Below are 144,179 nucleotides of genomic sequence, written 5' to 3'. Positions count from 1 at the left end.
AGTCTATCCACTGTCAGAAATAGCAGAACAAAGTAACACTAGAGATAATCTGATGGCAAGAGGCAAGCACAGGAAGCCAAGCAACAGAAACCAAGACTACATGGAATCATTGGAGCCCAATTCTCCCACCAAAGCAAACACAGAATATCCAAACACACCAAAAAAGCAAGATCTAGATTCAAAATCATATTTGATCATGAGGCTGGAGGACTTCAAGAAAGAAATGAAGAACTCCCTTAAGAAACACAGGAAAACAAAAAAGAACAAGTAGAAGCTTACAGAGAGGAATCACAAAAATCCTTGAAAGAATTCCAGGAAAACACAAGCAAACATTTGAAGGAATTAAAAATGGAAATAGAACAAATGAAGAAAGAACACATGGAAACAACCCTGGATATAGAAAACCAAAGGAATAGACGAGCCATAGATACAAGCACCACCAAAAGAATACAAGAGATAGCCCAGACCCCGTGAGAGAGAGACCCAACCGCCTGGTCAGGTGGGCACTCCTGAGGCTGCAGAGAGGAAGAGACCACCAACACTGCTCACCCCTGCCCACATCCCTGGCCCAAGAGGAAACTGTATAAGGCCTCTGGGCTCCCGTGGGGGAGGGCCCAGGAGCGGCAGGACACCTGCCTGAGACACCACCGGAACCTGAAGGAAACAGACCGGATAAACAGTTCTCTGCCCCCCAAATCCCGTGGGAGGGAGAGCTAAACCCTCAGAGAGGCAGACACACCTGGGAAACCAGAAGAGACTGCTCTCTGCACACACATCTCGGACGCCAGAGGAAAAAGCCAAAGACCATCTGGAACCCTGGTGCACTGAAGCTCCCGGAAGGGGCGGCGCAGGTATTCCTGGTTGCTGCCACTGCAGAGAGCCCGTGGGCAGCACCCCACGAGCGAACTTGAGCCTCGGGACCACAGGTAAGACCAAATTTTCTGCTGCAAGAAAGCTGCCTGGTGAACTCAAGACACAGGACCACAGGAACAGCTGAAGACCTGTAGAGAAGAAAAACTACACGCCCGAAAGCAGAACACTCTGTCCCCATAACTGACTGAAAGAGAGGAAAACAGGTCTACAGCACTCCTGACACACAGGCTTATAGGACAGTCTAGCCACTGTGAGAAATAGCAGAACAAAGAAACACTAGAGATAATCTGATGGCGAGAGGCAAGCGCAGGAACCCAAGCAACAGAAACCAAGACTACATGGCAACATCGGAGCCCAATTCTCCCATCAAAACAAACATGGAATATCCAAACACACCAGAAAATCAAGATCTAGTTTCAAAATCATTTTTGATCATGATGCTGGAGGACTTCAAGAAAGACGTGAAGAACTCCCTTAGAGAACAAGTAGAAGCCTACAGAGAGGAATCGCAAAAATGCCTGAAAGAATTCCAGGAAAACATAAATAAACAAGTAGAAGCCCATAGAGAGGAGACACAAATATCCCTGAAAGAATTCCAGGAAAACATAAATAAACAAGTAGAAGCCCATAGACAGGAGACACAAAAATCCCTGAAAAAATTCCAGGAAAACACAATCAAACAGTTGAAGGAATTTAAAATGGAAATAGAAGCAAACAAGAAAGAACACATGGAAACAACCCTGGATATAGAAAACCAAAAGAAGAGACAAGGAGCTGTAGATACAGGCTTCACCAACAGAATACAAGAGATGGAAGAGAGAATCTCAGGAGCAGAAGATTCCATAGAAATCATTGACTCAACTGTCAAAGATAATGTAAAGCGGAAAAAGCTACTGGTCCAAATCATACAGGAAATCCAGGACTCAATGGGAAGATCAAACCTAAGGATAATAGGTATAGAAGAGAGTGAAGACTCCCAGCGCAAAGGACCAGTAAATATCTTCAACAAAATCATAGAAGAAAACTTCCCTAACCTAAAAAAAGAGATACCCATAGACATACCAGAAGCCGACAGAACTCCAAATAGATTGGACCAGAAAAGAAACACCTCCCGTCACATAATTGTCAAAACACCAAACGCACAAAATAAAGAAAGAATATTAAAAGCAGTAAGGGAAAAAGGTCAAGTAACATATAAAGGCAGACCTATCAGAATCACACCAGACTTCTCGCCAGAAACTATGAAGGCCAGAAGATCCTGGACTGATGTCATACAGACCCTACGAGAACACAAATGCCAGCCCAGGTTACTGTATCCAGCAAAACTCTCAATTAACATTGATGGAGAAACCAAGATATTCCACGACAAAACCAAATTTACACAATATCTTTCTACAAATCCAGCACTACAAAGGATAATAAATGGTAAAGCCCAACATAAGGAGGCAAGCTATACCCTAGAAGAAGCAAGAAACTAATCGTCTTGGCAACAAAACAAAGAGAATGAAAGCACACAAACATAACCTCACATGCAAATATGAATATAAGTGGAAGCAATAATCACTATTCCTTAATATCTCTCAATATCAATGGCCTCAACTCCCCAATAAAAAGACATAGATTAACAAACTGGATACGCAATGAGGACCCTGCATTCTGCTGCCTACAGGAAACACACCTCAGAGAAAAAGACAGACACTACCTCAGAGTGAAAGGCTGGAAAACAACTTTCCAAGCAAATGGTCAGAAGAAGCAAGCTGGAGTAGCCATTCTAATATCAAATAAAATCAATTTCCAACTAAAAGTCATCAAAAAAGATAAGGAAGGACAATTCATATTCATGAAAGGAAAAATCAACCAAGATGAACTCTCAATCCTAAATATCTATGCCCCAAATACAAGGGCACCTACATACATTACTAAAGCTCAAAACACACATTGCAACTCACACAATAATAGTGGGAGATTTCAACACCCCACTCTCATCAATGGACAGATCATGGAAACAGAAATTAAATAGTGATGTCGACAGACTAAGAGAAGTCATGAGCCAAATGGACTTAACGGATATTTATAGAACATTCTATCCTAAAGCAAAAGGATATACTTTCTTTTCAGCTCCTCATGGTACTTCCTCCAAAATTGACCATATAATTGGTCAAAAAACAGGCCTCAACAGGTACAGAAAGATAGAAATAATCCCATGCGTGCTATCGGACCACCACGGCATAAAACTGGTCTTCAATAACAATAAGGGAAGAATGCCCACATATACGTGGAAATTGAACAATGCTCTACTCAATGATAACCTGGTCAAGGAAGACATAAAGAAAGAAATTAAAAACTTTTTAGAATTTAATGAAAATGAAGGTACAACATACCCAAACTTATGGGACACAATGAAAGCTGTGCTAAGAGGAAAACACATAGTGCTGAGTGCCTGCAGAAAGAAACAGGAAAGAGCATATGTCAGCAGCTTGACAGCACACCTAAAAGCTCTAGAGCAAAAAGAAGCAAATACACCCAGGAGGAGTAGAAGGCAGGAAATAATCACACTCAGAGCTGAAATCAAACAAGTAGAAACAAAAAGGACCATAGAAAGATTCAACAGAACCAAAAGTTGGTTCTTTGAGAAAATCAACAAGATAGATAAACCCTTAGCCAGACTAACGAGAGGACACAGAGAGTGCGTCCAAATTAACAAAATCAGAAATGAAAAGGGAGACATAACTACAGATTCAGAGGAAATTCAAAAAATCATCAGATCTTACTATAAAAACCTATATTCAACAAAACTTGAAAATCTACAGGAAATGGACAATTTCCTAGACAGATACCAGGTACCGACGTTAAATCAGGAACAGATAAACCAGTTAAACAACCCCATAACTCCTAAGGAAATAGAAGCAGTCATTAAAGGTCTCCGAACCAAAAAGAGCCCAGGTCCAGACGGGTTTAGTGCAGAATTCTATCAAAACTTCATAGAAGACCTCATACCAATATTATCCAAACTATTCCACAAAATTGAAACAGATGGAGCCCTACCGAATTCCTTCTACGAAGCCACAATTACTCTTATACCTAAACCACACAAAGACACAACAAAGAAAGAGAACTTCAGACCAATTTCCCTTATGAATATCGACGCAAAAATACTCAATAAAATTCTGGCAAACCGAATTCAAGAGCACATCAAAACAATCATCCACCATGATCAAGTAGGCTTCATCCCAGGCATGCAGGAATGGTTTAATATACGGAAAACCATCAACGTTCAGAGCTAAACAAAGAATTCACAGCTGAGGAATTCCGAATGGCTGAGAAACACCTAAAGAAATGTTCAACATATTTAGTCATAAGGAAAATGCAAATCAAAACAACCCTGAGATTTTACCTCACAACACTGAGAATGGCTAAGATCCAAAACTCAGGTGACAGCAAATGCTGGCGAGGATGTGGAGAAAGAGGAACACTCCTCCATTTTTGGTGGGATTGGAGACTGGTACAACCATTCTGGAAATCAGTCTGGAGGTTCCTCAGAAAATTGGACATTGAACTACCTGAGGATCCAGCTATACCTTTCTTGAGCATATACCCAAAAGATGCCCCAACATATAAAAAAGGCATGTGCTCCACTATGTTCATCACAGCCTTATTTATAATAGCCAGAAGCTGGAAAGAACCCAGATACACTTCAACAGGGGAATGGATACAGAGAAAGTGGTACATCTACACAATGGAATATTACTCAGCTATCAAAAACAATGCCTTTATGAAATTCCTAGACAAATGGTTGGAACTGGAAAATATCATCCTGACTGAGGTAACCCAATCACAGAGAAACACACATGGTATGCATTCATTGATAAGTGGCTATTAGCCCAAATGCTTGAATTAACCTAGATGCAAAGAAACTCAAGATAGATGATCAAAATGTGAATGCTTCACTCCTTCTTTAAAAGGGGAACAAGAATACCCTTGGCAGGGAAGAGAGAGGCAAAGATTAAAACAGAGACAGACGGAACACCCATTCAGAGCCTGCCCCACATGTGGCCCATACATATTCAGCCACCCAATTAGACAAGATGGATGAAGCAAAGAAGTGCAGGCTGACAGGAGCCAGATGTAGATCTCTCCTGAGAGACACAGCCAGAATACAGCAAATACAGAGGCGATTGCCAGCAGCAAAGCACTGAACTGAGAACAGGACTCCCGTTGAAGGAATCAGAGAAAGAACTGGAAGAGCTTGAAGGGGCTCAAGATCCCATATGAACAACAATGCCAAGCAACCAGAGCTTCCAGAGACTAAGACACTACCTAAAGACTATACATGGACTGACCCTGGATTCTGACCTCATAGGTAGCAGTGAATATCCTAGTAAGATCACCAGTAGAAGGGGAAGCCCTTGGTCCTGCTAAGACTGAACCCCCAGTGAACGTGATTGTTGGGGGTAGGGTTTCAATGGGGGGCGGATGGGGAGGGGAACACCCATAAAGGGGGGTGAGGGGCTAGGGGAATGTTGGCCTGGAATCCGGGAGAGGGAATAATATTTGAAATTTAAATAAGAAATAGTCAAGTTAATAAAAAAAAAGTAAGTCCAGGGCTCTCCAGTTTCGTAGAGCAACTCCTTCTATGGAGGTTATCTGGCACTGAAGAGACTCAAAGCTCTCTGCAGTGGAAGCCATTTCCTAGTCAAGCATGTCTTGGAAATATTGGCCAGATGTTGTGTTTCAACAAGGGTTGCTCCAGTGGTACTTGTCACATGCAATGAGAGAGTAGTGCCTAGTCCAATGAGCAGAGGGATGAAGTTCTCTCCCTTCTTCCAGCTTCCTCTTATCTGCAAGGCAAGTTCTTCTGGTTCATAGAGGTAAACCTGAGGGACAATCATTACAAGGGTGCAGGAATCTTGAAAAGGGGGTTAATACAGGCATCTTTAATGCCTTTGCACAAGAGGAGGACAGGAGGGTAAACACTGATTTTGTAATGGTGATGTCACTGACACATGTGGAATGGGTATTTGAGGAAGGTTCTATGAGCAAAGAGGTGGGGTTAGGTCAAAGAGAGGAATGTCCTGTTCTTTCCTTGTGGATAAGGGTCCATGGAGGTCATGGAAGAAAATGTTAATGGGGACATCTGCTAATAATGGTTATGAGAGAGAAGCACAGAAAAAGCATTGGGAGAAGTTGGGGTGGGTGGTTAAGGGAAGGAGATCAGCTGCATATTGGGTATTCTGTAGCCAAGAGAGGATATCTCGGAGTACCTTCTGAGACTGATTTTCCTGTAGGATAATGTTAGCATGAGTAAAGATTGATTTGGATACAGGAACAAGCTCACAGGAGATACGCAGGTCAGCTTCGGGGCATTTGACATAGCCATTAGGGTTTACCCATGACTCTGATTCACCAACGTTCATCCCATAGATCACTGATGAAAATCTGCAAATGAGTTTTAAGGTTGGTGAACATAGAGCCACCTCGGCTGGTGGATTCCATTCTGCAGCTCCAATATCTGCAACCCCCATATGTGAAGACTTCCTGGAGACATTCATCTGTGTTTCTGTAAAGAAAGCAGAGGAAAGGGCTGGGTATAGTGGAGATGGTATCTGGGTGTAGAAGGAACTTAATTCTAGCCTGACATCCTTCAAGTGGGCAGTACTGGGTTCCTATAATATTTTTGTGCTCGTTGTAGTTTTCCCTAGCAGAATCTGCAGTGGTATCTGTTGGAAATGCTAAGAAGACGCTGGACAGTAGCAGAGGTAGCATAAAGAATGACAAAAACAGCCATAAGAACAGAGTGGAGGGGGTGGCTTGTGTAGAGCACATAGCCTGGGAGGGAATCACCAGGTCTTGGATATCCTTCCAGAAGAACTTGCTGTCCCTCTGGATAAGGTGTTTCCTCTGTCTTCTCCTCTTCTTCTGTCCTTGATCTGCCAGCAAGAAGCAGGCCATCTTCTTGGTTGGTGAAGTAGTATCAGACATTTCTGGCAGAAACAAAGATAGGCTTAGGCTTGTCCTGTGGGAAAAAAGCAAGCAAAACCCCTAGTTGAAAGGATGGGGTCCCGCGGATCCCGGCCCAAAGCAGCTCTCTGTTCCCAGGCACTGTGGGAAAGAGACCTCACCGCCTGGTCAGGTGGGCACTCCTAAGGCTGCAGAGCGGAAGAGACCACCAACACTGCCCACCCCTGCCCACATCCCTGGCCCAAGAGGAAACTGTATAAGGCCTCTGGGCTCCCGTGGGGGAGGGCCCAGGAGCGGCAGGACACCTGCCTGAGACACCGCCGGACCCTGAAGGAAACAGACCGGATAAACAGTTCTCTGCCCCCAAATCCCGTGGGAGGGAGAGCTAAACCCTCAGAGAGGCAGACACGCCTGGGAAACCAGAAGAGACTGCACTCTGCATACACATCTCGGACGCCAGAGGAAAACACCAAAGGCCATCTAGAACCCTGGTGCACTGAAGCTCCTGGAAGGGGCGGCGCAGGTATTCCTGGTTGCTGCCGCCACAGAGAGCCCGTGTGCAGCACCCCGCGAGCGAACTTGAGCCTCGGGACCACAGGTAAGAACAACCTTTCTGCTGCAAGAAAGCTGCCTGGTGAACTCAAGACACAGGACCACAGGAACAGCTGAAGACCTGTAGAGAGGAAAAACTACACGCCCGAAAGCAGAACACTCTGTCCCCATAACTGACTGAAAGAGAGGAAAACAGGTCTACAGCACTCCTGACACACAGGCTTATAGGACAGTCTAGCCACTGTCAGAAATAGCAGAACAAAGTAACACTAGAGATAATCTGATAGCGAGAGGCAAGCGCAGGAACCCAAGCAACAGAAACCAAGACTACATGGCATCATCGGAGCCCAATTCTCCCACCAAAACAAACATGGAAGATCCAAACACACCAGAAAAGCAAGATCTAGTTTCAAAATCATATTTGATCATGATGCTGGAGGACTTCAAGAAAGACATGAAGAACTCCCTTAGGGAAACACAGGAAAACATTAATAAACAAGTAGAAGCCTACAGAGAGGAATCGCAAAAATCCCTTAAAGAATCGCAAAAATCCCTGAAAGAATTCCAGGAAAACACAATCAAACAGTTGAAGGAACTAAAAATGGAAATAGAAGCAATCAAGAAAGAACACATGGAAACAACCCTGGATATAGAAAACCAAAAGAAGAGACAAGGAGCTGTAGATACAAGCCTCACCAACAGAATACAAGAGATGGAAGAGAGAATCTCAGGAGCAGAAGATTCCATAGAAATCATTGACTCAACTGTCAAAGATAATGTAAAGCAGAAAAAGCTACTGGTCCAAAACATACAGGAAATCCAGGACTCAATGAGAAGATCAAACCTAAGGATAATAGGTATAGAAGAGAGTGAAGACTCCCAGCTCAAAGGATCAGTAAATATCTTCAACAAAATCATAGAAGAAAACTTCCCTAACCTAAAAAAAGAGATACCCATAGGCATACAAGAAGCCTACAGAACTCCAAATAGATTGGACCAGAAAAGAAACACCTCCCGTCACATAATAGTCAAAACACCAAAAACACAAAATAAAGAAAGAATATTAAAAGCAGTAAGGGAAAAAGGTCAAGTAACATATAAAGGCAGACCTATCAGAATCACACCAGACTTCTCGCCAGAAACTATGAAGGCCAGAAGATCCTGGACTGATGTCATACAGACCCTACGAGAACACAAATGCCAGCCCAGGTTACTGTATCCAGCAAAACTCTCAATTAACATAGATGGAGAAACCAAGATATTCCATGACAAAACCAAATTTACACAATATCTTTCTACAAATCCAGCACTACAAAGGATAATAAATGGTAAAGCCCAACATAAGGAGGCAAGCTATACCCTAGAAGAAGCAAGAAACTAATCGTCTTGGCAACAAAACAAAGAGAATGAAAGCACACAAACATAACCTCACATTCAAATATGAATATAAGTGGAAGCAATAATCACTATTCCTTAATATCTCTCAACATCAATGGCCTCAACTCCCCAATAAAAAGACATAGATTAACAAACTGGATACGCAATGAGGACCCTGCATTCTGCTGCCTACAGGAAACACACCTCAGAGACAAAGACAGTCATTACCTCAGAGTGAAAGGCTGGAAAACAATTTTCCAAGCAAATGGTCAGAAGAAGCAAGCTGGAGTAGCCATTCTAATATCAAATAAAATCAATTTTCAACTAAAAGTCATCAAAAAAGATAAGGAAGGACACTTCATATTCATCAAAGGAAAAATCCACCAAGATGAACTCTCAATCCTAAATATCTATGCCCCAAATACAAGGGCACCTACATATGTAAAAGAAACCTTACTAAAGCTCAAAACACACGTTGCACCTCACACAATAATAGTGGGAGATTTCAACACCCCACTCTCATCAATAAACAGATCATGGAAACAGAAATTAAACAGAGATGTAGACAGACTAAGAGAAGTCATGAGCCAAATGGACTTAACGGATATTTATAGAACATTCTCTCCTAAAGCAAAAGGATATACCTTCTTCTCAGCTCTTCATGGTACTTTCTCCAAAATTGACCATATAATTGGTCAAAAAACGGGCCTCAACAGGTACAGAAAGATAGAAATAATCCCATGCGTGCTATCAGACCACCATGGCCTATAACTGGTCTTCAATAACAATAAGGGAAGAATGTCCACATATACTTGGAAATTGAACAATGCTCTACTCAGTGATAACCTGGTCAAGGAAGAAATAAAGGAAGAAATTAAAAACTTTTTAGAATTTAATTAAAATGAAGGTACAACATACCCAAACTTATGGGACACAATGAAAGCTGTGCTAAGAGGAAAACTCATAGCGCTGAGTGCCTGCAGAAAGAAACAGGAAAGAGCATATGTCAGCAGCTTGACAGCACACCTAAAAGTTCTAGAACAAAAAGAAACAAATACACCCAGGAGGAGTAGAAGGCAGGAAATAATCAAACTCAGAGCTGAAATCAAACAAGTAGAAACAAAAAGGACCATAGAAAGAATCAACTGAACCAAAAGTTGGATCTTTGAGAAAATCAACAAGATAGATAAACCCTTAGCCAGACTAACGAGAGGACACAGAGAGTGCGTCCAAATTAACAAAATCAGAAATGAAAAGGGAGACATAACAACAGATTCAGAGGAAATTCAAAAAATCATCAGATCTTACTATAAAAACCTATATTCAACAAAACTTGAAAATCTTCAGGAAATGGACAATTTCCTAGACAGATACCAGGTACTGAAGTAAAATCAGGAACAGATAAACCAGTTAAACAACCCCATAACTCCTAAGGAAATAGAAGCAGTCATTAAAGGTCTCCCAACCAAAAAGAGCCCAGGTCCAGACGGGTTTAGTGCAGAATTCTATCAAACCTTCATAGAAGACCTCATACCAATATTATCTAAACTATTCCACAAAATTGAAACAGATGGATCACTACCGAATACCTTCTACGAAGCCACAATTACTCTTATACCTAAACCACACAAAGACACAACAAAGAAAGAGAACTTCAGACCAATTTCCCTTATGAATATTGACGCAAAAATACTCAACAAAATTCTGGCAAACCGAATCCAAGAGCACATCAAAACAATCATCCACCATGACCCCGTAGGCTTCATCCCAGGCATGCAGGGATGGTTTAATATATGGAAAACCATCAACGTGATCCATTATATAAACAAACTGAAAGAACAAAACCACATGATCATTTCATTAGATGCTGAGAAAGCATTTGACAAAATTCAACACCCCTTCATGATAAAAGTCCTGGAAAGAATAGGAATTCAAGGCCCATACCTGAACATAGTAAAAGCCATATACAGCAAACCAGTTGCTAACATTAAACTAAATGGAGAGAAACTTGAAGCAATCCCACTAAAATCAGGGACTAGACAAGGCTGCCCACTCTCTCCCTACTTATTCAATATAGTTCTTGAAGTTCTAGCCAGAGCAATCAGACAACAAAAGGACGTCAAGGGGATACAGATCGGAAAAGAAGAAGTCAAAATATCACTATTTGCAGATGATATGATAGTATATTTAAGTGATCCCAAAAGTTCCACCAGAGAACTACTAAAGCTGATAAACAACTTCAGCAAAGTGGCTGGGTATAAAATTAACTCAAATAAATCAGTTGCCTTCCTCTACACAAAAGAGAAACAAGCCGAGAAAGAAATTAGGGAAACGACACCTTTCATAGTAGACCCAAATAATATAAAGTACCTCAGTGTGACTTTAACCAAGCAAGTAAAAGATCTGTACAATAAGAACTTCAAGACACTGAAGAAGGAAATTGAAGAAGACCTCAGAAGATGGAAAGATCTCCCATGCTCATGGATTGGCAGGATTAATATAGTAAAAATGGCCATTTTACCAAAAGCGATCTACAGATTCAATGCAATCCCCATCAAAATACCAATCCAATTCTTCAAAGAGTTAGACAGAACAATTTGCAAATTCATCTGGAATAACAAAAAACCCAGGATAGCTAAAGCTATCCTCAACAATAAAAGGACTTCAGGGGGAATCACTATCCCTGAACTCAAGCAGTATTACAGAGCAATAGTGATAAAAACTGCATGGTATATGGAGACAAAACATGGGGCAGAGACTGAAGGAAAAGCCATCCAGAGACTCTCCCACCTGGGTATCCATCCCATATACAGTGACCAAACCCAGGCAGTATTGTGGATGCCAAGAAGTGCATAATGACAGGAGCCTGATATAGCTGTCACCTGAGAGGCTCTGCCAGAACCTGACAAATACAGAGGCAGATGCTTGCAGCCAACCATTGGACTGAGAATGGGGTCCCCAATGGAAGAGTTAGAGAAAGGATTGAAGGAGCAGCAGGGGTTTGCAACCCCATAGGAAGAACAACAATATCAACCAACCAGACACCCCAGAGCTCCCAGGGACTAAACCACCATCCAGAGAGTACACATGGAGTGACCAATGGCTCCAGCCACATATGTAGCAGAAGATGGCCTTGTTGAGCATCAATGGGAGGAGAAGCCCTTGGTCCTGTGTAGGCTTGATGCCCCAGTGTAGGGTAATACCAGGACATGGAGGAGGGAGGGAGTTTATGGTAGGTGGAGGAGCACCCTCACAGAAGCAGGGGTAAGAGGGATGGGATAGGAAATTTTTGGAGGGAAAATCAGGCAAGTGGATAACATTTGAAATGTAAATAAGGAAAATATCCAATAAAAGAACAAAAAAAGAAAAAAACTGCATGGTATTGGTACAGAGACGGACAGATAGACCAATGGAATAGAATTGAAGACCCAGAAATGAACCCACATACCTATGGTCACTTGATTTTTGACAAAGGAGCCAAAACCATCCAATGGAAAAAAGATAGCATTTTCAGCAAATGGTGCTGGTTCAACTGGAGGTCAACATGTAGAAGAATGCAGATCGATTCATGCTTATCACCCTGTACAAAGCTTAAGTCCAAGTGGATCAAGGACCTCCACATCAAACCAGACACACTCAGACTAATAGAAGAAAAACTAGGGAAGCATCTGGAACACATGGGCACTGGAAAAAATTTCCTGAACAAAACACCAATGGCTTATGCTCTAAGATCAAGAATCGACAAATGGGATCTCATAAAACTGCAAATCTTCTGTAAGGCAAAGGACACTGTGGTTAGGACAAAATGGCAACCAACAGATTGGGAAAAGATCTTTGCCAATCCTACAACAGATAGAGGCCTTATATCCAAAATATACAAAGAACTCAAGAAGTTAGACCGCAGGGAAACAAATAACCCTATTAAAAAATGGGGCTCAGAGCTAAACAAAGAATTCACAGCTGAGGAATGCCGAATGGCTGAGAAACACCTAAAGAAATGTTCAACATCTTTAGTCATAAGGGAAATGCAAATCAAAACAACCCTGAGATTTCACCTCACACCAGTGAGAATGGCTAAGATCAAAAACTCAGGGGACAGCAGATGCTGGCGAGGAGGCGGAGAAAGAGGAACACTCCTACATTGTTGGTGGGGTTGCAAACTGTTACAACCATTCTGGAAATCAGTCTGGAGGATCCTCAGAAAATTGGACATTGAACTGCCTGAGGATCCAGCTATACCTCTCTTGGGCATATACCCAAAAGATGCCCCAACATATAAAAAAGTCACGTGCTCCACTATGTTCATTGCAGCCTTATTTTTAATAGCCAGAAGCTGGAAAGAACCCAGATGCCCTTCAACAGAGGAATGGATACAGAAAATGTGGTACATCTACACAATGGAATATTACTCAGCTATCAAAAACAACGGCTTTATGAAATTCGTATGCAAATGGTTGGAACTGGAAAACATCATCCTGAGTGAGCTAACCCAATCACAGAAAGACATACATGGTATGCACTCATTGATAAGTGGCTATTAGCCCAAATGCTTGAATTACCCTAGATGCCTAGAACAAATGAAACTCAAGACGGATGAACAAAACGTGAATGCTTCACTCATTCTTTAAAAGGGGAACAAGAATACCCTTGGCAGGGAAGAGAGAGGCAAAGATTAAAACAGAGACTGAAGGAAAACCCATTCAGAGCCTGCCCCACATGTGGCCCATACATATACAGCCACCCAATTAGACAAGATGGATGAAGCAAAGAAGTGCAGACCGACAGGAGCCGGATGTAGATCGCTCCTGAGAGACACAGCCAGAATACAGCAAATACAGAGGCGAATACCAGCAGCATACCACTGAACTGAGAATAGAACCCCCGTTGAAGGAATCAGAGAAAGAACTGGAAGAGCTTGAAGGGGCTCGAGACCCCATATGTACAGCAATGCCAAGCAACCAGAGCTTCCAGGGACTAAGCCACTAACTAAAGACTATACATGGACTGACCCTGGACTCTGACCTCATAGGTAGCAATGAATATCCTAGTAAGAGCACCAGTGCAAGGGGAAGCCCTGAGTCCTGCTAAGACTGAACCCCCAGTGAACTAGACTGGTGGGGGGAGGGCGGCAATGGGGGGAGGGTTGGGAGGGGAACACCCATATGGAAGGGGAGGGGGGAGGGGGATGTTTGCCCAGATACCGGGAAAGGGAATAACACTCGAAATGTATATAAGAAATACTCAAGTTAATAAAAAAAAAATAACCATACTAAAACAATAAAAAAATGGGGTACAGAGCTAAACAAAGAATTCTCAGTTGAGGACTATCAAATGGCTAAGAAACACCTAAAGAAATGTTCAACATCCTTAGTTATCAAGGAAATGCAATCAAAAAAACTCTGAGATCCCACTCAGAATGTCTAAGATCAAAAACTCAGGTGACAGCAGATGCTGGCGAGACTGTAGAGAAAAAGGAAAAAAAAAAAAAAGAAAGGATGGGGTCTGGTCTCTTCCAAATTCCATCCAAATGATCTCACCATTGTACGAGGATGGGGGGTTAATTTTGGTGTGTGACAATGGAGGGAGATAGGGGGTTGGAGTTTTTGTAGATGTTAAATATATGTAGAGAAGTCAGAGCCATCATTGGTTGTACATTAGGGGGTAGGTGGTTGCCTTTCGTTTTAGGAGTTGGGCTCTTAGGTTTTGATGTGTTCTTTCTATTAATCCTTGGCTCTGAGGGTTGTGGGAAATCACAGCACACCTGAAGCTCTAAAATAAAAAGAAGGAAATACACATAAGAGTAATAGATGGCAGGAAATAATCAAACTCAGAGCTGAAATCAACCAAGTACAAACATAAAGAACTGTACAAAAAATCAACAAAACCAGGAGCTGGTTTTTGAGAAAATAAGACAGATAAACCCATAGTCAGACTAACCAGAGGGCACAGAGACATTATCTAAATTAACAAATTCAAAAATGAAAATGGAATCCTAACAACAGAAATGAAGGAAATTAAAAATATTAGTGTATCCTATTTCAAAGCTTATACTCAACCAAACAGGAAAATATAGAAGAAATGAACAATTTTCTAGACATATACCAGGTACCAAAGTTAAATCATGGTCAGATAAACCATCCAAACAGTCTCATAAGCCCCAAGAAAATAGAAGCAGTTATTAAAAGTCTCCCCCCGCCCAAAAAAAGCGTAAGACCTGATTGGTTTAGTGAAGAATTCAACCAGAACTTCAAGGAAGACCAAATACCAATACTCTTCAAAACATTCCACAAAACAGAAACAAAAGGAACAAAACCCAATTCAATTTTTGAAGCTAAAATAATGCTTCTACATAAACAACACAAATACCCTACAAAGAAAGAGAACTTCAGACTTATTTCCCTCAAGAATATAGACGCAAAAATACTTAATAAAATTCTCACAACCTGAACCAAAGAATACTTCTCTATGATCATTCACCCTGGAAAAATTGGCTTCATCCCAGGGATGCAGGGATGGTTCAATATATGGAAATATATCAACATAATCCACTATATAAACAAACTCAAAGAAAACAAACCACATGATCACATCATTAGGTGCTGAGAAAACGTTTGACAAAATTCAGTACCCCTTCATGATAAAAGCCTTGGAAAAATTAGAAATCAAGACCCATACATAAAATTGTAAAAGCAATATATAGCAAACCAGTGGCCAACATCAATCTAAATGGAGAGAAACTTGAAGCAATCTCACTAAAATCAGGGAGTAGACAAGGCTGCCCACTCTCTCCCTACTTATTCAATATAGTACTTGAAGTCCTAGCCAGAGCAATCAGACAACAAAAGGAGATCAAAAGTATACAAATTGGAAAGTAAGAAGTCAAAATATCACTGTTTTCAGATAATAATGATAATATAGGTAAGTGACCCAAAAAATTCCAGGAAAGAATTCCTACAGCTGATAAAAACTTCAGCAAAGTAGCTGGATTAAAATTTAATTCAAGCAAATCTGTAGTCTTACTCTGCTGAAAGGATAAATAGGCTGAGAAAGAAATTAGGGGAAAGACAACCTTCACAATGATCACAAATAATATATTTCAGTGTAACTCTAACCAAGCAAGTAAAGGATCTGTATGACAAGAACTTCACGTGTCTGAAGAAATAAATTGAAGATCTCAGAAGATGGAAAGATCTTCTATGCTCATGACAATTCAGGATTAATATAGTAAAAATGTTCATCTTGCCAAAAGCAATACACCGATTCAATGCAATCCCCATCAAAATTTCAACTCAATTCTTCACAGAGTTAGACAAAGCAATTTGCAAATTCGTTTGGAATAACAAAAAACCCAGGAGGGTGAAAACTATTCTCAACAATGAAAGAACTTCTAGGGAAATCACCAGCCCTGACCTCAAGCTGTATTACAGAGCAATCATGATTTAAAAAATGCATGATATTGCTACAGAGACAGGCAAAGAGATCAGTGGAATAGAATTGAAGACTTAGAAATGAACCCACATACCTATGGTCACTTGATCTTGGACAAAGGAGGTAAAACCAAAAGGAATAATGACAGCATTTTCAACAAATTGTGCCAGTTCCACTGGAGGTCTGCATGGAGACCCATTCCTATTGCCTTGTACAAAGTTAAGTCCAAGGGCATCAAAAAACTCCACATAAAACCAGATACACTGAAACTGAAAAAGAGAAAGTGGGGAAGAGCCTCGAACACATAGGCACAGAGGACATTTTGCAGAACAGAACACAAATGGTTTATGCTCTAATGTCAAAACTGGACGAATGGGACCTCATAAAAATACAAAGCTGTGTCTCTTCATTAGGTCCAACAATTAAGTTTTATATTCTTTGCCAATATTAAAGACACATCTTCTGCCTGTGGAAAAAAAATACAAAGCTTCTGTACAGCAAAAGACACTGACAATAGGACAAAATGGCAACCACCAGGTTGTGAAAAGATCTTTACCCATACTACATCTGATAGATGGCTAATATCTAATATATACAAATTATTCAGGAAATTATACTAGAGAGAACCAAATAATCCAATTAAAAATGGGGTACAGAGCTTAATAACGAATTCTCAACTGAGGAATATTGAATGGCCAAGAAGTACCTAAAGAAAATTTCAACATCCTTAGTCATCAGGGAAATGCAAATCAAAACAACCCTGAGATTCCACCTCACAAGAGACAGAATGGCTAAGATCAAAAACTCAAGTGACAACAGATGCTGGCAAGGATGTGAAAAAAGACATTGTTGGTGAAATTGCAAGCTAGTACAACCGCTCTCGAAATCAGTCTGGAGATTCCTCATAAAATTTGATATAGTACTACCTGAGAACCTCTGTACATCACTCCTGGGCATATAAATAAAAATATATAACATATAACAATGAGACATGCACTATATTCATAGCAGTCTTGTTTATAATAGCTAGAAGATATAAAGAACTGACATGTGCTTCAACAGAGGAATAAATACAGAAAATGTGGTACAATAACACAGTGGAGTACTACTCAGCTACTAAAAAAATGACTTCATGAAATTCTTATGGAAATTGATGAAACTAGAAAATATCATCATGAGTGTGATTATGGAGTCATAAAAGAACACATAGAGTGTGCACTCTAGATAAGTAGATATTAGCCCAAAAGCTCAGAACACCCAAGATCCAATTCATAGACTACATGAAACTAAAGAAGAAGGAAGACCAAAGTGTGGATGCTTCAGTCCTTCTTAGAAGTGAGAACAAAAATACTCACAGGAGGAAATATGAAGATAAAGTGTGGAGCAGAAACTGAAGGAAAGGCCATCCGGAGACTGCTCCACCTGGTGATCCATCCCATATATAGTGACCAAATCCAGACAATATTGCAGTTGGCAAGAAGTGCATGCTAAAAGGTAGCTGATATTGCTGTCTCCTGAGAGGCTCTCCCAGAGCCTGAAAAATATAGAGGCGGTTAGTTGCAGGCATCCAATGGACTGAACATGGGGTTCCCAATGGTGGAGTAAGAAAAAGGACTGAAGTCTACCTCCTCTGACTATGATATTCATACAATATATTTGCAACCAATGCTAGCTCACGTTTCTCTGCATTTAGATCATAAGACAGAAGATAGAAAGCTGAAATGAGCCGTCATGCCATGTGCCTTAAAGTTGATCCTCTAAAAGGTTGTATTCCTATGATATTTTCTAGTTCAATTTTTTCAAAATTGCAAGGCTCATATATGGCAAATAATACTGGCAATAGGACAAAATGGCAACCAATAGATTGGGAAAATGTCTTTACTGATCACACATCTGATAGAGGTCTAATATCTAATATTTACAAAGCAATTAAGAAGGTAGACTCCAGGGAGCCAAATAATCATATTAAAAACAGGGTACAAACAAAAACCCAGGGTAGCAAAAACTATCTTCAACTATAAAAGAACTGGAGAAATCACCATCCCTTACCTCAAGCAGTATTACAGAGCAATAGTAATAAAAACTCTGTGTTACAGGCACAGTGACAGGTAGGTAGATAAATGAAATAGAATTGAAGACCTTGAAATGAACCCACACACCTATGGTCACTTGACCTTGACAAAGGAACTAAAACCATCCAGTGGAAAAAATATAGCATTTTCAACAAATGCTGCTGGTTCAACTGGAGGTCAACATGTAGAAGAGTAAAAATCAATGCATCCTTATCACCCTGTACAAAGCTCAAGACGAAGTGGATTGAGGACCTCTACATAAAACCAGATACACAAAAATTAATAGAAGAAAAGTGGGGAAAAGCCTCAAACACATGGGCCCTGGTGAAAATGTCCTGAACAGAACAGACCAATGGCTTTTTCTCTAAGATCATGAATCGACAAATGGAATTTCATAAAATCGTGCAGCTTCTGTAAGGCAAAGGACACTGTCATTAGGACAAAACAACAAGCAACAGATTGGAAAAAGATCTTTACCAATCTTACATCTGATTCAGGAATAATAACCAATATATACAAAGAACTCAAGAATGTAGACTCTAAAGTATAACCCTATTAAAAGTGGGGTACAGAACTAAACAAAGAATTCTCAGCTAAGGATTATCAAATGACTGAGAAGTACTTAAAGAAATGTTCAACATCATTATTCATGAGAGAAATGTAAATCAAAACAAGCCTGAGATTCCCCCTTACAGGAGACAGAATGGCCAAGATAAAATCTCAGGTGACAACAGATGCTGTGAGGATGTGGAGAAAGAGGAACCCTCTGACATTGTTGGGGGATTGCAAGCTGGTAAAAGCACTCTGGAATAAAGTCTGAAGGTTCCTTAGAAAATTGGACATAGTACTACCTGAGGACCTAGCTATATTACTCCTGGGTATATACCCAAAAGATGCTCCAAAATATTACAAGGACACATGATCCACTGTGTTCATAGCAGTCTTATTTGTAACAGCTAGAAGATGGAAAAAAATCCAAATGTCCTTCAAATACAGAAGTGTGAATACAGAAAATGTGGTATATTTACACAATGGAGTACTACTCAGCCATTAAAAAACAATGTCTTCATGAAATTCATAGGCAAATGGATGGAACTAGAAAGTATCTTCCTGAGTGAGGTAACCCAGTCCAAAAAAAAACCCACATATAGTATGCACTCACTAATAATTGGATTTTAGCCTAAAAGCTTGGATTACCCCAAGATACAATGCACAGCCCCCATGAACCTCAAGATGAAGGAGGACTAAAGTACAGATGCTTGAGGCCTTCTTAAAAGGGGAAAATATTCATATCAGGAAATACAGAGAGAAAGAGACTGAAGGAAAGGCCATCCAGAGACTCTCCCACCTGGGGATCCAACCCATATACATAGAGCCACCTATCCCAAACAATATTGCTGAAGCAAAGTAATGCATGCTAACGGGAGCCTGATATTCATGGTCTCCTGAGAGGCTCTGCAAGAGCATGGTAAATACAGAGGTGAGTGCTAGCAGCCAACCATTGAACTGATAACGGGTCCCCAAATGAGGACTTAGAGAAAGGATTAAAATAGGTGAAGGGGCTTGCAACCTCATAAGAACAACAGTATCAAACAACCAGAGCTCTTAGGGACTAAACCACCATCCAAAGAATGCACATGGGACAGACCCATGGTTCCAGATGCACATGTAGCAGAGTATGGCCTTGTTGGGCACCAATGGGAGAAGAAGCCCTTGGTCCTACCAAGGCTAGAGCCCACAGTGTAGGGTAATGTCACGGTGGGGAGGCAGGAAAAGATGTGTGGATGGGTGGGGGAACAACTTCATAGAAGGGAGAGGAGGATGGGGTAGAGGTTTTATGGATGAGAAACAGTGAAAATGGATAATATTTGAACTGTAAATTTTAAAAATCCAACAGAAATATTTTAAAAATGAAAAACATAAATGGGGTTTAGAGTTTAAAAAAGAACTCTCAACTGTGGAGTATTGAGTAGTTAAGAAGCACCTAAAAAAATGTACACTATTCGTAGTCATCAGGGAAATGCAAATCAGAGCAACACTGGGATTCCACCTCACACCAGTCAGGATGGCTTAAGATCAAAAACTCAAGTAACAGTAGATGCTAGTTAGGATGTAGAGAAAGAGGAACACTCATCCACTGCTGGTGGGATTGCAAGCTGGTACAAGCAATCTGGAGTGAGATAACCCAGTCCTAAAAGAGCACATACGGTATTCACTCACTGATATGTGCATAGTAGCCCCAAAGCTCAGAATACACACACAAAAATATTCCGACCATATGAAGCTCAAGAAGGAAGACCAAATGTGGATGCTTCAGTCCTTGTTAGAAGGGTGAACAAAATACTCACTGGAGGAAATTCAGGGACAAAATTTTGAGCTGGGACTGAAGGAAAGGTCATCCAGAGACTGTCCCCCCTGGGAATCCATCTCATATGCATCCTCCAAACCCAGTCACTATTGCTTATGCCAAGAAGTGCTTAGAGGCAAAAGGATGATATAGACACATTATGAGAGGCTGTGTGAGAGACTTACTGATATAGATGAGGATTCTTGCATCTAATCATTGAAGTAAGTATGGGGTCCACAATGGAGGAGGTAGAGAAAAGACTGAAGGAGCAGAAGGGGTTTTCACATCCATAGGAAAAACAATAATTTCAAGCAACCAGAGCTGCCAGAGCTCCCAGGAACTAAACCACCAACTAAAGAGTACATATGGAAGGACCCAAGGCTCCAGATGAATATGTGGCAGAGGATGGCATTGTCTAATATCAATAGGAGGAAAGCCCTTGGTCCTGTGAAGGCAATTGCCAGGGTATCTGTGTATGATATTGTTCCCTCAGGTGGGGCAGTCTCTGGATGGCCTTTTCTTCAGTCTCTGCTCCACGCTTTATCTCCATATACCCTCCTGTGTTTATATTTGTTCTATCAGTGAGTGTATAACATATTTTATCTTTTGTGATTGGTTTACTTCACTCAGGATAATATTTTCTAGTTACATCCATTTGCCTAAGAATTTTATGAAGTCATTTATTTTAATAGCTGAGTAGTACTCCATTGTGTAAATGTACCCCAATTTCTATATATATTCCTTTGTTGAAGGACATCTGTGTTGTTTCCAACTTCTGGCTCTTATAAATAAGGCTGCTCTGAACATATTGGAGCATGTGACGTTATTATACATTGGAGCAATTTTTGGGAATAATCCAAGTCATGGTATATCTTGGTCTTTAGGTAGTATTAAGTCCAATGTTCTGAAGAACAACTGCCGTGCCCAACCTCAACCAACAAGGAAGACACGACCACAGGAGATCTTCTTCAAGCAGTTTTACTCAGGAACCTTGATACAATCTTCTGACCTCTATCTCTTCTGACTCTCTCCTCCCAGGGAACACCCTGCACCACACTTAAATAGCTAGCCCTTAAATAGCTAGCCCTGGCCAGTCCTAGCAAGCCACGTGGGTCATGTAGATAGGCTGTCACTATGCAGAAGCTAGCAGGCCAGGCAGACATAGCCAGACTTGTTTACTGCAAGGAGCGCTCACCTTTTGGAGGATGAAAGGCGGAAACCAGTGCCATCTTTGAGGCGTGGCACGTCGCAGCTCTCTACAGTTCCCCCTTTTTGTTTAATTAATCAAGCAGGCAAAGGCACCGCTGAGCTGAGCGTGGCGACCCCCCTGTCTTAGGATCATCCCTTCATTAAACCCGTCGTCGGACACCTTGTCGCCCACAAGGTTCCATGCCTTAGATAGAAGGGAAGTTGCCCGTCGTTGGGCAAGGTCACTCACATATACTCAGGGGTGAGGTGCAACTAGGTCTTCTGAATGACCATAAGCCAGGCTTGAGGGGACTGTCCTGCTTCAATGGCTGTAAATGTCTGTACCACCATAGCCGTGTGCCGCCTCTGAACAAACCTCATTCTACAGAGACACCACAGGCTCACTGGGGAGACCAGCAGCAAGAATCCAGCTAGGGCTCCCATACCCACCCACTCTCTAAGATGATTCATAGCAGCAGCTGTCGCGCGCCCAACGTCTCGCCAGCAAGAACGATGCGCGGACACCAGGATCCTTCTGCAGCAAAACGTTTATTAGATCTTGAAGAGGAGAGAGCAAGCCCCAGAATGGCGCTGCTTATATACACCCTAATGTGGCGTGTCCACGCCTGATTAGTTGCTTACCCATGATCTCATAGGCACGCCCCGGAGTGGGCAAAGACCTGGCACGAAGGCACTCTTGTACATGCGCACACAGTTAACTTCCTGAAAGGAAGTTGGCTGGCACGGCGAAGGCTGGCACCATCTTGTAATGGCGGAGGCTATCCTGGCCTTCCACGTGGGGCGCAGTGGAAGCCAGTGCCATCTAGCGGTGGCGAATGTTATTGCGGCGCTCTACAAGCAGCAATCCAAGATGACAATCCCGTAGCCAGTCTAGCATCTGCACATGTGGAATTCACGGTCACGATGGCTACACATAGCTGATCCATTAAGAAATCGAATTCTCCAGTCCAATTACCTAAAAAATAACTTGACAACTGTTTAGACAAATTAGAGGAGTGGGCTTAAAGGTCATGACGTATCAGCATGAGTCTTGGGAACACCGATAGTATCCCCCACTGGGGCTCCGTTTTGACCAGCATTTGGGTCACACCGAGAAGTGTCAGCAATAGCAGGATCTTCATTCTTGTTGCACCTCCTGGTCAATCTTTCAGGGACCCACAATGGATCTTGCCGGTCCTGAGGAAACACACAAACAGACCCTCTTGCCCACGCCAACACAGGGTCTGGCCCATGCCATAAGCCAGTGAGCACATCTTTCCACTTCACATAACCTTTCAATGTGCCCGCCCAACACTGATGTCGGTCAGCGGCAGAAAGGCCATCATCATCCAAAATTAAAAAATTAAGAGTAAAAAGGGCTAAGGATATCTGTTCCTTAGGAGTTCTGCCATGGCCTATTCCCCCTTTTTGTTTAATTAAGCATTCCTTCAAGGTACGATGTGCTCGCTCAACAATACCTTGACCTTGGGGATGGATTATAAGGCAGACCATGGCTCAACTGCACATCCATCTGTTTACAAAAGGATTTGAAAGATTGGGCAGTGTATGTTGGGCCATTAACAGTTTTTAAGTGTTGAGGCTTTCCCCAAACAGCCCAGGCTTCCAATAACATTGTGTGCTTTTTCCCCACTCACAGGGGTAGCATGAGTGACACCTGAGCAGGTATCCACAGAAACATGAATGTATTTTAGAGTCCCAAATCCAGATATGTAAGTTAACATCCATTTGCCAAATCTTTAGACGCAGTAAGCTCCTGGGATTAACCCCCACACTAGGGGGATGATAGAAAGTGATACACTGTTGACATCCTAAAACTATCTGTCGAGCATCTGCTAGAGACAGATGAAACTTCTGCTGTAAGGTTTTGGTAGGCACATGAAATTGTTGATGAAACTGTCGGGCTTGATCCAATGATGAGCTTAAGAAGATAAACTCCATTTGGGTACATCTTTCCACAAGATCATTTTCCTCACTTAGAGGACCAGGCAAACCTGTATGAGCTCAAATATGTTGGACAAAAAACTTGTGACCTCTTTTCCAGATCAATTCCTGAAGTTCCCTCAGCAGCTGGCATACCATGCTGCTAATTTTAATAGGGCCAGGCACTTCTAATATCTTAACTGCATTAACAACATATGATGAATCAGAGAGCAAATTAAAGGCAAAAGAAGAAATTTTTAAACACTTCCAGCACAATTTTGAGTTCAATTACTTGTGGAGAGCCGGGTTGATATTGACACAAAATTGGCTCTTGATGGTCAACCATATAGGCTCCACAGCCATTCTTGGATCCATCTGTAAAAATGTTTGGGGTCCCCTGTATGGGAACACTGGAGGTAACCTTAGGAAAAATCACGGGATGTTCCTTAAAGAAAGATAGCAATGGGTGTTTTGGATAATGACTATCTATCTCTCCATGGAATCCACAGCATAATATAGCCCAATCATCTACAGTGCCACATAAGATGTTCATCTGCTGACCTGTATAGGGCACTATGATCGAGGTTGGGGAAACACCAAAATATTGTATGCACTGTTGAATCCCATTCAGGGCTAATCGTGCAACTGCTGTAGGATAATACTCTACTGATCTAGCTGGAGAAGCTCTGGGATAAACCCAAAGCAGAGGGCCATCTTGCCACAACAATCCTGTGGGCTGCATGTAGGTGGCTAGAATGCATAGCACAATGTCTGCACCCTCCTTCCATCGATGTAAAATTGCGCCTTGTAATCCTTTTTCAACCTTCTTTAAAGCTTCCCTTGCTTCATCAGTCAATTGTCTAGGAGAATCCAAGGCTGAATTCCCAGCCAAAATATTATACAATGGTTTTAATTCATAATTTGGTAATTTTAAATAACATCTGACCCAATTAATATCTCCCAATAATTTTTGAAAATCATTAAGAGTCTTAAGGTTATCTTTCCTCAATTCAACCTTCTGGGGGATAATGGTATAAGGACTTACTTTTGCTCCTAAATAATTTACAAGATTGCCCTTTTGTACCTTTTCAGGAGCAATAATCAATCCTTTACCCTCTAATCTCCCGCCGCCAAATTGACAGCAGCCTGTTCATTGGTATATTCAATTAGAAAAGCTCTCCAATCTAGATACTGCCGTGGGCTGAGACATGCTCACACCAGGTTGGTCCAATCATTAGGAGTCATGCAAAATCTGTTTAAGGCCTCAACCTGAGCTATGGTAAATGAGGATATAATGCCATATATCCTGACTGATTCTGCCAGGGACTTGATCACCTTAAATCTAAAGGCTCATGATACCTTTGTTGATTAGCATCCACATAAACAGGATAGGCCAGATGTAGTTCTGTGTAGACTGCCTTCCACACTTCTGGTAGAATGTACTACCTGAAACTCTAATTCCTCCCTCTACAACATTGCAGGGAGGAGGAGCTGAGGGGAACCGCCCAGGAGGTTCCTCCACCATTTTAGGCTTTTTCCTTTTCTTCTTCTGTCTATTCCTTAGAGACTGTTTCCGCATTTGATCTATCAACTCTTGTAATTCTTCTTCTGAATCTGTTTTGTCTGTTTCCTCCTCTGTATCTGTCTTTTCTGAGTCTGTCTCCTTTGCGCTTCCCTGCTTTTCTGACCTCTCCTCTTGAAGCATTTCTAGGGCAGCTTGCCCCTTCTCTATAGCTGCCTGACAACATTTCTGATCCTCAAGGCAGCTACGCACTAAGCGCCATACTGTACGGACCCTAGGCCTTAGAGTCCCCTGTTCCAGGGCAAAATCAAGGTCTTTCCCTAACTTATCCCAGCTCGCCACCATGAGATTACCAGAGGCTGCGAACCAGGGTGCAATGGCATCACATTCGCTCAAAAATCTCTCTATGGTGCTTCTTTTTATTTTTAGTTTCTTTCCCTCAAACAGCTCTTGAAGAGCCAGAAAAATTGGATGAGACTGTAAGGTCCCCATGACAAAAACTTTCTATGCTGCTACAGCTAAATTCACCGTGCATCTTGCTACTTTCGGTTTGTTGCTACCGCGAACTTTACTTTCGGTTCGCTGCTACCGTGAACTTTACTTTCGGTTTACTGTTACCGCGAACTTTACTTGCTCACTACCCTGAGACTTTATAGTCGCTTATTTCCTGCGGTCCTTATTGTCCCAGCTTACCTTGGGAACTTTCCAGCACTGCCCTGACTGCAAGAAGTTCTGATCCCAGAGAGAGTTGAATCCCTTTATGATGGATTCGAGGATTCCCCATACGGGCCACCACTTGCCGCGCCCAACCTCGACCAGCAAGGAAGACACGACCACAGGAGATCTTCAAGCAGTTTACTCAGGAACCTTGATACAATCCTCTGACCTCTATCTCTTTTGACTCTCTCCTCCCGGGGAACGCCCTGCACCACACTTAAATAGCTAGCACTGGCCAGTCCTAGCAAGCCACGTGGGTCATGTAGATAGGCTGTCACTATGCAGAAGCTAGCAGGCCAGGCAGACATAGCCAAATAAGGACTTGTTTACTGCAAGGAGCGCTCACCATTGGGAGGGTGGAAGGCGGAAACCAGCACCATCTTTGAGGTGTGGCACGTCGCAGCTCTCTACAAACAACAAGACTGATTTCCAGAGTGGTAGTACCAGCTTGAAATCCCACCTGCAGTGGAGGAGTGTTCCTCTTTCTCCATACCCTTGCCAGTAATTTCTGTCACCAGAATTTTTATCTTAGTCATCCTGACTGGTGTGAGGTAGAATCTCAGAGTTGTTTTGATTTAATTTACCTGATGACTGAGGATGTTGAACATTTCTTTAGGTGCTTCTCAATATTCTTCAGTGGAGAATTCTTTGTTTATCTCTGTACCCAATTTTTAATAGGGATAGTTGATTCTCTAAAGTCTAACTTCTTGAGTTCTTTGTATATATTAGATATTAGCCCTCTATTGGATGTAGGATTGGTAAAGAATTTTTTCAATCTGGTGCTTGCTGTTTTGTACTAATAACAGCATCCCTTGCCTTACAGAAATTTGCAGTTTTATGAGGTAACATTTGTCAACTCTTGATTTTAGAGCATAAACCATCATTGTTCCCTTCAAGAAATTTTCCCTGTGCCCATGCGTTCGAGGATGTTCCTGACTTCTCTTATACTACTTTTATTGTATCTTGCTTTATGTGGAAGTCCTTGATCCACTTAGACTTGAACTTTGTACAAGGTAATTGTAGAGGGCCGCAATAACATTCACCACCACTAGGTGGCGCTGGCTTCCATTGCGCCCCACGTGGAAGGCCGAGCTAGACAAGATGGCGCTGGCCTCCGCTGCACCAGCCGACTTCCTTTCAGGAAGTTAACTGTGTGCGCATGTGCAAGAGTGCCTTCATGCCAGGTCTTTGCCCACTCCGGGGTGTGCCTAATGAGATCATGGGTAAGTGACCAATCAGGTGTGTATGCGCCGCGCTAGGGTGTATATAAGCTGCGCCATGCCGGCGCGCGGGGCTTCTCCTTAAGATTCAAATAAAAGTTTGGCTGCAGCAAGGATTCGTATGTCCCCGCGTGTTTTCTTGCTGGCGAGACAGCGCGGGACATTTGGTGCCGAGAACCCGGGAAAAACGCCTCACCATCGCCGGCACCAAGGAGAGCCTCCATTCACGGAAAGGGTCCAGAAGCTGCGGAACGCGGGTGAGACTCTGAGAGACAATGTTTAGCCTTGATCTGTTCCACCTCACTCCTTTGCTAGATGCGGCGGAAGCCTTTATTATCATTTTGACAGCCCTCGGGCTTTCTCTATTGGCCCTTGAGTTTCTAGTTACTGCCAGACGGCGTCAGAGGTCGCATGGGAGCCGCCCAGCTGTTATAGCAAAGCAAAGAGCGCGGGAGGAGGGGGGACAAGGTGGCGTGTCAGAAACACGTTTGAGTAAAAAATTAAAGAGCTCAGGAAAGGTAACAAGAAGACAGTCCCCTCCAATGCGGAGGTGAAAGAGTGGGGAAAAAACGCCCCGGGAGAGAAAAAGGGAGGAGATAAAAGGAACAAAGTATTTTGGGAGAAAAACTTTGTCTTTGTGCTTGTAAAAGGTGTGATTAGGCTCTGGAAGCTTTGCAGAGTCATACTGATCAGACTTGATAGAGGTAGACCGCCTGAAAATTTATTCAGGAGAATCAAACAAAAGGACATCTCAATGCCCATGCACAGCTTGATGGAGTTAATGTAATTGGGTTGTGAGTGGAAATACTCAGGACTGTATTTCACTTCCATACCATTTGTGAATGTCAGTTGTGCTGCTCAGATATCCCGTAATATATCTTAGTATCTTACAGGAGTTTGGTTTCAACACGTTGATGGACTAGTCCAGGAATTGAGACAATCCATCGTCCATATCGACTCCACTCGAGTGGATAGTCACCGTGAAAGAGAAAATCCTACCTCTCTGCTGACACCATCTGGTTTTTTCCCTCTTTGTCTATTGTCTGTCCTTGGTGCACCAAGCTATCCCCATGTCTGTCAGTTTATGTCTGTGGTTCTTGCTTCTCGTTGTTTAAATGTTTTATGTTTCATGTTCAAAAGAAAAAATGGTAAAAACTTTATCTGCTGGTCGTTCACACCTTGACTTGGTTTTAACTCGCTTCAAAAAAGGAACAAATGAATAAAAAACAGTTTCAATCAGGCCTTTAGAGCCCTGCACCTGCAGCCAGGAGCCTGGGTTAGCTGGAGAAGCTGACCAGAAGCTAAGCGTCTGCACGAGCTGATCTTAAAGGCACCAGCAGCTTCTCAGCTTCTTTGGTACAAGAGCTGACAGCTGTTTCTCTTAGAGAAATCCCTGACTTAGTATTTGACTCAACAGGTGACAAGGTGCTTCTCTTAAAATCATAGCTAAAAAGGTAAAAATGGTGTTTGGTCTAAATATTAAAGATATGTGTAGCCACTTCAATTTGTTTCTGATTGGTTTTAAATGTATAAATATGCTCTACATGCCTTGGTTATGTACTATTGGCTTTTAAATTATTAGATATGGTTAAAAAGGTGTAACATTGGTAACAAAAAGTTGTCTTAAAACTATAATTTGGATGAAGTCATTCTAGATAACATGTGACATGAGCCAACCTAGGGAAACAGGTCTAAATTGAGCTAATATTTTTATGGAACTCTTATTCTAGAAACCAGGCTTCTAAAAGAATTTAGGACAATGTCTCTTTGTTGAGGTACTGGAGACTACACCATCGTGTGTTCATATATAGGAATTGGCAGTCAAACTTTGTACTAGATTGTTGGAGGTCGAGTTTTGCTTTCCAAAGTTGTGGTTTGCCCTGAAGCTATCTGTATTTTGATGCTAATTCCACTGCCCCAAGAACAGCTGCCTAGTCAGTACTCAGAACTCAGGTGACCTTGTGGTTGTGCTCTGGTGTTACAAGGAGAACTTAAGGATTTGATTAAGGATTGCCAGTGTTACATTGACTAACTCAAACTTATTTGTAATTGAGAAAAAATCAAACAGGTAAAATCAAACAGGTAGAGATTGCTACAGGATTTACGAAGGATTGATGAGGTTTTAGAACTTGTGGGAGCATTGCAGCTTGTTTACTTACTTCAACCACAATTTCAAGATAGATTTAGAGGATTGATTTTGAGTTTTCATTTCGTGAGCTTGCTTATAATTTTAGAGAGCCCATAAAGTGATATCATTAAGAATGGCTAATATCCTTATATTATGTAATTTTGGTGCTTCTTCAATGTAAGGAGTTAGAACTTTAAATCTTTCAGTGTGTATGGAAATTTTTACTACAAACCTTTGCTCTCAAAATGAGCTTTAATATTTGGGGAGTAGCTGTTAGACTACTCCAGAAAAGAATATTTGAAACTAATTTTAAGCTTCTAAGGATATGTTAATTGGCTAAGTACCTCACCTTACCAGAGGACTTAAGCCTTTGTTATCCACATTGGAGGTAAAGCTTCAGTTGTGTTAATACAAAATTGTAGACTAGAGTCAGGGAAGTATTTTAAAAAGAAACCTGGTAAAACATATCTTATTCCAAGCAAGAGTTATTAATTGGATATTACAAAATACTGATATTTGGCCTATTACATATACAAAATTTTCAGGCAAAATTGATAATTTTACTCTTTACATGCTTTTGTACTTCCTGCATATTTGTGCATACAACCCATAGGAAATGCGCTTACTATATTTATAGGTGGTTCATCTAATGAAAAGGCTACATGTATGATTAGATCACTTGTTAATTCTGTTGAGTTTCTGTTACTTCAACACAGATTATTAAATTCCGTGGTTTAGCCAGTGTTTTTTTTTTTTAAATATCTTTTTTTTTAATTAACTTGAGTATTTCTTATATACATTTCGAGTGTTATTCCCTTTCCCGGTTTCCGGGCAAACATCCCCCTCCCCCCTCCCCTTTTTTATGGGTGTTCCCCTCCCTATCCTCCCCCCCCTTGTTGCCCTGCCCCCAACAATCTAGTTCACTAGGGGTTCAGTCTTAGCAGGACCCAGGGCTTCCCCTTCCACTGGTGCTCTTACTAGGATATTCATTGCTACCTAGATCTCTCCTGAGAGACACAGCCAGAATACAGCAAACACAGAGGCATATGCCAGCAGCAAACCACTGAATTGAGAATAGGACCCCCGTTAAAGGAATCAGAGAAAGAACTGGAAGAGCTTGAAGGGGCTCGAGACCCCATATGTAAAACAATGGCAAGTAACCAGAGCTTCCAGGGACTAAGCCACTACCTAAAGACTATACATGGACCGACCCTGGACTCTGACCTCATAGGTAGCAGTGAATATCCTAGCCACTGTTTTTAAATCAAGCTCTCAATTCACATACTGATAGCCAATGTTTGGCTTGTGGTTTACAATTGATTTCAATTACTTAATACTTTATTAGAGACAGGTTTTCTACTTAAAATCAATGAGTGATTTCAGTGTGAATGTCTGACAACTCACTGTCCTTTCAGTGCTCTGGCTCAGACAACTAAATTAAACCTTAGACTCATACCTAACTTTAAAAATAGTAATGGAGTTAATATAAAAAGAGGAAGACTCCATTTTCTTACTTTAAATTCTCAGCCTTGCCCTGCCAGCTCAGGGATTTCTAGTAAGACTAAACTTAGACAATATTTACAGGATTTGACATTTCTAATTAATTCTTATGTTTAGGTAAATAAAGTTTGTGAGGTGCTAGAGAAATGGCTTAGTGGTTAAGAACACTAAGTACTGTTCCTTAATAGACCATTTAAAAACTCAAACTGGATTGCCTGGACCCTTTAGCAAGGGAGGACAATGATACCAGGCAGATTATAGGCCTTACATAGGAACAATTAGTCAAAAAATCTCATTCTTTATACATCCAAAACAATAATGCTGGAGACAATAATTTGGTATACAAGTCAATTTATAAATACAAGTGCTCAGTGTCCTCGATTTAATCCTCGAGGACTTACCTTAATAAATAATATCTTTACTATATCTTAATAAATAAAAAGGGGGAGTTATCCCTGTATGCTAAATAATGCTCCTTTTATTTCAATTTTAAAATTTGGATGCCAAAGTTTATGGCACCCTACAACTAGGCATACTTCTGCCTAGGTGAAATAGAGAGATCCACATATTGACATGATCCTGTCCAGATATTTTATATGGGGAAGAGGGAATCTTTGTGTTTTTTCTACAGGATGCTACAAGAGTGTGCCAGCTGCCTGAGTGGCTGGTGAGACTTGCTGATCCTGGGAGCATGAAGATTCAGCTCTCCTGGTTCGGGTCCCTGAAGCCATTCCTCTGCCCTGAGAGGAAGATGGAAGATTCCCCCTCATCATTTGTCATCACAGAAATTTTGCCGTTGCTGCAGTCAGTGTTACTGCTGCGTGTGTCCCGTCCCATTATGGCCCGCTCTCTGACCCTCTGTGCACTGCTGCTTGCTGGAGAAGACTGGACTCCGGCCGTTGCTGCCCCCCTCATTTCCCTGGTGACTCTTGCTGCCTTAACTGGTCATTTTACAGACTGTAGCTTCACAGGAATGCCACCTGCGTAAAGCTACAGTGGACTGGGGAACTCTGTCCTAGTTATTCAGATCTCAGAAATGGTTCCATTGTCTGCTGGTTGTTCCAGAGAAAAATGACTGATCCTGAACTGTCCTGGAAAAGACCTTGACACTTTCGCTGCTATTGTAGCAGCCATTATTGCTGCAGACATTGTGTCTGCAGTGTCTGGAGTTATCCTCTTCTAATCTATTGTTAGACAAGCACAGTGGGTGAACTTTCTGGAGTAGTTACTAACAATTGGGAATTCTAAATTTTATTATAGGAGCGGCTTGACTACGGCCCTTGGTGGTAACAGCTGAGGTGAACCAGATGAGGTGCCCACTACTTATCGGGAGTGGCTCTGTTTGGTGCAGCCCTATGCTGTGGATTAGTGTTCATGCTATGGTTGGTTTGCAAACTCAGATCTCAACAGAAACGTGACAAGGCCGTTATCACTCAAGCACTTGTGGCCATTGAACAAGGGGTCTCCCCTGAAATTTGGTTATCTATCTTCTAAAATTAGTCGGTATCTGAATTCTCTGCTCTTGCATCCCATGGATCTGTGGATCCATTGCACTGGGATGAGAGAGACTCTCTCGGTATCTGAGTTCTCTGCTCTTGCACCCCATGGATCTGTGGATCCATTGCACTGGGATGAGAGAGACTCTCTCTTGGTATTTGAGTTCTCTGCTCTTGCACCCCATGGATCTGTGGATCCATTACACTGGGATGAGAGAGACTCAATGATTCCTTTGATCAGCCCTTCTACATCACTGAGGTTTCCTCATTGCACGCGATAGGGTGATCATGATCTCCCCACTAACTCACCTTCTGGCTGGCCTCTTTTTAGAGTTTGCCCTAGGTCATTATCAGTTACTGTCACACAGCACTGTGGTATCCAGAGACGGGCAACTTTCCTCATGCACAGACCAATCTAAGACACGGGGCCCGGTGGCGATAGGGTTACCCTTTGACGGATAAGGCTGTGACATAGAGGAACGACCTAAGACAGGAGCCACAGCAGATGGATGTAACTGCAGGGACCTAGACCAGCCTAGACAATAATTTACTGTTATTAATTAATAAAATAATATGGGGGAGATGTAGAGGGCCACAATAACATTCGCCACCACTAGATGGCACTGGCTTCCACTGCGCCCCACGTGTGTGTGTGTGTGTGTGTGTGTGTGTGTGTGTGTGTGTGTGTGAAATAGTCTATAGTCTATAGTAGCTAGTTTATTCTCAACTTTATAAATGCTTTTAATATTAACTGTCCTCCATGTTCCCTCCTTTGACCAGTTGACCCATTCCTCTCTCATCCTGTTTTCTCCTTTATTTTTACTTCTTTGGTTAGAGTAACACCATGATATTTTATATTATTTGTGACTATTATGAAGGGTGTTGTTTCCCTATTTTCTTTCTCAGCAGGTTATCCTATGAGTAGGGGAAGGGCACTTATTAGTTTGAATTAATGTTATATCCAGTCACTTGACTGAAGTTGTTTATCAGGTTTAGGAGTTCTCTGGTGGATTTTCTTGGGTCATTAAGTATACTATTATATCACAAATAGCAATATATTGACTTCTTCCTTTTCAATTTGTATCCCTTTGACTTCTTTATCTTGACTAATTGCTCTAACTAGGACTTCCAAGTACTCTTTTGAATAGGTATGGAGAGAATAGGTAGACTTGTCTAGTTCCTGATTTTAGTGGAATTGCTTCAAGGTTGCTCCATTTAGTTTGATGTTGGCTACTGGTTTCCTGTGTATTAATTTTACTATGTTTAGTAAAGGGGCATAAATTCCTGATCATTCCAAGACTTTTATGATGAAAGGGTGTTGAATTTTGTCAACTGCTTTCTCAACATCTAATGAAATGATCATGGGATTTTTTCTTTGAGTGGTGGATTATGTTGCTGGATTTCTGAATATTGAACAATCTTTGTATCCCTGGGATGAAGCCCACTTGTTCATGATGGATAATCATTTTGATGTGCTATTGAATTCAGTTTCCAATAATTTTTTCCCCTTCTGCAGCAAAGCGTTTATTGCATCTTGAAGAGGAGAATGCCGCGGCCCCAGAGAGTGTTAGCTTTATATCCCCCAAAGCAACGTGTTCCTTCCTGATTGGCCGCATAGCCGTGATCTCATTGGCACGCCCCGGGGTGGGCAAAGACTTGGCGTGAACACACCCTTGCGCATGCGCACTGCATCCTTCGGGGTGGACAACAGCTGTGCCCTGTACTAACAGGCAACAGCTGGTACGGGTGGCTACCAACAAAGCTGTTGGTAGGGATTGTGAAGAAGGGGTTGCCATCATTCTGTTGATTCTTCCATATTTCTTTTTTTTCCTTTTTTTTCTTTATTAACGTGAGTATTTCTTATATACATTTCGAGTGTTATTCCCTTTCCCGGTTTCCGGGCAAACATCCCCCTCCCCCCTCCCCTTCCTTATGGGTATTCCCCTCCCCACCCTCCCCCCATTGCCGCCCTCCCCCCAACAGTCTAGTTCACTAGTTTCCAATAATTTTATTGAGCATTTTTGCAACAATATTCATAAGGGAAATTGGTCTGAAGCTCACTTTCTTTTTTGGGTCTTTGTGTGATGTTGGTATCGGCGTAACTGTTATTTCATAGAAAGAATTGGGTAGTGTTCCTTCTCTTTCTATTTTGTGGAATAGTTTGAAGAGTATAGATCTTAGGTCTTCTTTGACTAATCTGGTCTTGGGCTTTTTTTTTTTTTTTGGTTGAGAGATTTTTAATGACTGCTTCTATTTCTTTAGATATTATTAGACTCTTTAGATGGTTTATCTGATCCTGATATGTACTCACCAAAAAGTGAATATTAGTCAATGAGCTTAGAATACCCATGATACAACTCACAGACTACATGAAGCTCAAGAAGAAGGAAGACCAAAAAGTGGTTGCTTCAGTCCTACTCAGAAGGGGAAACCAAATAATCAAGGAAAGTAGAATCTTGGAAGAACATAGGGGGAAAGGAGGAGGGGAAGGGAAAAAGAAGGACAGAATTGGGTTAGGATGAGATGGAGTAGATGGACAAAGGGTCAGGGAATTGAACAGAGGTGTGTAGCAGTAGGGGATGGGGAGATAGGGATAGTAACCAGAGAGACCCAGATGACAAGAAAGCAAGAACCTTCCAGGACATTAGTTGAAATAATCCACAAAGTTGAGGGAGAATTTATTTAGACCATATTGAGAGGTTAGGTATGGCTTGCTCATTGAGGGATGTGGCCACCAATCCATGTCCAAAAGTTGAACCCAGAATTGCTCCTGTGTAAAGCAAATACAGGGACAAAGAGTGCAGCAGAGATTGAAAGAAAGGTCATCCAGATACTGCTCCAACTGGGGATCTATCCCACATGGGGATACCAAACAGACACTATTGCTGATGCAAAAATGCTTGCTGACAGCACCATGATACAGTTGTCTCCTGAGAGTTTCTGCCAGATCCTGTCCAATATAGATGTGGATTGTAAAGCCAACCATCAGGCTGTTCAAAGGGACCCAAATGGAGGAGTTAGGGGAAGGACTGAAGGAGTTGAAGGGGCCTTATCTGGTATCAATGGGAGGGAAGTCCCTTGGTCCTGAGGAGGCTTGTTGCCCCAGTGTAGAGGAATGCTAGAGTTTAGGCAGAAGTGGGTGGGTGAGGGAACATGCTCACAGAAACAGGACAAGGGGGGATGGGATATGAGGTTTGTAGAGGGGAAACTGAGAAAGGGGATAACATTTGAAATGCAAATAAGTAAAATATCCTCCTTGAAAAAATTCAGGAGAACACAGGTAAACAGGTAGACACCCTTAAAATGGAAACACAAAAATACTCTTAAGGAATTACAGGAATACAGATCCAAAGAGGTAAAGGAGTTGAACCATATAATATCATCAGGATCTAAAAATGGAAATAGAAACTAAGAAATCACCAATGAAGACAAACCTGAAGATAGAAAACTGAGGTAAAAGATCAGGAGTCACAGATGCAAGCATCAACAACAAACATGTTTGTTTTATTGTATTTTCTTTCTTTTAAAATATTTTTATTTATTTATCTTTACACTATTATTTACACTTTTATTCCCCTTCTAGTCCCCCCCAACAACAGTTCCACATCCCATACCTCCTCTCCACACCCATACCCATGTCTCCATGGGGTCCTCTAAACTTCCTGGAGCCTCCAGTCTCTTTAGGGCTATGTGCATCTTTTTTGACTGAATCAAGAACCAGGAGTCCTCTGCTGTATATGTGTGGAGGCTTCATCTCAGCCAGTGAAGGCTGCCTGGTGGGTGATCCAGTGTTTGAGAGATCTCAGGGGTACAGGATAATTGAGACTGCTGGTCTTCCTACATGGTTGCCCCCCCCTCTGCTTCCTCCAGCATTACCCTAATTCAAGCAGAGGGGTGAGCAGCTTCTGTTCATTGGTTGGGTGCACATATCTGCATCTGACTCTTTCATCTGTTTGTTGGGTCTTTTGGAGGGCAGTCATGATAAGTCCCTTTTTGTGAATGCCCGATTACCTCAGTAATGGTGTCAGGTGTTGGGACCTCCCTTTGAGCTGGACCCCACTTTGGACATTATTTTCCTCAGATATTTCTCCATTTTCTCCTGTATTTCTTTCAGATAGGAAGAATTATGGGTTAGAGCTTTGACTGTGGGATAGCAACCCTATCACCAACTTAATGACCTGCCTTTCTGCTGGAGGTGGGTTCAAAGGGTTCCTTCTCCCCACTGTAGGGAATTTCATCTCAGTTCCCAACCTTTTAAGTCTTGAGAGTCTCTCACTTTCCAGGTCTCTGGTACATTCTAGAGGGTCCTCCCTACTTCCTTCCTCCTTAGGTCTCCTGTTTCCATTTTTTCTGCTGGCCCTAAGTGCTTCAGTCCTTTTCTCCAAGGCAATGCCAGACCATGTTCCCCTTTCTGCCCACCCCACCCCCTTTACCCCCATATCCTTTTCTCCATCCTCCCTAGTGGATGCTTTCATCTCCTTCCCATGTGGAACTGAGGTGTGTTCACTTGAGTCCTTCACCTTGTTGACCTTTTTGAGTTTCCTATACTCTATCTTGGGTATTGTGTACAGTTCTTTTTTGCCTAATATTCGCTTATTAGTAAGAACATACTATGCATATTGTTTTGGATCTGACTTACCTCACTCAGGATGATATTTTCTAGTTACATCTATTTGCCTTCAAATCTCAGGATGTCCTCGTTCTTAATAGCTGAATAGTATTCCATTGTGTAAATGTTCTGTATCTGTTCTATCTTTGTGTGACATTGGGGTTGTTTCCAGCTTCTGGCTATCACAATTAAGGCTGGTATGAACATATTGGAACAAGAACCTCTGTGGAATGGTAGAGCATCTTTTTGGTATATTCCCAAGAATGACATGTCTGGGTCTTTAGCTAGGTCTATTTCCAATTTTCTGAGGGAACTCCAAATAGATTTACAGAGTGGTAGTACCAGTTTGCAATCCTACCAGCAATGGAAGAGTATTCTTCTTTCCCCACTTCTTCAACAAAATGTGTTGTCACCTAAGGTTTTGATCTTCCCATTTTGACTTGTGTAAAGTGGTAGATACCCTTAAAATGGAAACACAAAAATACTCTTAAGGAATTACAGGGATACAGGAATTTGCGTTTCTCTGATCACTAAAGGCTTTGAACATTTCTTTAGGTGCTTCTTAATCATGTGAGATTCCTCCATTGTGAATTCTTGGTTTAGTTCTGTGCCCCTTATTGTGAGATTTTTTTAAATAAATGACTCCCCGATTTTTCTTCAGTCCACAGTAAATTGTAGGGTCAATATTGATGACATGAAGAATAGTTGCCATACATACTCTGTCAAGGAATATGGCTACATTATACATTGATGCTCCTCCCAGCAAAATCTCCATTTCCTGGGGCCTCAAGTATCTGGAAAATTAGGAGCATCTTGTCACACTGACCAGACCAGACAGTTCTCTGCTATATATGTGCAAGTGACCTCAGAACAGCCCATGTATACTGCCTGGTTGGTGGCTCAGTCTCTGGGAGATCCATGGGGTCTGGATTGGTTGAGACTGCTAGTCTTCCTATGGGCACACCCCCCTTCAGCTAATTCAATCCTCCCTGGACCAATTCAACTATAGGGATCTCAGACTTTAGTCAAATTTTTGCAAGAATGTATCTGATTCTGTCTTAGTCAGATGCTGGTAGAGCCTCTCAGAGGACAGCCATGCTAGGCTCTTTCTATAAGCACCCCATTGCATCAGTAATATTGTCAGGACTTGGTGTTCCCTCATGAGATGGATCCCAATTTGAGTCAGTCACTGGACCACCTTTCCTCCAGTTTCTTCTCCTTCTTCATCCCAGCATTTCTTTTAGACAAGAACAATTATGTGTCAGACATTTTGATTGTATTTGATAACCATGTCCCTCCACTTTAGACCCTTTCTATCTAATAGAGTTCTACTCTTCAAGACCTTACTCTTCCCACTGTTTGGAATTCCTTCTCCTGATGCCTATACTTACTTTGAACTTCCCCATGTATTTAGATACTTAAGAGAAAATTATATAAACCTTTGGATTTCTTTGGAGTTTTGCAAAATGAGAAAAAATTGACAGGAAATGATGAGGAAATGATGGTGGTGTACAGGTGTGGTAACTTCAGAATTTTCCTTTGTTCAAATGAGGGTGATATATACATCTGTACTTGGCTATAGACAAATATGTTAAAGAATATACAAGAGGGACTCCTGTTGTTTGGAGAAAAGATACCTGAAATATATAATTTAATACCCAGACTGGGACCAGGAATGCACAGGTTGTAGTTTTACAAAGGGTTGGGGTAACATTTGTACTTCCTACCCACTCTACTCTGATTCCCATCAGTGGCCTCAGAAACTGGAGCACTGAACATGGAAAGTATCTTTGCTTTCTGTAATCTATACAGTGTTCTATCTCCTATTGCCAGGTATAAATATGTTGCTGGCCCTAGGTCCTGTGTGGGTAAGTGTCACTCTTGTCTAACCACCCACTTTCTTCTCTGTCCTATGCAGTCCTGTCAGGAGCCTGGTGTATGTATATGAAGAGTGGGTTCACACAACCTTAATCTAGAAGCTTGGTAGTAGAATAAATTTTCTCTATTTCTGTTGTTATGTCTCCCTTTTCATTTCTGATTTTGTTAATTTGGATAATGCCTCTGGTCTTTTTAGTTAGTTTGGCTAGGGGTTTATCTATCTTGTTGATTTTTTCAATGAATCAGGTTTTAGATTTGCTGATTTGTTGTATAGTTCTTTTTGTTTCTATTTGGTTGACTTCAGCCCCGAGTTTGATTATTTCCTGCTATCTACTCCTCCTTGGTGAGTGTGCTTATTTTTGTTCTAGAGCTCTTAGGTGTTCTGTTAAGTTGCTAGTATAAGATTGCTCCAGTTTCTTTACCAGTGGATGTGGTGCTATGAATTTTACTCTTAACACTGTTTTCATTGTGTCCTATTAGTTTTTGATATGAGGTGTCAACATTTCACGAAGCTCTACTACATCTAATTTCTTTATTTCATCCCTGGCCAAATTATCATTAAGTAGACAGTTGTTAAGTTTCTACATGTATGTGGATATTCTGTTGCTATTGCTGTTATTGAAGACAAGCTGTAGGTCACGGTGGTCTCATAGGATGCATGGGATTGTTTCAATCTTCTTTCGTCATTTAAGAATTGTTTTGTGACCAATTATATGGTCATTTCTGGAGAAGAGACTATGAGCTGCTGAAAAGAAGGTATATTCTTTTGTTTTAGGGTGAAATGTTCTTTAGATATCAGTTAAATCCGTTTGGTTCATAATCTCTATTAGTTTCACTGTGTCTCTGTTTAGTTTCTATTTCAATGATCTGTCCATTGGTAAGAATGGGGTTGTGAAGTCTCCCATTGGGTCTCTGTTTAGTTTCTGTTTCAGTGATCTTGTGAGAATGTGGTTGTGAAGCCTCCCACTATTATTGTGTGGGATTCAATGTATGTTTTGAGCTTTAGTAAAGTTTATTTTATGAATTATGTGTCCTTGCATTTGAGGTTTAGATGTTCAGAATTAATTTCAATTGGTGGATTTTCCCTTTGATGAATATGAAGTGTCCTTCCCCATCATGCTTCATAAGTTTTGGTTGAAAATCTATTTTATTGGATATTAGTATGGCAAATCCAGTTTGGTTTTTGGGGCCATTTGCTTGGAAGACCTTTTTCCGTCCTTTTACTCTGAGATATTGTCTGTCTTTGTTATTGAGGTGTGTTCCTTGTATGGAGCAAAATGCTGGATCTTGTTTGTATACCCAATCTCTTAGATTATGTCTTTTTCTATGTGAGTTGAGTCCATTAATATTGAGAGATATTAAAGACTGAAGCCTGTTGGTTCCTGTTATATTTATTTCTGTCTATAGCTTTATGTGTTTGCAGGTTTCTCCTTTTGGCTTTGTTGTAAGATTCTTAATATCTTGTCTTTTTTTGTGATGTAGGTATCTTCCTTGTATTGGGTTTCTTTTCTAGGAGACTTTGTAGGGCTAGATTAGTCAATAGATGTTTTAATTTGGTTTTGTCCTAGAATATTTTGGTTTTCCCATATATATATTGATTGAGAGATTTGCTAGGTGTAATAGCCTGAGCTGGCATTTGTGTTTACTTAGAGTCTGCATGACCTCTGACCAGGCTCTTCTGGCTTTCATAGTCTCTGTTGAGAAGTCTGATATACTTCTGATAGGTCTGCCTTTGTATGTTACTTGACCGTTTTTCTTGCAGTCTTAAATATTCTTTCTTTGTTCTGTAGGTTCAGTGTTTTGACTATCATAGGACAAGAGAATTTTCTTTTTTGGTCCAATTTGTTTGGTTTTCTATAGGCTTCTTTTACCTTTTTGTAAGGTTAGGGAAGTTTTCTTCTATGATTTTGTTGAATATGTTTTCAGGTCTTTGAGCTGGGAATCTTCATTCTCCTCCTTTCTAATTATTCTTAGATTTGGTCTTTTCATTGTGTCCTGAATTTTCTGGTTGTTTTGGGTTAGGAGTTTATGTTTTGAAATTTCTTTGACCATTGTGTCAATCTTTTTACAATATATTTATACCAAAGATTCTCTCTTCTAGCTCTTGTATTCTGTTGGCGATACTTACACCTGTAATTCCATTGTTGCTAGGTTTTCCTTTTTCTGGATTGCCTCCATTTACATTTTCTTTATTGCTTCTACTTCCAGTTTTAGGTCTTGGACTACTTTATGCAATTACTTCACCTGTTTGTTTGTGTTTTCCTGCATTTCTATAAGGGATTTATTTGTTTCCTTTTTAAGGGCTTCTACCTGTTTACTTGTGTTTTCTTGTATTTCTTTCAGTGAGTTATTTACATCCTCCTTAAAGGAATTTATTATCTCCATGAGATAGGATTTTAGGTCATCTTCCTGATTTTCAGGTGTGTTGTTGTATTCATGGCTTGGTGTGGTGGGAGAACTGGGTTCTGATGATGCCCTCATATATTGGCTTCTGTTGCTTATGGTCTTGCACTTGCCTCTCACCATCTGGTTATCCCTAGTGTTTGCTTGTCTGAGTGACTCTGTCTGGAGTCTGCCTCTTTTGTCTCTTGGTTACAGTAAGTCTCCTGGTAGGTCTGTGGCCCTGGCTGTAGCAGACTTCCTGTGTGGCCTTCCAACTGGAAGGTCTTCAGAGGGGCAGAGAAGCTGCTGATTTGTTGCCCTGGCTACAGTAGATCTTCTACGAGGCCTTCAGACTTTGGGTCTTCAGAGAAGCTGTCACATTGTTGTCATGTGAGAAGCTGTTCTCCGGGGAGGGGGTCAACAGACTGTGGTTTCTGTTCCCTTGTGTGCTGCCACAATCCAGGGAGGCATTCGGTCTTTTGGGTCAGTTGTCCTGCATGCCTCAGAGCCCCTGGAAGGTCATTAGACTGTGGTGTCAATTGCCCAGTTGGTTTGTATAGGGAAGAACTCCTGAGATGCTTTCAATCTGTGGTATCCTAGGTGCAGTGGATCTCCTGGGATGTCTCTGGTTGTGGTGTCAGATGCTCTGGGTGCAGTATATCTCCAGAGATGCCTCAAGATGTGGTATTTTGTCCTCAGTGCAGTGGTTCTTCTGGTATGCTTCAGAATATGATGTCAAATGTTTTGAGTGCAGCAGATCCTGAGGATATAGCAACTTCCAGGAAGCAGATTAGCTGGTGGTCTGTCCCATTAGATAGGACCAGGCAGAAGGGGATTGGTATTTGTTTGGTGGGGGTTTGGGGAAATAGTGAATCCAGAGTTCACTGGCCCCCAGCAGTTGCTGTGTGACTTCAGGGTGGGGAGGGTTTCTTACCAAATGCTTAGTGCAGTGGATCCTCTGATATGTCTCATGATATAGCCTCTTCCAAGAAGCAAACTTGCTAGCCATCTGCATTTTCTTTGACTAATGTGTCAATGATTTCTATGGTATCTTCTGCCACTGAAATTGTCTCTTCTATGTCTTGTATTCTGTTTGTGATGCTTGCAACTATGACTCCTTGTCCCGCGCTACGTCTCGCCAGCAGGAACGATGCGGCACACACAGGATCCTACTGCAGAAAAGCTTTAATGCGTCTTGAGAGGGAGAGCATAAGCTTACAATGTGGAGACGCCAAGTGAGGAATAACCGTCCCTTATATAGAAAACTATCCTCGCCTAGGACGTGTCACTCTCTGACTGGTCACTGCCAATTATGCCAGATGACGTACCAAAGCGTACGTGTCCCTTTGAGTAGGGAAGTTACCAGGCGCCTGCGTATTGCCCTTTTTACTAGGTGCGTTCTGCCGGATGCTGGTGCCATCTTGTAATGGAGTATGTGAGGACAGCTCCTCACATATGTGAGGACAGCTCCTCAGACAGCTCCTCACATCTCCCCCTTTTCTGTTTTTTTTTAAGCAAACAGGACACCCAGATATAGGAGGGCGAAGACAGAAGTCATATCCTCGTACAAAGTTGGTGAACCTGTACAAGAGAGATACCCTTAGGCTGTTGTTGGGACCCAGGGCATTCCCGACCCGTCGCACTGCCATTTTTCGAGGGAGGGAAAACTGGGGCAGAAACCCTCATGTAATATGACATGCCTTCCAGGGAGCGTATTTGGTAGAACTTCCCTGTGCGATGCTAAGCTTGAGGGGTGCCTCATGGGCTGCTCAAGCCGGACACTCTAATCCTGTGCAATGAACCGAGGTTCTAGGAGTGCAAGAGCTGTCCAGCCGGCGACCTGTTGCTTGAGCATGGTCAACCAGATATCGGCTGACGCTCCTTGTTCAAGGGCTACAAGCACCTGGGCGATCACTACTTTGTCCTTTCTTGTTTGAGATCTCAATTTGCAAAGCAACCAGAGGAGTAACACTAATCCACAGCAGAGGATCACTCCAAAAAGTCCCACTCCCACCCATTCCTTGAAATAAGAGACTGCTGAGGTTATCCAGAACGACAATCCCTCCGTCAAAGACAGGTCCAGTCGGGTAGAATTTACTTGAATGATGGTCGCTCTCAGCTCTCGAAGTGTCTGTTCAAACTCCGAGGTCCAATTCTGTAACAGATGCTGTGAAAGACTCTTAGACAGATTAGCAGCTTGGGTAAATTTGTCATATTATATGGAGGTGACACAAAGGCCTGGGAGTTTTTGCTCACAGCCAAGCTGGGCCAGTTGCCTTAGAATGTCTAATTGCTCTTGGACCAGATCTATATGTTGGTTGACAAGCATAAGGCCTCCCTATATCTGAGTATTGGCCGAGGCCTATCTGTCCCGAGCCACAGAGACGGTGGCCAATAAATCATTGATAGTTTGGGTTGTCTGTACTGAATTTGACAAGGCCAATGCCGAGGCAGTAACTGAGGCAGCGACTGCTGTCGTAGCAATAATGCCAGCAATAATTGCAGAAGTACCAAAATCTCTTTTTCCTCTAAATAAGGTCATGGTCCCCGGGGTATCAACAGGGATCGGGATAAAGCGAGGCATGCGGGTAACTATTGCGATATTTTATATGAGTAGCTGTCCAGACAGAGGCAGCAGGTTTGATGTTCCCCGTCCAGGAAAATGACAACCGTCCCTTTTCGCTCTTTCCTCCAAGTAGCATCACCATGGGCGTAAGATCAGTGCAGCTACCATTAACGCAATGTAAGGCCACCACCATAGAGAACTGTGGCGTTAGCCACAATGTCCTCCTCACCAGTTCCCCATGTGGCCTCCCTTAACCAAGCAGAAGATTGATTACATAACATAATGCAAGGGAGATCAAAAGATGTTTTGTTGAATATGCCAAAATAAAGGCTGCCCTTAAGGGGAATAGTCCTATTTTCTTTTAGTCGTTCAACCTGTGGATCCTTAGGTAAATAGGCCAACCCTAAATCCCTGTTAGTGGTACATCACCGGCATCAGGAGTGGAAAGGTTGACATTATTCCCCATCGTAGCTCGCCCTGCACCATTGCTGGCATCCATGGAAGAAGAGTGAGGAGGTGCAGGAGTCCCAGTCCCTTCTTGATCACTTGCTGTGATGCTCTGAGTAAGTCGTCCTGGGATCCATACGGGATTTTCATTGTCCTGTGGAAAAACACAGACAGCTCCCCTGGATCTTTTAAAACAGGATCTGGGCCTCTCCATTCATTTGTCAATACATCCTTCCATTTGACTAATTCTTTTGTCCTCTTGGGCTCTGAGCAATGTCGCTCAGCCGCTGTTTGTCCAGCTTCATCAAGATTTAAAAAATTTAAGGTAAAAAGGGCCAGACCAGTGGCCACTCGGGGTGTTGGGGGGAGTTCTATCATAATTCCCCCTCTTTGTTTTATTAAATATGATTTGAGCATCCGATGAGCACGCTCTATGATTCCCTGTCCTTGAGGGTTGTAGGGCAGGCCTGTCAGGTGGGTAACCTGCATCTGAGCACAAAACTGACGGAATTTTTGAGATGTGTAGGCGGGGCCATTGTCAGTTTTTACACATTTTGGCTTTCCCCAAGCACTCCATGCTTCAAGGCAGTGCTGAATGACATGTGTTGTTTTTTCTCCTGTAAGTGGGGTGGCATGTAGAATGCCAGAACATGTGTCTATAGATACATGCACATACTGTAATTTTCCAAAAGTAGAATTATGAGTAACATCCATTTGCCAGATTTGCAATGGCTGTATTCCTCTCGGGTTGACCCCGATGTGAGGAACTGGGAGGAACTGGCAGCACTGTTGGCATTGGGTGACTATATCATGTGCCTCTTTTCTAGTTATAGAGAAGCGGCAGCGTAATGTTTCTGAGGTGACATGGAAATTGCCATGAAAGGCTTTAGCGGCCTCTAAAGGAGAGGCCAGGGCCACAGCTATCATTTTTGTGGCTTTGTCAGCCAAATCATTCTCTGAACTCATTGGGCCAGGGAGTCCAGAATGGGCCCATATATGAGTAATGTATACAGGGAATCTTCTATTTAATAGGATAATTTGGATTTTTCGGAAAATATCTGCCACCTTACTAGTGGTTTTAATTATACCGGCGGTTTCAAGAATACTAACAGCATTAACCACATAGGAGGAATCTGAAACAATATTTAGAGGAACCTGGAATTTTTCAATGACCTCCATGACCACTAGGCATTCTACCACTTGGGGTGAGGTTTCAAAATATTGTCGTGAGAATACTTGGGAGTTTACCACATATGCTCCCACCCCTGTTTTTGCCCCATCCGTATACACTGTTATCCCCTCCTTTAATTGTCTGTGGGATGTGACGCGAGGGAAAACAACAGGTTGTGATCTTGCAAAACACAATAGGGGGTGTTTAGGATAATGATTATCTATCTTCCCTGTAAAGGATGTGAGCAGCACTGCCCAATCATCAGAGGTAGCGGCTAGAGTTTGGACCTGGTAGGGTGTATATGGGATAATCAAGGATTGGGGTGGAGTCCCAAAATGACAGATGGCAGCTTTTAGGCCCTTAATAGCCAGATGTGCTACTGCGGCTGGATACCAATCAATAATCTTCACAGGGGAAGCATGTGGATGGATCCATAACAGTGGGCCTTGTTGCCATAAAACTGCAGTGGGTAAATCCTTGGTATCTAGTACACAGAGTGAAAAAGGTAGAGACCAATCAATGCGTTGCAATTGGGCCTGTTTTATGGCATCTTCTACTTTTAGTAAGGCCTTGGTTGCAGCGGGAGTTAGCACACGAGGGGAGGTGATGTGGCCGTCCCCTTCCAATATTTCGAACAAAGGTTTTAATTCTGCGGAAGGGATTTTCAAAAATGGTCTCAACCAGTTGATGTCTCCCAAGAGCTTCTGAAAGTCATTAAGAGTATGGAGGTGGTCTCTACGGATTTCCAGTTTCTGGGGTATAATCTTATCAGGGAAAATAATGGATCCTAGAAAATGACCTGTGTCAGCAATTTGGACCTTTTCTGTAGCAATATGTAAGTCCCATTGTTTAAGGGTTTTTTTGTAATAAGGAATAGGCTTGTTTGAGTAATTCTAAGTCTTTATGACACATCAATATATCATCCATGTAATGGATTAACAGTAAATTTGGATAGGTCTCCCTGACTGGTTTGAGGGCTTCCTGAACATATAACTGACACATCGTAGGGCTGTTGGCCATGCCCTGAGGTAGGACCTTCCACTGGTATCTTTTATCAGGTTCAGTATGATTAATTGATGGGACAGTAAAAGCAAACCTGGGCCTATCAGGGGGGTAAAGCAGAATAGAGAAAAAACAATCCTTGATATCTATTATTACCAAATTCCAATCTTTTTGTAGGGCCGAGAGTATAGGAAGGCCCCGCTGAATGGGTCCAAGGGATTCCATCTGATCGTTAATGGCCCTCAAGTCATGGAGTAGTCGCCATTTTCCTGATTTTTTCCTTATTACAAAAATTGGGGTGTTCCAAGGAGAGGTGGAGGGCTCCAAATGTCCCAATCTTAATTGTTCATCCACCAGTCCTGTAGCTGCCTGTAATTTCTCAGAGGTTAATGGCCATTGGGGAACTCACACCATGTCCTCCATCCTCCATGGTATGGGTCGTGCTGCCCCAATGGCGCCTAGGAAAAACCCAGGCCTTGTTTATGGGGGTTGGCGATCGGTTCAATGGGCGTGAGACAACCCTGTTCTAATCGCCCTAGGCCTTTCCCTTCCTTATAGCCCATCCTTGACATCATGTGGGCCACTTGTGGGGGGTATTCATTAGATAAGGTCAGTCCCATGGTCTGCATAACATCCCTCCCCCAAAGATTAACAGGCAGAGGAAGTACATAAGGAATAAATTGTCCCTGTCGGCCATCGGCAGTTGTCCAAGTTAGAGTGGCAGAGCTGATCATAGGGCATGACTGGTAGCCTAATCCTTGTAGTGAGTGAGAAGATTTTGTGGTAGGCCATGATTGAGGCCACCATTTTGAGGAAATTATACTTTTATCAGCCCCAGTATCCAGTATGCCTTCGAATTTCTTTCCATTAATTTCTAAGCTCAATTTTGGGCGGTTGTTAAGGTGAACCACCAAATATGCCGAATCATGACCAGTGGACCCCATGGGTCCCTTGGTATCCTGTATCGTGGCCTGGGAGCACGGAAGGAGTAATGACTGTGCTATTCTATCTCCTTTACTTATGGAAAAAACCCCATCGGGACTTGAACAAATAATCTGAACATCAAGAGAGCGCTGAGCTTCAACAAGGCCTGGATGGACTATCAGTCCTTGTAGGGTGAGAGATCCTCTCCCAAGGACAAGGCCTATGGTTCCCAGGGGTAGAGGCCCCACAGTCTGAGCAGAAATTGGCTGAATGCCCATTTGGGGCATTAGAAAGAAGTCTGAGGCGGCACGCAGGTTCAATTTTGTGTCGCCTCTTAGGGGACCTCCTCTGCCTGGGTCATGGCCCTGTGAAAGCGGTTCCCATATCTTTGAGGGCCCTGGGACCGGGGGCCCACCAGCCCGTTTTTTGACATCTCATTAGGTCGAATCTCCAAAGGAGGGAGTAGTTTGCCTTTAATGTCTCTCACTGATCAGCACTGGTCAGCCCTATGGTAGCCTTTGCCACATCGGACACAGAGGGTTGCAGACCCCCTATCTCTTTTTGTCATCCTGCAGTCTCTTTTTAGAAGGCCTGTTTTCCCACATTGAAAGCATGATCTTTTATCCGTCCCTTTAACGGGGTGTCGCTGGGACGAGAATGTCGGCCGCCAGGCCTGAGTTAGTAAGGGGCCCTCCAAGTTCCCTGCAAACTCTAAGCCAATCCTGTAGCACTTTATTTCTTTGGGGGGCTATGGCTGCTCGGCACTCCTGGGTGGCTTCCTCGAAAATGAGCTGTTCTATAAGCGGTGCTGCTTGTTCAGGATCGCCAAAGATTCGTCCTGCAGCCTCTGCCATTCTAGCTACAAAATCTGAGAAATTTTCCTGGGGTCCCTGAACAATTTTTGTAAGTTGATTATCAATCCCTCCTCTCCTGGACAGTGCCTTCCAGGCTCTAATAGCCGTGCTGGAGACCTGAGCATAGGTGCCCCAGTGGTAAGCAGACTGATCAGCTGCAAAGTGGCCCTGTCCTGTTAAGAGTTCGAAAGTCCATTCCTGTTGCTCAGGTATTAAGGCCGTAGCATTCGCTCTGGCCTGTGTTTGGGCTGCCTCATACCAGAGCGCTTTCCATTTCATGTATTGGCCCATGCTGGCAAGGGCTGCCTTAGCAATCATCTGCCAATCAGCTGGTGTCAATGCTGTCATGGCCAACCTGTTGAGTTGTGTTAGAGTAAAGTTGGCCGTGACTCCATACTTTCTAACTGATTCCGCTAATTCCTTAATCTGATTATATTCAACAGGGGCATGGACCCGTCCTCCCTCCGGAGTCTCAAAGATAGGAAATGTCATACTCAGCTTTCTTTCACCCTCTCGGGGACTAGTGAGAAGGCGCGTGAGCATGTCTCATATGGAGGGGGCGCCGTTAGTGGTGGCCGCGCTAGAAGGCTTCTATTACTTCCCCTACATTCATCGGGGTAATATCTTTCCTCCTCATATTTAACTGCTTCCTCATCTAGCTCGGCCTCCTCCTCTGAGTCTAAGGTTTTATTTTCAGAGCTTTCAGAACTGTTGAGGTTCAGCGCTTCTAGCTCTTTCACAGTGTATAGGCTGGCTCCCCCTCCTGGTTTATGTGTAGAGGAGGAAGTGCTGGAATCTGAAAATTTCAACGCTCCCTTGTCTGCGGACTTACCGGGAGGGCCTTTTTTGTTTCTTAGGATGTCCTTTTTCTTGCGCGCGCCCAACCTCTCACTACGTTCGGTTTCTGACATACTTTCCCGGACTACCTCGAGAGTGGCCTGTCCTTCTACTACTGCTGCCTTACACGTTTCATCCTTTAAACAATTCTTAACCAGCTTCCATATAGCTTTGGTCCCTAGGCGCAGATCCTCTTCCGCCAATTTTCTGTCAAGGTCTTTTCCAAGTTTGTTCCATGAGGCAATTGTAAACGAGCCTGAACAGGCAAACCAAGGAGCCACCCTCTCTACCTCCTTCACAAAGTTTTTAAGTGTTCTTCCTCCAATTTTGATGTCCCTCTGCTTTAACACTGTTTCCAAGGCCGTGACCACAGACTGTGAGGATCCCATGATGGGCCAGGAACGCCGGCAGCTTATCTATGTCCGTCTGACAAGGCGTGAGGTTAAAGGGTAGAGACAGACACGCTGCTCTCTTATGTATGGGAGTCTTACATGCGCCTCTCCGGACGGTGCCGCTTATCTACGTCGGCCTTATTGCGTCCTTGCTCCTCAACAGTCAAAATCGAAGGTAAAAGGGAGCTGCGCGAAGCTCACTTATATACAAGAGACTGAGACGTGCCTTCAGCTGCTGTGATCGTCCTTTTAACAGCGAAAATGGTGAAAACAGAACATAAAGAGTAGGGTGGCTCCAAGGACAAATACTATAGCCTCAACAAATCTTTCCCAAGGCGGTGACAACCCCAGACCAAAGTCCAAGAGAGGGCTGCCTCTCCGAACGTACCTACCTGCAGTTCTGAATCCTCCTTGTCGCCAAGGGATCTCCAAAGGTGCTGACGATGGCAAGGTCTTTCCCGGGTTTTCGGCACCAGATGTCCCACGCTACGTCTCGCCAGCAGGAATGACGCGGCACACACAGGATCCTACTGCAGAAAAGCTTTAATGTGTCTTGAGAGGGAGAGCATAAGCTTACAATGCAGAGACGCCGAGTGAGGAATAACCGTCCCTTATATAGGAAACTATCCTCGCCTAGGACGTGTCACTCTCTGACTGGTCGCTGCCAATTATGCCAGATGACGTACCAAAGCGTACGTGTCCCTTTGAGTAGGGAAGTTACCAGGCGCCTGCGTATTGCCCTTTTTACTAGGTGCGTTCTGCCGGATGCTGGTGCCATCTTGTAATGGAGTATGTGAGGACAGCTCCTCGGACAGCTCCTCACATCTGTGAGGACAGCTCCTCGGACAGCTCCTCACAACTCCTGATCTTATTCCCATATTTTCTATCACCAGGGTTGTCTCCCTTTGTGAATTCTTTATTGTTTTCTATTTCCATTTTTAGATCCTAGATGGTTTTGTTCAATTACTTCCCCTGTTTGGTTGTGTTTTCCTGTAATTATTTAAGGGATTTGTGTTTCCTCTTTAAGGGCTTCTAGCTGTTTACCCGTGTTCTCCTGTATTTTTTAAGTGAGTTATTTATGTCCTTCTTAAAGTCCTCCAACATCATCATGAGATGTGATTTTAAATCAGAATCTTGCTTTTTCAGTGTGGTGGGGTATCCAGTACTTGCTTTAATTGGAGAATTGCATTTTGATAATGCCAAGTGACCTTGGTTTTTGTTGCTTTGATTCTTGCACTTGCTTCTCCCATCTGGTTATCTCTCATGTTAGCTGGTCTTGCTGTCTCTGACAGTGGCTTGAACGTGCTGTAAGCCTGTATCTCATCACTCCTGGGAGACTAGTTATCTCCCAGCAGGATCTTCATACAGAGAGCTGTCACACAGGGTCAGCTCTGGGTGCAGACAGAAACTGGAAGGATCATTTCCTAGACTGTTCCTCATTTCCTGTGTCCTGAGGGCTCCAGGTGGGTCCCTCTGAACAGAAGTGGTGGTCTTACCTGTGCTCTCAGATGTGTCAGCACTCCTGAAAAACCAGTTCTTTCCTGGCAGTATCTGGATACAGAGAGCTGAGTTTTGTATCTTCATAGTTTGTGTTCATTATGGGAGGGAAAAGGCAGCAACTTAAGCCTTCTTCCAAAGGCCTGGAAGATTGTTGCTGGTTAGGTAATGTCCTCTAGTTTGTGTACCACTTTCTAGATGTAGGCAGAAATATAGAAGTCATTCCATTTCTATTGTCTTGCCCAAAGGAAGGTGGCATAGATTCTATGTTCTGATTGCTAAGCTTGTACTGGAGTTCATTGTTTATAAAGTGAGTCGATTATGAAGCAATACCTGATCAATTAGGTGTAAGACCATTTTGAATATATGTACAAAAGTAACAGGCCACAATTTTAAGATGGAACTTGCATTGGGAGGATAGCAAAGAGCAGAAAGGTCACATAATCCTTCAGGAAAAAGTTTACTTAGGAAATTGGAAGAAGGTTCAGGAAATACCTTATCAGGTACAAATGATCTCACAGGCCAGAATACCCAGGTGTCCTGGAACTCTGAGGTATGCATGCCAACAATCAGAGTATTTTTTATTAGAAATTGGTTGGTACAACATGACTCTGTGTACTCCACAAGCCTTTCAGAAGCAGCATAGGCCTGGGCAACAAAGATAGAACTGCTCAATCTAAAGGAAGTAGGCGTTAGATCAGATCAAATTTTTACTGTCATGTCCTAGGACATCAGGTCAGAGTGGTCTGCAATCTTTTTGGTTATTTGGTCATGCCTGGCCTCACAGTTCATAAGGGAACAATTAAAATCCCTTAAAGAAGTAGAACTGAGGATTCTATAGATAGAAGTGGATTCCCTGTCAAACCATTTTCAGGGTATATTGATTTACAGTTTCCTTGACAAAAACATGAAAATCTGAGTTTGTTTTCATGTCAGTGTCTCAGTCTATAGCCTCCTTATATTTTTGGTTGTGAGCCTAGACTTTAACGGCTGAGCCATCTCTCCAGCCCAGTCTACAGCCTTCTTAATCAGAAGAATTTGTATGAAGCCCTCTTAAAATGAAAGTATGTCTAAAGTTCCTTTGTTCAAAGAAAAGATAATGTAGCCATCTTCCTTGATAGAGTATGTATGCCAGGGGTTCTTCATTGCATGGTAATTGGGCCTACAGTTTACCTTAAACTGCAGAAAAAAATTGAGGAACCATTTATTAAGAATAATGCCTGAGGCTCAATCTACAATATCAAGTAGTTGTGTGGGTCTCCTCATATTAAATGAATGTCTAGGCCTCCTTTGGACAAACAGGTGTTCAAAGAACTCTAGAAAAATTTTATCTCTGAGTTCTCTACTTTGGGCTTGACAGCAATCTGTGGTTTCTTCTGACAGATTGTGTCAACGTCTCTGGATCTGTTTCCTACTTAAACTTATAATGAGCCACAGAGGTTTCCATGTGGAGAACAGGTACCTTTCTTGTGATAAACTGAAAGATATATGGCTTTGGATCAAGGCTGAGGTTTTGTTTTTGGTTTTTCGGTTTTGTCCTTTTTATTTGCTACGGACTCCAGAGCTCTCTGAAGCTTGCTCTGTCTGTCTGTCTGTCTGTCTGTCTGTCTGTCTGTCTGCCTGTCTGTCTGCCTGCCTGCCTGCCTGTCTGCCTCTCTGCCTATTTATCTTTGTGCTAGAAGTGTATTTCTATAACCAATAAGTTCTGAGAGATAAGCTCCAGTTTCTCTTAGTTGGATGGTAGACCTGAATCAGCCATGAACATAAGGAAAAGTACCGATGGTATCTTGGGCACAGGGATTCATTTTCAAGAACTCTTCTGCAGAGCCTGAATATTTGAGATACACTTCTAGGGCACAGAGTCAGTTGTACACATTGCTTCATCAGACGGGTATATCTCAGACCAATACTCCATACATAAGAAGATTAAATGTTCTTATTCACAGTCAGTATGTTATAGCAGCCCCACTTTGGTATACCATTATAGTCAGGAGCTACTATGCTTAGAGGAAATGAGTTTAAGGCTCTCTTCAGAAGATGTTCCAGCAGGCTATCTGTCCCTATGAAGTCATGTGTTAGTTTTATTCTGAGGGGGCATATCTAAGATTTAATGGAGTTATTATGCAGAGGCATAAATTGTTCTGGTTCTAGAAGGATAGGTCTGATGCCCCATTGTGACTGCAGAAATTCTATTGCATGTTAATTCTAAAAGGGCTATATAGGTTTGACACCTCCTTAGCAGATTCAGTAGGTCTGAAGAACTTTGCTTAACAAGTCATATGTCTCAAGACTCCATCAGTTCTTGAGGATATGTGTGACACCCTTGTTCTAAAGTGGTAAGTCTGAGGTACGTTTAGGCAATTAGTGAATATCAGAGGTTTTCTTGTTCTCAAATGACTGGTGTATCAGTTCTCCCTTGAAAACTTGGGAGTGTCTGGCAGTTAGATGTTGAGGGGGTACATCTGAAACTCTTGAGTTATTGATGAAAGTTGTGAGACACATTGGTTTTAGACAGATAAGACTAAGCAATTTGGGCTATAGGAGAAGATCTGAGAATCCATGGTCCTGAATGGACAGATCAGAAGCCCCCTTAGACCATACAGTAGTTTGAAGATCTGTGGTTCTAAAGTGGTAGGTCTGGACCCTATTTGAGAATGACTGGAGTGCATTTGGCTTTGTGGTTTAGACAGAGTATGACTGAGGACCTGTTGAGCCCTTGAGAATGACTTGAGCTCCACTTCAGACATTGGGGAACATGTTAAGTGTTCCTTGTTTTGAAGGAATAAATCTGAGGTGGCATTGTTAAAAACACAATTTGAAGGAGCACTGGACAGAGTAAAATTGCTTCAGGTATCTACCAACAGGAAATATTAAAGATATTATTCTTGATAGTCAGAAGGCCTCCTACTATGTTGGGGACAGCAAGAGGTCAAAGATTCTTGTGAGTAGCAGGGGAAGATCAAGGGTCAATTTGGGCAATAGTGAAGGACTAAACATTTCCTCATTCATTCTTCCTGTAATCCTAGAACATCCAAATCATACATGCCAGGCAGCAGTGTAATCAATCTCCAACATGCTAGAAGGCAGTTCCCAGCTATGTCTCCTGATAATAAATTAACTATAAAGGAAATGGCTTCTTTGTTTCTGCTGACCAAGGTTAATATATATATATATATATATATATATATTCTGGTTTTAGGGCTTTTCTGGCTACTCAGACCTCAAACACCAGGGTCCTATTCTTTGGGCAGAGGTCATGAGGTCAGAGGATCAAAATAAGCAGCACTCAGTGCGCTTTATAAAGGGAGTTGATTTTGTCACCTGTTAGGTAACATGAAGTATGCCTAGGGCCATACAACTCAGAAGAACCACATGTTATTCACAAGAGGAACAAATTATATAGCATGTTCTTTTATCTAGAAAATTGTGAGCTACTCTTAATCAGAAGGGTGATGGCTTCCATGCTTTTAGTCACAGGGCCCTATGTGATTCTTCATTGGGCTTCTGAGGCAGCAAGGAGTGGAAGTCATAGGTCTGACATAGGAGTTTGGTTGACAAGGACCAAACTCCTGTCATTCATACAGAGCACATGGTATGAAAACATGAGGGTTGCTTTTGGATAATTAGAACTGAAGATGCCATGGTAAGAAATAGTATTACTCAGGCTCCTCTCTTGAGATGGGCTGCTTTAGATTTTCCATTTTGCAGGCTGGGCAGCTCTTGTGCCTATTTGGACAAAAGGGGTAAGTTAGAGGCTTCTTAGGTCATAATTTGAATGTCTGACCCACTATTGATTAGAAGACAAATTCCTGGATTCTCTTTTATCACAAGGAGCAACTGTCATGCTCTGTTGTTAGATGGGATATATAAGAGTTCCTCCCTTTCAGCCTGAAACATTCTGAGGCTGCCTGAAACAAGGGGGATATCTAATTTCTGTTTGGTGAGACTAGAAAAGTCTAAGGCCATAGTAGTCAGACTGAGAAGGTCTGATACATCCTCTAGGGGAGAAGATAAAACTAATATTCCCATTTTACCATGGGATCCTTGGAGACTGCATGGGACTAAATGTGAATATTTCTGGCTCCTACCACAGAATTGTTACAAACAGGTAACACATGTTCATACTGGAATCTGTGACTCTCTCTTGATAACAGAGGGACAAACTCAGGTTCCCTAGTTGGGGTATGGTATATCTGAATTTTCATTGTATATCAGGGAATGATGCCACATCCCCCTTTTTATTGGTACAGATATGAGTCCCTGTATGATAGGAAGCAAAGCCCTGGGTTTACCCCTTTGGCCCTAATAGAAGGTTTTGCTTCCTCTTGGACAGAAAGAGCCTGTTTTGATACATTCTTGGTAGAAACAGGGTGTCTGACATCCTCTTGGCTGATAATAAAAGTTATGTATTCCCATAGGGATTGACTGATTGGCAGAGTGATACCACCTGAGACAAACTCATGTGACATTTTGCTGCAATAGAGTCTTGTGCTGAGACAAGAAACTTGGGGAAGCAAGACCCATGGATGACACATAAAAAATTAAAATTACAGGTGGTGTTCAATGTGGCTTAGGCATAATGGTTATCTCTGCTTCTAATGTAGAGAAAATGAGCAAATTTATTTAAGGAGAATAGCAAAATGACACCTATTGCAGCTGGGTGATATTCTGCCTTGTTACCAGAGCTTGGTTTTTCTTTTTTTTTCTTTTTGGTTTTGCTTCAGAGTTTTCATCACTAGTGGTTTTGAAAAGTTTAATGGGGAAACTTGATAATTCTCTTCTGTTAGAGAAGACTAGAGAGTTGGCTATTCACTTAGAGAGTTTGCAGATAGAGGTAGAAGTGCCTGGAAAAAAAAGTTCCCAGTGGTAGGAGAAAAATTCAGGGTTGGTGAATGAGACTGAAAGTGTACCACATGATAAAAGCAGAAAGGAAACTAGGCAGGAAGGTAAACTACTGCCCTCCCCTGCAACGAGGAGACTAACAGAGTAGAAATGGCACAGGTACAATAGGTTAATGTGCAGGTAAGTGCACCACCAGAGAATTTTCTTGGACCTGCAAATGTACCTTTAACCTTTCCAGTTTTTTTAGCACCATATGCCTGATAATAATCGTGAACAGGCTTATAATGAATTAACCCAGTGACTGATAAAAGTGTCATGTCTGAAGCATTTTAAAGAGCCTGTTGTATCTTATGGTTTGTATTCTTCTTTTATTAAAGAAATGCTAAATAACCGGGTTACAGAGCATAGGGTGATCCCAGAAGATTGGACAGGATTGGTGTTAGCTCTTCCAGTAGCTAATCAACAATTGGTGTCAGGGTGGAGGCAAGAAGTCAACATAATTTAGCCCAACTAGCCCAACATAATTTAGCAAGAAGAATCAGAGAGAGGCACAGCCTAGCAACTCTCCTGGCATTAGTTTGTGCCACTGATACTGTTATCCTGACACTAGTGAACTTGACTGCTGGCATATCCATGAAGAATTTGAAAGTGAATCAAGCTGCTGCTGCTGACCCATGAACTGAACTGCTGAACTCCTGACAAGCAGATGGTATTTGGTCCAAAATAACCATTTCTAAATAGGTCTACTTCCCCTGAAATGAGTTTGTTACCAAGGAGTTCTGTTTCCCATTGGATACACAGCCAATAAGCCTTGCATTATTGAGAAGCATAGTGGCTTTTTTTAATCATCTAAATATTTTCCTGTGGTATCACCTTAGTGTTTTGCTACATGTTCTTTCTCCTCAGAATTTTTGATGCTACATTGCTCCTTTCTTTGTTTAACCACAGTTTATCCCAGTAAATTAAATTTTAAAGGTATCTATTGCCAGGTATCTCATTCTTTTCCTACAATCTGGATATATTCTCTTCCTGGTTAATTTTATAGTTTACTGCATTTATCCTCCATACTAGTACATATTAGAACAACTTTTTGCTCACTTACTGTAATTTTGTTTGTCTTGTACAATTCTTGAAAGAATTGAATTTACATACCTGAATTTTCAGGAGCCATCTTAGGAGAAGCTAATAACGGACAAATGATCTTCCTGAGATGAGTATGCTTTGGATTACAATTTATGACAGATTTGCTGTTATAGTGAAGGCCCAGGAGAAATTCATTTTAGGAAAGATTCCTGCAAGTGATATGCATCTGCTGTTATTAAATACGTAACTATCAAAGTATTAACATACACTTTTGAGCAGATCCTGGCAGAAAAACAAAGATGTGTTTTCTTGTGATAAGGCCATCTAGACAAATACATAATAATTCTATATAATTTCTGATTTAATTCAAATAAGCTTTAGAGAAGCTCTTAGTTGCTGGAAAGATGTTATGAAGTTAGAATCAAGAACACACTAAAGAAAGAGGATTTCAGAACAATTTTCCTTATGTTCATGTTCGATGTAAAAATACTCAATAAAATTCTTGCAAACCGAATTCAAGAACACATCAAAATGATTATCCATCACAATCAAGTAGGCTTTATCCAAGAGATGCAGGGATGGTTGCATATATGGGAATCCACCAATATAATCCACCATATAAACAAAGTCAAATATAAAAACCACACGATCATTTCATTAGATGCTGAGAAAGCATTTGAGAAAATTTTAACACCCCTTTATGATAAAATTCAGGGAAATATCAGGAATTCAAGTTTGCATATGTAACATAGTAAAAGCAATATATGGCAAACCAGTAGCTAATATCAAACAAAATGAAGAGAAACATGAAGCAAAACCACTAAAATCAGGGACTAGACAAGGCAGCTTCCCACTCTCTCCCTACTTATTCAATATCATACTTGAAGTCCTAGCCAGAGCAATCAGACAATGAAAGGAGGTCAAAGAAATACAAATTAGAAAGGAAGAAGACAAAATATCACTATTTTCAGATGATATGATAGTATACTTAAGTGACCCCAAAAGTTCCACCAGAGAACTACTAAGCCTGATAAACAACTTCAGCAAAGTGGCTGGGTACAAAATTAACTCAAACAAATCAGTATCCTTCCTCTACTCAAAGGATAAAGAGGGTGAGAAAGAAATTAGGGAAATGACACCCTTCACAATTGTTCCAAATAATATAAAATACCTTGGTGTGACTTTAACGAAGCAAGTGAAAGATCTCTATGAGAAGACTGGAAGTCTCTGAAGTAATAAATTTAAGAAGATTTCAGAAGATGGAAAGACCTCCCATGCTCATGGATTGGCAGGATTAATATAGTAAAAATGTCCAGTTTGCCAAAAGCAATCTACAGATTCAATGTAGATCCCATCAAAATTCCAACACAAATCTTCATAGAGATAGAAAAAGGAATTTGAAAATTCATTTGGAATAACAAAAAACTCAGGATTCCAAAAACTATGCTGAACAATAAAAGAACTTCTGGGGGAATCACCATCCCTGATGTCAAGCAGTATTACAGAGCAATCGTGCTAAAACTTATATGGTATTGGTACAGAGACAGGCAAATAGATAAGAGGAATAGAACTGAAGATCCAGAAATGAACCCAAACACCAACAGTCACTTCATCTTTGACAAAGGAGCTGAAACCATCCAATGGTAAAAAAATAGCATTTTCAACAAATGGTGTTGGTTCAACTGGAGGTTAGCATGTAGAAGAATGCAAGTGGACCATTCTTATTGCCCTGTACAAAGCTTATGTCCAATTGGATCACGGACCTCCGCATCAAACCAGATACATTCAAACTAATAGAAGAAAAAGTGGGAAAGTGTCTTACACATGGGCACTGGGAAAATTTCCTGAACACAACACCAATGGCTTATGCTCTAAGATCAAGAATCAACAAATGGGACCTCATAAAACTGCAGAGCTTCTGTAAGGCAAGGAACACTGTCATTAGGACAAAACAGCAACCAACAGATTGGGAAAAGATCTTTACCAATCCTACAACTGATAGAGGGCTAATATCTGAAATATATAAATAACTCCAGAAACTAGACTCCAGAGAGCCAAATAAACCTATTAAAAACTGGGGTACAGAGCTAAACAAAGAATTCTCAGTTGAGGAATATCAAATGGCTGAGAAGCTCCTAAAGAAATGTTTAACATCCTTAGTCATCATGGAAATGCAAATCAAAACATTCCTGAGATTCTACCTCACATCAGTCAGAATGGCTAAAATAAAAACTCAGGTGACAGCAGATGCTGGAGAGGATATGGAGAAAGAGGAACACTCCTACATTGTTGGTGGAATTGCAAACTGGTACAACCATTCTGGAAATCAGTCTGGAGGTTCCTTAGAAAACTGGACATTCGACTACCTGTGGACCCAGCTATACCCCTCCTGGGCAAATACCCAAAGATGCTCCAACATACAACAAAGACACATGCTCCACTATGTTCATAACAGCCTTATTTATAATAGCCAGAAGCTGGAAAGAACCCAGATGCCCTTCAACAGAGGAATGGATACAGAAAATGAAGTACATCTATGCAATGGAGTACTACTCAGCTATCAAAAACAATGACTTCATGGAATTCATAGGCAAATGGATTGAAGTAGAAAATATCATCCTGAATGAGGTAACCCAATAACAGAAAAACACAGATGGTATGCACTCAATGATAAGCAGATATTAGCTCAAGACTCAAATTACCCAAGATGCAATCCACAGACCATATGAAATTCAAGAAGAAGGATGACCAAAATGCAGATGCTTCACTCCTTCTTAAAAGAGGGAACAAAATTATCCATAGGAGGGTATATGTAGGCAAAGTTTAGAACAAAGACAGAAGAAACGGCCACATGTGGTTCATATATATACATGCAACAAAACTAGGTAAGATTGATGAAGCTAAGAAGTGCATGCTGACAGGAACTGGATATAGATCTCTACTGAGAGACACAGCCAGAACATGTCAACTACAGGGGTGAATGCTAGCATTAAACCACACTGCTGAGACTGGGAACCCCTTTGGAGGAATTAGAGAAAGGACTGAAAGTGCTAAAGGGGCTTACAACCCCATAAGAACAACAATGCCAACCAACCAGAGCTTCCACTACCCAAAGATTATACATCCACTGGCCTATGACTTCAATTGCATATATAGCAGAGGATGGCCTTATTTGGCACCAATGGAAAGAGAAGCCCTTGGTCCTGTCAAGTTTGTACTCCCAGTGCAAGGGAGTGCTGGGGGGTGGTAATGGGGGGATTCATGGGGAGGGGAACACCCTTATAGAAGAAGGGGAGGGTCGTATGGACAGGGAACCAGGAAAGGGATTAACATTTGAAATGTAAATAAAGCAATATTCAATAATAAAAAAGAGAAAATGAATTTTAAAAAGAACAAAATATGTCCACTCCTCAGAATAGTAAGTAAAGGCTACATAATAAGAAATACAATGAGCTTTGATAATTACATTAAGAAGAGAAATAGAATTGGGACAATCGTGCATTCAAGAAAAAAATTTAGATCTTTTTTTTTTTGTGGAATATTTTAAAACACACTGGAGAAACGAACTGCCCCCCACTCAGTTGGCTGTCCCTCAATGCTTTCCTTTCTCCTTATTTTTTTTTATTAACTTGAGTATTTCTTATATACATTTCAAGTGTTATTCCCTTTCCCGGTTTCCGGACAAACATCACCCTCCCCCTCCCCTTCCTTATGGGTGTTCCCCTCCCAAACCTCCCCCCATTGCCACCCTCCCCCCCATAGTCTAGTTCACTGGGGGTTCAGTCTTAGCAGGGCCCAGGGCTTCCCCTTCCACTGGTGCTCTTACTAGGATATTCATTGCTACCTATGAGGTCAGAGTCCAGGGTCAGTCCATGTATAGTCTTTGGGTAGTGGCTTAGTCCCTGGAAGCTCTGGTTGCTTGACATTGTTGTACTTTTGGGGTCTCGAGCACCTTCAAGCTCTTCCAGTTCTTTCTCTGATTCCTTCAACGGGGGTCCTATTCTCAGTTCAGTGGTTTGCTGCTGGCATTCGCCTCTGTATTTGCTGTATTCTGGCTGTGTCTCTCAGGAGCGATCTACATCCGGCTCCTGTCGGTCTGAACTTCTTTGCTTCATCCATCTTGTCTAATTGGGTGGCTGTATATGTATGGGCCACATGTGGGGCAGGCTCTGAATGGGTGTTCCTTCAGTCTCTGTTTTAATCTTTGCCTCTCCCTTCCCTGCCAAGGGTATTCTTTTTCCGCATTTAAAGAAGGAGTGAAGCATTCACATTTTGATCATCCGACTTGAGTTTCGTTTGTTCTAGGGATCTAGGGTAATTCAAGCATTTGGGCTAATAGCCAGTTATCAATGAGTGCATACCATGTATGTCTTTCTGTGATTGGGTTAGCTCACTCAGGATGATATTTTCCAGTTCCAACCATTTGCCTACGAATTTCATAAACTCGTTGTTTTTGATAGCTGAGTAATATTCCATTGTGTAGATGTACCACATTTTCTGTATCCATTCCTCTGTTGAAGGGCATCTGGGTTCTTTCCATTTTCTGGCTATTATAAATAAGGCTGCGATGAACATAGTGGAGCACGTGTCTCTTTTATATGTTGAGGCATCTTTTGGGTATATGCCCAAGAGAGGTATAGCTGGATCCTCAGGCAGTTCAATGTCCAATTTTCTGAGGAACCTCCAGACTGATTTCCAGAATGGTTTTACCAGTCTGCAATCCCACCAACAATGGAGGAGTGTTCCTCTTTCTCCACATCCTTGCCAACATCTGCTGTTACCTGAGTTTTTGATCTTAGCCATTCTCATTGGTGTGATGTGAAATCTCAGGGTGGTTTTGATTTGCACTTCCCCTATGACTAAAGATGTTGAACATTTCTTTAGGTGTTTCTCAGCCATTCGGCATTCCTCTGCTGTGAATTCTTTGTTTAGCTCTGAACCCCATTTTTTAATAGGGTTATTTGTTTCCCTGCGGTCTAACTTCTTGAGTTCTTTGTATATTTTGGATATAAGGCCTCTATCTGTTGTAGGATTGGTAAAGATCTTTTCCCAATCTGTTGGTTGGCATTTTGTCCTAACCACAGTGTCCTTTGCCTTACAGAAGCTTTGCAGTTTTATGAGATCCCATTTGTCGATTCTTGATCTTAGAGCATAAGCCATAGGTGTTTTGTTCAGGAAATTTTTTCCAGTGCCCATGTGTTCCAGATGCTTCCCTAGTTTTTCTTCTATTAGTTTGAGTGTGTCTGGTTTGATGTGGAGGTCCTTGATCCACTTGGACTTAAGCTTTGTACAGGGTGATAAGCATGGATCGATCTGCATTCTTCTACATGTTGCCCTCCAGTTGAACCAGCACCATTTGCTGAAAATGCTATCTTTTTTCCATTGGATGGTTTTGGCTCCTTTGTCAAAAATCAAATGACCATAGGTGTGTGGGTTCATTTCTGGGTCTTCAATTCTATTCCACTGGTCTATCTGTCTGTCTCTGTACCAATACCATGCAGTTTTTATCACTATTGCTCTGTAATACTGCTTGAGTTCAGGGATAGTGATTCCCCCTGAAGTCCTTTTATTGTTGAGGATAGCTTTAGCTATCCTGGATTTTTTGTTATTCCAGATGAATTTGCAAATTGTTCTGTCTAACTCTTTGAAGAATTGGATTGGTATTTTGATGGGGATTGCATTGAATCTGTAGATCACTTTTGGTAAAATGGCCATTTTTACTATATTAATCCTGCCAATCCATGAGCATGGGAGATCTTTCCATCTTCTGAGGTCTTCTTCAATTTCTTTCCTCAGTGTCTTGAAGTTCTTATTGTACAGATCTTTTACTTGCTTGGTTAAAGTCACACCGAGGTACTTTATATTATTTGGGTCTATTATGAAGGGTGTCGTTTCCCTAATTTCTTTCTCGGCTTGTTTCTCTTTTGTATAGAGGAAGGCAACTGATTTATTTGAGTTAATTTTATACCCAGCCACTTTGCTGAAGTTGTTTATCAGCTTTAGTAGTTCTCCGGTGGAACTTTTGGGATCACTTAAATATACTATCATGTCGTCTGCAGATAGTGATATTTTGACCTCTTCTTTTCCGATCTGTATCCCCTTGATCTCCTTTTGTTGTCTGATTGCTCTGGCTAGAACTTCAAGAACTATATTGAATAAGTAGGGAGAGAGTGGGCAGCCTTGTCTAGTCCCTGATTTTAGTGGGATTGCTTCAAGTTTCTCTCCATTTAGTTTACTGTTAGCAACTGGTTTGCTGTATATGGCTTTTACTATGTTTAGGTATGTGCCTTGAATTCCTATAATTTCCAGTACTTTTATCATGAAGGGGTGTTGAATTTTGTCAAATGCTTTCTCAGCATCTAATGAAATGATCATGTGGTTCTGTTCTTTCAGTTTGTTTATATAATGGATCACGTTGATGGTTTTTCGTATATTAAACCATCCCTGCATGCCTGGGATGAAGCCTACTTGATCATGGTGGATGATTGTTTTGATGTGCTCTTGAATTCGGTTTGCCAGAATTTTATTGAGTATTTTTGCGTCGATATTCATACGGGAAATTGGTCTGAAGTTCTCTTTCTCTGTTGGGTCTTTGTCTGGTTTAGGTATAAGAGTAATTGTGGCTTCATAGAAGGAATTTGGTAGTGCTCCATCTGTTTCAATTTTGTGGAATAGTTTGGATAGTATTGGTATGAGGTCTTCTATGAAGGTCTGATAGAATTCTGCAGTAAACCCATCTGGACCTGGGCTCTTTTTGGTTGGGAGACCATTAATGGCTGCTTCTATTACCTTAGGAGTTATGGGGTGGTTTAGCTTGTTTATCTGTTCCTGATTTAACTTTGGTACCTGGTATCTGTCTAGGAAATTGTCCATTTCCTGAAGATTTTCAAGTTTTGTTGAATATAGGTTTTTATAGTAAGATCTGATGATTTTTTGAATTTCCTCTGAATCTGTAGTTATGTCTCCCTTTCATTTCTGATTTTGTTAATTTGGACGCACTCTCTGTGTCCTCTCGTTAGTCTGGCTAAGGGTTTATCTATCTTCTTGATTTTCTCAAATAACCAACTTTTGGTACTGTTGATTCTTTTTATGGTTCTTTTTGTTTCTACTTGGTTGATTTCAGCTCTGAGTTTGATTATTTCCTGCCTTCTACTCCTCCTGGGTGTATTTGCTTCTTTTTGTTCTAGAGCTTTTAGGTGTGCTGTCAAGCTGCTGACATATGCTCTTCCCTGTTTCTTTCTGCAGGCACTCAGTGCTATGAGTTTTCCTCTTAGCACAGCTTTCATTGTGTCCATAAGTTTGGGTATGTTGTATCTTCATTTTCATTAAATTCTAAAAAGTTTTTAATTTCTTTCTTTATTTCTTCCTTGACCAGGTTATCATTGAGTAGAGCATTGTTCAATTTCCACGTATATGTGGGCATTCTTCCCTTATTGTTATTGAAGACCAGTTTTAGGCCGTGGTGGTCCAATAGCACGCATGGGATTATTTCTATCTTTCTGTACCTGTTGAGGCCCGTTTTTTGACCAATTATATGGTCAATTTTGGAGAAAGTACCATGAGGAGCTGAGAAGAAGGTATATCCTTTTGCTTTAGGATAGAATGTTCTATAAATATCCGTTAAGTCCATTTGGCTCATGACTTCTCTTAGTCTGTCTACATCTCTGTTTAATTTCTGTTTCCATGATCTGTACATTGATGAGAGTGGGGTGTTGAAATCTCCCACTATTGGGGCTGGGGATTTAGCTCAGTGGTAGAGCGCTTACCTAGGAAGCGCAAGGCCCTGGGTTCGGTCCCCAGCTCTGAAAAAAAGAATCAAAAAAAAAAAAAAGAAATCTCCCACTATTATTGTGTGAGGTGCAATGTGTGTTTTGAGCTTTAGTAAGGTTTCTTTTACATATGTAGGTGCCCTTGTATTTGGGGCATAGATATTTAGGATTGAGAGTTCATCTTGATGGATTTTTCCTTTGATGAATATGAAGTGTCCTTCCTTATCTTTTTTGATGACTTTTAGTTGAAAATTGATTTTATTTGCTATTAGAATGGCTACTCCAGCTTGCTTCTTCTGACCATTTGCTTGGAAAATTGTTTTCCAGCCTTTCACTCTGAGGTAATGACTGTCTTTGTCTCTGAGGTGTGTTTCCTGTAGGCAGCAGAATGCAGGGTCCTCGTTGCGTATCCAGTTTGTTAATCTATGTCTTTTTATTGGGGAGTTGAGGCCATCGATATTGAGAGATACTAAGGAACAGTGATTATTGCTTCCCGTCATATTCATATTTGGAAGTGAGGTTATGTTTGTGTGCTTTCATTCTCTTTGTTTTGTTGCCAAGATGACTAGTTTCTTGCTTCTTCTAGTATAGCTTGCCTCCTTATGTTGGGCTTTACCCTTTATTATCCTTTGTAGTGCTGGACCTGTAGAAAGATATTGTGTAAATTTGGTTTTTCATGGAATATCTTGGTTTCTCCATCTATGTTAATTGAGAGCTCTGCAGGATACAGTAACCTGGGCTGGCATCTGTGTTCTCTTAGGGTCTGCATGACATCTGTCCAGGATCCTCTGTCCTTCATAGTTTCTGGCCAAAAGTCTGGTGTGATTCTGATAGGTCTGCCTCTATATGCCACTTGACCTTTTTCCCTTACTGCTTTTAATATTCTTTCTTTATTTTGTGTGTTTGGTGTTTTGACAATTATGTGACGGGAGGTGTTTCTTTTCTGGTCCAATCTATTTGGAGTTCTGTAGGCTTCTTGTATGCCTATGGGTATCTCTCTTTTTAGGTTAGGGAAGTTTTCTTCTATGATTTTGTTGAAGATATTTACTGGTCCTTTGAGCTGGGAGTCTTCACTCTCTTCTATACCTATTATCCTTAGGTTTGATCTTCTCATTGAGTCCTGGATTTCCTGTATGTTTTGGACCAGTAGCTTTTTCTGCTTTACATTATCTTTGACAGTTGAGTCAATGATTTCTATGGAATCTTCTGCTCCCGAGATTCTCTCTTCCATCTCTTGTATTCTGTTGGTGAAGCTTGTATCTACAGCTCCTTGTCTTTTCTTTTGATTTTCTATGTCCAGGGTTGTTTCCATGTGTTCTTTCTTGATTGCTTCTATTTCCATTTTTAATTCCTTCAACTGTTTGATTGTGTTTTCCTGGAATTCTTTCAGGGATTTTTGCGATTCCTCTCTGTAGGCTTCTACTTGTTCTCCAAGGGAGTTCTTTATGTCTTTCTTGAAGTACTCCAGCATCATGATCAAATATGATTTTGAAACTAGGTCTTGCTTTTCTGGTGTGTTTGGATATTCCGTGTTTGCTTTGGTGGGAGAATTGGGCTCCGATGATGCCATGTAGTCTTGGTTTCTGTTGCTTGGGTTCCTGCGCTTGCCTCTCGCCATCAGATTATCTCTAGTGTTACTTTGTTCTGCTATTTCTGACAGTGGCTAGACCGTCCTATAACCTGTGTGTCAGGAGTGCTGTAGACCTGCCCTCCTGTTTTCTTTCAGCCAGTTATGGGGACAGAGTGTTCTGCTTTCGGGCGTGTAGTTTTTCCTCTCTACAGGTCTTCAGCTGTTCCTGTGGGCCTGTGTCTTGAGTTCACCAGGCAGGTTTCTTGCAGGGGAAAAGTTGGTCCTACCTGTGGTTCCAAGGCTCAAGTTTGCTCGTGGGATACTGCCCAAGTCCTCTCCGCTGTGGCAGCAACCGGGAAAATCTGTGCCGCTCCTTCCGGGAGCCTCCGTGCACCAGGGTTCCAGATGACGTTTGGTGTTTTCCTCTGGCGCCTGGATGTGCACAGAGTGCAGTCTCTTCTGGTTTCCCAGGCGTGTCTGCCTCTCTGAAGGTTCAGCTCTCCCTCCCACGGGATTTGGGTGCAGAGAACTGTTTATCCGGTCTGTTTCCTTCAGGTTCCGGCAATGTCTCAGGCGCAGGGGTCCTGCTGCTCCCGGGCCCTCCCCTACGGGAACCCAGAGGCCTTATACAGTTGCCTCTTGGGCCAGGGATGTGGGCAGGGGTGGGCACTGTTGGTGGTCTCCTCCGCTCTGCAGCCTCAGGAGTGCCCACCTGATCAGGCGGTGAGGTCTCTCTCCCACGGGGTTTGGGAGCAGAGAGCTGCTCAAAAATTTAGATCTTAAGGATTAAGTCATAAGTATGTACTGTGATAAGTCAAGGCCACGTAAAAACTGTTGCTTTGAAATTTTAATGAGTATATTATAATGAAACATTGCCTTGAACTTAATATCAACATACTTCTGTACCTTCCATTTGATGTAACATCTTATATCTGACGTAATTATTTAAAGAACTTTTTGTCTAAGAAGGTATATAAAGACCAGAGAAAAGAAATAAAGTTGTCAGTTGAATGATTTGGCTTGGGGAGCTTTGTTCTATACACCCATCCATCCATCTAAATGTATATGTCCATTTGTCTATATGTTTGTGTGTGGGTATATGTGCATACATTTAAGCATGCATGAATACTTGTGGAATTGATTGTGACAGATGGTCAGTCCTGGAAAGAGTGTGGGTGTGTGAATATTTGAATGTATATGTGTCTGTGCATATTTTTCTGTACACGGCATCTTAATTCTTTTCCTTTCCTTCCTCTCTGGTTCAAAAAGAGTTAATTAGTTATCTAGAAAAGTTCATGGCTGATTCACCAGAGAAAGGAGCATCAGCAATAAATATTTTCACTTATCTGTTGCTGTTTTATGATGAGGTGCTCCACAGTTTCTGGTCTCAGAGAACTCCGACAAGCAGGTCAGCTACCACAGCAAAGTGACTTAACCTTATGGCAGGTAAATATTGTATTATTATACAGCAACCCTAAATATCTTGTAAAATCAAGTCCTATCCCCACTGACACTCTTCACCCTCTGCTGCCTCAAGAAGAACCAAACAAGAAAGATGACTCCCAGCACAGAATAATCCTGCTAGGCATGAAGAACTTGCCACAGGGGATAATGGACAGGAAATTATGGGTACTAATGCACATTATATACACCTTTTGAGAATTAGCTTGGCAATTCTAATGTTAGCACAAAATAGCCATCTTAAGTTACAATGACTAGATTTGGTTAAGATAAATGATCAATGTAAATTGAGTAATAGTTTATATATACAAAAATGACTGCTTAAAATGTGGTAATACTTTAAAGTGTTAATTTTCCACTTTGAATTTAGAATTTGAAGATGATTACTTAGTCTATGATTAGTTAATATTTATGTGAATTATTCTACATACTTGGGAATGCTCGCCAAAATCTACATTATGAAACTTTTCAAATAAAATAAATTTTATGCATAGTAAACATAATAATGAAAATAAAAAATAGTGTACTTTGTAGTGCTTAGCTTAGTAATTAATATTATTTTCTGTAGCTTTTAAAATTCATTTATTTTCTTTGTCAGAATATATAGAAATAAGATTCATTATAGCACATTCATACATATGATGTAATTGATTTATTTTATGTACAGGTGTGTAATGGGAGTGGCCATTGCTGCATAGATCATTACCAAGTTTATTCCCTGGCATGAACAAACAACTGGATGATCAGGAGGCACAGAAGATCAAGCCTTATAGAACACCTAATTAATAACTTTATACATTAGGATAGGAGAGACTTGAGACTAGAAGCTAATTAAAGAGATGCTGGATTGGATATTTACTAGAGCTCTGGAGTCATTTTCTTTCCAGTATTGGTTCTGTTTAGATGAACACTCATTTACTTTCCTGATATTTCTCCTGGCAGAGTATTCTGGGAACAAGAAGACACTATCTTAGGGAGCCTGCCTTAGTTTTCCTTTCTATCTTATGTTCTTCTAACCCCACCTGGTGTGTGTGTGTGTGTGTGTGTGTGTGTGTGTGTGTGTGTGTGTGTGTGTGTGAGTTGGTGGGTAGGTAGGTGTGAGTGGAGTGGATTATTGGGTATGTGTGGATTATGTGGGTTGTGTGGGTGTTAATGGCATGTATGTCAAACATATTTACATGTATGTAGGTGCACATTTGTGTGGTTATATGTGTATGTGTGTACATGTGCATATAGCAAACACATGTTAATGCTGCTTGTCTTTGATGACTCTACAGACTTTATTTACTGAAGCAGGGTTTGGCTTGTTTAGCTAGCCAGCTTGTCCTTGAGATGGCCAGTTTCCTACTGTCCAGCGAATTGGTGAGCAACCATACTCATTCACCATTGGGTACTGGAGATAAGAACTCTTAAACCCACATTTGTGTGGCAAGTGTTTTATTCATTGAACTATCTCCCAGTCCTGATTATTTTTTAAATGTTATTGGGAATTAGTTTTTGTTTCATTTCTTTCTCAGCAAGTTCATTGCTGGCATATAGAAAAGCTATTGAATTTTAAATAGTGATTTTTGTCTCATGACACTTTCCCAAAAGCATTTATATATGAGTTTTCTGCTGAATACTTTGAAGCATATGTTTGACTTCCTTTCCTACTTGTATCCCTAGTGGGATATAATCTGGTACAGCACTGTGTAATTCTTTCAGTACATAGGTTTTCAAAAAGGAGAATCATTATATGGCCAAGCAGTAACACTCCTGGACAAATACTTAAAGAAATAAAAGCCTAAGTCCTACTATTGACATACATGTAATCCATGTTTATTGCTACAATATCCACAGTAGCTCCAAAATGGAACCATTTCTTTCCATTATGAGCTGAACAGATAAAATTATATATATATATATATATATATATATATATATATATATATATATATATATATATATAGTGTGTGTGTGTGTGTGTGTGTGTGTGTGTGTGTGTGTGATGGAATTTTAGTTAACTGAAAAGACAGTGTAACCATGGCATTTGGAGGAAAATGGATGGAAGTAGAGATTATTATGTTAGGCAAAATAATACAGATTTGGGAAGAGGGAATTAACGTAAGTTTTCTCTCAAATGTGTATTTGAAATTTACTTTTTATATATTTGCATGCATGTGAATGGGGGTAAGTCATCAAACCAGAAAATGAAGCATAAGGGAAAAGAAACTTTCAGGAGAAAAAATAAAAGCATAATAAAATGCATATCACATAAAATCATAAAAGGGTACATAGTAATTACAGTATTATTGCTATGATAAATCACCATTACCAAGGCAACTGGTAGAAAGATGGATATTTTTGGCTTATAACTCTAGAGTAATAAGAGCTAGCTCATCATGATAAGGAAAAGCCTATGGCAGAAAGTAGCAGGCATGGTACTCTGATCTCCCATTTCATAGGACAAGCAGCAAAATGAGAGTAAATTTGAAATATTGTATTATAGCTTTCAAAACATGCCTCTAATGACATAGTTCCTTTATCAAGACCATACCTCCTAAGACTCCCCCAAATAGCCACCAACTGGGGACTAAGTATTGAAATGCCTGAGAACATCAAAGACATCTTACTCAAACTACCACTGGATAACTACTGAAAGAAGAAAGTAATAGTAGGTAGAAGTCATGGGATCTGAGATGTCAATACAGGAGACTGAACAATACGGAAATATGAGGCTGAAGACATTCCTTGGCAGTTAAAGGAACTGGCTGTTCTCCCAGAGGATCCGTGCTCAATTTTCAGATCCACATACTAGCTAACAACTCTGTGTAACTCCAGTCCTAGTGGGATCTAACACCCTCTTCTGAATTTCCCATGTACCATACATGTATGTGCTGTACAGACATATGTGCAGACAAAATATCTCTAGTCATATAAATAAGTAAATAAGTAAGAAAAGCAGTGAATGAAAATGGCAAAATGAACCTCTCTTTGTATTGCTAACTTTTAAACCTAGTGGAGTACTTATGTTGATGGGTACCTGCATATTTGTATAAATTCTGTTCTTTTCCTGTTATTGATTTTTGTTTTAATTCTATATTTAAGAAAATAAACTATGTTTATAGTTTTGCATTTGTTAACACTTAATTTTCAAAATAAATTGTGGTATATTTTAGAGGTGATTCAATGGGTTACCAAGAAGAATGTGTTTGCCATATATATTAATAAAATACACTGTAGGGATCTGTTAATTCCACTCTATATATGGTCTAATCTTGCTCTGATGTTTATTAGTTTAAATTTGGATGATGTGGTGTTTTATATGGATGGTCAAAAGGACCTATAATTAGGAAGAAAAGGAGCCTATGAAAATGCCTTTTATGGTTTATCTAGAGTTGGTTAGCCTCTGGTTTGTCTATCAGAGATTGTCTTTTTGACTGGCTTAACTTAAGTAGGCAAACTCACCCTAAATGTGGGAGGCATACTTTATTGCCCAGGTTCCTGGAGTGAATTTAAAAGGGAAAGGGAGCCTGAATAGCTACATTGATCTCCCTCTTCTTTCTGATTGTAAATGCAGAATCACTAGCTGCCTAAAGCTCCTGCTGCTATGACTATCTGATGTAATGGACCACACTCTGGAATGGTGAGTCATTATAAACCCTTTACTTTTTTAACATGTAACCCTACCTGACTGGTTTGTTTTATTGAGGAAGGATGTGGGTAAGAACAAGTAAAGACAACAGTGACCAGAGGTTGGGAAGAGTACACTACCCTCCCTGTATGCACCCACTGCCCCAATTAAAAAATAACCAACTATAGTACAGGGAAGCAGCTGAGACAGTGAGAGGGAGTCTGGGAGTGGGCAGGGAAGGACACTCAGAATTAAAGGCATCAGTAAAGAGACCATGCATGTGCTAGGAGGGACAGAGGTAGTGCTGGATGAGTCTGTCTTCCTTGTAGACATGTATAAATAAAAAGATAAGATTTTTTTCCTCCCACCTCGGCCCAGAGCTGCTTGCCACCATCCCAGCTTGCCTTTCCTCATTGGCGAATGGAAGAGGGGACAAGCAAGTAATCACTGAATTGCAATCAGACCCACATCCATCAGCTTCTGGATCTTCTGTGATATTTACAGGATTCTTTTAAGTGTTCACTCAGAGCCTGGGGGGGTCCTTTTTCATCTGATATAGGATGAAATCCCTGTATGGGTCACTCATTATCTGCCACTGACCTCAGGGTCAGCACTGGCCCTCTGCTTCACATCTTCAGGGCTATCATGCCTGTTGTACTGTGCCATCATACATCATTGGTAACTATCTGCTGCTTCCTTACAGTTGGAGTCCAGGTCTAATGTCTTTTGGTACATATCCATGGCTTTTGTATAGTCCCCTCACAGCTTCCAGAGCAGATCATTTCTGTGTATAGCCCTTGATGAAGGTTAGCTCTAGATGGATGCACTCTTCACAGTCCTTGAGTTCCAGCTGAAACTCCAGGATCTTGGTGTAGCAGGCAGCTTAGTTTCTGTACCATTTGGCACTTCTTGGGTTTTTTTCAAATGGCTTCTGTATAGTGCATCGTGGCCTGGTGTTAGTCCCCTTTCTGGAATCATTCATTGCTCTTAATCTTTTCCTCCAAAGCCAAGTCAGGGTTGATATAAGCCAGTTGTTCTTATTCCTTCAGAATATTCTCTTTCTGCTGGCACATCTTGAGCACTTCTTCTGCAGTTCAGTGCTCTGCCAGAGACTTGTTTTAGAAATGGATAGCATCCTTGTAACTTTCTTATCTGAGATAGCAATTGCCAGTTTGGGCATAAGCTTTGGTGATCTTGTGGAAGTCTTTTCTGTTCTCTCTGCCCACTTCAGTGGCTTCTCACAGAGCTCCTGGCATTTGTTGGAGTCACCCTTCTCAAAGTGCAAAGCTGCTTTATGAGTTATATAAGTCATATCGATAGGGTTCAGCTGCTTGGCCCTGTCATAATGCTTCAGGAACTTGTCAAAATCTTTCTTCTTGTAGGCATTTCCCAACTCCATTCCTTTCAGTGCCTGTTTCTTGTTCTCTGGAAGATCTTCTTCCATTGGTTCTGACTTGGCCTCCTTGTGGGGAGTGCTGCAGCCACTTCCTTTTCATCCATACTGTCCAGATCAATCCCAAGGAGGGCACAGAGTAGTCAAGGTGCCAGAGATCTTGTAGCTTCATGTCCATGTCTGAAAGCTTGTTCTGTAGCTTCTCTATGATTTCTTGTAGGTGGGGTCACTGAGCAGTGTTCTGGTCCTGGGATCATTGAACAACTTGTGGTACAGATTAGGCAACCTGAAAGGATTCATGAATTTCCTGTCGGCCAACCTGGCCTCCATGTTCTGCAAGCCCTCTTTAAGCAGGAAATAGTTGGCTTCATTTTTTTTGTTCATCTTTATTAACTTGAGTATTTCTTATTTACATTTTGATTGTTATTCCACTTCCCGGTTTCCCGGCCAACATCCCCCCAGTCCCTTCCCCTCCCCTATTCGGTGGGTATTCCCCTCCCCATCCTTCCCCCATTACCACCCTCCCCCCAACAATCACATTCACTGGGGGTTCAGTCTTGGCAGAACCAAGGGCTTCCCCTTCCACTGGTGCTCTTACTATGCTATTCATTACTACTTATGAGGTTGGAGCCCAGGGTCAGTCCATGTATAGTCTTTGGGTAGTGGCTTAGTACTTGGAAGCTCTGGTTGGTTGGCATTGTTGTTCATATGGGGTTTCAAGCCCCTTCAAGCTCTTTCAGACCTTTCTAAGTTTCCTTCAACGAGGGTCCTATTCTCAGTTCAGTGGTTTGCTGCTGGCATTCGCCTATGTATTTGCTGTATTCTGGCTGTGTCTCTCAGGAGTGATCTACATCCGGTTCCTGTCAGCCAGCATTTCTTAGCTTCATCCATCTTATCAAATTGGGTGGCTGTATATGTATAGGTCACATGTGGGGCAGGCTCTGAATGGGTGTTCCTTCTGCCTCTGTTCTAAAGTTTGCTTCCCTATTCTCTGCCAAGGGTATTCTTGTTCCCCTTTTAAAGAAGGAGTGAGGCATTCACATTTTGGTCATCCTTCTTGAGTTTCATGTGTTTTCTGCATCTAGGGTAATTCAAGAATTTGGACTAATAGCCACGTATCAATGATTGCATACTATGTGTGTTTTTCTGTGATTGGGTTATCTCATTCAGTATGATATTTTCCAGTTCCAACCATTTGCCTATGAATTTCATAAAGTCATTGTTTTTGATAGCTGAGTAATATTCCATTGTGTAGATGTACCACATTTTCTGTATCCATTCCTCTGTTGAAGGGCATCTAGGTACTTTCCAGCTTCTAGCTATTATAAATAAGGCTGCTATGAACATAGTGGAGCATGTGTCTTTGTTATATATTGGGACATCTTTTGGGTATATGCCCAAGAGAGGTATAGCTGGGTCCTCAGGTAGTTCAATGTCCAATTTTCTGAGGAACGTCCAGACTGATTTCCAGAATAGTGTAACAGTCTGCAATCCCACCAACAATGGAGGAGTGTTCCTCTTTCTCCACATCCTCACCAGCATTTGCTGGCACCTGAGTTTTTGATCTTAGCCATTCTCAGTGGTGTGAAGTTTAATCTCTGGTTCATTTTGATTTGCATTTCCCTTATGACTAAAGATGTTGAACATTTCTTTAGGTTTTTCTCAGCCATTCAGCATTCCTCAGCTGGGAATTCTTTGTTTAGCTCTGTCCACCATTTTTATAGGGTTATTTGTCTCCCTGCAGTCTAATGTCTTGAGTTCTTTGTATATTTTGGATATAAGTCCTCTCTCTGTTGGAGGATTGGTAAAGATCTTTTCCCAATCTGTTGGTGGTCGTTTTGTCCTAACAACAGTGTCCATTACCTTACAGAAATTTTGTAGTCTTATGAGATCCCATTTGTCGATTCTTGATCTTAAAGCATAAGCCTAAGATCAAGTGTTCAGGTGTTTTGTTCAGGAAATTTTCTCCAATGCCTATGTGTTCGAGATGCTTCCCCACTTTTTCTTCTATTAGTTTGAGTGTATCCAGTTTGAGGTGGAGGTCCTTGATCCACCTGGCCTTAAGCTGTGTACAGGGTGATATGCATGGATCGATCTGCATTCTTCTACATCCTGACCTCCAGTTGAACTAGTATCATTTGCTGAAAATGCTATCTTTTTTCCATGGGATGGTTTTGACTCCTTTGTCAAAAATCAAGTGACCATAGGTGTGTGAGTTCATTTCTGGGTCTTCAATTCTATTCCACTGGTCTATCTGTCTATCTCTGTACCAATACCATGCAGTTTTTATCACTATTGCCCTGTAATACTGCTTGAGTTCAGGGATAGCGATTCCCCCAGAAGTCCTTTTATTGTGGAGGATAGTTTAAGCTATCCTGGGTTTTTGTTATTTCATATGAATTTTCAAATTGTTCTGTCTAACTCTTTGAAGAATTGGATTGGTATTTTGATGGGGATTGCATTGAATCTGTACATAGCTTTTGGTAAAATGGCCATTTTTACTATATTAATCCTGCCAATCCATGAGCATGGGAGATCTTTCCATCTTCTGAGGTCTTCTTCAGTTTTTTTCTTCAGAGGCTTGACGTTCTTATCATATGGATCTTTCACTTGCTTGGTTAAAGTCACACCAAGGTATTTTATATTATTTGGGACTATTATGAAGGGTGTCATTTCCCTAATTTCTTTCTCGGCTTGTTTCTGTTTTGTGTAAAGGAAGGCTACTGATTTATTTGAGGTAATTTTATACCTAACCATTTGCTGAAGGTGTTTATCAGGATTAGTAGTTCTCTGGTGGAACTTTTGGGATCACTTAAGAAAACTATCATACCATCTGCAAATAGTGATATTTTGACTTTTTCCCCTTCCAATTTGTATCCCTTTGACCTCCTTTTGTTGTCTGATTGCTGTGGCTAGGACTTCAAGTGCTATATTGAATAATAGTCTATTCCCTGATTTTAGTGGGATTGCTTCAAGTTTCTCTCCATTTAGTTTAACATTAGCTACTGGTTTGCTGTATATGGCTTTTATTCTGTTTAGGTTTGGGTCTTGACTTCCTATTCTTTCCAGTACTTTTATCATGAAGGGGTGTTGAATTTTGTCAAATGCTTTCTCAGCATCTAATGACATGATCATGTGGTTTTGTTCTTTAAGTTTGTTTATATAATGGATTACTTTGATGGTTTTCCGTATATTAAACCATCCCTACGTGACTGGGATGAAGCCTACTTGATCATGGTGGATGATTATTTTGATGTGCTCTTGTGTTCGGTTTGCCAGAATTTTATTGAGTATTTTTGTGTCGATATTCATAAGGGAAATTGGTCTGAAGTTCTCTTTCTTTGTTTAGTCTTTGTGTGGTTTAGGTATAAGAGTAAATGTGGCTTCATAGAAGGCATTTGGGAGTGCTCCATCTGTTTCAATTTTGTGGAATAATTTGGATAGTATTGGTATGAGGTCTTCTATGAAGGTCTGATAGAATTCTGCACTGAACCAGTCTGAACTTGGGCTCTTTTTTGTTGGGAGAACTTTAAGGACTGCTTCTATTTTGTTGGGAGTCATGGGGTTGTTTAATTGATTTATCTGTTCCAGATTTAACTTTGGTACCTGGTATCTGTCTAGGAAATTGTCCATTTCCTGCAGATTTTCAAGTTTTGTTGAATATAGGCTTTTGTAGTAGGATCTGATGATTTTTTTGAATTTCCTCTGATTCTGTAGTTATATCTCCCTTTTCATTTCTGATTTTGTTAATTTGGACACACTCTCTGGGTCCTCTCACTAGTCTGGCTAAGGGTTTATCTATCTTGTTGATTTTCTCAAAGGACCAGCTTTTATTTCTGTTGATTCTTTGTACAGTCCTTTTTGTTTCTATTTGGTTGATTTCATCTCTAAGTTTGATTATTTCTTGCCTTCTACTCCTCCTGGGTGTATTTGCTTCTTTTTGTTCTAGAGCTTTTAGGTGTGCTGTCAAGTTGCTGATATATGCTCTCTCCTGTTTCTTTCTGCAGGCACTAAGGGCTATGTGATTTCCTCTTAGCACACCTTTCATTGTGTCACATAAATTTGGGTATGTTGTATCTTCATTTTCATTAAATTCTAAGAAGTCTTTAATTTCTTTATTTCTTCCTTGACCAGGTTATCATTGAGTAGAGCATGGTTCAACTTCCATATATATGTGGGCATTCTTCCCTTATTGGTTGAAGACCAGCTTTAGCCCGTGGTAGTCTCATAAGACACATGGGATTATTTCTATCTTTCTGTATCTATTGAGGCCTGTTTTATGACCAATTATACAATCAATTTTGGAGAAAGTACCATGAGATGGTCAGAAGAAGGTATATCCTTTTGCCTTAGGATAGAATGTTCTATAAATATCTGTTAAGTCCACTTGGTTCATGACTTCTCTTAGTTTGTCTATGTCTCTGTTTAATTTCTGTCTTCGTGATCTGTCCATTGATGAGATTGGGGTGTTAAAATCTCCTACTATTATTGTGTGAGGTGCAATGTGTGTTTTGAGCTTTAGTAAGGTTTCTTTTATGTATGTAGGTGTCATTGTCTTTTGAGCATAGATATTTAGGATTGAGAGTTTGTCATGGTGGATTTTTCCTTTGATGAATATGAAGTGTCCTTCCTTATCTTTTTTGAGGATTTTTAGTTGAAAATCGATTTTATTTGATATTAGAATGGCTACTCCAGCTTGCTTCTTCCAACCATTTGCTTGGAAAATTTGTTCTCCGGGCTTTCTCTCTGTGGTAGTGTCTGTCTTTGTCTCTAAGGTGTGTTTCCTGTAGTCAGCAGAATGCAGGGTTCTCATTGCATATCCAGTTTGTTAATCTATGTCTTTGTATTGGAGAGTTGAGTCCATTGATGTTGAGAAATATTAAGAAATTGTGATTGTTGCTTCCTGTTATATTCGTATTTGGATGTGAGATTACGTTTGTGTCCTTGTTTTCTATTTGTTTTGTTGCCAAGACGATTAGTCCCTTGTCTTTACTAGGGTGTAGTTTTCCTCCTTATGTTGGGCTTTACCATTTATTATCCTTGGTAGGGCTGGATTTATAGAAAGATATTGTGTACATTTGGTTTTGTCATGGAATATCTTGGTTTCTCCATCTATGTTAATTGAGAGTTTTGCAGGATACAGTAACCTGAGCTGGCATTTGTGTTCTCTTACGGTCTGTATGACATCTGTTCAGGATCTTCTGTCTTTCATAGTCTCCGATGAGAAGTCTGGTGTGATTCTGATGGGTCTGCCTTTATATGTTACTTGACTTTTTTCCCTTACTTCTTTTAATATTCTCTCTTTGTTTTGTTGATTTGGTGTTTTGACTATTATGTGACAGGAGGAGTTTCTTTTCTGGTCCAATCTATTTTTAGTTCTGTAGGCTTCTTGTATGCTTATGGGTATCTCTTTCTTTAGGTTAGGGAAGTTTTCTTCTATGATTTTGTTGAAGATATTTACTGGTCCTTTGAGCTGGGAATCTTCACTCTCTTCTATACCTATTATCCTTAGGTTTGATCTTCTCTTTGAGTCCTGGATTTCCTGTATGTTTTGGACCAGTAGCTTTTTCTGTTTTACATTTTCTTTGACAGTTGTGGCGATGATTTCTATGGAATATTCTGCTCCTGAGATTCTCTCTTCTATCTCTTGTATTCTGTTGGCGATGCTTGTTTCTATGGCTCCTTGTCTCTTCCTTTGGTTTTCTATATCCAGGGTTGTCTCCCTTTGTGCTTTCTTTAATGCTTCTATTTCCATTTTTTATTCCTTCAACTGTTTGATTGTGTTTTCCTGGAATTCTTTCAGGGATTTTTGTGATTCCTCTCTATAGGCTTCTACTTGTTTATTTATGTTTTCCTGCGTTTCTCTAAGGGAGTTCTTTATGTCTTTCTTGAAGTCCTCCATCATCATCATCAAATATGATTTTAAATCTATATCTTATTTTTCTGGTGTGTTTGGATATTCAGTGTTTGCTTTGGTGGGAGAATTCAGCTCCAATGATGCCATGTAGTCTTGGTTTCTGTTGCTTGGTTTCCTGTGCTTGCCTCTCGCCATCAGGTTGTCTCTGGTGTTACCTTGTTTTGCTATTTCTGACAGCGGCTAGACTGTCCTATAGGCCTGTGTGTCAGGAGTGATGTTGCCCTGTTTTCCTGTTTTCTTTCAGCCAGTTATGTGAACAGAGTGTTCTGCTTTTGGGCGTGTAGTCTTTCCTGCCTACTGCTGTTCCTGTGGGCCTGTGTCCTGAGTCCACCAGGCAGGTTGCTTGGAGCAGAATAGTCTTACCTGTGGTCCCGCAGCTGAAGTTGCATGTAGGGGGCTACCTCTGAGCTCTCTGTGAGTGCTGGCTTCATGTTTTAAACCTTCTTCACAGGTACTTTTGACCTCTTCACACTTGTTTAGGAACTCAAGGACTGCTGCTTTTCTTGAATAACCTTTGCCCCAATCGGGGTTCAGGTCAAGAGTCTTGCAGTTATCTTCATAGGTGTTCTGATAGTCTTCTTTCTTGGCATAGGCTGCAGAGCGATTGGTATAGAGCACATGGTTCTGGGGATCTAGCTTAATTGTTTCAGAGTAGCACTGTAAGGCATCATCAATGTTTCCAGCACTCAGGATCTCATTTAGCTAATGCACCTACTCTATAGCCTGGCTCAGAACCCCATTGAATTGAATATGTATGCCTTGTGTTCCCAACACAAACCCTTCTTTTTTAATGTTGCTTTTTCTAGGGTACTTTAGTAGAGAAATCTGACCAGCAAAAAACACAGATAATGATAATGATGATAAATTATCATTACTAATATTGAAATTGTTATTGAAATTACTGATTATTATTTTACCAGGACATATATGACTTTTTCCATTAGCATTTATTATATGAATTTGGGAGCCCAAAGATTTGGTATCTTTATGTTTGTAATAGTTATACATTCTTGATGGATTAGAAAAAATTGTTTTACTAAAATTTAGCTATTAACTATCTATTCTCACTAATTTTGTTATGAAGTCTACATTACCACATATCACAATAGTTATACTGTCTTACTTTCTATATATACTCACTTGTTAGAGTGTTTCCATTCTGTTGTTCTTTGTCAGTAAGTGCTTATTCCTGTCAGTTGTTTTTCTTTCAGATACAAGGACAGTTGCTCTTACTTTCAGTCCTATGAGCTAATCTTCATTTCTCTTTTTGTGAGTAAAAGGCATTTATCTTTAAAATAATCATTAGGAAGTATTTAAAAGTTCTTATGATTTTATTGATTCTTTTGGAGATTTTTTGGTTCTGTTTGTTTTGTTTTGTTTGTTTGTTTTTATGTTAAAGTTTGCTGTTTATTTGATCTTTTCCTGGTACTGTGGGTTTGAAGTTTCACTCTGTTGTACTTGATGAATTTCTTCCTGGTTCTCTGTTCTCATAATCCTCTAATAATATTTATTTGCCTTGTACTTTCATGTTTAATACTGTCATCCTTTATGCATTTGTCATGAAATGTCCTTTTTACTTTATAAATGATAAAAGTTTTCTCTGCTGTATATGGTGATCATGGTTGATAACATACTCACTCGTAAAACTTTAAAAATGGAATTGGTTGCTTTCCTAACCTGGTAGAATGCAGCAAGGAGTTCCAATGAGTGATTTGTTCTTACTGTGATGTTTCTGTCTTTGCATGTATTTTGTCTTGTTGTATCAAAGCAATTAATATTACTTTCTCAACTGTATTTTTGAAATCTTGAGTATGCTACTAAATGGAAATTTCCTTTCTATTTGTATATATTTGGAATTCTAAATATCTTTTGACATTTGTAGTCAGTTGTCCGGGGCAGGCCAGAAATCATGTGACCTTGCAATACCGGTGAGGAGATTGAACACAAACTGTTTGGTTTGAAGGTTTTGCTTGTAAAAAAATTGGTGATCCCCAATTAGATTGTTCCAATGTCCACCTTGTTTACATGCATATGTAATATGATCATTCTTTGGAGGAAGGATTTAATTTTTATGCCCTCTTTGAAAGAAAAAGAAGGTCTAAGGAAGGAGGTCTAAGGCCACATTCCAAAGAGAAACAAGAGACTGGGTAGGTTAGGAACAAATACACAAGTAGGCCATAGAAAACCAAAAGAAGAGACAAGGAGCCATAGATACAAGCTTCACCAACAGAATAGAAGAGATAGAAGAGAGAATCTCAGGAGCAGAAGATTTCATAGAAATCATCAACTCAAATGTCAAAGATAATGGAAATCAGAAAAAGCTACAGGTCCAAAACATACAGGAAATCCAGGACTCAATGAGAAGATCAAAGCAAAGGATAATAGGTATAGAAGAGAGTGAAGACTCACCGCTCAAAGGAACAGTCAATATCTTCACCAAAATCATAGAAGAAAACTTCCCTAACCTAAAGAAAGAGATACCCATATGCATACAAGAAGCCTACAGAACTCCAAATAGACTGGACCAGAAAAGAAACTCCCCCTGTCACATAATAGTAAAAACACCAAACGCACAAAATAAAGAAAGAATATTAAAAGCAATAAGGGAAATGAACCCACACAACTATGGGCACCTGATTTTTGACAAAGGAGCCAAAACCATTCAATGGAAAAAGGATAGCATTTTCAGCAAATGGTGCTGGTTCAACTGGAGGGCAACATGTAGAAGAATGCAGAACGATCCATGCTTGTCACCCTGTACAAAGCTTAAGTCCAAGTGTATCAAGAACCTCCACATCAAACCAGATACACTCAAACTAATAGAAGAAAAACTAGGGAAGCATCTGGAACACATGGGCACTGGAAAAAATTTCCTGAACAAAACACCAATGGCTTATGCTCTAAGATCAAGAATCGACACATGGGATCTCATAAAACTGCAAAGCTTCTGTAATGCAAAGGACACTGTGGTTAGGACAAAACGGCAACCAACAGATTGGGAAAAGATCTTTACCAATCCTACAACAGATAGAGGCCTTATATCCAAAATATACAAAGAACTCAAGAAGTTAGACCACAGGGAGACAAATAACCCTATTAAAAAATGGGGTTCAGAGCTAAACAAAGAATTCACAGCTGAGGAATTGTGAATGGCTGAGAAACACCTAAAGAAATGTTCACCATCTTTAGTCATAAGGGAAATGCAAATCAAAACAACCCTGAGATTTCACCTCACACCAGTGCAATTGGCTAAGATCAAAAACTCAGGTGACAGCAGATGCTGGAGAGGATGTGGAGAAAGAGGAACACTCCTCCATTGTTGGTGGGGTTGCAGACTGATACAACCATTCTGGAAATCAGTCTGGAGGTTCCTCAGTAAATTGGACCTTGAACTGCCTGAGGACCCAGCTATACCTCTCTTGGGCATATACCCAAAAGATGCCCCAACATATAAAAAAGACACGTGCTCCACTATGTTCATCGCAGCCTTATTTATAATAGCCAGAAGCTGGAAAGAACCCAGATGCCCTTCAACAGAGGAATGGATACAGAAAATGTGGTACATCTATACAATGGAATATTACTCAGCTATCAAAAACGATGACTTTATGAAATTCGTAGGCAAATGGTTGGAACTGCAAAATATCATCCTGAGTGAGGTAACCCAATCACAGAAAAACACACATGGCATGCACTCATTGATAAGAGGCTATTAGCCCAAATGCTTGAATTACCCTAGATGCCTAGAACAATTGAAACTCAAGAGGGATGATCAAAATGTGAATGCTTCACTCCTTCTTTAAAAGGGGAACAAGAATACCCTTGGCAGGGAAGAGAGAGGCAAAGATTAAAACAGAGACTGAAGGAACACCCATTCAGAGACTGCCCCACATGTGGCCCATACATTTACAGCCACCCAATTAGACAAGATGGATGAAGCAAAGAAGTGCAGACTGACAGGAGCCGGATGTAGATCGCTCCTGAGAGACACAGCCAGAATACAGCAAATAAAACGAATGCCAGCAGCAAACCACTGAACTGAGAATAGGACCCCCGTTGAAGGAATCAGAGAAAGAACTGGAAGAGCTTGAAGGGGCTCGAGACCCCATATGTCCAACAATGCCAAGCAACCAGAGCTTCCAGGGACTAAGCCACTTCGTAAATACTATACATGGACTGACCCTGGACTCTGACCTCATAGGTAGCAATGAATATCCCAGTAAGAGCACCAGTGGAAGGGGAAGCCCTGGGTCCTGGTAAGACTGAACCCCCAGTGAACTAGACTGTTGGGGTGAGGGCGGCAATGGGGGCAGGGTTGGGAGGGGAACACCCATAAGGAAGGGGAGGGGGGAGGGAGATGTTTGCCCTGGATCTGTGAAAGGGAATAACACTCGAAATGTATAGAAGAAATACTCAAGTTAATAAAAAAAGTTACAAAAAAAGAAATACTCAAGTTAATTAAAAAAAGAATTAAAAAAAAGACCTAGGTGTCTAATTCAATAAATGCACTGTTTTTGTTTTACCAAAAATAAAATAAAATAAAATAAAATAAATGCCCCAAAATAACTTGTGCCTAGGGGAGTATATGGGAGTTACCACATTGGGAACCAACTCTTCATCATAGTCTAGAATAGTCATTCCTCCCATGGTTCTGATTGATATCAGTCTGATCATTGTTCCTAGCCACTTAGATTGTAGTCCATAATCCTTTGTACTCCTCAAACTTAGCATCAGCTACATAAGTGTAGACCCAGAGAATAGGACATTTCCTTTTCTTCATGGACACCTTGAAGCATGGGGTGAAGAGTTTGGGCTCATAGTTTTTACTTTTCTACCAGAAAAACCTTAATCATTATTGTCTATATTCTCTTGGGTTGCAAAGGTATACACCTGGACACATAGGTCATACAAAAAAAGATGTTACATAATTTCAGTTAGAAGGGTAGATTTTAGGTCCTAAGTGTCAGAGGAGGTAGGTCTGAAGATCTCTTGAAAAAAGCATGGAAGTCACAGATAACCTCTTTTGTCTATAATTCCTTTCATCTGAAAGTCTTGGGTTAAGCCACTTTAAGAGAAAGGGAAATTGAAAACTGAACTTGACCAAAATAGGAGACTGTAGGTACCCATTTTGGCATAGAATGAAATTTTCTGTGACACTTGTGAAGGAGGCCCACCTAGTAGAAATTGACAAGGGAGAGTGTTGTTTTTTAATAAAATGAAGGCTCAATGCCAACTTACCTAAAGCAGGAGGCTGGGGGAGGTATTCATAAAAACAGAATTATTAATCCTAAGATTGGCATATGAAGAAGGCCATGTTAGGGCCAAGGAGAATGGTTTGATACCGTCATCATAAAAATGTGGCATAATAAGACCTTATTTGGAAAGGGGCAATATGGGATAGAGATGTAAAGATGAATCTAGAGCAGTCTTTTGCAAACATGAATGGTGGACTGTTTGCTTTGGGATGTGGAGTATCTCACACCACTTTAGGCAGAAGGCAAATTGTCTCTTATATTCTTTATTGGAGTACTGTGAACATTGGCCTCTCAGGATGCAGTTCTTTACAGCTTAGGATGTCCATAATATTAATAGGATATTCAGTACACCAGGCAAAATCTCTGCTATTTGTGCTTGGCTTAGGTAGCTATATCAAGCCAGAATACCTCCTCATTTTTGTGTTTAGCTACCTATATCTCTGTGTTAATGAAACTACTTTAGCAAAATGATTAAAGGGTATACCTAATTTCTTGGCTAGGGCCACATCCTTGAGTTATAGGGGATAGAACTGAATCCATTTTAAGGAGAAGTAGAAAGTCTCTTGTGACAGCACTACATGGGTAGGGTCAGATAAAGAACAAACTGGAAGCAGCCAACCCTCTTGTAAAAAATGAAGACCTTTCTGATTAATTTATTCAGTAGAGTAATATTTGGTAATTACTTGTGGCCAGGGACATCCCCAAGACCACTCAGGTGTGCTTCTTACGCATAGTCTAGAATTGCTAAATTTTTGGAGATTCCATTGCAAGTTGGCAGCAATATTGGAGTACATCTACTAATCTGTTAGGCATTTTTTCTGTAATCTCAATTTTATCATCAGATACATAGGGGATGGCACGAAGGGTGGATTTTTCAACTATGTCTGACTACCAGCATAAAAACACATAACATGGGTTCTGGGCTCTAGAACCATTAATCAGTGTGGTATGAGGTATCTTGTGTAAGAAGGTTGTTTTTCTAACTACCTGGGTTAAAAGGGGAAGGTTTAAGTCTTATTTATAGTAGCATAGGTCTAAGTTTTCCAATGCATAAAGGAATGAATTGAGGATACATGAAATAATGTGGCAAAGTATAAGACAATATTATTCAAAAGAGCCTACATAATGCCACCAAAGGAATAAAATTAATGTGTGTTCCATTTGATCAAAGACGGTGGTCATATTTATCCTTGTACAGGTGGGAACCTCTAAAGTTACATTGATTTTTTATATTTATTTTTCTCTCATAACCTGCATGTTGACTGCAGCCTTCCCTTCCTTCTTGTTCCAGTTATTCTCTCACCTCCCCTTTCCTCAAGATCCACTGCTCCTTCATTTTCCTTCAGGCCTTCCAGTGATAGCAACCAAACATGGCATAGCATGATACAATAAAACTAGACATATACGTTTCTATCAAGGGTGAATGAGGCAATCCAGTAATAAGAATATGGTCCCACATGCAGAAAAAAGATTTAGAGACATCCCCACTCCCAATGTTAGCAGTCCAACAAATCCCCAAGCTAAACAACCACAGCACGAATGCAGAGAGGCTACTGAAGACCCCATGGGGGCTTTTAAAAGCCAAGCTATTCCAGTGTCTCACTCCAAACTCTTTCCCTCCATTCCACCCTCCCCAACCTGATCATTCCTGTTCCCATCCTCAACTGGTCCTAGTCTACCCAAAAAATTTCTATTTCCTGTTCTCAAAGAGATTCATGTGTCCCCTGTAGATCATTCCTCTTTATCTAACTTCACTGGGACTGGGGATTTTAGTGTGATTGTACTTTACTTAACACTGAATATACACTTATAAGTGATTATATATCGTGGTATTCTTTCTGGACATGGGTTGCCTCATCCTGAACTTTTTTTAAAGTTCCATTCTTTTACGATGTAATTTTTAAAGAAAAGCCAAGTAATACTCCATTGTATAGATGTACCACATTTTCTCTATCCATTCTTGATTGATAGATATCTCGGTTGATTCCAGTTATTACCCATTATTAATAAAGCCATTATGAACATAGCTAAGAAGTGTCCTTTTGGTAGGATGGGATGGGGCACCATTAGAGTATATACCCAAGTGGTATAAGTGGATCTTGAGGTAGATAGATTTGCAGTTTTATGAGACACCTCCATTTTGATTTTCATAATGTGTTTATGAGTTTGTACTGCCATCAGCACTGAAGAAGTGTTTCCCTGAATCAACATCCTTACCAACACAAACTGCCATTTGTTTGATTGATCTTAGCCAGTCTGAGAAGTATAAGATGGAATATTAAAGTGGTCTTAATTTGCATTCCACTGATGAATTAGGATGCTGTACATTTCTTTAAATGTTTCTCAGACAATGAATGAGAATTTTCTGTTTAGATCTATACCTCATTTTAATGGAATTGTTTCTTTTTTTTTATTTTATTTTTTTTTTATTATCTTGAGTATTTCTTATATACATTTCAAGTGTTATTCCCTTTCCCGGTTTCCGGACAGACATCACCCTCCCCCCTCCCCTTCCTTGTGGGTGTTCCCCTCCCAACCCTCCCCCCATTGCCACCCTCCCCGCATAGTCTAGTTCACTGGGGGTTCAGTCTTAGCAGGACCCAGGGCTTCCCCTTCCACTGGTGCTCTTACTAGGATATTCATTGCTACCTATGGGGACAGAGTCCAGGGTCAGTCCATGTATAGTCTTTAGGTAGTGGCTTAGTCCCTGGAAGCTCTGGTTGCTTGACATTGTTGTACTTTTGGGGTCTCGAGCACCTTCAAGCTCTTCCAGTTCTTTCTCTGATTCCTTCAACGGGGGACCTATTCTCAGTTCAGGGGTTTGCTGCTGGCATTCGCCTCTGTATTTGCTGTATTCTGGCTGTGTCTCTCAGGAGCGATCTACATCCGGCTCCTGTCGGTCTGCACTTCTTTGCTTCATCCATCTTGTCTAATTGGGTGGCTGTATATGTATGGGCCACATGTGGGGCAGGCTCTGAATGGGTGTTCCTTCAGTCTCTGTTTTAATCTTTGCCTCTCCCTTCCCTGCCAAGGGTATTCTTTTTCCTCATTTAAAGAAGGAGTGAAGCATTCACATTTTGATCATCCGTCTTGAGTTTCCTTTGTCCTAGGGATCTAGGGTAATTCAAGCATTTGGGCTAATAGCCACTTATCAATGAGTGCATACCATGTATGTCTTTCTGTGAGTGGGTTAGCTCACTCAGGATGATATTTTCCAGTTCCAACCATTTGCCTACGAATTTCATAAACTCGTTGTTTTTGATAGCTGAGTAATATTCCATTGTGTAGATGTACCACATTTTCTGTATCCATTCCTCTGTTGAAGGGCATCTGGGTTCTTTCCAGTTTCTGGCTATTATAAATAAGGCTGCGATGAACATAGTGGAGCACGTGTCTCTTTTATATGTTGAGGCATCTTTTGGGTATATGCCCAAGAGAGGTATGGCTGGATCCTCAGGCATTTCAATGTCCAATTTTCTGAGGAACCTCCAGACTGATTTCCAGAATGGTTTTACCAGTCTGCAATCCCACCAACAATGGAGGAGTGTTCCTCTTTCTCCACATCCTCGCCAGCATCTGCTGTCACCTGAGTTTTTGATCTTAGCCAATTGCACTGGTGTGAGGTGAAATCTCAGGGTTGTTTTGATTTGCATTTCCCTTATGACTAAAGATGTTGAACATTTCTTTAGGTGTTTCTCAGCCATTCGGCATTCCTCAGCTGTGAATTCTTTGTTCAGCTCTGAACCCCATTTTTTAATAGGGTTATTTGTTTCCCTGCGGTCTAACTTCTTGAGTTCTTTGTATATTTTGGATATAAGGCCTCTATCTGTTATAGGATTGGTAAAGATCTTTTCCCAATCTGTTGGTTGGCGTTTTGTCCTAACCACAGTGTCCTTTGCCTTACAGAAGCTTTGCAGTTTTATGAGATCCCATTTGTCGATTCTTGATCTTAGAGCATAAGCCATTGGTGTTTTGTTCAGGAAATGTTTTCCAGTGTCCATGTGTTCCAGATGCTTCCCTAGTTTTTCTTCTATTAGTGTGAGTGTGTCTGGTTTGATGTGGAGGTCCTTGATCCACTTGGACTTAAGCTTTGTACAGGGTGATAAGCATGGATCGATCTGCATTCTTCTACATGTTGCCCTCCAGTTGAACCAGCACCATTTGCTGAAAATGCTATCTTTTTTCCATTGGATGGTTTTGGCTCCTTTGTCAAAAATCAAGTGACCATAGGTGTGTGGGTTCATTTCTGGGTCTTCAATTCTATTCCATTGGTCTATCTGTCTGTCTCTGTACCAATACCATGCAGTTTTTATCACTATTGCTCTGTAATACTGCTTGAGTTCAGGGATAGTGATTCCCCCTGAAGTCCTCTTATTGTTAAGGATAGCTTTAGCTATCCTGGGTTTTTTGTTATTCCAGATGAATTTGCAAATTGTTCTGTCTAACTCTTTGAAGAATTGGATTGGTATTTTGATGGGGATTGCATTGAATCTGTAGATTGCTTTTGGTAAAATGGCCATTTTTACTATATTAATCCTGCCAATCCATGAGCATGGGAGATCTTTCCATCTTCTGAGGTCTTCTTCAATTTCTTTCCTCAGTGTCTTGAAGTTCTTATTGTACAGATCTTTTACTTGCTTGGTTAAAGTCACACCGAGGTACTTTATATTATTTGGGTCTATTATGAAGGGTGTCGTTTCCCTAATTTCTTTCTCGGCTTGTTTCTCTTTTGTATAGAGGAAGGCAACTGATTTATTTGAGTTAATTTTATACCCAGCCACTTTGCTGAAGTTGTTTATCAGCTTTAGTAGTTCTCTGGTGGAACTTTTGGGATCACTTAAATATACTATCATGTCGTCTGCAAATAGTGATATTTTGACCTCTTCTTTTCCGATCTGTATCCCCTTGATCTCCTTTTGTTGTCTGATTGCTCTGGCTAGAACTTCAAGAACTATATTGAATAAGTAGGGAGAGAGTGGGCAGCCTTGTCTAGTCCCTGATTTTAGTGGGATTGCTTCAAGTTTCTCTCCATTTAGTTTACTGTTAGCAACTGGTTTGCTGTATATGGCTTTTACTATGTTTAGGTATGGGCCTTGAATACCTATTCTTTCCAGGACTTTTATCATGAAGGGGTGTTGAATTTTGTCAAATGCTTTCTCAGCATCTAATGAAATGATCATGTGGTTCTGTTCTTTCAGTTTGTTTATATGATGGATCACGTTGATGGTTTTCCTTATATTAAACCATCCCTGCATGCCTGGGATGAAGCCTACTTGATCATGGTGGATGATTGTTTTGATGTGCTCTTGAATTCAGTTTGCCAGAATTTTATTGAGTATTTTTGCGTCGATATTCATAAGGGAAATTGGTCTGAAGTTCTCTTTCTTTGTTGTGTCTTTGTGTGGTTTAGGTATAAGAGTAATTGTGGCTTCATAGAAGGAATTCGGTAGGGCTCCATCTGTTTCAATTTTGTGGAATAGTTTGGATAATATTGGTATATGGTCTTCTATGAAGGTTTGATAGAATTCTGCACTAAACCCGTCTGGACCTGGGCTCTTTTTGGTTGGGAGGCCTTTAATGACTGCTTCTATTTCCTTAGGAGTTATGGGGTTGTTTAACTGGTTTATCTGTTCCTGATTTAACTTCGATACCTGGTATCTGTCTAGGAAATTGTCCATTTCCTGAAGATTTTCAAGTTTTGTTGAATATAGGTTTTTATAGTAAGATCTGATGATTTTTTGAATTTCCTCTGAATCTGTAGTTATGTCTCCCTTTTCATTTCTGATTTTGTTAATTTGGACGCACTCTCTGTGTCCTCTCGTTAGTCTGGCTAAGGGTTTATCTATCTTGTTGATTTTCTCAAAGAACCAACTTTTGGTTCTGTTGATTCTTTCTATGGTCCTTTTTGTTTCTACTTGGTTGATTTCAGCTCTGAGTTTGATTATTTCCTGCCTTCTACTCCTCCTGGGTGTATTTGCTTCTTTTTGTTCTAGAGCTTTTAGGTGTGCTGTCAAGCTGCTGACATATGCTCTTTCCTGTTTCTTTCTGCAGGCACTCAGCGCTATGAGTTTTCCTCTTAGCACAGCTTTCATTGTGTCCCATGAGTTTGAGTATGTTGTATCTTCATTTTCATTAAATTCTAAAAAGTTTTTAATTTCTTTCTTTATTTCTTCCTTGACCAGGTTATCATTGAGTAGAGCATTGTTCAATTTCCACGTATATGTGGGCATTCTTCCCTTATTGTTATTGAAGACCAGTTTTAGGCCGTGGTGGTCCGATAGCACGCATGGGATTATTTCTATCTTTCTGTACCTGTTGAGGCCCGTTTTTTGACCAATTATATGGTCAATTTTGGAGAAAGTACCATGAGGAGCTGAGAAGAAGGTATATCCTTTTGCTTTAGGATAGAATGTTCTATAAATATCCGTTAAGTCCATTTGGCTCATGACTTCTCTTAGTCTGTCTACATCTCTGTTTAAATTCTGTTTCCATGATCTGTCCATTGATGAGAGTGGGGTGTTGAAATCTCCCACTATTATTGTGTGAGGTGCAATGTGTGTTTTGAGCTTTAGTAAGGTTTCTTTTACATATGTAGGTGCCCTTGTATTTGGGGCATAGATATTTAGGATTGAGAGTTCATCTTGGTGGATTTTTCCTTTGATGAATATGAAGTGTCCTTCCTTATCTTTTTTGATGACTTTTAGTTGAAAATTGATTTTATTTGATATTAGAATGGCTACTCCAGCTTGCTTCTTCTGACCATTTGCTTGGAAAATTGTTTTCCAGCCTTTCACTCTGAGGTAATGTCTGTCTTTGTCTCTGAGGTGTGTTTCCTGTAGGCAGCAGAATGCAGGGTCCTCGTTGCGTATCCAGTTTGTTAATCTATGTCTTTTTATTGGGGAGTTGAGGCCATTGATATTGAGAGATATTAAGGAATAGTGATTATTGCTTCCCGTTATATTCATATTTGGAAGTGAGGTTATGTTTGTGTGCTTTCATTCTCTTTGTTTTGTTGCCAAGATGATTAGTTTCTTGCTTCTAGGGTATAGCTTGCCTCCTTATGTTGGGCTTTACCCTTTATTATCCTTTCTAGTGCTGGACTTGTAGAAAGATATTGTGTAAATTTGGTTTTGTCATGGAATATCTTGGTTTCTCCATCTATGTTAATTGAGAGTTTTGCAGGATACAGTAACCTGGGCTGGCATTTGTGTTCTCTTAGGGTCTGTATGACATCTGTCCAGGATCTTCTGGCCTTCATAGTTTCTGGCGAAAAGTCTGGTGTGATTCTGATAGGTCTGCCTTTATATGTTACTTGACCTTTTTCCCTTACTGCTTTTAATATTCTTTCTTTATTTTGTGCGTTTGGTGTTTTGACAATTATGTGACGGGAGGTGTTTCTTTTCTGGTCCAATCTATTTGGAGTTCTGTAGGCTTCTTGTATGCCTATGGGTATCTCTTTTTTTTAGGTTAGGGAAGTTTTCTTCTATGATTTTGTTGAAGATATTTACTGGTCCTTTTAGCTGGGAGTCTTCACTCTCTTCTATACCTATTATCCTTAGGTTTGATCTTCTCATTGAGTCCTGGATTTCCTGTATGTTTTGGACCAGTAGCTTTTTCCGCTTTACATTATCTTTGACAGTTGAGTCAATGATTTCTATGGAATCATCTGCTCCCGAGATTCTCTCTTCCATCTCTTGAATTCTGTTGGTGAAGCTTGTATCTACAGCTCCTTGTCTTTTCTTTTGATTTTCTATGTCCAGGGTTGTTTCCATGTGTTCTTTCTTGATTGCTTCTATTTCCATTTTTAATTCCTTCAACTGTTTGATTGTGTTTTCCTGGAATTCTTTCAGGGATTTTTGCGATTCTTCTCTGTAGGCTTCTACTTGTTCTCTAAGGGAGTTCTTTATGTCTTTCTTGAAGTCCTCCAGCATCATGATCAAATATGATTTTGAAACTAGGTCTTGCTTTTCTGGTGTGTTTGGATATTCCGTGTTTGCTTTGGTGGGAGAATTGGGCTCCGATGATGGCATGTAGTCTTGGTTTCTGTTGCTTGGGTTCCTGCGCTTGCCTCTCGCCATCAGATTATGTCTAGTGTTACTTTGTTCTGCTATTTCTGACAGTGGCTAGACTGTCCTATAACCTGTGTGTCAGGAGTGCTGTAGACCTGTTTTCCTGTTTTCTTTCAGCCAGTTATGGGGACAGAGTGTTCTGCTTTCGGGCGTGTAGTTTTTCCTCTCTACAGGTCTTCAGCTGTTCCTGTGGGCCTGTGTCTTGAGTTCACCAGGCAGGTTTCTTGCAGGGGAAAAGTTGGTCCTACCTGTGGTTCCAAGGCTCAAGTTTGCTCGTGGGGTACTGCCTAAGTCCTCTCCGCTGTGGCAGCAACCGGGAAAATCTGTGCCGCTCCTTCCGGGAGCCTCCGTGCACCAGGGTTTCAGATGACGTTTGGTGTTTTCCTCTGGCGCCTGTATGTGCACAGAGTGCAGTCTCTTCTGGTTTCCCAGGCGTGTCCGCCTGTCTGAAGGTTCAGCTCTCCCTCCCACGGGATTTGGGTGCAGAGAACTGTTTATCCGGTCTGTTTCCTTCAGGTTCCGGCAGTGTCTCAGGCGCAGGGGTCCTGCCGCTCCCGGGCCCTCCCCTACGGGAACCCAGAGGCCTTATACAGTTGCCTCTTGGGCCAGGGATGTGGGCAGGGGTGGGCAGTGTTGGTGGTCTCCTCCGCTCTGCAGCCTCAGGAGTGCCCACTTGATCAGGCGGTGAGGTCTCTCTCCCAAGGGGTTTGGGAGCAGAGAGCTGCTGTGGTCCGGGATCCGCCGGTGTGGGACTTCCGGTAAACACAGGAAGTGCCCGGCCTTTGAGGAATTTTGCCTCTGTGTGTCCTGAGTTCACCAGGCAGGTTTCTTGCAGGGGAAAAGTTGGTCCTACCTGCAGTTCCAAGGCTCAAGTTTGCTCGTGGGGTACTGCCTAAGTCCTCTCCACTGTGGCAGCAACCGGGAAGATCTGCGCCGCTCTTTCCGGGAGCCTCCGTGCACCAGGGTTCCAGATGGCATTTTCAATGGAATTGTTTCTAATTTCTTGAGTTCTCATATCTTTTCAATTAGCCTTCTATTAAATGGGGACTTGAAAATCTTTTCTCATGCTGTAGGATACTGTTTTTGTTTTATTGACAATGCTCTTTGCCTTACAGAAGAGTTTCAATTTCATGAAGTCCCATTTATTATTTGTCAGTCTTAGTGCCTGTGCCATAGGTATTCTCTTCATTGTGTCCTGTACCTAACAATTCAAGGCTGTTTCCTACTCTCTCTCTCCTTTCAGGTTCAGTGTATCTAGTTTTATGTTGAGGTCCTCGATCCAATTAGAGTTCAATTTTATGCAAGGTAATAGGTATGGATCTCTTGCATTCTTCTACATCAAGACATCCAGTTAGACCAACACCAATTGTAATAAGTGTTTACTTTTCTCCATCATATATTTCCGGCATACATATGTATCAGGTGTCCATAAGTATATGAACTTATTTCTGAGTCTTTGATTCTGTTACATTGATCAACCTGTCTGTTTTTATGCCAGCATCTTGCTGTTTTATCACTATGCAGTACTGCTTGGAATCAGAAATGTTTATGCCACTTGAATTTATTTTATTCAGCATGGCTGTAGCCATTCTAGAAATTTAGTTTTTCAATATGAACTTGAGTATTGTCCTTTTAAGACCCGTATAGAATGTACAGAAGTTTTGATCAGAATTGTGCTGAATCTGTACACTGCTTTTGGTAGGATGGCCATTTTTACTATGTTATTTCTAACAATTCATGAACATCTGAGATATTTTCATCTTCTAATATCATCTTCGTTTGGTTTTCTTTAAAGACTTAGAATATTTTGTTATAACCATCTTTTATTTGTTTGATTAGAATTAACCCAAAATATTTTATATGCTTTGTGGTTATTGTGAAGGATGTTGTTGCCCTGATGTCTTTCTCAGTCTATTTGTTGTTTGTATATATGAGGACTATTTTTTCTTTTAGTTTTGCTTGTTTCCCACCACATAAATAAAGATGTTTATCAAGTAGAGATTTTGGGGTTGCTAATGTATACTATCAAATTTTTGTGGTCACTTTCGTATATAAGCATATCATCTGTGATTAGTGATCATAATTTGACTTCTTCACTTCCTAAATGTATCCTCTTGGTCTCCTTCGGTTTTCTTAATGTTCTAAGATTAAACTTTAGAACTATATTGAATTGGCATGGAAATATTTGGCAATCAATTTTTCTTGTTCCCAATTTTAGGGGTATTGCTTTGAGTTTCTCTCCATTTAGTTTCATGTTCGATATAGGCTTGTGGTATATTGCCTTTGTTGTTTTCAGACATGTTCTTTGTATCCCTACTTTCACTAAGACTTTTATCATAATGAGGTGTGAGATTTTGTCAAGGGCTTTCTCTCTGGCTAATGAGATAATCCAGTGTGGCTTTTTCCTTTATTTATATAGTGAAACTCATTGACTGATTTTTATATGTTTAACAGCACTGCATCTCTGGGATGAAGCCTACTTAGACATAGTGGCTGATCTTTTTGATGTGTTCTTTTATATAGTTTGTAAGTATTTTACTGAGTAGTTTTCTATCAATGTTCATAATCCAAAGTCATCTGTAATTCTCTTTCATTGTTGACTCTGTGTGGTTGTAATATCAGGCAGATTGTGGTATCATAGAAATAATTTGGCAATGTTCTTTTGTTCTTAAATTTTGAAATAATTTGAGGAGTATTGGTATTAAGTCTTCTTGAAATCTCTGGAATTATTCCACAACAAAACTATCTGACAATGAAATTTTTGGTTCAAATTACTTAGGAGATATAAGTCAATGTAAATTGTTTATCTCATTTTGATTTAATTTTTGTAAGTGGAATCTACAAAGGAATCATCAATTTGTTGTAGCCTTTCCAATTTTGTTCAGTGCAGGTCTTCAAAGGATGACTTAATGATTCAATGGATTTCCTCTGGGACTCTTGTTCTGTTGCTCTTTTTGTTCCAAATTTTGTTTATTTGTATGTTTTCTCTATGGGCTTTAGTAAGTTTGACACTTAGTCTCTTTTATTGAATTTCTGAAAGAATCAGCTATTCATTTCATTGATTCTTGTATTATTCCTATTTATTTACAGCTTATTTAAACAGCCTTCACTTTGATTATTTCTTGCCATCTATTGCTCTTTTTTTAAAGATTTTGGTCAGCATTTATTTAAATTTTTATTGGATTTTTTATTTACATTTCAAATATTCCTTTTCCCAGTTTCCCGGCCATAAGCCCCCATTCCCCTCCCTTCCCTTCTTCTATAAGGGTCTTCCCCCTTCCCAACCACCCCTCATTCCCACCCCCTGAAATTTCACTGGACTTGGGGGTCCAGTCTTGGCAGGACCAAGGGCTTCTCCTCCCATTGGTGCCCAACAAAGCCATCCTCTGTTACATATGCAACTGGAGCCACGAGTCTGTCCATGTGTACTCTTTGGGTAGTGGTTTAGTCCCTGGGAGCTCTTGTAGGTTGGTATTATTCTTATGGGGTTGTACGCCCTTCCAGCTCCTTCAATCCTTCCTCTATTTCCTCTAACAGGGACCCCATTCTCAGTGGTTTGCTGCTAGCATTTGCCTCTGTATTGGTCACGCCTTGGCTGAGGCACTCATGAGACAGCTATATAAAACTCCTGTCATCATGTACTTCTTGGCTTCATAGATATAATCTAGTTTTGGTGGAGATATATATGCTGTATTCCCAGGTATGACATATTCGGAATGGCCATTCCTTCAGTCTCTGCTCCAAACTCTGTCTCCATTTACCCTCCAATGAACACTTTTGCTACCCCTTTTAAGAAGTACTGAAGAATTCACACTTTGGTTGTCCTTCTTCTTAAGCTTCATGTGGTCTTTGGATTGTATCTTGGGTCATTTGAGTTTTGGGCTAATATCCACTTATAAGTGAATGCATACCATGTGTGGTTTTGTGTGTGTGTGTGTGTGTGTGTGTGTGTGTGTATGATTGAGTCACCTGACTCCAGATGATATTTTCTAGTTCTATCCATTTGCCTATTAATTTTGTGAAGTCATTGTTTTTGATAAGTGAGTAGTACTCCACTAGGTAGATGTACCACATTTTCTGTATCCATTCCTCTGTTGAAGGGAATCTGGGTTCATTCCAGCTTCTGGCTATTATAAATAAGGCTGCTATAAACATAGTGAAGCATGTGTCTCTGATGTATGTTGGAGTATCTTTTGGGTATATACCCAGGAGTGGTATGGCTGGTTCTTCCGGTAGTGCAATTTCCAATTTTCTGAGGAAACTCCAGATGAATTTCTACACTGACTGTACCAGTTTGCAATACCACCAACAATGGAGGAGTGTTTCTCTTTCTCCACATCCTCACCAGCATCTATTGTCACCTGAGTTATTGATCTTAGCCATTCTGACTGGTTTGAAGGAGAATCTCAGGGTTGTTTTTATTTGCATTTCCCTGATGACTAAGGATGTTGAACATTTATTTGGGTACTTCTCAGCCATTTGATATTTCTTAGGTGAGAATTCTTTTTTTAAAGTTCTATACCCCATTTTTTAAACAGGGTTATTTGATTCTCTGGAGTATAACGTCTTGAGTTCTTTGTATATTTTGGATGTTAGTCCTCCATCAGATATAGAATTGGTAAAGTTCTTTTCACAATATGAAGGATGCCATTTTGTCCTAATGACAGTGTCCTTTGCCTTCCAGAAGTTTTTCAGCTTTATAAGGTCCCATTTGTCGATTCTTGATCTTAGAGCATAAGCCATTAGTGTTTTCTCAGGAAAATTTCCCCAGTACCCATGTGTTTAGGTCTCTTCCCCATTTTTTCTTCTATTAGTTTGAGTGTATGTGGTTTATGTGGAGGTCCTTCATCCACTTAGACTTAACCTTTTACAAGACAATAAGAATGAGTCCATTTACATTCTTCTACATGCAGACCTCCAGTTGAACCAGCACAATTTGTTGAAAATGCTATCTTTTTTTCTTTTTTCATACTGAATGGTCTTAGCTCATTGGTGCCATCTATTACTGTTTTGTTTACTCTTTGATTTTTTATTTTTAGAGCTTTCTTGTATGCTGTTACAGTTTTTAATATAGGCATTAATTTACAAGAACTCTCCCCTTCACACTGTTTCTTTTTTTTTTTTTTTATCAGTGCAGTGTAGCTTTGAGTGTTCTGGTAACCGAATACACAAATCCCAGGCAACTGTGACCGGCCAGTGAAGGTCCACCTCCTCTCCTCACCCTGCTTTCTGCAATCTCATTCTGAGTGTTTGCCTTCCCTCGAGCTATCTAGGTGGCTCTCCCACTTCTCGCTCCCTTGGTGCCCTCCTAGTCACATGTAAAGCTACATTTTAAAATCACCATCAATCTTTTTTTTATTAACTTGAGTATTTCTTATATACATTTCGAGTGTTATTCCCTTTCCCAGTTTCCGGGCAAACATTCCCCTCCCCCCTCCCCTTCCTTATGGGTGTTCCCCTCCCAAACCTCCCCCCATTGCCGCCCTCCCCCCATAGACTAGTTCACTGGGGGTTCAGTCTTAGCAGGACCCAGGGCTTCCCCTTCCACTGGTGCTCTTACTAGGATATTCATTGCTACCTATGGGGTCAGAGTCCAGGGTCAGTCCATGTATAGTCTTTAGGTAGTGGCTTAGTCCCTGGAAGCTCTGGTTGCTTGACATTGTTGTACTTTTGGGGTCTCGAGCCCTTTCAAGCTCTTCCAGTTCTTTCTCTGATTCCTTCAACGGGGGACCTATTCTCAGTTCAGTGGTTTGCTGCTGGCATTCGCCTCTGTATTTGCTGTATTCTGGCTGTGTCTCTCAGGAGCGATCTACATCCGGCTCCTGTCGGTCTGCACTTCTTTGCTTCATCCATCTTGTCTAATTGGGTGGCTGTATATGTATGGGCCACATGTGGGGCAGGCTCTGAATGGGTGTTCCTTCAGTCTCTGTTTTAATCTTTGCCTCTCCCTTCCCTGCCAAGGGTATTCTTTTTCCTCATTTAAAGAAGGAGTGAAGCATTCACATTTTGATCATCCATCTTGAGTTTCGTTTGTTCTAGGGATCTAGGGTAATTCAAGCATTTGGGCTAATAGCCACTTATCAATGAGTGCATACCATGTATGTATTTCTGTGATTGGGTTAGCTCACTCAGGATGATATTTTCCAGTTCCAACCATTTGCCTACGAATTTCATAAACTCATTGTTTTTGATAGCTGAGTAATATTCCATTGTGTAGATGTACCACATTTTCTGTATCCATTCCTCTGTTGAAGGGCATCTGGGTTCTTTCCAGCTTCTGGCTATTATAAATAAGGCTGCGATGAACATAGTGGAGCACGTGTCTCTTTTATATGTTGAGGCATCTTTTGGGTATATGCCCAAGAGAGGTATAGCTGGATCCTCAGGCAGTTCAATGTCCAATTTTCTGAGGAACCTCCAGACTGATTTCCAGAATGGTTTTACCAGTCTGCAATCCCACCAACAATGGAGGAGTGTTCCTCTTTCTCCACATCCTCTCCAGCATCTGCTGTCACCTGAGTTTTTGATCTTAGCCAATTGCACTGGTGTGAGGTGAAATCTCAGGGTTGTTTTGATTTGCATTTCCCTTATGACTAAAGATGTTGAACATTTCTTTAGGTGTTTCTCAGCCATTCGGCATTCCTCAGCTGTGAATTCTTTGTTTAGCTCTGAACCCCATTTTTTAATAGGGTTATTTGATTCCCTGCGGTCTAACTTCTTGAGTTCTTTGTATATTTTGGATATAAGGCCTCTATCTGTTGTAGGATTGGTAAAGATCTTTTCCCAATCTCTTGGTTGGCGTTTTGTCCTAACCACAGTGTCCTTTGCCTTACAGAAGCTTTGCAGTTTTATGAGATCCCATTTGTCGATTCTTGATCTTAGAGCATAAGCCATTGGTGTTTTGTTCAGGAAATTTTTTCCAGTGCCCATGTGTTCCAGATGCTTCCCTAGTTTTTCTTCTATTAGTTTGAGTGTGTCTGGTTCGATGTGGAGGTCCTTGATCCACTTGGACTTAAGCTTTGTACAGGGTGATAAGCATGGATCGATCTGCATTCTTCTACATGTTGCCCTCCAGTTGAACCAGCACCATTTGCTGAAAATGCTATCTTTTTTCCATTGGATGGTTTTGGCTCCTTTGTCAAAAATCAAGTGACCATAGGTGTGTGGGTTCATTTCTGGGTCTTCAATTCTATTCCATTGGTCTATCTGTCTGTCTCTGTACCAATACCATGCAGTTTTTATCACTATTGCTCTGTAATACTGCTTGAGTTCAGGGATAGTGATTCCCCCTGAAGTCCTTTTATTGTTGAGGATAGCTTTAGCTATCCTGGGTTTTTTGTTATTCCAGATGAATTTGCAAATTGTTCTGTCTAACTCTTTGAAGAATTGGATTGGTATTTTGATGGGGATTGCATTGAATCTGTAGATTGCTTTTGGTAAAATGGCCATTTTTACTATATTAATCCGGCCAATCCATGAGCATGGGAGATCTTTCCATCTTCTGAGGTCTTCTTCAATTTCTTTCCTCAGTGTCTTGAAGTTCTTATTGTACAGATCTTTTACTTGCTTGGTTAAAGTCACACCGAGGTACTTTATATTATTTGGGTCTATTATGAAGGGTGTCGTTTCCCTAATTTCTTTCTCGGCTTGTTTCTCTTTTGTATAGAGGAAGGCAACTGATTTATTTGAGTTAATTTTATACCCAGCCACTTTGCTGAAGTTGTTTATCAGCTTTAGTAGTTCTCTGGTGGAACTTTTGGGATCACTTAAATATACTATCATGTCATCTGCAAATAGTGATATTTTGACCTCTTCTTTTCCAATCTGTATCCCTTTGATCTCCTTTTGTTGTCTGATTGCTCTGTCTAGAACTTCAAGAACTATATTGAATAAGTAGGGAGAGAGTGGGCAGCCTTGTCTAGTCCCTGATTTTAGTGGGATTGCTTCAAGTTTCTCTCCATTTAGTTTAATGTTAGCAACTGGTTTGCTGTATATGGCTTTTACTATGTTTAGGTATGGGCCTTGAATTCCTATTCTTTCCAGGACTTTTATCATGAAGGGGTGTTGAATTTTTTCAAATGCTTTCTCAGCATCTAATGAAATGATCATGTGGTTCTGTTCTTTCAGTTTGTTTATATAATGGATCACGTTGATGGTTTTCCGTATATTAAACCATCCCTGCATGCCTGGGATGAAGCCTACTTGATCATGGTGGATGATTGTTTTGATGTGCTCTTGAATTCGGTTTGCCAGAATTTTATTGAGTATTTTTGCGTCGATATTCATAAGGGAAATTGGTCTGAAGTTCTCTTTCTTTGTTGTGTCTTTGTGTGGTTTAGGTATAAGAGTAATTGTGGCTTCATAGAAGGAATTCGGTAGGGCTCCATCTGTTTCAATTTTGCGGAATAGTTTGGATAATATTGGTATGAGGTCTTCTATGAAGGTTTGATAGAATTCTGCACTAAACCCGTCTGGACCTGGGCTCTTTTTGGTTGGGAGATCTTTAATGACTGCTTCTATTTCCTTAGGAGTTATGGGGTTGTTTAACTGGTTTATCTGTTCCTGATTTAACTTCGATACCTGGTATCTGTCTAGGAAATTGTCCATTTCCTGAAGATTTTCAAATTTTGTTGAATATAGGTTTTTATAGTAAGATCTGATGATTTTTTGAATTTCCTCCGAATCTGTAGTTATGTCTCCCTTTTCATTTCTGATTTTGTTAATTTGGACACACTCTCTGTGTCCTCTCGTTAGTCTGGCTAAGGGTTATCTATCTTGTTGATTTTCTCAAAGAACCAACTTTTGGTTCTGTTGATTCTTTCCATGGTCCTTTTTGTTTCTACTTGGTTGATTTCAGCTCTGAGTTTGATTATTTCCTGCCTTCTACTCCTCCTGGGTGTATTTGCTTCCTTTTGTTCTAGAGCTTTTAGGTGTGCTGTCAAGCTGCTGACATATGCTCTTTCCTGTTTCTTTCTGCAGGCACTCAGCGCTATGAGTTTTCCTCTTAGCACAGCTTTCATTGTGTCCCATGAGTTTGAGTATGTTGTATCTTCATTTTCATTAAATTCTAAAAAGTTTTTAATTTCTTTCTTTATTTCTTCCTTGACCAGGTTATCATTGAGTAGAGCATTGTTCAATTTCCACGTATATGTGGGCATTCTTCCCTTATTGTTATTGAAGACCAGTTTTAGGCCGTGGTGGTCCGATAGCACGCATGGGATTATTTCTATAATTCTGTACCTGTTGAGGCCCGTTTTTTGACCAATTATATGGTCAATTTTGGAGAAAGTACCATGAGGAACTGAGAAGAAGGTATATCCTTTTGCTTTAGGATAGAATGTTCTATAAATATCCGTTAAGTCCATTTGGCTCATGACTTCTCTTAGTCTGTCGACATCACTGTTTAATTTCTGTTTCCAAGATCTGTCCATTGATGAGAGTGGGGTGTTGAAATCTCCCACTATTATTGTGTGAGGTGCAATGTGTGTTTGGGCTTTAGTAAGGTTTCTTTTACGTATGTAGGTGCCCTTGTATTTGGGGCATAGATATTTAGGATTGAGAGTTCATCTTGGTTGATTTTTCCTTTCATGATTATGAAGTGTCCTTCCTTATCTTTTTTGATGACTCTTAATTGAAAATTGATTTTATTTGATATTAGAATGGCTACTCCAGCTTGCTTCTTCTGACCATTTGCTTGGAAAGTTGTTTTCCAGCCTTTCACTCTGAGGTAGTGTCTGTCTTTGTCTCTGAGGTGTGTTTCCTGTAGGCAGCAGAATGCAGGGTCCTCGTTGCGTATCCAGTTTGTTAATCTATGTCTTTTTATTGGGGAGTTGAGGCCATTGATATTGAGAGATATTAAGGAATAGTGATTATTGCTTCCCGTTATATTCATATTTGGATGTGAGGTTATGTTTGTGTGCTTTCATTCTCTTTGTTTTGTTGCCAAGACGATTAGTTTCTTGTTTCTTCTAGGGTATAGCTTGCCTCCTTATGTTGGGCTTTACCATTTATTATCCTTTGTAGTGCTGGATTTGTAGAAAGATATTGTGTAAATTTGGTTTTGTCCTGGAATATCTTTGTTTCTCCATCAATGTTAGTTGAGAGTTTTGCTGGATACAGTAACCTGGGCTGGCATTTGTGTTCTCTTAGGGTCTGTATAACATCAGTCCAGGATCTTCTGGCCTTCATAGTTTCTGGCGAGAAGTCTGGTGTGATTCTGATAGGTCTCCCTTTATATGTTACTTGACCTTTTTCCCTTACTGCTTTTAATATTCTTTCTTTATTTTGTGCGTTTGGTGTTTTGACAATTATGTGACGGGAGGTGTTTCTTTTCTGGTCCAATCTATTTGGAGTTCTGTAGGCTTCTTGTATGTCTATGGGTATCTCTTTTTTTAGGTTAGGGAAGTTTTCTTCTATGATTTTGTTGAAGATATTTACTGGTCCTTTGAGCTGGGAGTCTTCACTCTCTTCTATACCTATTATCCTTAGGTTTGATCTTCTCATTGAGTCCTGGATTTCCTGTATGTTTTGGACCAGTAGCTTTTTCCGCTTTACATTATCTTTGACAGTTGAGTCAATGATTTCTATGGAATCTTCGGCTCCTGAGATTCTCTCTTCCATCTCTTGTATTCTGTTGGTGAAGCTTGTATCTACAGCTCCTTGTCTCTTCTTTTGGTTTTCTATATCCAGGGTTGTTTCCATGTGTTCTTTCTTGATTGCTTCTATTTCCATTTTTAATTCCTTCAACTGTTTGATTGTGTTTTCCTGGAATTCTTTCAGGGATTTTTGCGATTCCTTTCTGTAGGCTTCTACTTGTTTATTAATGTTTTCCTGTGTTTCCCTAAGTTTGTTCATGTCTTTCTTGAAGTCCTCCAGCATCATGATCAAATATGATTTTGAAACTAGATCTTGCTTTTCTGGTGTGTTTGGATATTCCATGTTTGTTTTGGTGGGAGAATTGGGCTCCGATGATGGCATGTAGTCTTGGTTTCTGTTGCTTGGGTTCCTGCGCTTGCCTCTCGCCATCAGATTATCTCTAGTGTTACTTTGTTCTGCTATTTCTGACAGTGGCTAGACTGTCCTATAAGCCTGTGTGTCAGGAGTGCTGTAGACCTGTTTTCCTCTCTTTCAGTCAGTTATGGGGACAGAGTGTTCTGCTTTCGGGCGTGTAGTTTTTCCTCTCTACAGGTCTTCAGCTGTTTCTGTGGGCCTGTGTCTTGAGTTCACCAGGCAGCTTTCTTGCAGCAGAAAATTTGGTCTTACCTGTGGTCCCGAGGCTCAGGTTCGCTCGTGGGGTGCTGCCCAGGGGCTCTCTGCAGCGGCAGCAACCAGGAAGACCTGTGCCGCCCCTTCTGGGAGCTTCAGTGCACCAGGGTTCCAGATGGTCTTTGGCTTTTTCCTCTGGCGTCCGAGATGTGTGTGCAGGGAGCAGTCTCTTCTGGTTTCCCAGGCTTGTCTCCCTCTCTGAAGGTTTAGCTCTCCCTCCCACGGGATTTGGGTGCAGAGAACTGTTTATCCGGTCTGTTTCCTTCAGGGTCCGGCGGTGTCTCTTGCAGGGGTCCTGCCGCTCCTGGGCCCTCCCCCACGGGAGCCCAGAGGCCTTATACAGTTTCCTCTTGGGCCAGGGATGTGGGCAGGGGTGAGCAGTGTTGGTGGTCTCTTCCGCTCTGCAGCCTCAGGCGTGCCCACCTGACCAGGCGGTTGGGTCTCTCTCTCACCGGGTCACACTGTTTCATTGTAATCCATAAGTTTGTGTATGTTGTGTATCCATCTTCATTGAAATCTAGAAAGTACTTAATTATTTTATGTCTGCCTTGACCCAGAAGTCATTCCTTACAGAGTTCTTGAGTTTCCATGAGTTTGTCAGCTCTTGTTGTTGTATTTGAAACCAAATGTTAGTCCATAACATCTTATAGGATACCAGGTAGTCCTTTAATTTTCTTCTATGTGTTGAGACTTGCTTTTTGACTAAATATGTGGTCAATTTGGAAGAAAGTTTCATGAGTTGCTGAGGATGTGATTATTTTGTGTTTGGCTGAAATGTTCTGCAGATATTTGTTAGCTCCATTTGGTTTATAAGTTTGTTGACTCCAGTATATCTGTTTAGTTTTTGATTGACTGACCTGTCCATTGATAACAGTGGGATATGGAAATTTCCCTCCATAAATTTGTGAGGGTCCATGTGTGATTTAAGTTTGAATAATGATTCTTTTACAAAAGTAAGCATCCTTGCATTTGGGTCATAGATATGTAGACTTGATACATTGTCTTCATAGATTTGTCCTTTACAAAAATGAAGAGTCCTTACCTGTATCTTATGACTAATTTTGGTTGAAGTTAATTTTTGTAGATAATACAATGGTTACACCAGTTTACCTTTCAGGTTCATTTGCTTGGAAAATCTTTTACAACTCATTACTCTGAGGTAGTGTCTATCTTTGATGTCCAGGTATATTTTCTGTATGCTGCAGAAAGACGGATGCAGTTTTCACACTTATTCTATTAACCTGCCTCTGTTTTTCATTATCTCTTATATTCTGCAGTTTAAGTTATCTATCAAGGAGCTAACATCTAGGCCTCCCTCTTTACTCTTCCACCCCACCCTACATATCCATGATTTCACCCTGGGTATCATTGCCTAACATCAACCCTATTAGTCCTCACCAAGAGTTCTCAAGCACAGAGAGCTGTGCCGAAACTGGACTGTGAGACCTGGGTGTCCAAACAGAAGAATCATCTCTTTTGTGCAAAAGAGGACTCTGCCTAATTGGGTAGTTTGTCCTGAGGGCAAAGAAAGGGAAGAAGAACGATGAGGATTCTGTGTCCTATATATTTCAAAAAACCCTGAACATGAGCAAACAGGAGAAAGAAATTGCTGGAGCTATTAGAACAAATAGGGTTCATAAATAAAACTGAAAAGAGTTGGGGCAGCCCATTTGCTCTGGGACTTTGCCATAAAAGGTGTGGAATGAACATTTACAAGCTCAGGGGTTGATAGTTCTGGCTCTAAAATGTAGAATCAGTACATTTTCATTCATCTGACTTCTGAGAGGGAGAATGACAATACCAGAAGCTTCCAGGAGGAACAGGAGATATTTGACTTAGACTTTTGGAGCCATGTCCTTTCTAGACAGTGTTATTGTATCACGTTTTAGAGCTGCAGTTCAGAATATAACTAAGTCTGAAAGTGGGTACACCTACTGAACAACGAAAGAGAGTATGAATCACACATCTCTTTTCTTAGATATGTGTGTTTGTCATAATCAAGGTTGAAAAAGAGGTTTGGACTATAGAAATTCTTACCAAATTATTTGGCATGAGATAAGAGATCTTTAGTTGGGTGCAGCTTCCCTGTCACATCTAGAAGGTACTATCTGGCAGCAGACATGTGATCCTCTGTCTCTTACAGTGCCTCCCTTACAATGTTCCCTGGGAGTATTGTAGGTGTATCATTGGGTTTGAGTATGCCATCGTAAGTTATCCTGTGAGTTGTAACCAGTTGTGGATTCCAAAAACAGTTTCCATCTACTGCCAAGAGATGCTTCTTTGATGAGGAATGAGAAATACTTTACCTGTTGTTATAAGATTATATATTTAGACTGCAGTCTATTGTTTTAGGAATAAGTTCTTCTTTAGTGCCCATGAACTCTTAGCTGCAGATAAATGTTTGATTTTCTGTACAGGCATAAATCTCTATTCATGCAGTACATTTTAAGTTCAAGTAGGCAGCTATTGGTTACTCATCAAATAAAAGTATCACTATTGCACCATCATGGATATCTTGACATGGTTATCACTGTAAATTTTAGATTTATATCTGGATAAGTTTAAAAACTGCTTTTCTCCCTTCTCAACTTTCATAACACATTTGGTTACCATAAGAGCTAGACCTCAGAGATGTGGTTTCCAGGTAATGATATTTATTGAATGAATATCAATAGAATGTATTGATGTTTTGATTCTGAGCAATTTCTAAAACTTTTGGGCTTCAATTAAGTCACCTGTAAAGAACACAGGGAAATAGTGCCTGATTCCTACATATGGTGTGATGTTTTCTAAGGTTCAAGTAGTAATTGTAATAGAATACTCATTCTAGTATTTAATAAAATATTGTCATTGTTGCAATTGTACTTTCATAATATAATTCTCTAATCATAATTCTTAAACTCTTTGATAAATTTCTTTGCTTTTCAGTCTGCCCTCGGTGTCTGCACTGTACTTTTATTCAGGGCACATAAGAGTGAAAGACATGGATTTGTGAGTTATGTGACTTTCAATATTTATAGTCTTGTATGAAGTTTTATTTTGCCTCTCTTCCTTTCATGATAAAAGCAATGAGAATATAAATTAGGCTATATATTTACTTGTAGCTTCCATTTACATACCTGGCGTCATAGCTTGTCAGACAATGTGAAGCTCATAAGAGATTTGTTTTAGAGTTAAATCAACAAGAATATTAAGTGGAATTAAAAGTATGATTTATACTAACTTTTTAAAAAATTATAATAATAGATTTCCTTTGTTCCCTTCCATAACAGATGGACTTAGGTCCTGAGCAAATATTTGGAGCCCCCTGTCGAAAATGTAAAGAGAAATGTGAAGGATTTGAACTACACTTCTGGAAGAAAACGTGTCGTAACTGCAAATGTGGGCAAGAAGAGCATGGCATACTCCTGAGCACTGAGGAGGACAGGAAAGTGGGGAGAATCATTGAAGATGGCAAGGACACCAACCAAATTGCCAAGCTGAAGGCAGATGAAATTCCCATGGACAAAACCAGTGAAACAGTATTGAACAAACCAGAGCCTGAAAAGAAGGATGATTTCACTAAAACTGTTAGCTATGAGTGGGTTCCCTCTGTCCAGAACAAGGCACTGACTAGGCAGTATATGCAGATGCTGCCTAAGGAGAAGCAGCCAGTGTCAGGTTCAGAGGGAGCACAGTACCGGAAGAAGCAGCTGGCCAAGCAGCTCCCTGCACATGACCAGGACCCTAATAAGTGCCATGAGTTGTCTCGAAAAGAAGCTAAGGAGATGAGGCAGTTTGTGAAGAAATATAAGAATGAAGCTCTGGGAGTGGGTGACGTGAGGCTTCCCTCTGAGATGAATGTTCAACATTACAAGGGCCACAACCCTGCTACAGACAGAAACACCCCAACAGCAGTGGATTTCAAAGACACATCTATGGAGCCTAAGAAGCCTCAATATTCCTGTTATTCCTGCAAACACGCCGTGAAGGAAGGAAACCCAGCCATCTTTGCTGAAAGGGCTGGCTATGATAAACTCTGGCACCCGGCTTGCTTTATTTGCACCATCTGTGGTGAAATCCTGGTAGACATGATTTACTTCTGGAAGAATGGGAAGCTGTATTGTGGCAGACATTACTGTGACAGTGAGAAGCCCCGTTGTGCTGGCTGTGATGAGCTGATATTCAGCAATGAATATACCCAAGCAGAAAACAAGAATTGGCATTTGATACACTTTTGCTGCTTTCACTGCCACAATGTCCTGGCAGGAAAAATATATGTGATGGTTGGATCAAAACCTGTGTGCAAGTCCTGTTACATGAAGATCCATGCTGTGGTGTGTCAAGGATGCCACAATGCCATAGACCCAGAAGAGCAGAGAGTAATCTACCAAAACTTCAGCTGGCATGCATCCACGGCATGCTTCCTGTGCTCCTGTTGCAGCAAGTGTCTTCTTGGGAAGAAGTTCATACGTGTAGAAGGGATGATTTTCTGTTCCATAGAGTGTAAGAATATGATGTCCTAAGAGGAGTGTACCAAGCAGTATGGAGTGATAACTTTCCACAGTGGCCTGCGTTTCTTGATAAATTTCAACTTGAAAAAAAAGGAAAAATAAACGTAAACCTACATAGCAAACAAGAAGATTTTGTTATATATATATATAATGTGTGTGTGTGTGTGTACATATATCCTTAAGAATTTTGTCTTACATTTTAATGACTGCATTAATCACAGGATTTTAAAATTGTTAGCTCAGTGAATTTCTTCTGTCACACAGCATTGCAGATAAAGGATGTTCCAGTGCCTAAACCTTTGCATCACCTGGTTGAGGCAGAGGGGTCTCTCTCTTACTGCATATTTCTCTATTTACTTAACCTCTGTGTTCTCTTTTGTAATCTAGTGACCTGTGTCTGTGGCATTGGATATTTTATACCTAAGTGTTTTGAATAGTATGTGCACTTTGCTCTTAGAGATTTTTTTTGTCCAGAACATAAAAGTGGCCATTCATCTAGGTTGTTTTGAAACCCAACAAATATGTATAGGGTTTTTTTATACAGGAAATTACAACTTGTCCTATATCACCTTTCTGCCATGCATTGACTCAAAGATTTTTCTGCATGATTCTCAGTGTTACCTTATGGATATTTTTCTCTGTGTTGACCAGCAGTCAATATTAATGTTCCTGCACAGCAATATCTATGGAAGGATTTTCCACAGGGTATGAAAAAACAGCCCCACTATTTCCCACATGTTTATTTGGAACACTATCAAACATCTCATCCCCAAGTGCTATATTGTCCATTACAAGGATAGCATACTAATTGTCCAGTCTGATTCTAGTTGCTTAAAACCTTGATTTGAGAACTCAAATAAGCCTTGAGCTGCAGGTCTAGCAGACATAGCTGATAGGATCCATACTGAGCAATGATTCTTTTTTCATGGTCACTTAACACCGTATTAAACTTCAAAGGCTACAATTTGAGTTCATTATGATAGCTCTTCTAGCCTCCATTAAGAATTTCCTGGGGAACCTTACCTGGATATGCCCTTCCCGGACACTCACTACCACACAGTTCACCCAACTTTTTCCTTACTGGGTAGTAGAGTCTTCACTAATGAAATAAAGTTACTAAGACAACAAAGAAGAGCCTAAGTACAGGAGATTGGGCCCTTAATAATGTGTTCCTGAATCTTTACCATCCTAACGTTGAGTCCCAGACCCAATATTGCCAAACGAAGGATTCCCCTCATGGTAGTCATCTATTGGGTGCACCTGGCCTTCACTATTTTGTCTATTATTACACCATTTAGGGGCAATTTATTTATCCTGGCAATCAAGGATATAGCAATCCCCCAGCTTATCCTCGGCCAGGCCCCAGATGTTATAGTATTCCCATGGCTGGGTGCATTCTTGGGTGGACCCTAGTCCACAATAAATTTACACACGTCTTTCAATTGTTTCTGGGAGGATAGACAAACATTATTTTAAGAGCAAGGTCCTACCTACATTGCCAGTGATGACTGTCATTAAAGGCTACTTGTATCTGAGCCCCTCACCCAAGTTGCATCAGGATTCTCTGACTATTTGGTTATACTTAGAATGTATTGATCTTCCTATATAATAGGTTATATAATTTCATACACTAAATACTATATATATACATATATTATTTTATGTATTAGGATATATAATTCTATATATTAAATTCAGCTATGTCTCCAAGACCTTAGGTGCATTGAGAACACCAAAGCCCACTTCCTGCAGGGTTCCTTCCAACTGCGTGAACTTTTGCCCATATTGAAGCTGCTTATTGTTACCAGATCCCCCTTCCCTTATACAATGACACCCACTATGCTGTTAACACTGAAAAGTCCTTCCCTTTTGATGTAACTAAACAATCAGAGAGCCCAATCCATCTTGTCTCAGCTTCACTACTTGCTTGAGGCAAGAGAGGCACTTTTATATGTTAAGCATATCTAATTTGTCAAAACCATGTACTCAAAACCCAAGTGAGTTTTCTAAAGGTGGCCTACCCTTTTACATGGTTGTAATAGGTGTGCTCTAAGATGCTGGGTCCTTTGAGACTTCATTCCAGAAATGCCACTTACAACTCATATGCCTTTTCTGCCACTAATACAAAGCATAATGATTCCTGGGCATCATTCCAGCATATTGGCCAGATCTCCTTCAGAAACAATATGAAAATATATTTATATTTATTAGTGATGTATAGAACAACTGATGATTCCATAATTCCCAATAATGATTTTATAGAATCACTAAATTGATACAAGTAATCTCAAGTCCCCTATAGAATAAAAGCTGCAAATAGAGGCCTGTAAACCTTCATGTGTCATGGATAAATTGCATTCAGAAAAGAAAACAAGCTTGGAACAAATTTACAATATAGAAACCACTCCTTCTTGATTAGGAATGAGGCCACTATATGGTAGCTAAAGGTCATAAACTAGGAAAGGGTAACTTATTCTACATGCAAGGACAGAAAATAAATGATGGACTATTATATCTATACAGTAAATCAAAATGATAAACATGAGGCAGATAATTTGTTCTGTGACAAAAATCTTGCCGATTCATGGTATAAAAAAATATTGCTTTAAAATTAAACTGAACTTACTAAGGCTAGAAAACAGAAAATGAATTTTTGTCAGTTATTCATCTTAATGAAAAGATATATAAACAATTATGCTGTAATTCAAGTCTTTTAGATCTGTGGCATGAACCATTGACTTATAAACTTTCTATGTTACTTGTGGAATGTAAAAATGCCTAGAAAACCATGTGATCAATTATCCTGAGACTAAGAACAATGATAAAGTAGCAGTGCAGCCTGCTTCAGGTTCATCCATTGTGCATATTGTCTGTGTGCCTTAATTTTCTCTCTTTTTTCTTTTCTCTCTGATCCAAAAACAGTTACTGAACTCTGAGCCTCTTACCTAGCTAGTCAGGGGTCACTGAGCCAAGGAGAAAAATTCTAAGTAATTCTCCACCCAGGCCAATTCAGTGGCCCTGATACCCTCCCACACCCTAGAGTTTACCTATCTCCCAAGAGGTATATAGTAACCATGGACAAGGCTAAGACTCCCACCCAAATACCCATGCCAACTGGGACACCTACAGAGCTCAGCTGAGACAGGAACTATTCTGTCTGCCTAAGTTTCATCTTCCACTCTGCTTCTCCACCTAGGTCAAATCTTTGGGCTAATACCCTCCCATACTCCAGATCCTGTCTGTCTACCAGGAGGTCTGCCATATCCAGGGACAAAGGTGTGACTCCTGGTCAAATACCCATGCTATCTCAAATACCCACAGAGACCAGCTGATGCTTGGCCCATTCTGCCTCCCTGGCCTGCACCTAAGCTCCACCTTCCTTCTGGTCAGTTCCTTTCCACCCATGAAAGATCAGTGTGTCCAATAACCTCCCACACCCCACAGTGTGACTGCCTCCCAGGAGGTCTACAGTAACCAGAAACAGAGGAGGTCTGTTTTAACCAGGGACAGAGGAAGTCTGCTATAACCATGAGCAAAGTCCTTCTGGTATGCACCTCCATCTGCATCTGGGGCAGATCCTAACCCCTGATAGCCAAAGCCTATCTGACAACAAGTAGGTTCATCCTAACCAGGAACACAGGAGGTCTGCCCCAACCAATGACACAGGATGTCTGTTCTAACAAGAGAAAAAGGATACCCTCCCTAACTAGAGAGCACTTCCTTCCATCCAGGAGTCTGGTTCTAACCCAGACCACAGAGCTCTTCCTGCCTCTAAGCAGGCCACCTCCAGAGACACCCAGATCAGACAGCAACAGGCAAGCTCAAGAACATAAGTGACAGAAGCCAATGCAATTCTGCACCATCAAAACCCAGTTCTTCAACCACCACAGCAAGCGCTAAATATCCTAATACACCTGAAAAGCAAGATTCTGAGCTAAAATCCCATCTCAGGAAGATGATAGATACTTTTAAGGAGGATATCAATAACTCCCTTAAAGAAATAGAGGAAAACACAGTGAAATAATTAGAAGCTCTTAAAGAATAAATCCTTTGAAGAATACAGGAAAAACAATAAAGCAGGTAAAGGAATTGTACAAAACAGTTCAAAACCTGAAATTGGGAGTAGAAACAATACAGAAAACACAAATGGAGACAATCCTGGAGATGGACAACTTAGGAAAGAGATCAGAAACTATAGATGCAAGTATCATCAATAGAATTTAAGAGATAGGAAAGAGAGAATCTCAGGCATAGTAGATACCATTGAAGGTATTGAGACATCGATCAAAGAAAAAAAAATGTGTTAAAAGCTCCTAACCAAAAACATCCAGGAAATTCCAGACACCACGAAATGATCAAATCTAAGAATAAGGAATAAGAGAGGGTAAAGATTCCCAACTCAAAGGGTGAGAAAACTTCTTCAACAATATCAAAGAAGAAAACTTCCTTAACCTAAAGAGAGATGACCATAAATGTACAAGAATCCTACAGAATATCAACTAGATTGGACCAGAAAGAAAAATCCTCTCATCATATAATAATCAAAACACCAAATGCACAGAACAAAGAAAGAATACTTAAAGATCTAAAAGAAAAAGGTCAAGCAGCATATGAAAGCAGAACTGTCAGAAATATACCAGACTTCTCAAGAGAGAGACTAAAAGCTAGAAATCCTGTACAAATCTCATTCAGACCTTTAGAGAACACAAATGGAAGCCTGGGCTACTATATCCAGCAAAAACCTCAATCACCATAGATGGAGAAACCAAGATATTCCATGACAAAACCAAATTTAAACAATATCTTTCTATTAATCTATCACTACAGATAATACTGGGAAAAACTCCAATCCAAGGAGGATAACTACATACAGGAAAACAGGAGAAATTAAACATCTCACAACAAACTCAAAAGAAGAGAAACTCTCTCTCTCTCGCTCTTGCTCTCTCGCACATGCATGCACACGCACACACACACAAACAATACCACCTCCAACAATGAAGATAACAGGAACTAACAATAATCTCTCTTTAGTACCAATTACTTAATTTAAAGAAAAAAACAGACTAACAGACTGGATACATAAACAGGACCCAGCATTTTGCTTCATACAAGACACACACATCAGTGACAAAGATGGTCATTACCTCAGAGTAAAGGGCTGGAAAAAAGTCTTCTAAGAAAATGATCCCAAGAAACAAGCTGGAGTAGCCATTCTAATATCCAATAAAATATATTTTCAGTCTAAAGTTATCAGAAAAGGTGTGGAAGGAAACTTCTTATTCTTCAAAGGAAAAATCCACCAAGAAGTCTCAATTCTGAACATCTATGCCCCAAATCAATGGGCACCCACATTTGTAAATGAAACTTTAGTATAGCTCAAAGCACACATTGAAATTCACAAAATAATAGTAGGAGACTGCAATACCCCACTCTCACCAATGGGTAGGTCATTTAAACAAAAACTAAACAGAGACAAAGTGAAACTACCAGAAGTTATAAATTAATATTTTACCACAAAACAAGAAAAAATAGCTTTTATACAGCACCTCATGGAATCTTCTCCAAAACTTGTCATATAATCAGATACAAAATAAGTCTCAACAGATACAAGAAGATTGAAAGAATCCCATACATTCTCACAGATCACCGCAGCATAAGACTGGTCTTCAATAACAATAAAAACAACAGAATCCACAGACCACATGAAGCTCAAGAAGAAGGATGACCAAAGTGCAGATGATTCAGTCCTTCTTAAAAGGGTGAATAAAAATATTAATAAGAGGAGATATATAGACAAAGTTTGGAGCAAAGACTGAAGAAATGACCATTCAAAGCCTCCCCCACCTGGGGATTCAGCTTATGTGTGTGTGTGTGTGTGTGTGTGTGTGTGTGTGTGTGTGTGTGTGTGTGTACAGCCAGCAAACCTAGACAATATTTGTGAAGTCAAGAAGTACATGTTGATAGGAGCCTGATATAGCTCTGTCCTGAGAGCCTCAGCCAGAGCATAACAAATACAGAGGTGAATACTAGCAGCAAACCATTGAACTGAGAACAGCGTCCCCATTGGAGGAGTGAGAGAAAGGACTGAAGGAGCTGAGGGGGCTTGCAACCCCATAAGAACAATACCAACCTACCAGAGCTCCCAGAGACTAAACCACTACACAAATAGTACACATGGACAGACCCATGGCTCCAGCTGTATATGTAGCAGAGGATGGCCTTGTTGGGGCACCAATGGGAGGAGAAGCCCTTGGTTCTGCCAAGGCTGGACTCCCCAGTTTATGGGACTATCAGGGTAGGAATGTGGGAAGGGGATAGATGTGGAGGGGAAACACCCTCATAAAAGAAGGGGGATGGGATAGAAGGCTTATGGACAGGAAACCTGGAAAGGGAATAACATTTGAAATGTAAATAAAAAAATCCCAATTAAAAGAATCTCTTCAGAAACAACATGCATTACAGCATTCAACATAGCTGCTATTGTCAGCATAGCTGACAGCCATCAGTATCATTTCTGAAGGCACTTTGGAGAAGTGATTATTAACATGGTACTCAGTTGCAACAGGAATCACTAATATCAAAGTTGCCTGTGGCAGCATGGATCTTGCCAGAACCATGGTGTTTTTTCCAGGTGCATAGATTTGGAGGTATGGGGGAATATTAACATAAATATCTTCTCTATTGGCAAGATGGATCATTCACATCAGTAGTTCTGGTAGCAGTGAGGATCTTATATATAATACAGTCAACAGCAGTGGCTAGATATATACATCACAGACATTTCATACATTCCTGTGTTTTGTACTATCTTAATATGAACAATAAACACCATTATGATTACTGATGTCAGTAGGCAGCACTGACATCAACAGAGATTCAGGTCACAAGTCAGGGCACAGACATGAAACTCATCTCTGGTTGCAGCACAGTACACTTAAGTCAACATGACTTAGGCATAAATATTAACCATGAACTTCAAGACAGGCTCTTTTAGCAATATGAATAACAGACATCAGCAAACTCGTCAGAGTCAGCACTGTCTATGGATATCAACAGAGTTACAGTAGAAATATGGATGACTGCCATCACCATACTTCTGTTTGCACTTGGGATCACTGATATCATTATCCTGGTCAAAAGTGGGAGCACAAATCTCTAATATGTTTGCAGGGATTCTAGATATAGTATGGTGTCTGCTTGCAAGTATATCACTGACATCAGTGTATATTCAGAGGGAAGAATTAATTATGGACATAAATCTCTCCTCCAGTGGCAAAGATCAATTACATTAAATCTCTTCTTGTAGCAGCAAGGATATTGCTCATAACAATGTCTACAAAAAGAAAATGCATGTGTGTATCAGAGAAATTAACAGAGTTCCCTATGGCAGTAGAATCTCAGACATCAATCTTATCCCCAGTGCCAGCTAAGAACACTCATGATGCTCTGATACTTCCTGGCAATAGACACCATGATGCTTGTGGCATCAGGCAACAAATATTTTAGTGATCCTTACTGACACTATGGACCAGATAGTGATATCAATTGTTCTATTTTCTAAGAGAAATGTATTTATTTTACTCATCCATTGTATCATTTATAACCACATTGAGATCCATAGTCAGTGCTGTTTCTAAAGAGTGTTGATCATCATGTTTGATGGGTCATTGACATCAAATTTGTTACAGCTGAGAGTATACTTCTCAAAACTAACATCCTCACAGGTGACTGAAGTATGTATCATTGGCATCAGTATAAATTTCAATGGCAGTTGGAATGACTCTTATTACTGTGGCCCCATGTGGGAGAAAGGATCACTGACAACATGGCTGCTTGTGGCATCAAAAAGTGTAAACATACAATGTATCCTCTCTCAGGATATATCTATCAGTGAAATCATGGTCCACAGCAGGGGCTCCATGCATGTATCATGGATATCAACCAAATTTCCTATGTCAGGTAAGAGCTTGGACACCAATCTGATCTCCAGTGCCAGCTCAGAACACTTACCTTAATATGACTTCAAGTGTCAGTATGGACCTTCAAATTCAGCATGTTCTCAAGCAGCATCACAGATCATAGTCATCACCAAGGCCTCCATCAGTAATAGGAACAATGGACTCCATCATTGCTGGTCACTGCATGCAGCAATACCATCAACATAGCTTCATGTTCAAAATAGCATCAAAAGTGTCTCACGTAGCAGCACAGAGTTCTTAACTCATTATGAACTTGTCTAAGGACTGACTATTAACTGCACAATAAACTCTTATGACTAGTATTTCACACAGCAAAGTTTTCAAAGACAACACTATCTATGGATCTCAACATGGTTACCAGTAAAATCATGGATGATTGACAGCAATACCTTTAACTTGGCAGTTGCGATCTCTGATATCATTAAATGGTCTTGTGAGGCAGTAGGGAATCACTAAGGACATGGTTACCTGTTGCAATGTGGATCTAGAAATATACCATCTTGTCTGTTGCCAGAAGGTATCATAACATCAAGATATCTCAAAGGGCAGGAAACCTCTTCTACAATGACAGGATGGATCCTTGTCATAAAAATTGTTCCAGCTGGCAGTATAATTCTTATAAATAATAAGGTATCATTGGGCAGAAGTATGGATAACTTATATCAGTATAGATTCCACTTAGAGTTGGAGACACTCATTTTAATCTGGTCCCGTGAGGCAATAGGGAATCACTGACATCATAGCTGCTGAAGGTCTGAAGTATCATGGACATACAATGGTATCTGTTACCAGTATATATGTGACATTAAGATAACACAAAACATGCATTTCCACATGATCTTAGGTAACACTATTTTCCTAAAGCTTCTCTGTAGACTCTTTTGGCCTCAGTGATACTGGACATTGAAAATCATGTCAGAAGCATCATGGACTATGGATTTAATCATGGCTACTTAAGGCATCATGAATGATGTACCTCATCCTAATTTCTGCAGGCAATTTGGATTAGTAACATTAACATAGTTCTCAGTGGCAGCAGGGATCTCTGACAACAAGGTTGCCAGTGGCAACATGGATCTTCTGTAATACATGGTGTCTGCTGCCAGGTATATATCAGTGACATAGGCATCAAAGGTTAGAAGAAATTATGGTTACAACACTCTTCTTCCAGTGGCTGGCTTTTTCTTTGACATTAAAATTCTTGGGGCACTGGCAATCTTGTATATTACAAGATCAACAGTAGGAAATAAATATATGTATCGGGGACATCAATAGAATTTCCTGTGGCAGGGAAAGTCCTAAACATAAATCTGATCCAGTACTAGCTCATAACATATACAGCAACATGATTTCTAGTGTCAGTATGATTCTTGGAAATCAGCAGGTTCTCAAATAGTAACAGTGAACATGGCCATTGCCAGGTTCTCCAATAGCAATATGAACAATGGAGTCCATCATGATTACCAGTCATAGCATGCAGCACTGACATCAATATCTTTTCAAGTTGGAGTTAGAATCATATACACCAAACTCCAATGTCCAGTAGCAACATACAACACTTACCTCATTATGAACTTAGGCAGCAGTACTGACCACAAACTTCACAATAGTTCTTTCAGTTGAGTTATTACAGACATTACAGAGCTCTTCAACTGCCAAACAGGCTATAGGTCTCAGCACGCTTACCAGTGACATAATGGGTGAATAAAGTGAACATACTTCCTTTGGCAGTTGGGATCACAGATGTCATCAATCTGGTCAAAGGAGAAATAGGGACCACTCATTAACTGTTTGCCTGTGGCAGCAGGGATCCGGGATGTACCGAGTGGTTTGTTGCCAGAAAGTACAAGAAACATCAAGATTGTTTCAGAAGAAAGCTATGAACATGTTCAGAAACCTCTTCTCTAGTGGCAGGATGCACTATGGCATTAAAATCATTATGAATGGCAAGACATATCTCAAAAAACTGGCAGAAGCATGGATAACAGACATCAGTATTAATTCCGTGGAGACAGTATTATTAATGTGGCCCCCAACAGTAAGCATTCTTAGCTGGTACTGGAGATAAGATTGATACCTGGAAAACTACCCAAAACAGGAAAATCAGTTGATGTTCCTCATATTTGTGTGTAGCACAAATATATAATAAATATTGATGTATTACTAACATGGCTACTGGTGGCCTCAAGGTGTCTGTTACCGTACTATATGTAACACCAACATAATATATCTCAGAACATGTAACTCAACCTGACCTGAGGCAGCAGCATTGACCTAAAACTTCCTCTTAGATTCAGGGATCCTTGACATTAACAATATATTAAGAAGCATCATGGACTATGAGTTTAAACATGGCTACTGGGGGCAGAATAGAAAACTGACATCATCATAGTTTCTTCAGGCATTTGGTAATGGTGATATTAACATGACAACCAGGTGCAGTGGGGATCACTGACAACCAGGTTGTCAATAGAAACATGGACATTAGGCAATGCCATGGCATATGTAACCAGGTATATATCAGTGACAAGATCATCAATCCACAGGTCAGAAGAAATTATGGTCATAAATCTCTTCTTTAGTGGCAGTATAGATCACTGAAATCACAGTGACTTCAGGTGGCAGTAAGGATCTTGCACATTACATGGTCAACATCAGGAACTGCATTCATGTATCGGTAATATCAAAATTTTTCCTGTGGCAAGTAGGACCTCAGACATAAATCCGATCTCCCTTACCAGCTCAGAACATTTACTTCAATATGACCTAGCACATTATTATGAACCTCTGGATTTATCAGGTTCTCAAGCAACAACACAGATCATAGCCATCACCAGGGTCTCCAATCGCAATAGGAATAATAGATTCCATCATGATTGCTGGTCACAACTGCAGTGCTGACATCAAAATCACTTCATGTTTCAGGCAGAATCACAGGCATTAATATTTATTACATTTTCAAAATTGGGGGCTATACTCACATATAAGGGATATCAACTGATTTTTCCTGTTTTGGGTAGTTTTCCAGGTATCAATATTATCTCCAGTACCAGCTAAGAATGCTTACCTCAAAATGAATGCAGGCATCAGTGTGGACCTTGGGATTCATCATATTCTCAAGGAGATACACAGATAACAGCCATCACCAGGGTGTCCATCAGCAATAGGAATAATGGACTGTATCATGATTGCTGGTCAGAGCATGCAGCACTGTTATCAGCATCGCTTTGCTTACAGGTAGGATAATAAGCATCAAAATACAATGCATGTTTCACATGAGGAGCTACATGCATGCATCAAGGATATAAATAGAAGTTCCTGTGATGGGTAGGATCTCAGAAATTAATTTTGTCTCCAGTGCCAGCTAACACTTACATCAATATGACTTTGGGTCGTATTGGACCCAAGGTTCTTGGAATTCTGGTGGTTCTCCAGAAAAAAACACAGATCATAGTCATCATTAGGGTTTCCATCTGTAATAAAAGCAATGGAATCCATCATGCTTGCTGATTACAGCATACAGCAATGATATCAGCATTGCTTCAGCATGAAATATGATCACTGGCATCAAAGGTGTTTCCAGTAACAGTACACAGCTCTTTCCTTACTATAAACTTAGGCAGCAGTACTAACAATGGTCTTCAGAACAGACTCTTCTTGCTGGAGGAATCTCAGATGCCATGGAGATCTTCAAAGGTAACACTTGCTATTCCATTTCTCCTACAAACACTAACTATAAATCTCAACATGTTTACCAGTGGCATCATGAATGAATGATATCAATATGCCTGCCAGTTGGTATCTTAGATATCATTAATTGGTCCAAAGTAGGAACAAGATTCATCACTGAACAGGTTCCCTATCCTAACAGTGATCTGGAATACAAAGTTGGATCTGTTGCTAGGAAGTATCAGGAACATAAAGGTAGTTTCAGAGGACAGGTATAATCATGAACAGAAACCTCTTCTCTAATAGTAGGATGCATCATGACATCAAAATTTTTAAGGATGGCAAGACCCCTTCTTGTCACGACGAACCCCGACCAGCAGGAAAGGTGCGAAATCACTACGTTCTTCTCAAAGCAGTTTATTCAGGAACCTTAGAACATGCAAACAGGAATCTCTCTTTTCTTCCCTCTCTCTCCTCAGCCCCCAAGCACACTTCCTTATATCCTCCCTCAACTCTGCCTCCTCAGTCCAGACTGCGTAGTCTCAGTTCATAGGTCCACGTCAAATGGCCTGATCTTGCGTCATGGTGCGCCTGCCCAGCTCTCACAATGGACGTGGCTAGTTTCAGGTGTGTGAGGAAGTCAGGTGCTAGTCATGAGACTTAGCTGCAGTCCCAGGTACCATCTTGGGACTGCCGCCACACCCGCTCCCCACATCCTTTGTGACTGTATAGCTCAGAATGGCTTCCTACACCTTCTGATAAATTGGGCATAAGCATGGATAACAGACATCAGTAATAATTCCATTGGAAGTTGGAAAATCTCATATCAATGCTGTCCCTAATGGCAGCAGGTATTATTGGCATGGCTGCTGGAGGCCGGAAGTAATGTGGACATACACCATGTCTGTCACCACATTTTATATGCTCTCAACATAACATATATCTGAAAAATATAACTCAACATGACCATTGGCAGCACTACTGAAATTGAACTTCACCATACTTTGATGGTCTCAGGTACCCTTAACATTAACAATATCTTCAGATGCAACACAGACTATGGGTTTCAATACAGCTCCTGGTGCAGGATGGATGATTCACATCAAGTTTCTGCAGGCACTTTGGATTAGTGATGTTAACATGGTTCCTAGTGGCAGCAAGGATCACTGAGTTAAAAAAATGTTGCCAAGGGAAATACGGATGATGGGCAATACCATGGTGGCTATTGCCAGGTATATATCAGTGACATCAACAACAATCAGAGAGGAGAAGAAATTGTGGTCAAAAGGCTCTTCTCCATTGGCAGATTTGATAGTAGACATCACAATCACTTCTGGCAGCAGAGGTGATCTTACATACTACATGATGAAGGCAGGGGTACATGCATGCATTCTTGATACCATGTGAATTTCCTGTAGCAGGTAGGATCTCAGACATCAATCTGATATCCAGGGCCAGCTCAGAATACTTACCTCAATATTGCATCAGTAAGGACCATAGAATTTATCAGACTCTCAAGCAGCAACACAGATCATAGTCATCACTGGGATCTCCATTAGCAATAGAAATAATGGACTCCTGTGTGGTTGCTGCTCCCAAAATGCACCACTGCTATCAACATAGATTTTTGTTAGAGGTAGGATCACAGGCATCAAAATACATAGTATGTTTGACATCATAGACTACATACATACATCAGTAATGTCAACAGAATTACCTGTAACATGTAGGATTTCAGTCATCAAACTGTTTTCCTGTGCCAGCTCAGAAAACTTACCTCAATACGACTTCAGTTTTCAGTATGGATCTTGGAGTTTAGGCGGCTCTCGAAAAACAAAATAGATCATAGCCATCACCTAAGTCTCAATCAGTAATAGGAATAAGAGACTCCAAAATGATTGCTGGTCACAGCTACAGCACTTACATAAAAAAGCTGCATGTTTCAGTTAGGGTCACAGGCATCAAATGCATCTCCAGTAGCAGCACACAACACTTACATCATTATGACCTTAGGCAGCCCTACTGATCATGAACTTCACAAAAGACTCTTCTGGATCAAGTATCTCACACATCAGGGAGCTCTTCCAAGACAACATTGACTTTGGATCTCAATATGGTGACCAGTAACATCATTGATGAGTGATGTCAATATATTTCCCTTGGCAGTTGGGTTTACAGATGTCATCAATCAGGTGCAAAGTGGCAATAAGTATCACTCATGACTTTGCTGCTTATGGCAACATTGATCTGGGATTTACCATTGTGTCTTTTGCCAGGAAGTATCATGTACATCCAGACAGTTTCAGATGACCAGTAGGACTTTGTACAGAAACCTCTTCTCTAGTGGTAGGATGCATCGCAACATCAAAATGGTTAGGATGGCAGGACACTTCTCATAAATTAGACAGAAGCATGGAGAATAGGCTTAAGTAAATTTCCATTGATATTTGGAGACATTCATATTATTGTGTTCCCATGTGTCAGCAGGGATCACTGACATCATGCCTGCAGGAAGCCTAAAATCTAATGGACATACAATGGTGTCTATTGCCACTATATATGTGACCTCAACATATCATATCTCAGAACCTGTAATTCAAAATGACCTGAGGAAACAGTATTGCCCTTTAACTTCTCTGTAGATGCTGCTGGCCTCAGGAATTCTTGATATAAGCAATCTCTTCAGAAGCATCACGTACTATAGGTTTAAACAGGACTACTGGAGGAACCGTGGATGACTGAAATCATCATAGTTTCTGCAGGTACTTTGGATTACTGTTATTAACATGGTTTTTAATAGCAGAAAAGATCAGTGACCACATGGTTACTAGTGGCTGCATGGATTTTGGCCAACAGCATGACATCTGTTACCAAGTATACAACAATTATTTCAGTACCAATTCAGAGGTCAGAAGATATAATGGTCATACTCCTCTTCTCCAGTGGCAGGATAGATTTTGGCATCACTATCTCTTTTGGTGGTAGTAAGAATCTTGTACATTACATGGTTCACTGTGAGTGTTATATGAATGTATCAGAGGCATCAACAGAATTTCCTGTGGATGGTTTGATCTCAAATATCAACTGGATATCAAGTGCTAGCACAGAATACTTACCTCAATATGACCTTGGTCATCAATATGGACTGACAAATTCACCAGATTCTCTGTACAGATTCAATGTAAATTGCTTTTTCTATCTCTGTGAAGAACTGAGTAGTAATTTTGATGGGGATTTCATTGAATCTGTACATAGCTTTTGGCAAAATTGATATTTTTACTCTATTAATCCTGCCAATTCATGAGCATGGGAGGTCTTTCCATCTTCTGAGATCTTCTTCAATTTCTTTCTTCAGAGACTTGAAGGTCTTGTCATGCAGATCTTTCACTTGCTTGGTTGAAGTCACAACAAGGTATTTTATATTATTTGGGACTATTGTGAAGGGTGCCATTTCCCTAATTTCTTTCCTTTGAGTAGAGGAAGGCTACCGATGTGTTTCAGTTAATTTTATAGCCAATCCATTTCCTGAAGTTGTTTATCAGTCTTAGTAGTTCTCTGGTGGAAGTTTTATGATCGCTTATGTATGTTATCATATCATGTGCAAATAGTGATATTTTGACTTCATCCTTTCTACTTTGTATCATTTTGACCCGCTTTTGTTGTCTAATTGCTCTGGCTAGGATTTTGAGTACTATATCAAATAAGTAGGGAGAAAGTGGGCAGCCTTGTCTAGTCTCTGATTTTAGCAGGATTGCTTCAAGTTTCTATTTAGTCTAATGTTAGCAACTGGTTTACCCTATATTGCTTTTACTATGTTTAGGTATGGGCCTTGAATTCCAGATCTTTCCAGGACTTTTATCATGAAGGTGTGTTGAATTTTGTCAAATGCTTTCTCAGCATCTGATGAAATGATCATGTGTTTCCTTTTTTGTTTGAGTATGTTTTTGTGGTAGATTATGTTGATGGATTTCCATATATTGAACCATCCCTGCATCCCTGGGATCAAACCTACTTGTTCATGATAGATGATCATTTTGATGTGTTCTTGGATTCGTTTTGCGAGAATTTTATTGAACATTTTTGCGTTGATGTTCATAAGGGAAATTGGTCTAAAGTCCTCTTTGTTGGGACTTTGTGTGGTTTAGGTAGAAGCATAATTGTGGCTTCATTGAATTAATTTGGTAGTGGTCCTTCTGTTTCTATTTACTGGAATAGTTTGGGAGTATTGGTATGAGGTCTTCTATGAAGGTCTGATAGAATTCTGCACTGAACCTATCTGGTTCTGGGCTGTTTTTGGTTGGGAGACTTTTACACTTGATCTTAGCCAAAAGGCCGAGAAGCGATGGTTGGGAGACTTTAAATAACTGCTTCTATTTCTTTAGGAGTTAAGAGGTTGTTTAGATGGTTTTTATGATCCTAATTCAACTTTGTCACCTGGTATTTGTCTAGAAAATTGTCCATTTTCTCCAAGTTTTCACTTTTGTTGAATATAGACATTTTTTAGTAGGATCTGATGATTTTTTTTAATTTCCTCTGATTCTGCTATTATGTCTCACTTTTCATTTCTGATTTCATTAATTTGGATACATGCTCTGTGCCCTCTAGTCAATCTGGCTAGGGGTTTATCTATCTTGCTGATTTTCTCAAAGAACAAGTTCCTGGTTTGTTGACCCTTTGTAGTTATTTTTGTTTCTACCTGGTTGATTTAAGCCCTGAATTTGATTATTTTCTCACTTCTACTACTCTTAGGAGTATTTGCTTCTTTCTGTTCTAGAGTTTTTTAGGTGTGCTGTCAAACTGCTGATATATGCTCTCTCCTGTTTCTTTTTGCAGGTACTCAGAACTATGAGTTTTCCTATTAGCACTGCTTTCATTGTGTCCCATAAGTTTGGGTATGTTGTACCTTCATTTTCATTACATTCTAAGAAGTCTTTAATTTCTTTCATTATTTCTTCCTTGACCAGGTTATCATTGAGTAGAGCATTGTTCAACTTCCATGTGTATATGGGTTTTCTGTCATTTTTGTTGTTATTGAAGACCAGTCTTATGCAACCAGATAGGATGCATGGGATCATTTCTATCTTCCTGTATATGTTGAGGCCTGTTTTGTGACAAATTATATGGTCAATTTGGGAAAAGATACCATAAGGTTCTGAGAAGAAGGTATATCCTTTTGATTTACGATGAAATATTCTATAAATATCTGTTAAGTCCATTTGGTTCATAACTTCTGTTAGTCTCTCTATTTCTCTGTTTAATTTCCGTTTCCATGATCTGTCCATTGATGAGAGTGGAATGTTGAAATCTCCTGCTATTAATGTGTGAGGTGCAATGTGTGATTTGCGCTTTAGTAAGGTTTCTTTTACGAATGTAGGTGCCCTTGCATTTGGACCATAGATATTCAGGATTAAGAGTTCATTTTGGTGGAATTTTCCTTTGATGAATATGAAGTGTCATTCCTTATCTTTTTTTCCTTTTTTTTTTAAATTAACTTGAGTATTTCTTATTTACATTTCGAGTGTTATTCCCTTTCCCAGTTTCTGGGCAAACATCCCCCCCTTCCTTATGGGTGTTCCCCTCCCAACCCTCCCCCCATTGCCACCCTCCCCCCAACAGTCTAGTTCACTGGGGGTTCAGTCTTACCAGGACCCAGGGCTTCCCCTTCCACTGGTGCTCTTACTAGGATATTCATTGCTACCTATGAGGTCAGAGTCCAGGGTCAGTCCATGTATAGTCTTTAGGTAGTGGCTTAGTCCCTGGAAGCTCTGGTTGCTTGGCATTGTTGTACATATTGGGTCTCGAGCCCCTTCAAGCTCTTCCAGTTCTTCCTCTGATTCCTTCAACAGGGGTCCTATTCTCAGTTCAGTGGTTTGCTGCTGGCATTCGCCTCTGTATTTGCTGTATTCTGGCTGTGTCTCTCAGGAGCGATCTACATCTGGCTCCTGTTGGTCTGCACTGCTTTGCTACATCCATCTTGTCTAATTGGGTGGCTGTATATGTATGGGCCACATGTGGGGCAAGCTCTGAATGGGTGTTCCTTCAGTCTCTGTTTTAATCTTTGCCTCTCTTTTCCCTGCCAAGGGTATTCTTGTTCCCCTTTTAAAGAAGGAGTGAAGCATTCACATTTTGATCATCCCTCTTGAGTTTCATTTGTTCTAGGCATCTAGGGTAATTCAAGCATTTGGGCTAATAGCCACTGATCAATGAGTGCATACCATGTATGTCTTTCTGTGATTGGGTTAGCTCACTCAGGATGATATTTTCCAGTTCCAACCATTTGCCTACGAATTTCATAAAGTCGTTGGTTTTGATAGCTGAGTAATATTCCATTGTGTAGTTGTACCACAATTTCTGTATCCATTCCTGTGTTGAAGGGCATGTGGGTTCTTTCCAGCTTCTGGCTATTATAAATAAGGCTGCGATGAACATAGTGGAGCACGTGTCTTTTTTATATGTTGGGGCATCTTTTGGGTATATGCCCAAGAGAGGTATAGCTGGATCCTCAGGCAGTTCAATGTCCAATTTTCTGAGGAACCTCCAGACTGATTTCCAGAATGGTTGTACATGTCTGCAATCCCACCAACAATGGAGGAGTGTTCCTCTTTCTCCACATCCTCTCCAGCATCTGCTGTCACCTGAGTTTTTGAACATAGCCATTCTCACTGGTGTGAGGTGAAATCTCAGGGTTGTTTTGATTTGCATGTCCCTTATGACTAAAGATGTTGAACATTTCTTTAGGTGTTTCTCGGCCATTCGGCATTCCTCAGCTGTGAATTGTTTGTTTAGCTCTGAACCCCATTTTTTAATAGGGTTATTTGTCTCCCTGCGGTCGAACTTCTTGAGTTCTTTGTATATATTGGATATAAGGCCTCTATCTGTTGTAGGATTGGTAAAGATCTTTTCCCAATCTGTTGGTTGGCGTTTTGTCCTAACCACAGTGTCCTTTGCCTTACAGAAGCTTTGCAGTTTTATGAGATCCCATTTGTCGATTCTTGATCTTAGAGCATAAGCCATTGGTGTTTTGTTCAGGAAATTTATTCCAGTGCCCATGTGTTCCAGATGCTTCCCTAGTTTTTCTTCTATTAGTTTGAGTGTATCAGGTTTGATGTGGAGGTCCTTGATCCACTTGGACTTAAGCTTTGTACAGGGTGATTAGCATGGATCGATCTGCATTCTTCTACATGTTGCCCTCCAGTTGAACCAGCACCATTTGCTGAAAATACTATCTTTTATCCATTGGATGGTTTTGGCTCCTTTGTCAAAAATCAAGTGACCATAAGTGTGTGGGTTCATTTCTGGGTCTTCAATTCTATTCCATTGGTCTATCTGTCTGTCTCTGTACAAATACAATGCAGTTTTTATCACTATTGCTCTGTAATACTGCTTGAGTTCAGGAATAGTGATTCCCCCTGAAGTCCTTTTATTGTTGAGGATAGTTTTAGCTATCCTGGGTTTTTTGTTATTCCAGATGAATTTGCAAATTATTCTGTCTAACTCTTAGAAGAATTGGATTGGTATTTTGATGGGGATTGCATTGAATCTGTAGATTGCTTTTGGTAAAATGGCCATTTTTACTATATTAATCCTGCCAATCCATGAGCATGGGAGATCTTTCCATCTTCTGAGGTCTTCTTCAATTTCTTTCTTCAGTGTCTTGAAGTTCTTATTGTACAGATCTTTTACTTACTGGATTAAAGTCACACCGAGATACTTTATAATATTTGGGTCCATTATGAAGGGTGTCGTTTCCCTAATTTCTTTCTTGGCTTGTTTCTCTTTTCTGTAGAGGAAGGCTACTGATTTATTTGAGTTAATTTTATACCCAGCCACTTTGCTGAAGTTGTTTATCAGCTTTAGTAGTTCTCTGGTGGAACTTTTGGGATCACTTAAATATACTATCATGTCGTCTGCAAATAGTGATATTTTGACCTCTTCTTTTCCGATCTGTATCCGCTTGACCTCCTTCTGTTGTCTGATTTCTCTGGCTAGAACTTCAAGAACTATATTGAATAAGTAGGGAGAGAGTGGGCAGCCTTGTCTAGTCCCTGATTTTAGTGGGACTGCTCCAAGTTTCTCTCCATTTAGTTTACTGTTAGCAACTGGTTTGCTATATATGGCTTTTACTATGTTTAGGTATGGGCCTTGACTTCCTATTCTTTCCAGGACTTTTATCATGAAGGGGTGTTGAATTTTGTCAAATGCTTTCTCAGCATCTAATGAAATGATCATGTGGTTCTGTTCTTTCAGTTTGTTTATATAATGGATCACGTTGATGGTTTTCCGTATATTAAACCATCCCTGCATGCCTGGGATGAAGCCTACTTGATCATGGTGGATGATTGTTTTGATGTGCTCTTGAATTCGGTTTGCCAGAATTTTATTGAGTATTTTTGCGTCGATATTCATAAGGGAAATTGGTCTGAAGTTCTCTTTCTTTGTTGTGTCTTTGTGTGGTTTAGGTATAAGAGTAATTGTGGCTTCATAGAAGGAATTCGGTAGGGCTCCATCTGTTTCAATTTTGTGGAATAGTTTGGATAGTATTGGTATGAGGTCTTCTATGAAGGTTTGATAGAATTCTGCACTAAACCCGTCTGGACCTGGGCTCTTTTTGGTTGGGAGACCTTTAATGACTGCTTCTATTTCCTTAGGAGTTATGGGGTTGTTTAACTGGTTTATCTGTTCCTGATTTAACTTCGATACCTGGTATCTGTCTAGGAAATTGTCCATTTCCTGTAGATTTTCAAATTTTGTTGAAATAAGTTTTTATAGTAAGATCTGATGATTTTTTGAATTTCCTCTGAATCTGTAGTTATGTCTCCCTTTCCATTTCTGATTTTGTTAATTTGGACGCACTCTTTGTGTCCTCTCGTTAGTCTGGCTAAGGGTTTATCTATCTTGTTGATTTTCTCAAAGAACCAACTTTTGGTTCTGTTGATTCTTTCCATGGTCCTTTTTGTTTCTACTTGGTTGATTTCAGCTCTGAGTTTGATTATTTCTTGCCTTCTACTCCTCCTGGGTGTATTTGTTTCTTTTTGTTCTAGAGCTTTAAGTGTGCTGTCAAGCTGCTGACATATGCTCTTTCCTGTTTCTTTCTGCAGGCACTCAGCGCTATGAGTTTTCCTCTTAGCACAGCTTTCATTGTGTCCCATAAGTTTGGGTATGTTGTATCTTCATTTTCATTAAATTCTAAAAAGTTTTTAATTTCTTTCTTTATTTCTTCCTTGACCAGGTTATCACTGAGTAGAGCATTGTTCAATTTCCACGTATATGTGGGCATTCTTCCCTTATTGTTATTGAAGACCAGTTTTAGGCCGTGGTGGTCCGATAGCACGCATGGGATTATTTCTATCTTTCTGTACCTGTTGAGGCCCGTTTTTTGACCAATTATATGGTCAATTTTGGAGAAAGTACCATGAGGAGCTGAGAAGAAGGTATATCCTTTTGCTTTAGGATAGAATGTTCTATAAATATCTGTTAAGTCCATTTGGCTCATGACTTCTCTTAGTCTGTGTACGTCTCTGTTTAATTTCTGTTTCCATGATCTGTCCATTGATGAGAGTGGGGTGTTGAAATCTCCTACTATTATTGTGTGAGGTTCAATGTGTGTTTTGAGCTTTGGTAAGGTTTCTTTTACATATGTAGGTGCCCTTGTATTTGGGGCATAGATATTTAGGATTGAGAGTTCATCTTGTTGGATTTTTCCTTTGATGAATATGAAGTGTACTTCCTCATCTTTTTTGATGACTTTCAGTTGAAAATTGATTTTATTTGATATTAGAATGGCTACTCCAGCTTCCTTCTTCTGACCATTTGCTTGAAAATTTGTTTTCAAGCCTTTCACTCTGAGGTAGTGTCTGTCTTTGTCTCTGAGGTGTGTTTCTTGTAGGCAGCAGAATGCCAGGTCCTCACTGCGTATCCAGTTTGTTAATCTATGTCTTTTTATTGGGGAGATGAGGCCATTGATGTTGAGAGATATTAAGGAATAGTGATTATTGCTTCCTGTTATATTCATATTTGGATGTGAGGTTATGTTTGTGTGCTTTTCTTCTCTTTGTTTTGTTGCCAAGACGATTAGTTTCTTGCTTCTTCTAGGGTATAGCTTACCCCCTTATGTTGGGCTTTATCACTTATTATCCTTTGTAGTGCTGGATTTGTAGAAAGATATTCTGTAAATTTGGTTTTGTCATGGAATATCTTGGTTTCTTCATCTATGTTAATTGAGAGTTTTGCAGGATATGTAACCTGGGCTGGCATTTGTCTTCTCTTAGGGTCTGTATGACATCAGTCCAGGATCTTCTGGCCTTCATAGTTTCTGGCGAGAAGTCTGGTGTGATTCTGATAGGTCTGCCTTTATATGTTACTTGACCTATTTTCCTTACTGCTTCTCCTATTCTTTCTTTATTTTGTGCGTTTGGTGTTTTTACTATTATGTGACAGGACGTGTTTCTGTTCTGGTCCAATCTATTTGGAGTTCTGTGGGCTTCTTGTATGCTTATGGGTATCTCTTTTTTTAGGTTAGGGAAGTTTTCTTCTATTATTTTGTTGAAGATATTTACTGGTCCTTTGAGCTGGGAGTCTTCACTCTCTTCTATACCTATTATCCTTAGGTTTGATCTTCTCATTGAGTCCTGGATTTCCTGTATGTTTTGGACCAGTAGATTTTTCCGCTTTATATTATCTTTGACAGTTGAGTCAATGATTTCTATGGAATCTTCTGCTCCTGAGATTCTCTCTTCCATCTCTTGTATTCTGTTGGTGAAGCTTGTATCTACAGCTCCTTGTCTCTTCTTTTGGTTTTCTATATCCAGGGTTGTTTCCATGTGTTCTTTCTTGATTGCTTCTATTTCCATTTTTAATTCCTTCAACTGTTTGATTGTCTTTTCCTGGAATTCTTTCAGGGATTTTTGTGTCTCCTCTCTATGGGCTTCTACTTGTTTATTTATTTTTTCCTGGAATTCTTTCAGGGATTTTTGTGTCTCCTCTCTATGGGCTTCTACTTGTTTAGTTATGTCTTCCTGGAATTCTTTCAGGCATTTTTCTATTCCTCTCTGTAGGCTTCCACTTGTTCTCTAAGGGAGTTCTTCATGTCTTTCTTGAAGTCCTCCAGCATCATGATCAAATATGATTTTGAAACTAGATCTTGTTTTTCTGGTGTGTTTGGATATTCCATGTTTGTTTCGATGGGAGAATTGGGCTCCGATGGTGCCATGTAGTCTTGGTTTCTGTTGCTTGGGTTCCTGCGCTTGCCTCTCGCCATCAGATTATCTCTAGTGTTACTTTGTTCTACTATTTCTGACAGTGGCTAGACTGCCCTATAAGCCTGTGTGTCAGGAGTGCTGTAGACCTGTTTTCCTTTTTTCTTTCAGCCTGTTATGGGGACAGAGTGTTCTGCTTTCGGGCGTGTAGTTTTTCCTCTCTACAGGTCTTCAGCTGTTCCTGTGGGCCTGTGTCTTGAGTTCACCAGGCAGGTTACTTGCAGCAGAAAAGTCTTACCTGTGGTCCCGAGGCTCAAGTTCGCTCGCGGGGTGCTGCCCACGAGCTCTCTGTGGCGGCAGCAACCAGGAAGATCTGCGCTGCCGTTTCTGGGAGCTTCAGTGCACCAGGGTTCCAGATGGCATTTGGTGTTTTCCTCTGGTGTCCGAGATGTGTGTGCAGAGTGCAGTCTCTTCTCGTTTCCCAGGTGTGTCTGCCTCTCTGAAGGTTTAACTCTCCCTCCCATGGGATTTGGGTGCAGAGAACTGTTTATCCGGTCTGTTTCCTTCAGGTTCTGTCAGTGTCTCAGGCGCAGGGGTCCTGCTCCTCCTGGGCCCTCCCCCACGGGAACCCAGAGGCCTTATACAGTTTCCTCTTGGGCCAGGGATGTGGGCAGGGGTGCGCAGTGTTGGTGGTCTCTTCCGCTCTGCAGCCTCAGGAGTGCCCACCTGACCAGGCAGTGGGGTCTCTCTCCCATGGGGTCTGGGGGCAGAGAGCTGCTGCGGGCCGGGATCCGCGGGTGTGGGACTCCTGGTAAACACAGGAGGTGCCCGGTCCTAGAGGAATTCTGCCTCTGTGTGTCCAGAGTTCACCAGGCAGGTCTCTTGCAGCAGAAAAGTTGGTCTTACCTGTGGTCCCGAGGCTCAAGTTTGCTCGCGGGGTGCTTCCCACGAGCTCTCTGCGGTGACAGCAACCAGGAAGATCTCAATTCCTTATCTTTTTTGATGACTTTTGGTTAAAAGTTGATTTTTTCAGTATTGGTTTTCCAGCTTATTACTCTGAGGTAGTATCTGTCTTTGTCTCTGAGGTGTGTTTCCTCTTTGCAGCAAAATGCTGGGTCCTCTTTACGTATCCAGTCTGCTAGTCTGTGTCTTTTTATTGGAGAATTAAATCCATTGATTTTAACAGATAGTAAGGAATAGTGATTGTATCTTCCAGTTATTTTCGTTGTTAGAGGTGAAATTATTTTTGTTTGTCTCTCTTCTTTTGGTTTTGTTGCAAGGAGATTACTTTTTGCTTTTTCTAGGGTGTAATTTCCTTCCTTGTGGTGGAGTTTTCCATCTATTATCCTTTGTAGGACTGGATTTGTGGAAAGGTATTATGTAAATTTGGTTTTGTCATGGAATATCTTGGCTTCTCCATCTATGTTAATTGATTTTTCCAAGATATAGTAGCTTGGGCTGACATTTGTATTCTCTTAGAGTCTGTATGTTTCCTTCCCACGATCTTCTGTCTTTCACAGTCTCTGTGGAGAAGGCTGGTGTAATTCTTACAGGTCTGTCTTATATGTATGTTGGCCTTTTTCCCTTACTGCTCTTAGTATTCTTTCTTTGCTTTATGCATTTTATGTTTGGACTATTATGTAATGGGAGGAATTTCTCTTCTGGTCCAATCTATTTGGAGTTCTCTATGCATCTCGTATGTTTATGGAAATCCCTTACTTTAGGTTACAGAAGTTTTCTTCTATAATTTTGTTGAAGACATTTACTGGTTCTTTAAGTTAGGAGTCTTCACTCTCTTGTACACCTATTACCCTTAGCTTCTATCTTCTCATTTTATGCTTGATTTCCTGGATGTTTTGGGTTAGAATCTTTTTTGCATTTTACCTTATCTTTGACAGTTGTGTCTATGTTTTCTATGGCATCTTCTGCCCCTGAGATTCTTCTATCCCTTGTATTCTGTTGGTGATGCTTGCATCTCTGACTCCTGATCTCTTCACTTGTTTTTTTATCTCCAGGGTTGTCTCCCTTTGTGCTTTCTTTATTGTTTCTATTTCCATTTTTAAATGCTGGGAGGTTTTGTTTAACTCCTTCACCTGTTTGTTTGTGTTTTCCTATAATTCTTTAAGGAATTTTTGTGTTCCTCTTAAAGGGCTTCTACTTGTTTAATAGTGCTGTCCTGCATTTCTTTAGGGGATTTATTTATGTCCTTCTTAAAGTCCTCCATCATCATCTTATAATGTGATTTATATCTAAATATTGCTTTTCTGGTGTGTTTGCTTTTCCAATATTTGCTTTGGTGGGAAAGCTAGGCTCTGATGATGCCAAGTTTTCTTGGTTTCTGTTGCTTAGGTTCCTGCTCTTGCCTCTCACCATCAGGTTGTCTTTGGTGTTACCTCGTCTTGCTGTTTCTAACAGTGGCTTGACCCTCCTGTAAGCCTGTGTGTCAGCATTTTGGTAGACATGTTTTCTTTCAGCTATTTCTGGAACAGAGGTCTCTGTTCTCAGGTGTGTAGGCATTTCTGGTGACTGTCTTTCAGCTCTTGGTGCAGGCAGGAACCAGTAGGGGCCTGTCCCTGACTGCTCTTAGGTCCCTGCACCCAGGGGGCACAGATGGCACTAGATGATTTCCTCTTTGTTCAAGAATGCAGGCAGAGATTAGTCTCTTCTGAGTTCTCAGGAGTGTCCACAATTCTGAAGTTCTAGCTCTCTCCCCCATGGGATTTTTGTCACAAACAAATGGACCTAAGAAGCAAGCTGGTTTATTCATTGTGATATCCAACCAAAGAGATTTTCAAACCACAACAAATTAAAGGAGGCATAAAAAGACACTTCATATTCATCAAAGAAAAGATGCTCCAAAGTGATCTTTCAATTCTTAGCATCTATGCCCCAAATGCAAATGCACCCACATTTGTAAACAAAATGAATACTACTAAGTCTTAAATTATAAATTTACTCCCACATATTGATAATGGGTGACATCAATGGACTCCATTCTCAACAATGTACAGGTCATTCAGACAAAAACTAAAGAGAGAAAAACTGGAGCTAATAGATATTATGAACCAGAGGGACCTAACATACACCTACAGAACATTTCATTAAAACACAAAGTAATAGAAGTTCTTCTCAGCATCTCATGGAACATTCTCTAAAATTGACCACATAGTGGCAAAGTAAGTTTCAATGGACAGAAATATCTTGAAATAATTCCCTGTATCCTATCAGGACACCAAAGATTTAAAGTTTATTTAAACAACAGAAAGCCTACAAACTCTGAAAGTAAACATACATAAATAAAAGCAGTTTTAATTGGCCTTTGAAGACCTGCACCTGTATCTAGAAGTCTAGGTCAGGCGGAGAAGCTCTCCAGGGGCTGAGTGTCTGCACAAGCCGATCTTAAAGGGGCCAGCAGCATCTCAGCTTCTATGGTAAGGGAGCTGATGGCTATTTCTCTTAGAAAAGTCTCTAAATGTGATTATTGAATTTAGCAGGTGACAAGGTGCTTTTCTTAAAATTACAGTTAGAAAAAGTAACAATTGTGTTTGGTCTAAATATTAAAGATATGTGTAGCCACTTCATTTTTTGTTTTTGATTGGTTTTAAATGGATAAATATGCTCTATATGTCTTAGTTATATTATTGGCTTTTAAGTTATTGGGTATGGTTAAAATTTTGTAACATTGGTAAAAGAAATTTGGCTTAAAACTGGTATTTCAGATGGAGTCATTCTAGATAATACATGGCATGAGGCAACCCAGGGAAATAGGTCTAAATTGAGATAATATATTTATATAATTCTTATCCTAAAACCAGGCTTATAAAACTATTTAGGGCAGGCTGGAGCCCCAACCTCGCAGATCCTGGCCCGCAGCTCAATGCTCCCAAAACCCTTGGGAGAGAGAGCTCAACACCCAGACAGGTGAGCACTCCTGAGACTGCAGAGCAGGAGAAACCACCAATACTGCCCACCCCTGCCGATATCCCTGGCCCAAGAGGAAACTGTATGCGACCTCTGGGAACCGGAAGATGAGGGCACTGGAGTTGCAGGTCCCCCGTGCTCCAGACACTGCTCAGACCTGAAGGGACCAGACCAACAGTTCTCTGCACCCAAATCCCGTGGGAGGGAAAGCTAAACCTTCAGAGGGGCAGACACGCCTGGGAAGCCAGAAGAGACTACACTCTGCCCACATTTCTGACTCCAGAGGAAAACACTTAACGCCATATGGGACCCCACTGCGTGGGGGGCTCCTGGAAAAGGCAGCACAGACCCTCCTGGTTGCTGCCCTCAAGGAGAGCTCAAAAGCAACCCCCGAAGGAGAAAACTTGAGCCACAGAACCACAGGTAAGATGAACTTTTCTGCTCCAAGCTACTTGCCTGGTTGAATCAGGACACAGACCCACAGGAAAAGCTGAAGACCAGTAAAAAGGAAAGACTACACGCCCGAAAGCAGAACACTCTGTTCCCATAACTGGCTGAAAGAAAACAGGAAAACAGGTCTTCAGCACTCCTGACACACAGGCCTACAGGACAGTCTAGCCACTGTCAGAAATAGCAGAACAAAGTAACACCAGAGACAATCTGATGGTGAGACGCAAGTACAGGAACCCAAGCAACAGTAACCAAGACTACATGGCATCATCGGAGCCCAATTCTCCCACCAAAGCAAACACTGAATATCCAAACAGAACAGAAAAGCAAGATCTAGATTCAAAATCATATTTGATCATGATGCTGGAGGACTTCAAGAAAAACATGAAGAACTCCCTTAGAGAAACACAGGAAAACATAAATAAACAAGTAGAAGCATATAGACAGGAATCACAAAAATCCCTGAAAGAATTCCAGGAAAACACAATCAAACAGTTGAAGGAATTAAAAATGGAAATAGAAGCAATGAATAAAGAACACAGGGAAACAACCCTGGATATAGAAAACAAAAGGAAGAGACAAGGAGTCATAGACAAAAGCATCACGAACAGAATACAAGAAATAGAAGAGAGAATACGTGGAGCAGAAGATTCTATAGAAATCATCGACACACCTGTCAAAGATAATGTAAAACAGAAAAAGCTACTGGTCCAAAACATACAGGAAATCCAGGACTCAATGAGAAGATCAAACCTAAGGATAATAGGTATATAAGAGAGTGAAGACTCCCAGCTCAAAGGACCAGTAAATATCTTCAACAAAATCATGGAAGAAAATTTCCCTAACCTAAATAAAGAGAAGCATATAAACATAAAACAATCCTACATAACTACAAATACATTGGGCCAGAAAAGAAACTCCTCCTGACACATAATAGTCAAAACAGCAAATGCACAAAATAAAGAAAGAATATTAAAAGCAGTAAGGGGAAAAGGTCAAGTAACATACAAAGGCAGACCTATCAGAATCTCATCAGACTTCTCCACAGAGACTATGAAAGCCAGAAGATCCTGAACAGATGACATACAGACCCTAAGAGAACACAACTGCAGATCGATCCATGCTTATCACCCCGTACAAAGCTTAAGTCCAAGTGGATCAAGGACCTCCACATCAAACCACATACACTCAAACTAATAGAAGAAAAAGTGGGGAAGCATCCTGAACACATGGGAACTGGAAAAAATTTCCTGAACAAAACACCAATGGCTTATGCTCTAAGATCAAGAATCAACAAATGGGATCTCACAAAACTGCAAAGCTTCTGTAAGGCAAAGGACATTGTTGTTAGGACAAAACGGCAACCAACAGATGGGGAAAAGATCTTCACCAATCCTACAACTGATAGAGGGCTTATATCTAAAATATACAAAGAACTCAAGAAGTTAGATCACAGGGAGACAAATAACCCTATTAATAAATGGGGTTCACAGCTAAACAAAGAATTCACAGCTGAGGAATGCCGAATGGCTGAGAAAAACCTAAAGAAATGTTCAACATCTTTAGTCATAAGGGAAATGCAAATCAAAAGAACCCTGAGATTTCACCTCACACCAGTGAGAATGGCTAAGATCAAAAATTCAGTTCACAGCAAATGCTGGCAAGGATGTGGAGAAAGAGGAACACTCCTTCATTTTTGGTGGGATTGCAGACTGGTACAATCATTCTGGAAATCCGTCTGGAGCTTCTTCAGAAAATTGGACATTGAACTACCTGAGGATCCAGCTATACCTCTCTTGGGCATATACCCAAAAGATGCCCCAACATATAACAAAGACACATGTTCCACTATGTTCATAGCAGCCTTATTTATAATAGCCAGAAGGTGGAAAGAACCCAGATGCCCTACAACAGAGGAATGGATACAGAAAATGTGGCACATCTACACAATGGAATATTACTCAGCTATCAAAAACGATGACTTTATGGAATTCATAGACAAATGATTGGAACTGGAAAATATCCTGAGTGAGCTAACCCAATCACAGAAAAACACACATGGTATGCACTCATTGATAAGTGGCTATTAGCCCAAATGCTTGAATTACCCTAAATGCACAGAACACATGAAATTCAAGAGGGATCACCAAAATGTGAATGCTTCACTCCTTCTTTCAAAGGGGAACAAGAATACCCTTGGCAGGGAATAGGGAGGCAAAGTTTAGATCAGATGCAGAAGGAACACCCATTCAGAGCCTGCCCCACATGTGGCCCATACATATACAGCCATCCAATTAGATAAGATGGATGAAGCAAAGAAGTGCAGGCCGACAGGAGCCGGATGTAGATCTCTCCTGAAAGACAACGCCAGAATATCGCAAATACATAGGCAAATGCCATCATTAAACCGCTGAACTAGAACGGGACCCTCGTTGAAGGAATCTTAGAAAGATCTGGAAGAGCTTGAAGGGGCTTGAGACCCCTTATGAACAACAAGGCAACCAAACCAGAACTTCCAGGGACTAAGCCATTACCCAATGACTATACATGGACTGACCCTGGGCTCCAACCTCATAGGTAGCAATGAATAGCCTAGTAAGAGCACCAGTGGAAGGGGAAGCCCTTGGTCCTGCCAAGACTGAACACCCAGAGAACGTGATTTTTGGGGGGAGGGCAGTAATGGGGGGAGGATGGGGAGAGGAACACCCATATAGAAGGGGAGGGGGGAGGGGCTGGGGGATATTGGGCAGGAAACTGGGAAAGGGAATAACAATCAAAATGTAAATAAGGAATACTCAAGTTAATGAAAATAAAAAAAAAATATTTAGGGCAATGTCTCTTTGTTGAAGTATTAGAGCCCGCATCATTGTGCATTTATATGCAGGAATTGGCAGCCAAACTTTAGAACATGAGGGATGGACTTGGTCTTTTGGTAAGACTGTATTTGGGAGATTAAATTGTTTGTTGGAGGTTGAGTTTTGCTTTCCAAAGTTGTGGTTGTGCTCTGGTGTTACAAGAAACACTTAAAGATTGTGGTTAAAAATTGCGAGCGTTCCATTGGTTGGAGTTTACAGTTCAATCACAGAGAGGTTCAGGATTCTAACTCACACATATTTGTAGTTAAGACAAAATCAAACAGGTGACGATTGTTGCAGGATTTAAAAAGGGTTGATGAGACTACAGAACTTGTAAGAGCATTACAGCCTGTTTCCTTACTCCAACTGCCATTTCAAGAATTACATATAGAATTATTATAGATTTAGAAGATTGTTTTTTGTGCTGTTTCTTTACATCCTGGTGATTGTGAAAAGTTTTCATTTAGTGAGCTTTCTTACAATGTTGGAGAGCCCATGGAGTGCTATCATTGGAAAGTTCTACAAAGGAATGGCAGGTCCTACATTATGTAAATTTTGTCACTGCTTCAATACAAGAAGTTAGGGCTTTAAATCTTCCAGTATATTTTATTAATTATATAGATATTTAATTAGCTGATCCCTCTGAAGGAATTTTACAAGCCTTTGGTCTTACAACTAGCATTAAATCTTTGGAATAGCTGTTGCTCCAGAAAAGATTCAAAGACAATATCCTTTTTAATATTTGAGACATCAGTTATATCCTAAACAAATTGTGGCACAGAAAATGCAAGATAGTTTACTTTAAATTATTTTCAAAAGCTTTTAAGATGCGTTAACTGGCTAAGACTTCACCTTAAGCTTACCACAGGAGGACTTATGCCTTTGTTTGATATCCTCAAGGGAGATGCAAATCCTAATTCCCCTAGACAATTAACTGTTGAGGGAGGAATAGCTTTGCAGAAAGTCAAGAAAACTATTTGTCAACAACAGATACATCAATTATATAGACTATGATCAATTGAGGTTGGTAGTTTGTACCCACAGTAGTCCTTTGGTAAAAGGGACAATTAATATGGACTCATTTTTCCTCTCCAAGTAAAAGTTTTAATTCCCTATTATGAAGCTTTTATTGTGTTAATAATAAAGAATTGTAGTATTTTGAAAAAGAACCTGATGAAACATACCTTATTCCAATCAGCAATTAAATTGTTTATTATAGAATACTGATATTTGACCTATTACATATACAAACTTTTCAGGCAAAATTGATAATTTTCCTCTATGCATGTTTTTGTATTTCTTATAAATTTACACATGTAGCCCACAGAAAATACACTTACTGTATTTATAGATGGTTCATCTAATGAGAAGGCAACATATATAATTGGATCACATGTTTATTCTCTTGAGTTTCCCCTTGCTTCAGCACAAATTATTGAATTACCTGCTATAGCCACTGTTTTTAAAATGTTGAAAAATCAAGCTTTCAATTCATATACTGATAGCCAATGTGTAGCTTATAGTTTGCAATTGATTAAATTTTTTTCCTTTTTTGATACTTCTAACCCTCGAATTTTACAATTATTTATGCTATACAACTGTTTTAAGAGGATGTACTGTTCCTTTATAAGCCATTTAAGAACTCATACTGGGTTGCCTAGACCCCTTAGCAAGGGCAATGCCACAATAGATTTATATACCAGGCAAATTATAGGCCTTACATTGGAACAATTAGCCAAACAATCTCATTCTTTATATCATCAAAACAGTAATAGCTAGAGACAATAATTTGGTATACAAGTTAAATTGTAAATACAAGTCCTCAGTGTCCTCAATTTCTTCCTGTATCACATAATGGTGTTAATCCTCGAGGATTTATACATTATAAGTTATGGCAAATGGATGTTAATCATTTCTGGTTTGGGAAAATTAAAATATTTATTTGTGACTATTGAAACTTTTTCAGACATTCTAGTTAAAACTGCTTTAGCAGGAACAGCAACTAAAAATGTAATTAGTCATTACATACTTTACAAGGAGTGGGGACAGCTACAGCTCCTCATAAAAGCAACAAGATTCTTAAATGTAGAGATGAGGAAGAATTTGAGGGATGGTTTTAGCCTTTTGTTTTAGAACAGATACCTAGCAACTTTGGGGGACCAGATATACTCAATGATATGAGAGCTGTGCTAACAACTCAGCCTATATAAAACATAGTGAGGAAACAAGGCTTTCTCCCAGGGAGAGGATCAGGCAAATATTTACAAGGCAAGCCTTATAGTATAAGTGAAGGGCTAAAAATAACTAAACATCCTCATGATAAAACAGGCTTGGGAAATTGATCCTAAGGGTCCCTGTTAATAAGCCTCTTTATATTAAACCTTTCCCCTTCACCTGGAAGTTAAATGATCAGGTGTGGATTCAACAGTGGCCCTTGTCCTAGGAAAAATTGGAGGTAGCTCATCAATTAGCACAGGATATTGTTCCTTCAACTTTCCCTTGAAATACACCCATTTTTGTGATTAAAAAAGGTCTAGAAAGTGGAGATTATTACAAGATTTAAGAGTAACTAACAAAACTATGATGTTTATGAGACATACTCAGCCTGGTCTCCCTTCTCTTGTAACTATACCAAAAGTAATGGCATATGATAGGTATTGACCTAAAAGATTACTTCTTTACTAGATCCTAAAAATTGTGAAAGATTTTCGTTTAGCATATCTTCCATAAATTTGCAGGAGCCTTTTTCTCACTATCATTGGGTTGTGTGCCTCAGGGGTTGTGAACCTCAGGGGATGACAAATAGTCCTCTGCCCTAAAGCCTCTGAGGTAAAAGTATCCAGAGTTATATATGATACTGATGGTTCTTCCAATAGATAAATAGTACTGCTTATGATAAAGCCTTACAGATACTTGTTGGGAGCAGCCTTGAGATGGCGAAAGCAGCCTTCAAGTTAAAAAGCAATTATGTTCTAACCTTATGCTGGAATAATAAGCAATATTCTTCAGGTTAAAAAGCAATTATATTTTAGCCTTATGATAGAACAAAAAACAATAGCCTTAGGTTAGATCAAAGCAGCACCTGCAGCTCTACATAAATTCAATAGATAGCATAAATCTAGGTGTCAGATCACTGAGTACTGGTGGTCAGGCACTGACGGTCAGGTCACTAAGCAACCCACCCTGCTGTTCCCCCGCTTGGCTGATTTACCTGGCCAATATCCTGGTTATCAAGCCAGGCCCATTCTTTGTGGTCACCCAACCCCTCCCCACATTTTGCTTCTACCAGTATATCTTCAGCCTGAGAAAAATTAAAAATTGTCAGCTTGATCAAACTTCTTGACTTGCTGTCCGTTCTTTGCGTCTCTTGTCCCCCATTCTCTCCTAGGTGTACCCCAGACCCTGGTCGACTGCCCTGCGGGTCGGGGCAACTGGCGCCCGAACAGGGACCCCCTGGGGGTCACAGAGGAGAGAACGCCGCTCATCAGTAAGGACAGGCCTGTCCGCCCTTTTCTGAAGCACCAGAGAGTGACTTTGGATCGCTAGGACGCCACGGAACACCCGCCTTGAGACAGTCCGGGAGGAGTTCATAGCGCGGCGCAGATCTTAAGGTTAGTAAGTGATGGGACAAGCATTTTCAAAGCAGTCACTATTTGTGACAGGACTGAAGCAGTCACTCAAGACGCGAGGAATTAGGGTTAAAAAGAAAGATTTAATAAAATTTTTAGATTTGGTAGAAGATATATGTCCCTGGTTTCCCCGGGAAGGGACAATTGATCAAAAAAGGTGGCTCAGAGTTGGAGATTGTTTTAAAGATTATTATGAGGTTCTTGGTCCTACGAAAATTCCAATCACTGCCTTCAGTTATTGGTCTCTTATTAATGATATCCTTAGAACCACCTCTGAATGGCCAGATCTTCAGCATTTAGTCAAGGAAGGAGAGCGTTCACTGAAGGAAAGCTCGCTGAGGGAGCTTGCTCCCCTCCCCTTACCTGTTGACCCCATACTGGGAGAGGAGTTGGCCTCTGGAGTTAAGTCGTCGCCTTCCCCCCCATCGGTCATTATTGATATGGAGAGTGCCTTTGATCCTATCCCTGCTAGACCTTTCTCCGCTGAAAAGATTATGTCCAATGCTCCACCCAATACACCAGAATGCCAACCTCATAGACAACTTTATCCTTCTCTTCAAGATTTAGGCAAAGGTGGTGTTTCTTCTCCTGAGCAGGAGGTTAAAATAGAGGCAGGAGCTGCTCGTTTTGAGTCAAAAACAGCCACTATAGCACTGGCCACAGATGGTACCAGAGCTGGTACTCGCTCTCCCTTATCTTTTCCCCCTCCGCCTTATGGCCTCCTAGATGCAGTCCTTGATTCACCCCCTGTCTCAGATGCTTGTCGCCAGCTGACCAACGATGTGACATCCTTGAGACACATGGTAGAGACTAGAAAAGAGCAGGTACAATTGCTTATAGCTCTTCGCGATTTAGAGACAAAATTGACAGAGCTGACACCCTTACAGAGTCCCCAGCTTAAGGCTACAGGCCAGGGTAAAACTCCAAACAAGAAACATAAAGTTTTAGCCTTTCCCCTCTCCCTGAGGAGCGGGGCAAAAGTCCCTAGAGACCCCTCCACCCCAGGAACCCTGGAGGAGGAGGAGGATCGAGTTACAGATGGTGATTCTGAGGAGGAGACAGAACTTCACCCCGACTCACAGGAGCCAGGAGATACGGCTGCTGGCTCTGGGTCCCGCGCAGCTCGGGCTGCACCGGGTCCTCCACGCTATCATTATCAACCCCTAGATTTTAAAATATTAGAAAAGCTCAAAACAGCGGTATCAAATTATGGCCCTGTGGCCCCCTTTACACTGGCACTTTTAGAATCCTCTACTGAAGGATGGCTCACACCAAACGAGTTTTCGCAGCTTGCCCGAGCCGCGCTTTCAGGCGGCGACTTTGTGCTTTGGAAATCTGAAATGGCTGAAGCCGCAAAAGAAATTGAAACAAAAAATCGTGTACGTCCTGATACCAGGTCATGGACAGCAAAAAAGATTCTTGGTGAGCCACCCTTTAATACTTTAGAGTCTCAAATGCAATTTTCTCCTGGTCTTTTGGCTCAAATTCGTCAGGCATGCCTGGCAGCCTGGAAAAGGTTGCCTCCCAAGTCTGGTTTCTCCTCCACGCTCACTAAGGTACTCCAGGGAGCTGACGAACCATACAATTCTTTTGTCAGCCGTTTGACCGAGACAGCAGAGCGCTTGTTTGGTGTTCAAGAGCCTGAAAATCCCTTTATTAAACAGCTAGCATTTGAAAATGCTAATTCCACTTGCCAGGATATTCTCAAACACCACCGGTCAAAGCCTTTGGCAGAGTATGTTCGCCTCTGCGTAGGGGCAGGAACAAGCCATGCTATCGGTTTAGCTATTGGAGCTGCTCTTCAAAAGGCAGGCTTTAATTCTCAAAAAACCTGCTTTAACTGCAAACAAGTTGGTCATTTCATGCGAGAATGCCCCCACCCTCGTCAATATAAAAGGCCCCCAACTGAGGGACAAGGGAATGCTTCCCCAATGAGGGCTCCATCTACTACGTTGTGCCCCCGCTGCTCTAGAGGTCGACATTGGGCTAACGAATGCCGATCCAAAACTGACAGCCAAGGCCGCCCTCTGCCTCCACGCAGTCGGGAAACTTCCCACGGGGGCAGCCTCCGGCCCCCTCCTTCAGGACAGGCCCCGGGGCAATAGGGTTTGTCCCTCAGCAAGCCAGCCACACTTCACCCAATCAATCCCACCCCTCACCCAATCAATTGCCCATCTCTGGCGAGCCACAAAAAACAGCTCAGGACTGAACCTCTGTGCCTCCGCCAGTACAATACTAACACCTGAGGAAGGTATCCAGGCCATATCCACGGGCGTTTATGGCCCCTTACCCCTAAATACTCTTGGCTTGATTTTGGGTAGAGCTTCCCTCTCCCTGAAAGGACTCCAGATCACACCTGGGGTTATAGACCCCGACCACCAAGGAGAAATACGGGTCCTGGCCAGTGCCACAAGTGGCCCGATACTTATACCTACACAACAAGCCATTGCACAGTTATTGTTACTCCCTAAGCTGCCAGTCAGAAATCCACATCATAAAGATGCCAGAGCCCCGGGAGAACAAGGAATATCTGAGGTGTTTTGGGTCCAGAAAATATCTGCTTCTCGGCCTATGCTTACTTTGAGTCTGAATGGAAAAACTTTCCAAGGACTTTTAGACTCGGGAGCTGACGCCACAGTTATTTCTGACAGGTTTTGGCCTGCTGCCTGGCCATTAACTGATTCAGCCACTCACTTACAAGGAATTGGACACTCTAAAAATCCACGAGTCAGTGCTCAGACTATTAGATGGACAGATCCAGAAGGAAATTCAGGAACTGTGCTTCCCTATGTAATACCTGACTTGCCAATTAACCTCTGGGGGAGAGACATCCTTTCCCAGATGAATGTTATCATGTGTAGCCCTAACGA

At 40.7% G+C, this 144,179-nt stretch overlaps 1 protein-coding gene and 2 pseudogenes across 1 annotated transcript; 1 reads left to right on the top strand and 2 right to left on the bottom strand.

Moving 5' to 3' along the window:
* Nucleotides 1-47,930: 47,930 nt before the first annotated feature.
* Nucleotides 47,931-48,644, bottom strand: LOC134484217 (igE-binding protein-like; annotated as a pseudogene).
* A 4,318-nt stretch (nt 48,645-52,962) lies between these two features.
* On the top strand, nt 52,963-107,730 carry Tesl1 (testin LIM domain protein like 1). Its single transcript, XM_087601179.1, has 3 exons — nt 52,963-53,214; nt 71,163-71,228; nt 106,388-107,730. Exons 2-3 carry the CDS (start codon nt 71,226-71,228, stop codon nt 107,618-107,620), a joined length of 1,236 nt encoding a protein of 411 aa, XP_087457305.1. The 5' UTR covers nt 52,963-53,214; nt 71,163-71,225; the 3' UTR covers nt 107,621-107,730.
* On the bottom strand, nt 71,661-83,173 carry LOC134484112 (stress-induced-phosphoprotein 1-like; annotated as a pseudogene).
* Nucleotides 107,731-144,179: the final 36,449 nt, after the last annotated feature.

This window comes from Rattus norvegicus, chromosome X, assembly GCF_021556685.1.
Source record: "Rattus norvegicus strain SHRSP/BbbUtx chromosome X, alternate assembly SHRSP_T2T, whole genome shotgun sequence".
Lineage (NCBI taxonomy): Eukaryota > Metazoa > Chordata > Mammalia > Rodentia > Muridae > Rattus > Rattus norvegicus.
This window is presented reverse-complemented; position numbering and strand designations above follow the sequence as displayed.